General features: G+C 40.2%; 9 protein-coding genes across 18 annotated transcripts; 5 read left to right on the top strand and 4 right to left on the bottom strand.

The window, feature by feature from the left end:
* The first annotated feature begins 27,144 nt into the window (after window positions 1-27,144).
* On the top strand, window positions 27,145-28,867 carry LOC101157254 (ferritin, heavy subunit). Its single transcript, XM_020712217.2, has 5 exons — window positions 27,145-27,278; window positions 27,710-27,813; window positions 27,914-28,060; window positions 28,169-28,294; window positions 28,378-28,867. Exons 2-5 carry the CDS (start codon window positions 27,712-27,714, stop codon window positions 28,525-28,527), a joined length of 525 nt encoding a protein of 174 aa, XP_020567876.2. The 5' UTR covers window positions 27,145-27,278; window positions 27,710-27,711; the 3' UTR covers window positions 28,528-28,867.
* Window positions 28,868-29,280: 413 nt separating this feature from the next.
* Window positions 29,281-33,409, top strand: LOC101156534 (synaptotagmin-1-like). Its single transcript, XM_023949100.1, has 9 exons — window positions 29,281-29,640; window positions 30,508-30,714; window positions 31,226-31,401; window positions 31,488-31,589; window positions 31,676-31,843; window positions 31,954-32,121; window positions 32,226-32,340; window positions 32,444-32,577; window positions 32,664-33,409. The coding sequence occupies exons 2-9, from the start codon at window positions 30,513-30,515 to the stop codon at window positions 32,871-32,873; spliced, it is 1,275 nt and encodes a 424-aa protein (XP_023804868.1). The 5' UTR covers window positions 29,281-29,640; window positions 30,508-30,512; the 3' UTR covers window positions 32,874-33,409.
* Window positions 33,410-34,117: 708 nt separating this feature from the next.
* On the top strand, window positions 34,118-38,663 carry dnaaf3 (dynein axonemal assembly factor 3). Of its 2 annotated transcripts, none has more exons than XM_004080324.3 (12): window positions 34,118-34,230; window positions 34,390-34,473; window positions 35,549-35,652; window positions 35,730-35,823; window positions 35,907-36,061; window positions 36,152-36,340; window positions 36,441-36,563; window positions 36,648-36,770; window positions 36,870-37,014; window positions 37,183-37,297; window positions 37,400-37,474; window positions 37,775-38,663. In XM_004080324.3, the coding sequence occupies exons 2-12, from the start codon at window positions 34,392-34,394 to the stop codon at window positions 37,920-37,922; spliced, it is 1,353 nt and encodes a 450-aa protein (XP_004080372.1). In that variant the 5' UTR covers window positions 34,118-34,230; window positions 34,390-34,391; the 3' UTR covers window positions 37,923-38,663. The 2 variants fall into 2 exon arrangements, with proteins under 2 accessions (XP_004080372.1, XP_020567874.1); XM_020712215.2 differs by having other exon boundaries at window positions 34,168-34,230; window positions 34,324-34,473.
* LOC101156775 (troponin T, slow skeletal muscle-like) lies at window positions 38,037-41,305 on the bottom strand. Of its 2 annotated transcripts, XM_004080323.4 has the most exons (12): window positions 40,612-41,304; window positions 40,516-40,529; window positions 40,414-40,440; window positions 40,256-40,274; window positions 40,084-40,144; window positions 39,884-40,000; window positions 39,724-39,801; window positions 39,505-39,618; window positions 39,320-39,429; window positions 39,167-39,257; window positions 39,047-39,087; window positions 38,037-38,267 (listed from the first exon to the last, which is right to left on the bottom strand). In XM_004080323.4, exons 1-12 carry the CDS (start codon window positions 40,632-40,634, stop codon window positions 38,222-38,224), a joined length of 741 nt encoding a protein of 246 aa, XP_004080371.1. In that variant the 5' UTR covers window positions 40,635-41,304; the 3' UTR covers window positions 38,037-38,221. The 2 variants fall into 2 exon arrangements, with proteins under 2 accessions (XP_004080371.1, XP_011486378.1); XM_011488076.3 differs by having other exon boundaries at window positions 40,414-40,529; window positions 40,612-41,305.
* Window positions 41,306-43,553: 2,248 nt separating this feature from the next.
* On the bottom strand, window positions 43,554-58,330 carry LOC101155805 (carnitine O-palmitoyltransferase 1, liver isoform). 2 transcript variants are annotated; one of them, XM_023949098.1, is made up of 19 exons: window positions 58,189-58,330; window positions 55,600-55,745; window positions 54,662-54,801; window positions 53,018-53,189; window positions 52,810-52,911; window positions 52,546-52,683; window positions 52,267-52,344; window positions 52,052-52,159; window positions 51,511-51,598; window positions 49,772-49,967; window positions 49,504-49,692; window positions 49,292-49,397; window positions 47,982-48,098; window positions 47,400-47,564; window positions 47,118-47,246; window positions 46,865-47,020; window positions 46,671-46,784; window positions 45,836-45,928; window positions 43,554-45,146 (listed from the first exon to the last, which is right to left on the bottom strand). In XM_023949098.1, the coding sequence occupies exons 2-19, from the start codon at window positions 55,738-55,740 to the stop codon at window positions 45,021-45,023; spliced, it is 2,358 nt and encodes a 785-aa protein (XP_023804866.1). In that variant the 5' UTR covers window positions 55,741-55,745; window positions 58,189-58,330; the 3' UTR covers window positions 43,554-45,020. The 2 variants fall into 2 exon arrangements, with proteins under 2 accessions (XP_023804866.1, XP_023804867.1); XM_023949099.1 differs by lacking the exon at window positions 51,511-51,598 and adding an exon at window positions 50,614-50,698 and having other exon boundaries at window positions 58,189-58,299.
* Window positions 58,331-59,774: 1,444 nt separating this feature from the next.
* LOC101155550 (serine/threonine-protein kinase BRSK2) lies at window positions 59,775-71,252 on the bottom strand. Of its 5 annotated transcripts, none has more exons than XM_020711993.2 (19): window positions 70,070-71,176; window positions 69,893-69,987; window positions 69,613-69,698; window positions 68,893-69,033; window positions 68,510-68,626; window positions 68,297-68,330; window positions 68,041-68,109; window positions 67,800-67,946; window positions 66,868-66,899; window positions 66,592-66,756; window positions 66,156-66,253; window positions 65,630-65,780; window positions 65,473-65,533; window positions 64,389-65,019; window positions 64,182-64,230; window positions 63,960-64,083; window positions 63,429-63,639; window positions 62,502-62,591; window positions 59,775-62,202 (listed from the first exon to the last, which is right to left on the bottom strand). In XM_020711993.2, the coding sequence occupies exons 1-19, from the start codon at window positions 70,152-70,154 to the stop codon at window positions 61,991-61,993; spliced, it is 2,598 nt and encodes an 865-aa protein (XP_020567652.1). In that variant the 5' UTR covers window positions 70,155-71,176; the 3' UTR covers window positions 59,775-61,990. The 5 variants fall into 5 exon arrangements, with proteins under 5 accessions (XP_020567652.1, XP_020567651.1, XP_011486375.1 ...); XM_020711992.2 differs by having other exon boundaries at window positions 65,630-65,783; window positions 70,070-71,173; XM_011488073.3 differs by having other exon boundaries at window positions 64,389-64,665; window positions 70,070-71,166.
* A 2,751-nt stretch (window positions 71,253-74,003) lies between these two features.
* On the top strand, window positions 74,004-90,135 carry LOC101159141 (proline-rich protein 12). Of its 2 annotated transcripts, none has more exons than XM_011488071.3 (15): window positions 74,004-75,162; window positions 76,926-77,083; window positions 77,427-77,588; window positions 77,855-82,500; window positions 83,287-83,514; window positions 83,598-84,285; window positions 84,424-84,947; window positions 85,822-85,938; window positions 86,025-86,158; window positions 86,264-87,000; window positions 87,084-87,203; window positions 87,523-87,620; window positions 87,932-88,063; window positions 88,580-88,675; window positions 88,786-90,135. In XM_011488071.3, exons 1-15 carry the CDS (start codon window positions 75,080-75,082, stop codon window positions 88,918-88,920), a joined length of 8,058 nt encoding a protein of 2,685 aa, XP_011486373.1. In that variant the 5' UTR covers window positions 74,004-75,079; the 3' UTR covers window positions 88,921-90,135. The 2 variants fall into 2 exon arrangements, with proteins under 2 accessions (XP_011486373.1, XP_011486372.1); XM_011488070.3 differs by having other exon boundaries at window positions 74,005-75,162; window positions 86,261-87,000.
* Window positions 90,136-92,049: 1,914 nt separating this feature from the next.
* Window positions 92,050-99,189, top strand: LOC101158892 (interferon regulatory factor 3). 2 transcript variants are annotated; one of them, XM_011488068.3, is made up of 11 exons: window positions 92,050-92,271; window positions 92,838-93,004; window positions 93,088-93,259; window positions 95,708-95,775; window positions 96,448-96,508; window positions 96,621-96,686; window positions 96,779-97,021; window positions 97,143-97,233; window positions 97,479-97,768; window positions 97,850-97,968; window positions 98,225-99,189. In XM_011488068.3, exons 2-11 carry the CDS (start codon window positions 92,840-92,842, stop codon window positions 98,336-98,338), a joined length of 1,389 nt encoding a protein of 462 aa, XP_011486370.1. In that variant the 5' UTR covers window positions 92,050-92,271; window positions 92,838-92,839; the 3' UTR covers window positions 98,339-99,189. The 2 variants fall into 2 exon arrangements, with proteins under 2 accessions (XP_011486370.1, XP_004080549.1); XM_004080501.4 differs by having other exon boundaries at window positions 92,051-92,271; window positions 96,776-97,021.
* LOC101155305 (synembryn-A-like) lies at window positions 99,031-104,418 on the bottom strand. The gene is made up of 14 exons (XM_011488069.2): window positions 104,178-104,418; window positions 103,821-103,915; window positions 103,683-103,730; window positions 103,212-103,229; window positions 103,006-103,095; window positions 102,318-102,919; window positions 102,095-102,230; window positions 101,805-101,993; window positions 101,579-101,673; window positions 101,151-101,301; window positions 100,961-101,056; window positions 99,972-100,116; window positions 99,607-99,886; window positions 99,031-99,461 (listed from the first exon to the last, which is right to left on the bottom strand). The coding sequence occupies exons 2-14, from the start codon at window positions 103,908-103,910 to the stop codon at window positions 99,320-99,322; spliced, it is 2,082 nt and encodes a 693-aa protein (XP_011486371.1). The 5' UTR covers window positions 103,911-103,915; window positions 104,178-104,418; the 3' UTR covers window positions 99,031-99,319.
* Between the last annotated feature and the right edge of the window lie 5,033 nt (window positions 104,419-109,451).

The following is a 109,451-nucleotide window of genomic DNA, read 5'->3' as shown; positions in this document are numbered from 1 at the left end:
TCTTTGCTTTTCCAGATCATTTGAGGAACATGTTGAGTCTCTGCGCCATGTACTCCGAGCATTGAAACGTCATGGGGTAAAGCTGAGACCGGAAAAGTGTGAGTTTTTCCGCAAAGAAGTCAGGTATGTGGGTCGCCTTGTTTCCTCAGATGGGGTGAGAGTGGATCCAAAGGACATTGAAGCAGTGCAGGCCTTGAAAGAGAAGGCACCACGAACAGTAGGAGATGTTAGAAGACTGTTGGGCTTCCTTAGCTATTACAGGTCATATGTCCAAGATTTTTCTAGAATAGCAAGACCGCTGTATGAATTGCTACAGAAAAACCCCAGTGTCCTGCAAACAAAGTCTCAGAGAAAGAACAACAAAGGTCCGCAATTATCCTCTTCTACCCCAGTGGAATGGAAGATTGAACACCAACAGATCCTTGAACATCTAATCAATATCCTGACCAATCCACCTGTCTTAGCCTACCCAGACTTTGACCAACCTTTCACACTTCATACAGATGCCTCTCAAAATGGCCTTGGAGCTGTGCTTTACCAAAACCAAAATGGGAAAATGAGAGTGATTGGGTATGGGTCCCGTACATTAACACCAGCAGAGCAGAGCTACCACCTTCACAGTGGTAAGCTTGAGTTTTTAGCTTTGAAGTGGGCAGTGTGTGAGAAATTTAGAGACTACCTCTTTTATGCCCCCCATTTCACTGTCTATACTGACAACAACCCTTTGACATATGTGATGGGCACCGCCAAACTTAATGCAGTTGGTCATAGGTGGGTGGGGCAATTAGCAGATTTTAACTTTGACATACGCTACAAACCAGGAAAGCTGAATGTTGATGCTGATGTTCTCTCACGCTGTCCTCTAGATATTAACACCTATATGAGTCAGTGTTCGGAGAGACTTTCTGAGGAGGCAGTGGGTGCCAGCTGGGATGGTAGCAGGACAGCCCAGCAGAATGATGTGGCATGGGTGGCCTCCCTTAGCATCACATCCGAACAACCAACTCACACAAAGTCTTTTCCTGTGATAGACCATGAGGAACTGGTGAGAGAACAACAGAGGGACCCTGTAATCAGAAAGATTCTGGAGTTGAAGAAAAATTTCACCGAACTAACAGAGGAAAAACGCAGATCTTTGGACACAAACACAAGAAAGCTCTCTAGAGAGTGGAGCAAGCTCCATGTGGAAAATGATCTGTTGTACAGGAAAACCCAAGGACGGAAACAGTTAGTGTTGCCAGACACCTACAAGCAGGTTGCACTGACACACTTGCACGACAATATGGGACATATTGGCGTAGAGAGGGTTTTAAGCCTGGTAAGAGAGCGATTCTTCTGGCCATTTATGAAAAGGGATGTGGAAGATTATGTAACTCGCAGATGTCGCTGCATTAAACAGAAGAAACCCGCTGTCCCTGAAAGAGCACCCATGGGGAGCATCACATCTAGCTCGCCACTAGAGCTAGTGTGTATTGATTTTCTACACTTAGAGGCCAGTCGAGGCGGATATGAGTATGTCCTGGTAGTAGTTGATCATTTCACCAGGTTTGCCCAAGCCTATCCCACTAAAAACAAGGCTGGGAGAACTGCTGCCGACAAGATTTTCAATGACTTTGTCCCCCGTTTTGGATATCCACATAAACTCCACCATGACCAGGGTAGAGAGTTTGAGAATGAACTCTTTAGAACTCTCAGACAGTTTGCTGGTGTGAACCACTCAAGAACCTCACCTTACCACCCCCAGGGTAATCCTGCTGAGAGGTTTAATCGAACTTTATTGCAGATGCTCCGCACACTGGGTGAGAAAGAAAAAGAAAATTGGAAAGATCACTTACCCCACATTGTGCATGCATACAATTGCTCCAAACATGAATCAACAGGGTTCTCCCCATACTATCTGCTTTACGGCCGACACCCTCGACTCCCAGTGGACCTCATTTTTGGATTGGTTGGAGAAGACAAAGCCCAAACAGGCACAGACTATGCAGACAAGTGGGCAGAGAAGATGATTGAAGCATATAAAATAGCCAGCACTAATAGCCAACAATCGAGTGCCAAAGGAAAGCGCTATTATGACAAGAAAAATAGAGGTGTTACTCTTCAGCCAGGGGACAGAGTACTTGTACGCAATGTAGCACAACGTGGAGGACCATGTAAGTTGAAGCCCTACTGGGAGAAGACCATTTATGTTGTCAGAGAACAACTAGGTGACAACCCAGTCTATAAAGTAAGTCCTGAAACAAACAGCCATCCCATTCGAACTCTACACCGAAATCTGTTGCTCCAGGTGAACGACTTACCTTTTGAACAACCACCACCACAAAAAGCCCATGCTAAGGCGAAAAGGTCAAAAAGGCTCTTGTTAACACCAACACAGTTCCAGTCACATAACTCAAATGAGTCTGATGAGGAAGAAGAGGAACCGACTTACTGGCTGAGATTTCCAAGGGAAACACAGAGGATAGCTGATTGTTTGGTTGATCAACCAGCTTACTATAATGAACCAATATTGTGTGAAAATGATAACGCTGACTTTGAAGAATCTGAACCAGCTGAACTTGTATCTGAGAGGAATAGTTTCACTGTAGGAGAACAGACGAGGCAGAATGAAAGTCTGCCATTCATAGACCAGCCTTTGCAACAAGATGACAATGTTCCTCAGATCGATGAGGAAGAAGATATCCAAAGTCACTCATCACCCGTCTTGAGGAAATCTACCAGAAATAGGCGCCCTGGTCAGATATTCACCTACAACACCCTTGGCCAGCCATCCTATCAACCTTGTGCTGTCATCAATGCAGTAGCAACTCAACTAACACCCTACAATTACCATTTCCCACAAACACATTTCTATTCAGTTCAGCCTAGTACTTTCACCTCACAAACATACCCAACGTTTTACCATCCAGTCTACTGCTTTTAGTTTGAATATACATGGTTTTTTTTTTATTTTGAATGTTTCATGGTTCTAAAGAGTTTTGAAAAAAAAAGTTAATCCAAGTTGAGGCCATGTGCAAGTGTCGGGAGCCACTTTTGTTTGTAGGGGAGTGTGTGGTAAACACAAAAATAAGCCTGTTGGTTTTAAATGCACAACTTAAATTTAAGTATCTAAAAAATATATATATATTTTTTATTAAATGTGAAACGCACAATTTTGTCTTATGTTTAATTTTGGAATTTAACAAATGCAGAACGGAAGGAACAAAACTGATGCGGACAGTTGTGTGCTGGGTTGTTTCTGACGGTGGGTTTGTGCATGAGCACCTCAGACGCAATCTGGACGACGACAGAGAAGCATCCTGTGTTCATTGCTGTAGCATTTTCTTCTGTTCTCAACAGGTTGGTGTACCATAAATATGTTCTTTTGATCACTTGATTTGACATAAAATTAGTATATATTATTTATGAGTACTTTGAAAGAAAAAGGGAAATATAAAGAAACTTTACGGAGCGGACGGCAACTTGAAAGACATCTGGCTTAACTGCCGCTGCGAAACCGTTACACTGTGATTCTGGCGCGTCTTTGCCCTGAGCGCTGCCTGGCAGGCACCGTGTTTTGCTAACAACGTCTTTTGCTAACAATATGCCCCGTGTAAGAACTTGCAGGCAAAATGTTAAAACACAGTTTTTCAAGGATTTTGATGTGGTTTGAGTTTATGTGAAGAATATTTATTGAGTTTAAATCAGAAAAGTATTATATTGAAATTGATTTAAGCTGTCCAGACTGAACATGTTAATGTTATTGAATGCAGAATGTTGCTTCTAATTTTGTGCATCATAAAATGATGGGACTCAATGGTCAGACACTGGCTGATAAGGTGTATTTGTATATATGTTTATGTAAAGATTAGAGATAATACACCTGGAGAATTGAAAGATTTTATTTAATATTGAACTGGTATGTAATGATTGTATAAAGACTGCAGTTTTGAAAATGCTGAATGAAAACTGGGTGCATATGAACAAAGGGTTTTATGTTAAGTGACTGTAAATAAACAGACGCAATCTGGACGACGACAGAGAAGCATCCTGTGTTCATTGCTGTGGCATTTTCTTCTGTTCTCAACAGAAAATCTATTTTGTTGCTTTGACGCCACTCCTGGTGTCGGTAACATGTATATTAATCATCCTTTGGAAAAACAATTCTTCGGAGGGTCGATAGGGGGCGCTGGTTGCGAGATTAACTGTTGCGGGCGGACGATGAAGAATACACATTAAAACAAAGATGGCAGAGGGGAAAACCAATGAGTTATATCACTAGAGGAGACACGCCCGCTTTAGAAGCCTGGCCGACGGTGGCGGAGCGCGACGCCATCTTGGTGAGGTCGACGACGCCCACATGACATTGATTTCTATTGATTTTAGTGGTGTCTAAGTAGCTTTTATAAACTGTATATATTTTTAGATTTAAATATATTTATACATATATATAAATATATTATATTTTATGTATATAATATATATATATATATATACACATCATTTGTTGTTGATGTTTTTACAATTTATATATATTTATACATATATGTAAATATATTATATTTATATATATAATATATATATATATAGATACATAATTTGTTGTTGTTAAAGAAGAGAAACAGTCAGCCTTAAAAGCTCAAACTTTAATGAAAAGGCATTGTTGCAGGACTTCTTCAAATAAAAAAATTATTAGAAAGAATTTTTAAAACATTATTTGTAAACATTTAGGAGTTTTAGACCTCATTGACATGTAATTTAAATTATTTAGAAAAACCCAACAATAAGTCAATAATAATAATAATAATAATAATAATAATAATAATAATAAATCAATAGTAAGTCAATACAAACAATAAATAATAGCAATACATACATAATAAGTCAATAAATAATAAAATATAAGTCTGTTAATATTATTATTAATAATAACAATAATAATAATAATAATAATAATAATAATAATAATAATAATAATAATAATAAAATAAATATTCAAAAGAAGTCCAAAAGTGAACAATAGATTTACCCTAAAATAACAACAACAAAGAAAAATAATAGATTTATACTGATTCATGTGAGTGATCAATTTGTGTAACACAGATGTTATGGTGTCGGGTTTCAAGCAAACAGTCTGGCCTCTCATCAAAACGTGTTTCCACAAAATGTTTTGAACAGTCAGACTGTATTACTGGTTGGTACCATAGTGATTCATCTGGGTTAGCTCTTTTTATTGCTAAGATACACTTTATCCTTAAGTCTGAATAGTGAAAAGTTCAGTCACTGAGTCAGAAATTTTTAAATCTATATTACTATAAGAGCCTAGTATGCTGTATACAGGTTTAGCAAAATAAAATGTACATTTATGTTGACAGCAAATTCTCCGTACATCATGCAGCATGTTGATAATAGCCCTGCAGCATCATGGATGTCAACATGTGTTCTATTAATAAAGCCCCTGCAGCATTAAAAGAAAAAAATTATAATACTTATCTGTGAAATGATATACTTCCTCCTTCATGGACTCAGTTCTCTGATTTTGGCAGTTGAAACACAAACAATGAACTGGCATTTTGCAAAAAATGTGTTCAAATGCATTCACTGCAGCAGTAACTTGACCTCACCAAGATGGCGGTGCTCTCCTCCCATGAGGAACCACGTGATGTCTCCTCTAGTGATATAACTCATTGGGAAAAACCAATGAGTTATATCACAAGAGGAGACACGCCCGCTTTAGAAGCCTGGCCGACGGTGGCGGAGCGCGACGCCATCTTGGTGAGGTCGACGACGCCCACATGACATTGATTTCTATTGATTTTAGTGGTGTCTAAGTAGCTTTTATAAACTGTATATATTTTTAGATTTAAATATATTTATACATATATAAATATATTATATTTTATGTATATAATATATATATATATATATATATATATATATATATACATCCTTTGTTGTTGTTAAAGAAGAGAAACAGTCAGCCTTAAAAGCTCAAACTTGAATGAAAATGCATTGTTGCAGGACTTCTTACAAATAAAAAAATTATTAGGAGGAATTTTTAAAATTAATTTCTAAACATTAAGAAGTTTTCGACCTCTTTGACATGTAATTTAAATTATTTAGAAAAACCCAACAATAAGTCCATAATAATAATAATAATAATAATGAATCAATAGTAAGTCAATACAAATAATAAATAACAATAAATAACTAATAAGTCAATAAATAATAATGATATTATTATTATTATTAATAATAATAATAATAATAATAATAATAATAATAATATTCAAAAGAAGTCCAAAAGTGAACAACAGATTTACCCTAAAAAAAAAACAGTCTGGCCTCTCATCAAAATCTGTTTCCACAAATGTTCTGAACATAGCCAGACTGTATTACTAGTTGTTAACCACAGTGATCCATCTGGGTTAACTCTTTTGACAGCCAAGGCCCACTTTTTCCCTAAGTCTGAATCCATTGGATACCTGCAAGAAAAGTTCAGTCACTGAGTCAGAAATGTATAAATCTATAATACTATAATAGCCTAGTATGCTATATACAGGTTTAGCAAAATAAAATGTACATTTATATTGACAGCAAAATAAATGTACATCATGCAGCATGTTGATAATAGCCCTGCAGCATCATGCATGTCAACATGTGTTCTATTAATGAAGCCCCTGCAGCCTTAAAAGAAAAAAAATTAAAATACTTACCTGTGAAATGTTACACCTACCTCCTTATTGGACTCATTTATCTGATTTTGGCAGTTGAAACCCAAACAATGAACTGGCATTTTGCAAAAAATGTGTTCAAATGCATTCACTGCAGCAGTAACTTGACCTCACCAAGATGGCGGTGCTCTCCTCCCATGAGGAACCACGTGATGTCTCCTCTAGTGATATAACTCATTGGGAAAAACAACGAGAAGCCAGAGTAGCAACTTAAAAGGTGTGCCGGCAGCATTGAAGCTGCATCACCCAGAGTTGTGTGAGAAAGCCGTGTCTGTTGCTGGCCTGAAGCCGACACAGCCCGGCGGCGATACCTTATTTCCAGACGAAGCTACCACCGTCTTCTGCGAGACAGGGCAGCGGTATTAACAAACGGAAAACGGTCTCCGTCCACTCTCTGCAGCGCAGTGGAGAACGTGTGATTTCTGTTTTTATTTAATGCAGTAGAGCCACGCTTTGACATTTTATCTCGAAAATACTGAAAAAAGGAACCCTGCACTGTACACCCAGACCAGAGCTATTGTTAAAATGGAAACGGAAGAAAGAGAGGCATCCCTGCCTTCAAACCCCCCTTCTCAAAGCAGCGGTAGACGAGCGGTGTCTTGACGCTAAAAAGCCTGTGGTTCTCCAGAAAAAAAACATGAACATATAAACATACATCACATGCAGCTTTTCCCCAAACGTTATGTTCACAAAGATACTTTTAGATGCACTTTAAGTTCATGTATTTTATCCCTTGTCATTTATTTTGAAAGCAGGTTATGTTTTAAATAACTTCAAAGAAAGTTCCTAGCTACCCGATTTTATTTTTCTGTGAGAATTATATTTTTGTTTACACCACATTTGCACTAAGTGGTGTCATTTATTTTTAACAAAGACACTATAATTTGTTCACAGAATTAATATCTGATTCACAGCTATTTTTATAAATTAAGCAATGGCTATAGGTATGTTTTTCAAAAGTTAATACCAATGTGCCTGGGAGCTATTGACTTATCCATTTTTTATCCTCTTTACAGCAATTCTGTACTAAATAATGGCACTGCTGTTCATGTTCAGTTTTGTTTAAACCAAATTTTACAGATATTTCCAGATGAAAATTGTCATTGTCAAAGACAGAGTATTACTGATTTCAGCAATGTTACACAAAAGTCCGCTATTCATTACACCAAATAGGACACAAATTCTTTATTATCATGGTGTTTAAAACATAAATGGGGAAATATTTTCCAAAAAACAGTTTTTTAAATTCTTCTTTTTTAAAGTTTGATATATGGTTAGTTTTTAGAGACGAGATATATAAATTATTACAATATCGGCATATCGGCATAGTATCATTATCGTGAGCAATGTATCGCAAATTGTATCGTATTGTTAGGTACCCAGTGATTCCCAGCCCTAATCTAGATCAGGGGTCCCAAACCTTTTCAAGCGAGGGCCACAGCCACATGACGTTTCCAGACGTTGAATCAGAAAAAGTGTGACAGTCGCAGAGGGGCCTTACTGTAAAAACTGAAAGCCACATATAACCAAATATTAATAACCCAATCTGATATTAAAACATGCCACCATGCCACCCTCTCTAGGTACTTTTCAAATAAAGTCAGGAAATATATGGTAACAGTATTTTAAATTTGAGAAAAACAATAATAACCACATAAATCTCTGTGGGTTGTTCACAGAAATAAAGCTTCTATTGTCCATGCACAATCTTAGGTAAATGTTCAACTTCAGTTGTAAGTCCAGAATCCCTTAAATGACTCATATGGGCAGTCTCTTAAGGTCTTTGTGTTCTTTCCTTATAATCCAGTTTTGGAGGTTTCCAGGAAAATAGCCTAGTAGACACTACTGTTTTTTGGTCTCTGATCTGATTCCTAGGTTAAATACTCTGCATTCTGGCTCCATGTTTCCCTTACCTAACCTTTTTGTCATTTTTCCGTTTTGATGGGGGGCAGGGTCATGTTCAAGTTCTATGACCGGGGCAATATGAGGTTGCAGTAGCAACACTTTTAGCTTGGCTCATATTTCATTTCAAATAAGAATAGATTAGATTAGATAAGATAACTATATTTACCCCACAATAGGGAAATCTTTATGGGAAAGCTTTATTAACGTGAGGAAACAATACCATTTTCCATGCTTCCATGAGCCTCGATCACGTGGCCAGCCTAAAAAAATAATGATGCAAAAAAAACAGGGTCTCTCTCTGGTATTGTCCAAATGGGCCGCGGGCCGTAGTTTGGGGACCCCTGATCTAGACTGTTATGGAGTGAGTGATGCTCAGAGAGTGGTTCGTTTTCACAGCAGAAACAAACTCAGACTAGGAGCTATGCAGCTTTCTGAAACAGTTCTGTTTGAATTTTCACCATTTCAGACAGGACTCAGGGGAGGAAGTGGAGGGGGGTGCAGACAGTCCAGTAAGCTGAAACTTGGTTGAAGCACAAGGCCATCCTAGGTTCTGTTCATGTTTGGTCTAAAAAGTAAAGACACTGATAATGGTATGCCTGCTTTAGCAGGGTAGGGTTCGATTCCCTACAGTGCTCTGCCAAATATTTGGACCTTCATACATGAAAAAATGAGCATTGCAACCATAAAGCTGGATCAATGCTTGTGTCCACCTTAGGATCAAAGAAGAGAATGCGTGGAAGACGCCTTTCAACCTTTGAAATGCTTGGTTCTGCCATTCGGTCTAACTGACGCCCCCACAGTCTTTTAAGTCATGGTGAACAACGTTCTTCATGGCTTTTTGTACTTCTTTGTTTTTGTATAACTTGATAGTGATTTTCTCCCTGAAACAGTGCGACTACGTAAATCATGTCTGTTTGGTTTGCTGGAATACTCTTTGCAAATTATAGCAGAAAAATATGAGCTCCACTCTCCTTTAATCACCTTTCTTGGATACATTTTGGTCTCTGAAACATTGAGTTTTCTCAAAAACAAGTTCTCTTCTGCACCAATTCTGACCCAAGCTGACCCTGAAAAGCCATTTGATGTAGAAGTGGACGCATCAGACTCTGCTGTGGTTTCTATGCTCTCATCATTTTCTGTCTCTGATAACAGGACTGACTATAAGAACCTCTCTTACCTGAAAGACAGCAAATGCCTAAATCACTGGCAAGCCAGAGGGTCTTTGTTTCTCCACTGCTTCACTTTTACTGTTTCCTTTAGAACTGGAACCAAGAACCAGACATCTTGTGCTCTCTCTCAACAATATTCCTTGGACTCTGACTTCCTTTGTACCAGAACCCATCCTACCTCTCTCCTGTGTCATTGCTGCGTGTCCTGAGACACAGAATCAGTGGTGAGAGAAGTTCAAAGTCCAAAACTCCTGAACCCAAAGACCAACGCTGTCTTCCAGAAGCTACACTCCCAGATGTTGAAGTTATTTTTTACGTCATCCTGGATTTTTGAAATGATGATTTCATTGTTGATATAATGGCCGGTGACCAATTTTTCATCATCTTTTTTTAAAAATAAAGCAATTCATTAACTTTTACGCAGCGCTTGAGGAAAACTAAATCTGCGCCGCTATGACTTTCTATTATCTGTTATATCACACTGTTTGGCAGGCATGTGCACAATAGGCCCTTGGGGTGCTTGTAGGATGTCTGTGTTTAAAATAAAACCATCTGTACTAAATCTGATTCATGGTGAACATGCCTGTGTCACATTGTGCCAACTTAAATAGTCTCCAGTTCTTTAGTGCTGTGATGGTTTTTTAGTCTCTGATAAAGTGAACAAATTCATGTTGACAAAGATTTGTTTCAATTATAAATGACAATTGTTTTACTTTAACTTACACAAGTATAATATTGAGTAGTTATCTATTAGTAGCTAATTTTACATTTTATTTTAATTTCAAATTGCTTAAAGGACAAAAAATGTGTTTTTGCTGCCCTTTTCCGACTTTGAGCCCCTGCCCCTCTAAAATCCTCTGCACGTCTCTGGTGATTGAAACGGCCTGAAACCTGCAACTGCAGTGATGAGGAATCCCAGTGAAGAATTTTAAAGTGGTTTCAGTTTTAAATGTTTTAAGACCTAAAAAAGATATTCACAATAGCAGGTTTTTAAAAATCATATCACTCTGACACATTTCACAAAGGCACAAACAGGACCTCCTACATCAAATAGAAATGAACTTGTTTCTAAACAACGATGCCAGGAGTCAAACTCTGAAAACATAAAAAAATGAGCACAGAAAATAACCTGATTCTGGGTCAGGGTTTTGTGCCTAGCAGATCAGCTCCCTCGCTGCGATCTATTGAAAGTCATCCCTTGATCAAAGCTTTTGTCGCTTGGTCAAGGATGCAGACCGGGCCTTTGCCAAACCTTTTCCATAGGCCTTTGGGTACCAGGGGAACAGAGGGGAGCTGTGGAGGAGGGCCTTTCTGTTCAGCTGTCAGAGTTGGAGAGAAGCCGGTGACACCGGGAGAATCTTTGAACGATCTCATGAAACTTGAATGGAGACGTGATTACCAAGGCTTTTGTAACAACGAGAGGCAGGCGGCTGGATCCAAATGCAGCAGGTTTAATAGCTCAGCTAAAAGTCCACAAAGCTAAATCAGGGTCAGACAGGCAGGAGTCGAAAACAGGCAATATGTTCATCAGAGTAAAGACAGGACGGTCAGGGTCAGGGTCAGGTATAACACTCAGTAATGAACACAGAGTGGCACAAACAATACTTCACATTGAGCTCAGCTCAGTGCAGTGCTTAAGTATGCTGCGGTTGATTGAGTGAATGACAGTCAGTAGTGCAGCATCAAACAAGTGTGGCTAGGACTCTGGAGATGGTTCCTGCTGGTGACCAGAGAGGGAGACGGAGTTCTGACTTCTGACAGTTTTTGTAGAACTCTTCATAATAAATTAACCTGATCTCTCAACACCACCTGCCTCTTCCATGCATTGTAAATGACATAAACACAGAGACTTTTCCATGTAGCAATCAGAATAAAAACATTAGCTGAAAGCTCCTCCCACACGCAGCCGCAGCATCAAGCTCAGGAATTGTTTTGTGGAAAAATGCTCCCTTTTATATATCAAGGCTACAGGAAAAAGAAAGGCAGACGGAAGAAAGCTGCTCACTGTAACATTAGTTGTCTTTTGGAAATAAAGTTCAACTTATGAAATTTACCTGTCATTTATTGATCAATGCTTTACTGTCATTTGTAAATTATATGACAATATAAAATATATCCTATACACCCAGATTCCATCAATATATTTTGAATGTAATAACTGTTGTGACCTTCAAACTCTATTCTAGCTCAGTTCACACATAACCCAAGGAGGGCATAGTCTCAGGTTGTTCCCACAGGCACAATTTAACGGTATTGTAATGCTACAGTCCTATAGCATTACAAATATAGACACGAAAAAAATCATTTCAAGAAACAAATGGCAAATAATAGGATTTATTGCTCCTCAAAACAAACATACACCTTTAAGTTCTGAACATCCATCATTTCTGCTCAAAAGGCTTCACAGTCACTTCTCAACTGAAAGGAGAAATAGAAATCACTCTTTATTCACGTTTAACTCATGAATCACAGTTTTGAATGTTTCTATTTGTTCTCTTTTGTCCTGCCTTAACGGTGTCATGTAGTCAAGCATCTTCTTCCTGCATAGAAAAAAAGGTCATTTTTAAAGTAGATACTGTAGATGGCACAAAACAGTGAGTTAAGAAGGCTATGTACATTCCTTCCTGCCCCACTGCTGAAACACAAAAACATTTTAAAAATCAGTTTAAAAAAAGAAAATAAAAAATAAAAAATTTATACTAAACTTTACATTTTTTAAATGACCTCCTCTCACATGTAGTTTCCGCTCTTCCCAAAGCTTTTTTCTGGCCTGCATTCTGTCTTCTTTGGACTTTGGTGAATCAATGACAATGAATGCTCACTGTTAAATTTTTACAAAAAGTCAATCCATAGGGTTTTCAGTAAAACATGAACGTTTTGTGTGCAACGTGGCAACATAAAAATCACTCCATAGTATACTGCTTCAATTAAATCTGGTGAAAAAAGAAAAAATTCTTGAAAAAAAAAAAGGATCTTTTTCAAGTATGTTGTTACAATGCTGACATCTGGGGCCTGTTTCAGAAAGGAGGTTCAACCAACTCTGATGTTAAACTTGAACTCTGAGTTCGTCAATCGAGAGATTAACAACTCTGAGTTTTCTGTTTCAGAGAAGCTGATCGGAGTTAGGTCAATCAACTCTGAGTGGACTGATTCGGAGGTAAGCGTGCGCACCGCGACTATAAGAAGCCATTATCAATGGAGCGCAGATATTACGAGTCACCATGGCAACCGTGGAAAAAAAGATGTCTGCGTATTTTTCGCCAGCTGAACTTGACGTGCTGCTGCAGAGTTACAGTGAATATGAGCACATATTCCGGAAGACAAGCAACTCTGACTCGTAATATCTGCTATGCTAGGATATATTATATATTGTCATATAATTTACAAATGACAGTAAAGCATTGATCAATAAATGACAGGTAAATTTCATAAGTTGAACTTTATTTCCAAAAGACAACTAATGTTACAGTGAGCAGCTTTCTTCCGTCTGCCTTTCTTTTTCCTGTAGCCTTGATATATAAAAGGGAGCATTTTTCCACAAAACAATTCCTGAGCTTGATGCTGCGGCTGCGTGTGGGAGGAGCTTTCAGCTAATGTTTTTATTCTGATTGCTACATGGAAAAGTCTCTGTGTTTATGTCATTTACAATGCATGGAAGAGGCAGGTGGTGTTGAGAGATCAGGTTAATTTATTATGAAGAGTTCTACAAAAACTGTCAGAAGTCAGAACTCCGTCTCCCTCTCTGGTCACCAGCAGGAACCATCTCCAGAGTCCTAGCCACACTTGTTTGATGCTGCACTACTGACTGTCATTCACTCAATCAACCGCAGCATACTTAAGCACTGCACTGAGCTGAGCTCAATATGAAGTATTGTTTGTGCCACTCTGTGTTCATTACTGAGTGTTATACCTGACCCTGACCCTGACCGTCCTGTCTTTACTCTGATGAACATATTGCCTGTTTTCGACTCCTGCCTGTCTGACCCTGATTTAGCTTTGTGGACTTTTAGCTGAGCTATTAAACCTGCTGCATTTGGATCCAGCCGCCTGCCTCTCGTTGTTACAAAAGCCTTGGTAATCACGTCTCCATTCAAGTTTCATGAGATCGTTCAAAGATTCTCCCGGTGTCACCGGCTTCTCTCCAACTCTGACAGCTGAACAGAAAGGCCCTCCTCCACAGCTCCCCTCTGTTCCCCTGGTACCCAAAGGCCTATGGAAAAGGTTTGGCAAAGGCCCGGTCTGCATCCTTGACCAAGCGACAAAAGCTTTGATCAAGGGATGACTTTCAATAGATCGCAGCGAGGGAGCTGATCTGCTAGGCACAAAACCCTGACCCAGAATCAGGTTATTTTCTGTGCTCATTTTTTTATGTTTTCAGAGTTTGACTCCTGGCATCGTTGTTTAGAAACAAGTTCATTTCTATTTGATGTAGGAGGTCCTGTTTGTGCCTTTGTGAAATGTGTCAGAGTGATATGATTTTTAAAAACCTGCTATTGTGAATATCTTTTTTAGGTCTTAAAACATTTAAAACTGAAACCACTTTAAAATTCTTCACTGGGATTCCTCATCACTGCAGTTGCAGGTTTCAGGCCGTTTCAATCACCAGAGACGTGCAGAGGATTTTAGAGGGGCAGGGGCTCAAAGTCGGAAAAGGGCAGCAAAAACACATTTTTTGTCCTTTAAGCAATTTGAAATTAAAATAAAATGTAAAATTAGCTACTAATAGATAACTACTCAATATTATACTTGTGTAAGTTAAAGTAAAACAATTGTCATTTATAATTGAAACAAATCTTTGTCAACATGAATTTGTTCACTTTATCAGAGACTAAAAAACCATCACAGCACTAAAGAACTGGAGACTATTTAAGTTGGCACAATGTGACACAGGCATGTTCACCATGAATCAGATTTAGTACAGATGGTTTTATTTTAAACACAGACATCCTACAAGCACCCCAAGGGCCTATTGTGCACATGCCTGCCAAACAGTGTGATATAACAGATAATAGAAAGTCATAGCGGCGCAGATTTAGTTTTCCTCAAGCGCTGCGTAAAAGTTAATGAATTGCTTTATTTTTAAAAAAAGATGATGAAAAATTGGTCACCGGCCATTATATCAACAATGAAATCATCATTTCAAAAATCCAGGATGACGTAAAAAATAACTTCAACATCTGGGAGTGTAGCTTCTGGAAGACAGCGTTGGTCTTTGGGTTCAGGAGTTTTGGACTTTGAACTTCTCTCACCACTGATTCTGTGTCTCAGGACACGCAGCAATGACACAGGAGAGAGGTAGGATGGGTTCTGGTACAAAGGAAGTCAGAGTCCAAGGAATATTGTTGAGAGAGAGCACAAGATGTCTGGTTCTTGGTTCCAGTTCTAAAGGAAACAGTAAAAGTGAAGCAGTGGAGAAACAAAGACCCTCTGGCTTGCCAGTGATTTAGGCATTTGCTGTCTTTCAGGTAAGAGAGGTTCTTATAGTCAGTCCTGTTATCAGAGACAGAAAATGATGAGAGCATAGAAACCACAGCAGAGTCTGATGCGTCCACTTCTACATCAAATGGCTTTTCAGGGTCAGCTTGGGTCAGAATTGGTGCAGAAGAGAACTTGTTTTTGAGAAAACTCAATGTTTCAGAGACCAAAATGTATCCAAGAAAGGTGATTAAAGGAGAGTGGAGCTCATATTTTTCTGCTATAATTTGCAAAGAGTATTCCAGCAAACCAAACAGACATGATTTACGTAGTCGCACTGTTTCAGGGAGAAAATCACTATCAAGTTATACAAAAACAAAGAAGTACAAAAAGCCATGAAGAACGTTGTTCACCATGACTTAAAAGACTGTGGGGGCGTCAGTTAGACCGAATGGCAGAACCAAGCATTTCAAAGGTTGAAAGGCGTCTTCCACGCATTCTCTTCTTTGATCCTAAGGTGGACACAAGCATTGATCCAGCTTTATGGTTGCAATGCTCATTTTTTCATGTATGAAGGTCCAAATATTTGGCAGAGCACTGTAGGGAATCGAACCCTACCCTGCTAAAGCAGGCATACCATTATCAGTGTCTTTACTTTTTAGACCAAACATGAACAGAACCTAGGATGGCCTTGTGCTTCAACCAAGTTTCAGCTTACTGGACTGTCTGCACCCCCCTCCACTTCCTCCCCTGAGTCCTGTCTGAAATGGTGAAAATTCAAACAGAACTGTTTCAGAAAGCTGCATAGCTCCTAGTCTGAGTTTGTTTCTGCTGTGAAAACGAACCACTCTCTGAGCATCACTCACTCCATAACAGTCTAGATCAGGGGTCCCCAAACTACGGCCCGCGGCCCATTTGGACAATACCAGAGAGAGACCCTGTTTTTTTTGCATCATTATTTTTTTAGGCTGGCCACGTGATCGAGGCTCATGGAAGCATGGAAAATGGTATTGTTTCCTCACGTTAATAAAGCTTTCCCATAAAGATTTCCCTATTGTGGGGTAAATATAGTTATCTTATCTAATCTAATCTATTCTTATTTGAAATGAAATATGAGCCAAGCTAAAAGTGTTGCTACTGCAACCTCATATTGCCCCGGTCATAGAACTTGAACATGACCCTGCCCCCCATCAAAACGGAAAAATGACAAAAAGGTTAGGTAAGGGAAACATGGAGCCAGAATGCAGAGTATTTAACCTAGGAATCAGATCAGAGACCAAAAAACAGTAGTGTCTACTAGGCTATTTTCCTGGAAACCTCCAAAACTGGATTATAAGGAAAGAACACAAAGACCTTAAGAGACTGCCCATATGAGTCATTTAAGGGATTCTGGACTTACAACTGAAGTTGAACATTTACCTAAGATTGTGCATGGACAATAGAAGCTTTATTTCTGTGAACAACCCACAGAGATTTATGTGGTTATTATTGTTTTTCTCAAATTTAAAATACTGTTACCATATATTTCCTGACTTTATTTGAAAAGTACCTAGAGAGGGTGGCATGGTGGCATGTTTTAATATCAGATTGGGTTATTAATATTTGGTTATATGTGGCTTTCAGTTTTTACAGTAAGGCCCCTCTGCGACTGTCACACTTTTTCTGATTCAACGTCTGGAAACGTCATGTGGCTGTGGCCCTCGCTTGAAAAGGTTTGGGACCCCTGATCTAGATTAGGGCTGGGAATCACTGGGTACCTAACAATACGATACAATTTGCGATACATTGCTCACGATAATGATACTATGCCGATATGCCGATATTGTAATAATTTATATATCTCGTCTCTAAAAACTAACCATATATCAAACTTTAAAAAAGAAGAATTTAAAAAACTGTTTTTTGGAAAATATTTCCCCATTTATGTTTTAAACACCATGATAATAAAGAATTTGTGTCCTATTTGGTGTAATGAATAGCGGACTTTTGTGTAACATTGCTGAAATCAGTAATACTCTGTCTTTGACAATGACAATTTTCATCTGGAAATATCTGTAAAATTTGGTTTAAACAAAACTGAACATGAACAGCAGTGCCATTATTTAGTACAGAATTGCTGTAAAGAGGATAAAAAATGGATAAGTCAATAGCTCCCAGGCACATTGGTATTAACTTTTGAAAAACATACCTATAGCCATTGCTTAATTTATAAAAATAGCTGTGAATCAGATATTAATTCTGTGAACAAATTATAGTGTCTTTGTTAAAAATAAATGACACCACTTAGTGCAAATGTGGTGTAAACAAAAATATAATTCTCACAGAAAAATAAAATCGGGTAGCTAGGAACTTTCTTTGAAGTTATTTAAAACATAACCTGCTTTCAAAATAAATGACAAGGGATAAAATACATGAACTTAAAGTGCATCTAAAAGTATCTTTGTGAACATAACGTTTGGGGAAAAGCTGCATGTGATGTATGTTTATATGTTCATGTTTTTTTTCTGGAGAACCACAGGCTTTTTAGCGTCAAGACACCGCTCGTCTACCGCTGCTTTGAGAAGGGGGGTTTGAAGGCAGGGATGCCTCTCTTTCTTCCGTTTCCATTTTAACAATAGCTCTGGTCTGGGTGTACAGTGCAGGGTTCCTTTTTTCAGTATTTTCGAGATAAAATGTCAAAGCGTGGCTCTACTGCATTAAATAAAAACAGAAATCACACGTTCTCCACTGCGCTGCAGAGAGTGGACGGAGACCGTTTTCCGTTTGTTAATACCGCTGCCCTGTCTCGCAGAAGACGGTGGTAGCTTCGTCTGGAAATAAGGTATCGCCGCCGGGCTGTGTCGGCTTCAGGCCAGCAACAGACACGGCTTTCTCACACAACTCTGGGTGATGCAGCTTCAATGCTGCCGGCACACCTTTTAAGTTGCTACTCTGGCTTCTCGTTGTTTTTCCCAATGAGTTATATCACTAGAGGAGACATCACGTGGTTCCTCATGGGAGGAGAGCACCGCCATCTTGGTGAGGTCAAGTTACTGCTGCAGTGAATGCATTTGAACAAATTTTTTGCAAAATGCCAGTTCATTGTTTGGGTTTCAACTGCCAAAATCAGATAAATGAGTCCGATAAGGAGGTAGGTGTAACATTTCACAGGTAAGTATTTTAATTTTTTTTCTTTTAAGGCTGCAGGGGCTTCATTAATAGAACACATGTTGACATGCATGATGCTGCAGGGCTATTATCAACATGCTGCATGATGTACATTTATTTTGCTGTCAATATAAATGTACATTTTATTTTGCTAAACCTGTATATAGCATACTAGGCTATTATAGTATTATAGATTTATACATTTCTGACTCAGTGACTGAACTTTTCTTGCAGGTATCCAATGGATTCAGACTTAGGGAAAAAGTGGGCCTTGGCTGTCAAAAGAGTTAACCCAGATGGATCACTGTGGTTAACAACTAGTAATACAGTCTGGCTATGTTCAGAACATTTGTGGAAACAGATTTTGATAAGAGGCCAGACTGTTTTTTTTTTAGGGTAAATCTGTTGTTCATTTTTGGACTTCTTTTGAATATTATTATAATTATTATTATTATTATAATAATAATAATAATAATTATTATTATTATTATTATTATTTTTATTATTATTATCATTATCATTATCATTATCATTATTATTATTATTATTATTATTAATAATAATAATGATAATGATAATATCATTATTATTTATTGACTTATTATTTATGTATTGTTATTTATTGTTTGTATTGACTTACTATTGATTTTTTTATTATTATTATTATTATTATTATTATTATTATTATTATTATTATTGACTTATTGTTGGGTTTTTCTAAATAATTTAAATTACGTGTCAAAGAGGTCGAAAACTTCTTAATGTTTAGAAATTAATTTTAAAAATTCTTTCTAATAATTTTTTTATATGTAAGAAGTCCTGCAACAATGCATTTTCATTCAAGTTTGAGCTTTTAAGGCTGACTGTTTCTCTTCTTTAACAACAACAAATGATGTATATTTATATATATATTATATACATAAAATATAATATATTTATATATATGTATAAATATATTTAAATCTAAAAATATATACAGTTTATAAAAGCTACTTAGACAGCACTAAAATCAATAGAAGTCAATGTCATGTGGGCGTCGTAGACCTCACCAAGATGGCGTCGCGCTCCGCCACCGTCGACCAGGCTTCTAAAGCGGGCGTGTCTCCTCTAGTGATATAACTCATTGGTTTTTCCCCTCCGCCATCTTTGTTTTAATGTGTATTCTTCATCGTCCGCCCGCAACAGCTAATCTCGCAACCAGCGCCCCCTATCGACCCTCCGAAGAATTGTTTTTCCAAAGGATGATTAATATACAGTTTTACAGGGTCTTTAAACGTAAATAAAAGGTTGACACTTGATGAAGACGTCTCGAGAATCAGGATTTGTTTGACTTATTTCCCTATAAATCTGGTAACTGATCATTTATTTTATTGGATCAATTTAAAAGATTTAATTTTTACAATTTATTCATTCTTGTTATTTATAATTGTCACATACTATTTATACTAATATTAATACTTTTCTAAAAGTGGGGGGTAACCGAAGCGCTCGGAGAAAACCCACGCAGACGAGGTCCTGTCAGCCAACTATGTTAACCAACACACCAACATGCTGCCCCTGTTTTTAAGGCTCAGTCTAGAGAAACTTTTAGGGAGGAAGATTTTCTTCTTGGTTTTGGTGGTACAGACCTGGCAGTCAGTGGCCGAATTGTTGAAGGATTTTTGAATTGTTAAATCCGTCACCTTTGTTTCTTATTTTGGGGAGTGGGGGTGGGAGTTGCACCAGGTACTTTAAGATGGCATTCCTGATGCTTGAAAGAAAATCTTCTAAGATTTCTTTATCTTTTAAATTGCTGCCTCGATTTGAGCGCTTGAGGTTTGATGGTGTTCTTTGTCTTTGACAGACTTTTAGGCAGACAACAACAGATGTCAATTTTAAAATCCATCATTGACGAATGACATGTTTTTTGGGATAATGGGAGAAACCGAAGCCCTCGGAGAAAACCCATACATGGCAGGCCTAAATTTGAAATCTGTTTTCATCCAAACAAATGTCAGAATCAGAATCAGAATTACTTTATTGATCCCACACGTGGGAAATTTGTTTGTTACATAGCAACTGACAGCAGAGGGGGAAAAAAGGACTAAGAATAATATAAAAAGCAAGAACAAAGAAAATGTAGCATAAATGCAAACAAAAAGGTGGTCTCATTTAAAAGCTATTTACAGAACAGTGCAGGTAAAAAGACGTGCAAAAGAAATGTGCAAAATAGAAAAAAAAAAATAAAAAGATAAATAATAAAAAAAATGCGCAAAGGTTATCTGTTGCATTGTGAATTGTTGTACGGGGTTAATGTATTGGGTATGAAGGATGAAGGATTATGAAGGAAATCTGTCTTCAATTCAAAATGTATTGACCTTCAAGAGGAATTTTGAATCTGGAGTAGCTCATCATCCAAGGTTCTTTGCTACTTGTTATCAATTATTTCAGCCAATTTAAAAAATCCTGCACATTAAAAGGTCTGTCAAGAGAAAAAGTCATCCATTCTTCTTGTTTTTGGAGGCATTTCTGTATGGCAGTGCGGATGTTGTTTAGAAAGATTCGATTTCCTTGTAATGTTAAGGTTACTCCATCAAGTCTATACATTTCCTCATAATCAAGTGACAAATCCTGATGCTCAACCACAACATTGAACAGGTCCGTATACCACTTCATAATGTCATTGACTAATGTCCAGCTTTTATCCATCTGATAAGGATAATCTAATCTCCTGCTTTTCCTTGGAATGATGAGGGACAAAACTATTCTCATTTGAGGGTACATTTGTCTCAGAAGCCTCAGGTCTTGTGACATTTGATTTGCGATCTGTTGTGGAGGCATTCGTCCCAGTTCTTTTCCTCCAGCGTGGATAACCAAAACTTCAGGGGGACCTTCTTCTTTGGAGATTGTGTGATGAAGGTTATCCACAACTTCCCTCCAGCCCATGTCTCTCATTCCAATCCACTTAACATTGGCGTCAAGATTAAAGTTTTGTCCAAAAAGATGTTTAGCTGCAGGCTGTGCCTGTGAAATATAACTTGAGCCAACGATCCAGACATCAGGTCGTCCTGTGACTTTGTGTGTTTCCATTGGTGAGGTGTCCGCTGGTATGCTGTGGTCATGCTGCCTGTGTCTGTCATTTTCACAGATGATTTTTTTCTTTTTGGTTGCAGGCAAATGTGTGTCAATTCTGCTCTGTGAGAGTTCCTCTGAAATTACTTTTCTTTTCAGGTTAGGCTTTGGGCCAGGCTGGATTAGGCCAGATGTAGAAGGGACACAAAGACATGACTGAGGCTGGTGACTTTGGCCTCTTGAAAATGTCTGGTGGAGAGTTTGCTCAATTGTATCACGGATGGAGCTTACAAACACTTCAAATCCTTTTGAGGTGAAATGTATTCCACCTGGTTTGAAAAGCTGACTTTCACTTTCAAATGGTATCAGTTTTGGATGCTCCATCACAGCACCATTGAATAATCCGGCGCTGTATAGAATATTTTTGTTGACCGTCATCCTGTCGTCTTCTTGTTTACTAGGATCAAATGTTCCCCATGCTAACCTTGGAGTTATGCAGGAATAGGCTATTTTCATTTTGGGAAAAGCTTGATGGAGGTGTGTCAAGTCCTTGAGCATTTTATTGACAAGATCTAACCCATTTGTGTTTCCAAGGTCGTTGCTGCCAACGTGGAGAACCAAAATGTCTGGGGAACTGCTTTGTTGGGACAACTCACTATAAAAAAGCTTAAGAACATCCCTCCAGCGCATGTTTACTTTTCCGATCCAACGAATTTTTGCATTGACACCAAGGTTTTCTCCAAAGCATCGTTTAGCTGTATTTTCTGCCCCAGTGATATAGTAACCCGACCCAATGATCCAGACCGTGGGCACTTCTCTGTCCTTTGACAGCCTCTGTCTTTGGGTGCTGTCTAATGAGGACTTTAGGCCTGATTGGTGTGGGACGTCTTTGTCTTGTGTCTTTGTTGATGAAGAAAAATGTTGCCTGTTAACAGCAACAAATGGATGTTGCAGCACCTGATTGAGATTGATCCTTTTTGCAGGATCCAATGATAGCATTTGCTTTATCAGGTCAACAAAATGTTCCACATCAGTCTGTTCTGTCTTGGAACAGATTCCTGACTTCTGATGGAGTTTTCCGAAGTCCTCCGGTGAAAAAAATTTGACATCTTTCGGAATATTTTTTCTTAATTCTCTGGGTGTCTTCAAAAGCCACTGGTTTGTCCCCCTTTTGGAGTAAAACTCTTTCGTTTTGGATCCAGCATTTAGGACATGGTCTGGAAAGTGACCATGAGTCTGCGTTATGTTCCAGATCATCTCATAATCCCAATAGGCCGTGTAGAATGGAAATCCCAGAAACATCTCGGCTGCAATACAGGCAAGGGACCAAACGTGGGATTTTTCAGTGGTCAGTGAACCCACAAGTGCCTCTGGGGCCATGTACCACCTCAAGTGTCTGCATGAATCCAGACAAAGGTCCCCAATCCTACTAAAATGTGTGGAAATGATCTGTTGTTCCTGGTTCCTTTCAACAAACAGCCTAATCCTGTCAGGTGTCAGAATTCCATGAGCGATTTTGGGATTCTTAAAATCTGTTGCCACCTGACGCAGAAGTGACTTGATGTCTCTCAGGTGAAAAGAAGAGACTTGCTTTTTATGTAAAATTTCCCAAAGGGAAACTTCTTGACTGGCTTGAATTTGATGCATTTTTCTTAGAATAGGATTAAATGTGGAAATCCTGAGTTGGTAAACTCAGTTGATACTGTGTTTCTTTTCCGTAAAACGTGGTTTCACAAGTGAAGCTTTTCAACACGAAAGATCAAGTGATGCAATTCACTTTGCAGGATTTTGTCTTAGGTCCTATTATTGAAAACTGGACCGATGACACGTTTCGACATGTTTTGACATGATTATGACGCACTGGCATCGTATGACATCAGCAATCATACGATGCACTGGCATTGTATGATTCTTGATGACATCAGCAATCATCATTTTGTTGATTACATTACCAACTAGCTTTTTGATGATATCAGCAATAGAATGGTTTTTGATGACATCAGCAATATTTTATGATGATGAAATCTGCAGTTACATTTTTGTTGATGACATCAGCAATATTTTATTATGATAACATTTGAAATTCAAAATGTACTTAAACTTTATGTATAAAAATAAGCGCTCTACATACTTCACACAACTCAAAGCACTTTACCATTTTGAAGAAAAATAAAACAAAAAAACAATATTACAATAAACACACAACCCACCCTTCATCTTTCCCACTCCCCTCAATTTAAACATAGGACCCATGACCCCACACACAAGGAATACTGATAAAAGTAACTTCTAAATGAAATTTAAGGCTTGGCTCTGCTGTGAGGAAACAGTATTTGGGAATCTCTTCATACCAGGAGCCAGCTCGGCCGTAGGAACATCGCCACAGTCCCCACCCAAACCGGGACAGCAAAAGGGTCCACTTCACAGCCGTGAGGCTGCAGTGTTAAACTCCAGCTGCCCCAGTAAGGGCAACGTCCACGGCAACAACAACCGACCAAGCCGGCAGGATCTGGCAGAAAAGATCCCCACAAGAAACACTGGGGCTAAAATCATGATAAGATGCTAAAATTAAATACATAGTATGAAAAGAAAAACATAAAATTGAGAATAAGATTAAATGCATATAATAAAATTAAATACATCAAGTATCATATACTAAAACTAATCGAATCAATAAGCAGATAAGATAAACGAAAAGCTAAATTAAATAGGTGGGTCTTGAGTGTTTAACCTTTAAAGATAATCTTAAAAGAAATTCTTAGATGAGCTAACTTCTCAAATCTGAGTTGATCGAGTCACTAATAAAAATGGAAATAACAGTCCAAATCTTGGACTGGATTTTGTTGACCTCTTCTTTCAAATGTCTTATGTATTTACTTGACCACGAGACGGCACTGTCAGGACCAGCGTAATGATCTTTCTTTCCCAACTGCCCCTCGCTTATCCATCAGGATAAGCGAGGGGCTATGCTAGCTCCCACAGTAAGTTTGAGGCTAAGGAAGTTGATAACCTCAGTTTTCGGTTCCAGAAATGGAGATATGTTTTAGGGCAGGGGTCGGGAACCTATGGCTCGCGAGCCATTTATGGCTCTTTTGATGGTCACATGTGGCTCGCAGACAAATCTTTAATTATACTTTTTTTTTCATTAGACCAGTCCTTCTCGGGCGCGATGCGATGCCAGAGGCGTGGAGTAGTATCGGGAGAAAAATCAGCGCCAGCATTATCAGTTTACTATTATCTATTATTTCACAGAGTTTGTACCAACTGGAAACATGTGAATGGCCGTGCCTAAAACTGCGCGCTTTCTCTCTGAGAAAGAGCGCGCAGTTGCGGGGACGAGATGTGTGAGGAAGAAAGCAGAGGGTGGGGGGGTTGTGGGGACAGCAGGTGAATCGCTCAGGGATTGTAAAAACGTAAAACCCGCTGCCCGTCACACACTGCAGCATGTGAGTGTATGTTTGGCTACAGGTCTGCATGTGAGTAATCTGTCTCACATCTACAGAACATTCAGACCTATGATCACGTTTAAAGTCTCAACGCCTGCATGAAGCAGAAACTCACCACGTATCAACCAGACTAGACCATCAGCAAAACCACCACGAGAAATACTCATCATTTATCAGCAACACTATAACAATGTTATTCAAAAGAATCTACAGACTTATTGTACTTTAAAAATGTTGAAATTACATCAAATGCACACATTCACTTGTATATTTAGTTTTAAACATATTGTCGCGGACTGAGTTTAACTTAGCTGTTGGGCCGCGTTAAAAGTTCTGGGGCCTGTTTCAGAAAGCAGGTTCAACCAACTCTGAGGTTAAACTTGAACTCTGAGTTCGTCAATCGAGAGATTAACAACTCTGAGTTTTCTGTTTCAGAGAAGCTGATCGGAGTTAGGTCAATCAATTCTGAGTGGACTGATTCGGAGGTAAGCGTCCGCACCGCGACCATAAGAAGCCATTATCAATGGAGCGCAGATATTACGAGTCACCATGGCAACCGTGAAAAAAAGAGGTCTGCGTATTTTTCGCCAGCTGAACTTGACGTGCTGCTGCAGAGTTACAGTGAATATGAGCACATATTCCGGAAGAAAAGCAACACCGCTGCATCTGCAAAACAGAGACAGTTAGCGTGGGAAAACATAGCTGCTCAAGTTAATGCGCAAGTTTGCATTTAAATCATTGTTATAAAATATTGGCTGTAATAACTTTTTAAATAGCGTAAGGTGTGAAATAAAAATCGCGATATTTAGGTGTACTTTTGAAGTGTTATTCCTGGTGGCGGTCAATGAGTTATATCACTAGAGGAGACACGCCCGCTTTAGAAGCTTGGCCGACGGTGGCGGAGCGCGACGCCATCTTGGTGAGGTCGACGACGCCCACATGACATTGATTTCTATTGATTTTAGTGGTGTCCAAGTAGTTTTTATAAACTATATATTTTTAGATTTAAATATATTTATACATATATATAAATATATTACATTTTATGTATATATATATATATATATATATATATATATATATATATATATGTATGTATACATCATTTGTTGTTGTTAAAGAAGAGAAACAGTCAGCCTTAAAAGCTCAAACTTGAATGAAAATGCATTGTTGCAGGACTTCTTACAAATAAAAAATTATTAGAAAGAATTTTTAAAATTAATTTCTAAACATTTAGAAGTTTTAGACCTCTTTGACATGTAATTTAAATTATTTAGAAAAACCCAACAATAGGTCAATAATAATAATAATAATAATAATAATAAATCAATAGTAAGTCAATACAAACAATAAATAACAATAAATAAATAATAATAAAAATAATGATATTATTATTATAGTTATTAATAATAATAATAATAATAATAATAATAATAATAATAATAATAATAATAATAATAATAATAATAATAATAATAATAATATTCAAAAGAAGTCCAAAAGTGAACAACAGATTTACCCTAAAAAAAAACAGTCTGGCCTCTCATCAAAATCTGTTTCCACAAATGTTTTGAACAGCCAGACTGTGTTGCTAGTTGGTACCACAGTGATCCATCTGGGTTAACTCTTTTAATAGCCAAGGCCCACTTTTTCCCTAAGTCTGAATCCATTGGATACCTGCAAGAAAAGTTCAGTCACTGAGTCAGAAATGTATAAATCTATAATACTATAATAGCCTAGTATGCTATATACAGGTTTAGCAAAATAAAATGTACATCATGCAGCATGTTTATAATAGCCCTGCAGCATCATGCATGTCAACATGTGTTCTATTAATGAAGCCCCTGCAGCCTTAAAAGAAAAAAAATAAAATACTTACCTGTGAAATGTTACACCTACCTCCTTCATGGACTCATGTATCTGATTTTGGCAGTTGAAACCCGCACAATGAACTGGCATTTTGCAAAAAATGTGTTCACATGCATTCACTGCAGTAGTAACTTGACCTCACCAAGATGGCGGTGCTCTCCTCCCATGAGGAACCACGTGATGTCTCCTCTAGTGATATAACTCATTGGTCGCGGTGCGGACGCTTACCTCCGAATCAGTCCACTCAGAATTGATTGACCTAACTCCGATCAGCTTCTCTGAAGCAGAAAACTCAGAGTTGTTAATCTCTCGATTGACGAACTCAGAGTTCAAGTTTAACCTCAGAGTTGGTTGAACCTCCTTTCTGAAGTGAAACAGGCCCCCGGGAAGTCAAAATAAAAGCTTTTCTGTGCTCTTCTCACAGTTTGATTACCTCAGAAAAACAGCAGGGGGCAACAGTGAGCAGCTGTGGCGTCTGCTCCACCTCAGCTTATAAAGGGAAGAAGACAGCTGCAGGGCGTTTGTGTTTCTCCTCTCTCGTCGTGTAAACAACAAAGCTGAAGGTAAGTACATTTCTTTAAAAAAATCTGCTAACTCTATTTAATTTTTTATTTATTTTTTCCCTTTGTGTTTAGCCATTTGAGAAGTGCTGTTCATTCTTTGCTTTTTATTTTTTTTTACTTTCGTTTGACTAATTGCTTCTTACATATTCGACTAATTTTTTGCTAGTTCAGCTAACTTATCAGTCTGAGTCCAAGCTTGCCCCACAAGCGGACCTCTTAAAGCTTTTTATTTTAGTTTATTTTTATGGTGTGTCCCCTCCAAGTAAATTGTTGTCCAGCTACTAGTTCATCACCAGAGATGAAGTTCATTCCATTAGCTAACTAAGTGAGTTAGTTGGCTGAAGACGTGTATCGTCTTTTTGCCAAAGCTTACATTTTTCAATGATGTCCCTCTTAAAAAAATAATGCCGATTATGTTTACTTTATTTCAGAAATGCAGTCTGCAGTTAGACACAACTTCCATGCGGAGACCGAAGGTGACATAAACAAGCTGATCAACCTGAAGCTCAATGCTTCCTACACCTTTCTTTCCCTGGTATGACCTTTGTTCTTTTCTTCAACTGCTTTTAGTCATTAAAACTGTTGCTATGGTGCTCTGGTTTCTGCTTCATCCCTTAATGTTCTTTGTTTTGTAGGGGATGTATTTTGACAGGGATGATGTTGCTCTGCCTAAATTCTCCAGTTTTTTCCTGGAGCGCTCCGAGAAGGAAAGGGATCAAGCTGAAAAACTTCTGGAATACCAGAACTTGAGAGGAGGCCGGATTTTGCTTCAAAATATTGCAGTATGGAATTTTTTTCTTAAAGGCCTGACCTTTTTTCTTGTTTACATTTGTTTTGGGGGGGGTTTGCCCTGAAAGTCTAAGGATTTTTTTTCTCTCTCTCTCTTCTAGAAGCCAAGCAAAGATGACTGGAGAAGTGGTCTGGATGCTTTAACTTACTCCTTGGATTACCAGAAGACTCTGAACAAATGGATCACTGATGTGCACCATAGAGCGGACGCTCACCACGATGCACATGTAAGTGACACCGATTTGGTTTCCCAAAGCTGTTGCATCATTCTCATGTGCATCCAAGTAACCCGTTTTTCTGCCTCCTGCAGTTCTGCGATTTTCTTGAGGAGCATTTCCTCATCGACAGCCACGACACCATCAAGAAGCTGGGAGATTACATTGGAAGCCTCGGCCGCCTCGTTGCATCGGAGACGAACGCCTCTCTGGGCGAATACCTGTTTGATAAACACACTCTGTAAATGTCGCTGCAGTACGTGGATGCAAGCTTCCCGCTTTCCAAAATTCCTCAGATTAGGTCAATGGAGCATATTCTGGTGAAACTGGAAAGTGTTTTTCACAAAATACCTTAATGTACCAAAAACACAGGAAAATAAACTTTGTACCTCGAATTGTCTGAATATGACATCCGTTAAGATTTCCGTTAAAATTTGTTGGCTGTAAAATTAAAGTTGCAGGTTAACATTTTTGCGCAAAGAGCCATTTATAGACTGTGCATTTCAGTGTCCTTGTCAGTTTTTGTTTTTTTTTGTGTGTCAGAATTTGCAAAGATGGACAGAAATAAAATGGACTTAAGCTGTTGCAGTGATCTTATTTTGTCTGACGATTTTAATCAAATGAATGCAAAAAAAAAATAAGTTTCCAACTTTGGAGAAGTTCCACATTTTGATACGATCAAAACTGAAATTATTATTTTTTATTTTAGGGATTGCTATCTTTTTACAATCTACAATTGATGCTAATTGCGCCCAGTTGGAATAATGTCTAACTGGGTGTCTTGCAGCTGCCTGAAATGGAGCAGTGAGAACCTGACGCCTCTCTGATAAAGGCTTTAAAATGGAAGACTAGTCACTTTAACTTGTTACTAGATTGAGCGTTGGCACAGTTGCTGTATGTTGAGGGGATTAGTGAAGAGCTGGATGCAATACATGATCCGCCAAGTAAACAACCCCCCCACCCCACCCCACTCCTATTAATGCAATAGACATTTCTCCCAAATAAGGAACTAAATTCTGATTTCAATTTCAGATGTAATGACAAACCTTCAGGTTTTCCCTTAGTTTTTTCTAGTGTTGGGGTCTTTGTTGGTTTGACGGAGCAACAGATGTGTTTTCAGCCTTCTAATATCAGGAGGAGGGGTAGAGGGGGGGATTAAACGACGACACCGCTTTAGTGATTTGACAGTGCTTTGATGGAAAAGGTTTCAGGGAGTCCGTCAGTCATGGGCAGCACAACAATTGCAGGCTGGTAGATGTGCAAATCTTCTAACGAGCAAAGGTAGAAGTTGCAAAGAATACAATTACATCTAGTAGCTGTTTTTCCACAAAGTAGGAGGCAAAGGGAAACATCAGCAGGTAAGAAAAATTGAGATTTCAAATGTATTTGTATTAAAATGGAACTATAATTTTGTTGCAGGAATACAATTCAAAGATTTTCTGTGTGATTTTAGAAGAATGCACTTAGACATTTTATATGACTGCTTATGGTTTTGTTTCCATTCAGAACAAAATTAGTTAATTTTATATTTGTTTTTCCTTTACGGTTATGGTTAGGAATTTTTTTGAAAAAGCTTTTTTTTTTTTTAAGAAAGCCTATTTTTTTTTGTATAAAGCTGTTGAATCTGTTTTACCTCATCATTTGAAGTAAAACTCTGACTTGTGTGCAATCTAAAATGCAACAAAAATCTACCTTTATCCAGTGCATCTCATTTTAATTGAAATTTTTGTTCTTGTCGTAGTTACATTGATAAACCCATTCAGAACCATGTTAAATATTATCTTTCTAGTTTTGCTCTTTAAATACCAAAGCAGACATGCTGACAGAGAACTTTGCAAAGGGAGGGAAAACAGTAACAGTGGGAGACGACCCTCTATTTACTAAAGCTTGGAGAATCTGTAACTTTGGATTAATGTTGCGGTGGCAGAGTTTAATCCAGTCTCTAGCACAGACTATGACGATGGAAAAATGGGGATGAACGTGGGAGTGAACGCTTGGGTTATGCGATGGAGGAGATGACAGAGTGTATGAGAGTAACAGAAGGATTAGGGTCAGCCATGTTGAGCATCTGGCTTAGAGATGTTCCGTGCTCCTGGACTTTACTGCAACACATGAACACAGGGATTACACAGCACACATGTGAAAATGTGTGGAGACTGGCCCAAGAGGCCAGCTGACAGCGTGACCCAACAGAAATGACTGAAGCGATTCTGCTGTTGTGACAGCTGACATGAGGCTGCTCAGAGACGGGGTCCGGGTCCGGCGGGCCGCCGAGCCAGCAGAACCAGAATCAGAGGAAGCAACTGAGCCCACTCACCATGAGCCCACTCATCCTGAGCATCATCACAAACACCCTCATACAGAGCATCACCCAGGACACGACTACACCCACATGAAGGAGAAGTTCATGAACGAGCTGGGTCATCTACCAAGTAAGCCCACAACTCAAGAATTCAAACACTGAGTATCTACTTTCATTTTGGGTTCAGTGAACATGATCACTTTTGACAAGTTCAAACCAAATATTTATCCAAAAAAAAAAACATTTATTCCCATATGAAAGTGCATTTTAACAGTCTGTAGATGTGCTCTTCTGTGTTTTTAAGCTTTGGTCGCTACATGACGGTGCCAAAAGTTGACAAATTACTGTTTATGGCGCTCAGAGTGAAGCGGTTAATGTTGAACTCTTGTCACTGTCTGCCACAGCTAGAAGCATGTTATTATCTGATTGGGAAGAAGGGTGTTGCTGACCAAACACATGCTCAGCCAACTGCCCTGAGATAAGGAGGACCTTCTCCTTCACATGAATCCTTTTTTTTTTCCATCACAGCCACAGTTCTCTGGCATATCTTCTAATATCAAAATAAATGATTCATGTGTGTTCTTCCAGCACGCGTTCTGTATGAAGAGTTGTGACATGCTTGTAATAAAACTGTTTTGCAGTTCCTATGTGGGCAGTGGCAGCTATTGTTGTGTTGGTCCTGGTTTTGGTGGCCTGCTGCCTCTTCTGTGCTTTCAAGAAATGCTTTGGGAAAAAGAAAAAGCCAAAGAAAGTACGGGAGAGGAAGACAGGCCGCCGCAGGAAGACGAAGGAAGGGGAGGGAGAACCTGGAGAAAAGGTGAGCTGGAAAACGACTTATGCATCATTCAATGTGTATTAACTGTTTAATATCAAATGTGTGTGGATTTTATTTTTGTCTTGTAGGAAGGAGAGGTGAAGAAGGAAGGGGGTGAAGAGGAGGAAAAAGAACAAGAGAAGCTTGGTAAACTGGAGTTCTCCCTTGACTACAACTTCACAGATTCTCAGGTAGGTCCTGGAGGAAACAGCACTGATTCAATCAAGCAGAAATGCAGCTGGATCGTGCAGAATCTGATCACCTCTTTCCTCCTCAGCTCATTGTGGGCATCCTTCAGGCCCAGGACCTCGCTGCTATGGACATGGGAGGAACTTCAGACCCATACGTCAAAGTGTTTCTGTTACCCGACAAAAAGAAGAAGTACGAGACCAAGGTTCAACGCAAAAACCTGTGCCCCGTTTTTAACGAGACTTTCATTTTTAAGGTACCTCGTTCTGTCCACGATGCGTGAACTTTTGCTTGACATCTCTTCATCTCCAGCCTTTAGTATCCTGACCCCATCCATGAAAGTCATTCTGTGCTTTCTGTTTTTAGATTCCATATGCAGAGCTGGGTGGAAAGACTTTGGTAATGCAGGTTTTCGACTTTGACCGTTTCTCCAAACACGACATGATCGGTGACATCAAGATTCCCATGAACAGTGTAGATTTGGGTCAGCCTCTGCAACAATGGAGAGATTTGGAGAGCGTGGAAAAGGAGGAGGTACAGTCATCAAAAACGAACGTTTCCTTGGAAGTTAAAAAATTAGACAAACTTTGCTTAAAAAAATATAAAATAAACCATCATAACAGTGTTTTTTTTTTTAGGAAAAACTAGGTGATGTTTGCATCTCTCTGCGCTATGTACCCACTGCTGGAAAACTGACTGTAAACATCATGGAAGCAAAGAATCTTAAGAAAATGGATGTTGGCGGTTTATCAGGTCACTACACATCTTGTTTTGTAAAAAGAAAATTCTTTAGGTATATGAGGAATTGAAATGGTCACCCTAAAAAAACATGTTTCGTCCTCTTTTCCTACACAAGACCCATATGTGAAGATAGTTTTGCAACAAAATGGAAAACGTATAAAGAAGAAGAAGACGACAGTCAAGAAAAACACCCTCAACCCCTACTTTAACGAGAGTTTCAGCTTCGACGTCCCATTTGAGCAAATACAGGTAGGCTTTGGAATAATGATCCCTTTTGAAGGGTTAACAGCCAGTGTGGTGTCAGTGATGATTGCATGTTGTCTTTCTTCTCTCAGAAAGTCCAGGTTGTCATTACAGTGTATGATTATGACAAGCTTGGGAGCAATGACCCCATCGGAAAGACCTTCATGGGTTACGGAGCTACAGGAGTTGGCCTGCGCCATTGGTCAGACATGCTGGCTAATCCCAGGCGTCCAGTGGCCCAATGGCACACGCTCATGCCCGAGGAAGAGGTTGAGGCAGCTCTGAAAGCAAAACCCCGTTAACGCCTCTTTATGACACATCGCTGAGGCGGACGTTTTACTTGTTGTGTGTCAATGTTTTTCCCTTCAAGTGTAATGGGAGATAGGAAAAGAAATTAAGTTCTGTTGTTTATATTTATTTTTTGTTTTTTTCTAATCAAGAGGATTAAGTTGTTGTCCCATCCTTTGACATTATTTTTACCGAGATTGAACTAAAAAGAGAACCACTGAAATGAAGGTTTAATCCATCCCATTACCTTTTAATGCTTTTTAATAGTTCATAGGTGTGCGTATGAGTGTTTGTTTGCATGTTCATATAAAATAATCTCATTCCTCTCCTTCACCCAACATGACTTCATCATTTGTAAAACATGCAACACCACTATATTTAAAGGTATGGATGGGTCTGGAATCTTTGTTTGCTAAAATATCTGATCTTTTTTTTTGTTTTAAAGTAATGCTGGTTTTATTTAGTTTTTGTTTTCTTTTTGTTTTTTAGGTTCACTTTGTTGTTGTGCAAAAAGAGTTCTGTAAAGTCTAATAAACATTTGAAAACCTCACATAGGTTATTTGATGTTTGCAATTAGGGGTGTAACAATTCATTTTATCAACAATTCAAGCCCTATTTGATAGCTGTTCATTTGGAACAATCCGATTCAGTGACCTAAATTCCATTTAGAAATTCTTTCGCCAAAATCTCAACCAGTGTGACTCAGAGATAAATACCTAGTACTGAACTGTGCAGGTGAACTTTTCCAGATTCCTTGTATTTGTTGCAAGATAATCAAGTATAAATTAAATATGTGTACAAACAAACAAGTAAACAAGAATTAAATTCAAATCCGTGCACATTTTAGTTTTATGAAGTTCACTGTAAAAGCTGAACATTATTGGAACATTCTACCACACTATGGTCAAATGCCTTAATGAAATTATGTGTTTCCACACACTGGACTGTAATTATGTATTGATCGTTTTTTTCTGCCATCACATGTGTGTTGTCCATTGTGATGCAATTAGTTGTCTTTACTTTATACTAAAATAAACCTACAATACCTGAACACAAATTGTATTTTTCAGCATTGATATAATCAATTCATTTTGGTTAGAAATGATTTTATAATGGTACAGGTCGATTCGATTAACAACTTGCCTCAGACAGATCGACGTGGTTGGATAAATCAGTTCATCAGTTAAGTCAATTAATTGTTACAGTCCTAGTTCCTTTTTTAATTTGAAAAATTAATAAAAAATAAAAAATAAAAAAAGGAGGAACTACGTCACCAGCAGATTGCGCATGCCCAGTTCCCTTCAAATGCGGTTGCTGAGCAACAAAGACAAACTCTTTCTCCGGACGGTGATAAAACTTCTCTCAGCAGAGGTGCGTTTTTACACTTAGAATTTGTTTACAAGAGTGCATGTTGACGCTAACTAAGTTAGCACTCTCTGCAAATAAACGAACCCTGTCTTTTAGTCCAGGAAAGACTTCGAGGGCTTTTTTGTTAGTTTGTTTGTTTGTTTTTCCTTCTGTGACATCGAGGAATGAGTTCCGGACGGAGGTCTGAGGGGGCGGGGTGCATTACCTGGTGGGGGTTCAGTCCTGCACTCGACCTGCTTAGTTTGGGTAAGAAGATGAATTTTTGCTGATTTTAAAAAATAAAATAAACATCACTTTTGAATTGTTGTTCATCAGAACCATTAATTTACATAAATAAATAAATAAATGCAAAAGAATTGGGGGAGGGGGACGAGGGTACCTGTGGACAGGAACAAAGGTGTGTTCACTATAAATTGCATCACAGGTGTCCCGAGACTTAGTCTGTCAGTCTCCCCCTCATATAAAGGTTGATGAGAAAGTTTTCCCAAATGATTAAGAAGCACACAAACATATATTGTAATCAATCTATACATTGATTGCAATATATGTGTGTGTATATATGTGTACATATGTATAAAATAACTATAATCTTAGAAAATTGACAGTGTAATTACTCATAATCATACTTTTTGCAGTAGTGCATACAGGACACACAAACATTATAATGATCAATTAAAGTCAAATTGAAATCCATAATCCTCATGGTGATGATGATTTTTATTTTTATTATTATTATTTTAATATTATTATAGTTTGATTAGTTGCTTGCAAGGGACAGGAAGGCAGATTTATATGATCCCACCCCTTATTTATAGCAAATCAGTGGGCTAATTACCGATATTTTCTTGCAGAACATTCCAGATGTGTTTTTACATTAAAGTGGGAAATAAATCTTTCAGAATCATTTATTTTTAAAATGCCTTATCAAGCACATGGGAAACCTGTAAAACTGTGTAATGTTAGATTATTTTCCCCATTGGACCTCAAACGAACACTTACTTAGAAGGATTAAACTTAAATATTTTATCTTTCTTAAGTGATGGAACCTTTTTTGAATTTTCATCCAATTACCAATATAGCAAAAGTTGATTTGAAAGGCGAAATGATAAAACAATCCAAACTGCCAATTCAACCTAATATTTCTGAAGGAAAGGCATTCTTTTTAAAGTGAGAAAACAGGATTTCAGAAATGAAATATTTTAAAATCCCACTAGTGTAATCTGGTGTTGATGTATATTTGAACAATTACAGGTGGATGTAAATAAAAAGCATAAAAGTTTGGTACCCTCCTGGTGGGATTATGGCATGTCTCTGTTCATAGGTCCTGAAGGATCTGAGGAAGAAATCAAAGTTTTACTGGTTGGCAGCGGAGATCCAAGACATATTTTGAAGACTATCGCTGGTTTGCAGGAAAAACGTCTTCATGTGAGTTCCGTAATCGTACATTTTGCCAGTGAGGAGATGTCCCGTCTACTGATGGTCTAAGCACTGACTCATTGCAGGTATATGTGATAGAAACCCACATGGAGTTGGTAGCTAGGCAACTGCTGCTGCTCTACATAGCTCTAATTCCTCAAGAAATTATGGGAATCAGTGGTGAGTTAGATTGGAGGGAAATGTTAATTTCATGAAGGTTTAAGATGTGTCTTTACTTTTCAATCTTGTTTTATTCTTTTCAGAGAAGACAGAAGTTTTCCTTGAGGTGTTTGGGAACAGTGAAATCCGAAGTCAGACAGAGGAAATTGTGCGACAAGCAGCATCACAGCTCCATCTGTTTGTTACTGAGACAATAGAGACAAGCCCACACGACTGCCTCAACACAACTTATCTAAAGGTTGAACAATCTGCCCGACAACTGCTCCTTCATACATTCTTGTACAACATACTTTGTGTGCAAGAATGAATGTGAATTCATTTTTTACAGTTTAAGGAAAGAGATGAACTAGCCAAAATATTGAAGTCATGGACCCGGCCATCCTCACCTCAGCATCCAGCTCCCATCTCGATGTCCAAAGCCTGGGATTACCGAGTTAGGCAGCATCTGGGCACACGCTACGACTCCCCCGAAGGCTGCTTTGACTGGGACCTTAACATGAAGCTTCACAAGAAAGGGGTCAACATCCTGCATTTCCTTTTGCTTTCGAGTTTCAACTTTAATAATGAGCTAGAGGAGGTTTTAGTTTCTCTGGAAATCTGCTCTGGTTTGTGTACAGTGTGGTGTCATAAACAAACAGCAGTATGAACAATGGAGGAAGCGGGGACTGGCGTTTGAAATGAGGGAAGGCATCTACCAAATACCCAACCCAACTTTGCTCTCATCAAGAGTGCTCAGTCGAGTAAGTGCAGGCGTGTTTGAAAATAAAGCGTACAGAAGGCATAGATTTAGAAATAGAATTTGACATGAGTGTGCATCCTGGCAGACAGGAGACTCAGTGGCGTACAGAGGCTACTGGGGAGACATCGTTTCCAGCCCTTATCTCTCATTTGGAGTTGAAACTGATGACAAGAGCCTGCTGAAGACGCAAAATGGGAAGCACATCAAGGTAAAAAATAAAACTGTCATTGTGCAGCTGAAATGATTGTTGAATATATTGAAAAATTTGTTCTGAGTGTTTATTTCTGGCATCAATTTGTTTTCTTAGACGGCGCAGGACATTTCTTTTGCAAACGTGCAGGGATTGTTCCAGACTTTGTCCAGTAGACGGAGCTGTCCTGCTACCTCTGAGCCAGAGAAGGAAACAGAGAAGCCATCCATGCAGCCTGACCTGAAATCTTTGAGGATTAAAGGTGGGAACCTTTAAATCTGAATTTTGAGTTACACCACAAGCATGGATGGAAGCAAAATGGCTCACCGGCAGTGAAAATCCCAGATTTTTTCTTCTTTTTCTGAAGCCTATTTTTCATTCTATGTCAAGTAAATGAATCAACAATGAATTATTGTCATATCTTCTTTAGATTTGATGCACCTGACTGGGGTCTCCTTGACAATCCTTCCACTGGAATCAGTTCACAAACTCCCAGACAAGCAGAAATACTCTAATTTCTTTAATTTCATGTACTTTTCTGTTAGGTAAGACATTTCAACTCATTATCATCAACATCATTGTCCTGACTAATTTAAAATGACCCTCCGTGCTTTCTTTTGGTTTTATTTTTGGGCTGTGCCTTGAAGCTGCGTGCACCAGTTAGGCCCCATGATGGGACAGATTGCAGCACCAGACGCTGTCCTCGTCGTGGAGTTAGCCAAGTGGGTTTTTTTGTTTTGTTTGAGTAACATAACTGGCTGCCATGGTAACTGTTCAGTCACCATGACCAAAATGACTGGGATTGTGCAGTATTTGCACTTGTGCATCAAAGGTTTTTGTTCTTTATATCTGAGGCACAACATTTATAGTCCCGAAAAGTTTTTTTTTTCTATCATGTGGTAAATAAACAGTTTGTTTAAAAAATAAATGTCTATTTGGAATAGATTTGTTTAATTGCATTTTTTAAACTCATAATTGAAGTTGGTACGCGCTAAATTTCAGTATGTATTTCTGCATTTTAGGTACATTCTGGATCTAAGCAAAGAGCAGGAAGCAGGCGTTGCAAAGAAAGCGGCGAGCTTGGCTCTCGAGGCTGGGTTTGAAGCAAGGCATGATGGGAGCATCGACGACGTCCATGCAGTTTTTGTGCAACAGAAAGAGTGTTTTTGATTTCTACTAATCCACTGCAAGCAATTCATTTACAAGACACAAAAACAAGTTAAGATGGCAAACTTTGAGGTTTTAGTTTTCTTTTCATTAAAACAGAACAAAAAACGTTAACTCTTTATTTCATTCAGGCCTTTATTTTAACAGCTACAAATGCAAATCAAATAAATATGTGCCTGTATATTTCACACAAAGATCTGATGAATTGTTTTATGTCTCAGCATAAACACTAGAGTGGGGCTGAAATCAAAAAACAGAATATTTTCCTTGTTGCTTGTGCTTCTGCTATATGTGCACATTTGTCACTTCCAGCGTCCTCCAACCTTCCCTTTCCCATGGCCCTTTTTGCTGCAGTGCAAAAGAGAAGATTCAAAGCAGATAGCAAACGTTCATTCAAAAAAAGAAGCAATTCACATTTTTAGACACTTCATTTACTATTCAATTTGTGGAGTGCTCTGTTGACATAAGCAGAACATTTGCATGTCCTGTTTGCATTCATAACCTGTGACACTGATGTGTGAAATGGTTTTCTACGCACAGAACATCACCTTTACAACATTCTGCTTTTTTGTGTGTAAACCACAGATGCTTCTATGCTTGGTTTGAAACCAAACCATATGTGACACCATTGAACCGAATATGTTTGTGTTGAAAGTGAGAAGTATTTATTATGTATTGTTTTTCTTTTTTGTACAGTAAGCCACACTGCAAAAACAGCCCTGCCAATAAATAAGTAAAACATTCTTTAAATCGAAATAATTTTTTCTTTAAATTAGAAAAAAGAAAATGCCAATGGGGTAAGAAAAATGGCAAAATGGTAATACCAAGAATCCTTATTTCTTAAAATACCATTATTTTATTTTTGAAAAACTTTCTTGATACAGCCTAGTTATTGTTCCTGCAAAATGGAAAGTTTTTGGAGTGCAGGCTTAGAATAAGCCAGCTACAACTTGTTTGTCATTGTTACTCCCTTATTAGCAAATTAAAAAAGGATTTTGTTCAATTTTTAGATTTTTAATACACAAACCATAAATCAAAGAAAACCATCGACGTTTGAACCAAACTGTGGGGAAAATGAAAAAGTGTTGCATCCCTAGTGTAAACAGTGTAGAAGATTATAGACTCACAATTTTTGAGCATGTTGGATTCTGTTCAGTAGAACATTAATCTGAAAGAAATGTTTCAAAAAGAGGTTTTTTAAGGTTTTAAATGTTGTAAGAAGGTTAGAGATCAGCGGTGGTCCTGACCTCATACTTCTGTCTCTTCATCTTCTCAGTCAGGTCAAACTTCTCTGACTCCAGCTCATAGATCCATTCCCACAACTCCTTGGCTTTCTCTCTGCAATGCATGATCAAGTTGAAGTGCTTCAGCTCTGCTTCCACTAAGTGCTCCTCACTCACCTGAGGCCGTCCTCTCTCAGGTTCTCAACAGCGAGCGGCTTGCGTCTTTCAGCCAGGGTCATCTTCTTGATTTCTCTTCCAGTTTGTCTCTTGCCTCGTCTTTGCTCCACCTGCGGCAAAATTTACCGCCACGTAAGGCAGTTGGCCAAAAAACTGGAAACACATCTCACGTACGCACAAGACACCTTTGCAAGGAACCCTCCAAAGTGAGCCCCCATATTGGAGAGCACCTTCTTCTTCTTGGCCTCATCCTCTGCTCTCTTTTTTGCCTCCTCGTCCTCTTTTCTTTGTCTTTCCGCCTGTGGAGCGCAACTTTCGACTGAATTGCTCCTGGCTTTTTTTGGTCAAATTATATTATTCATAATATATAACAGAACATATGAAAAGACATCATTAATAATTACAGCAAGCCTTGTCTGTCTGTCGCGCTCTTTTTCAGCTCTCACTCGCTGCTGCTCAGCTCTTTCGGCTCTTCGTCTCTCCTGAGGAAGACACAGTAACAGTGTGTTCAAATCCTTCCTCCTTTACCTTTGCGATGGAATGAGAGGACAGGATATGCATTACAATCCTTTCTTTAAGTCCAATCAGCTCCTCTTCTTCTCTTTTCCTTTGTTCAAAGTGAACATCAATCAGAGTCTGAAGCTCCAGAAGATCTTTCTCCATCCTTTTCCTGTGGATGTCCTAACAAACAGTCAGCACAAACACAAGCTTGGACAGATTCTGCTGAAAGGCTGTAAATGTCTGACTGTTTTCAGTAGACTTGCATCAAAGTCAACACGTTCCCCCTCTGGGATTTTAGGTGCTGCAATTTGTGGAACCACTGGCCTGAAAAAAAACCCCAAAAAAAACATCAAAATGCAGATTAGATTAAAACAAACGTTTCTTTTTTTTTGTGGTCAGGTTTTTCCCGAGCAAAAGTTGTATTTGTTTACTTACTTGGGTTTGGGGCGCTCTTCTTTAGGATGCAGATGGCAAAGAGCAACAAAAAAGGTTAAGATGATATTTAAAAAGGTTTAAAAGGCACTTTTAAAGTTAAATGTTAAACACTTTAACACAAGTTAAAGTTAAGTTAAAACACAGCATCACAGTCTCACCTTCCTCTCCCTGCTCCTCATCTTCCTCTAAAGATGTAAGATGTTTAGAAGTAAGGACAAATCTATCGGCCCCCCTTTTTGAAATGAACTGAACTTCCTTACCATATCGATGCCCTCTATCAAGAGAGTTATTGGAGGACATCAATGAATTAGATTCACGTTTTCAAAAATAATCATTTAGAGACTTATTTGACTCACCTGTGGTCTTCTATGCAGGACATTCTGGAAGTCAAGAGAGCAGTCGGTACCAAGTTGCTTTCTTTTCAAATCAGAGCAAGTCAGACATGTCTAGACCAAAATAACAATGAATAATCAGGCATTGTGTTCTTAGTATCCTCCCTAATGGGGGAACTATTTGTAGGTACATCGACACATATTTAGATTTTTTACTGAAGCTCATGTTAAAACAAGAAAAGCCACGTGTAGCAAATAACACGGCAACAGGAAACACCAGACAAACAGAACAGAGCCAGTATAATGCAGGAGCAGCTGGGAGTTTAATTGAATTAAAGAAGAATGTGTGGCAGAGACATCCACCGGGTCCACTGGGTGCAAACAAAACCCAGTGAGAGGATTCATCACAGTTTGAGCCGTCTCATCTGAAAAGATCATTCCTAACCCTTTTAGCAGCAACGCTATTTTATATGAAACACTTCGATGCAACTATATTCCCTCATCATTGACTGTATCATCACGCCGAGGCCGTCCAAATCTGTCCAATCTCTTTATAAATATGTTTATGGCCAAGATTGCAAAGCATTAGAATGATGAGCAGGGGCTTGGACGGACAGCAGATGAAGGATTGGGAGAGGAATTCCTCACGTTTGCTTCACTGACTGAACCCGCACTGCGCCACAGGAGACACAAGGGCAACAGAAATACATTTGACATTATGATTATAAACTCAGAAATGTACTGATGAGCCCGATTTAACAAAAAAACACAAAAATGTCTTTAAAAATAAACATCATGTAGCTTTATTGAGTACATATCTGAGAATATAACTATTTAAAATGCTTGGAATTTTCTGTAAATTGTGTTATCCTCAGTCACAACCCTATTAAGAAGGTTAACAAAAACATTTTTCCCCTCATTAAAGTTTAAAAATGCTTTCTGTAATTGTAAAATACAAACTAAAAAAATAACTTTTGTGCCTGTTATGACCTTAATAACAGATGAAATAAAAAGAAATTAAACTAAAAGCTAAAATATAAGTAGCTTACACCCCTCTACCTTAAACTCCTTTCCTTTACTTGATTTATCACTTAAATTTGAATAAACTTTATTTATAACTGAAATCAAACAAAATCATTTTACTTCATAAATTTTTCTCTATACATAGAAGAAAAATTCTTGTTGATTTTTATACACATGTTAACAAATTTCAGATTCTTATTGGAAGAAATTAAACCTTTTCTTAAATTTTAATATTTTACCAAAAAAAAAGTCCCAATCAACTTCAGACACATGAGTGTGCTGCATACCCGAAATACAAAAATAGAAGGATAAATTCCCATCTTTACTGAAAATCTCACCACCAGGTTTGGAAAAAGAGGAAAATGTAAAGCCACCTGGACTGGAAACACAATGATGATTGCAAGTGATGATATGACGACTCCCAACAGAGAACAACACAGCTTTATGCACCAGGTCCCCTTGGATCAATGAATGTTTTCTGAAGATCATCAATCATTTCTAGGCACTGGATTTTGTTATTTCAAGAGAATTTATCTGATCAGAACCGGATTTAAAACACTGTAAAACTATCAAATGAATGAACTCAGTAGGGGTGGGATTATACAAGCTTGCTTCTTCCCACTCCTTTTCAAGCAATAAATCAAACTCTACTTATACTTCAGTTAATGATCACTGTATTTAATTAAGCAAATGTGATTCAAGTGAGGTTTTTGTTTTGTTTTATTTTCTGTCTTTTTAATCTATGCATTTCATCATTTCTGTACTGAGTTTAATAAATATGTGTAAATTCTTTATTGCTTTGACGACAATGCTTGAAATAAATGAATAAAAAAAAAATCAACATGGAGGTGTGTGCTTATTCACATTTTCATTATTGCTGCTTTGAGGACACAAATATTTTTACACAACACCAAAATTAAACAATCCACGTCCTCATTTCTCAACAAATAAGAGAGCCAAATTAAACTATAATGAATGAACACAGTGATCTAAATATAGAAGAGCTGGACGAAGGACAGGCATTAGAACGATTTTCAGAAATGTAAGTCCAGATAAAGACGGGGACATAAATGTTGGAGCTTGTCCCAGATCTGAAAAGACAGGTGTTTCAGTACAGAACTTCAAATCAAAAATGAGTTCCGTCAGAACTGTGCAAACCTTTTTATAAGCGCTACAGAAACTCTTTTTGATTCAGGTGTTTGTGATTGGTTGTCCTCAATCAAGAAAACACACAAAGATGAGAGTTCAAGTTCTTTTGGTTTTATATTTCTTCATGTTTTAATAGAACAGAAAGTGTAGCATAATCAGCCTGCAAGTCTAAAAAATGTAAAAACAAAAACATTAAAAAGTAAACATATCATAAAATGATTTCCCTTTGATTTGTTGTTACTTTGTTTTGTTGCTAAGAGTGATTTTTAAATAATTACTTTATTGACTGTTAAAAATTAGAAATGTATTTTATGTAAACACTTAATTTTTATTAAAACAAACATTTAACATTCTGTCTTAACTAGAAATATATCATAAAAACTGATGAAATAAAAACAAATATTTATCACATCAATGCTGATTTTAAAAATATGTATAATTGTATTTGAACACATTTTAAATAGAAGTTAACAGTTGTTTTCCACTTAAATTAAAGTGTAATAATTCATTCACTAATGTGTTCATGTACAGTTTTTACAACTTAAAACCCACTTACAGGTCTTTTTAACCATCTAAAAGAAAAAGAAAATCTTTCACAAAAGACAAAGTGCCAGAAGAAAGTAATTTTAATATCCACATTTGTATTTTACACCTTTTTTAGTGTTTTATTTATTTTTGAATAGTTTACAGGTTTGGTAAATAAAGGCACAAACATGTCTATTTCAGATCTGAGCTTTGTTTCCCTTATTCTATGCTTCCGTCCAGCAATAAAGATAAATAACTGAAACCACCTTCAGTTTATTAAGAACATTTTTATTTGAATTTGTTATATTCCATTAAAAAGCTTCACAATAGCAATAATATATAGAATAGCTGAATTGATGAGGAGCTTAAAAAAAACAGAAGTGTCACTTTTCACAATATCGTTTTGACATCTGACCTGCAGCACTGCTGACTGAATAATTGCACATGTTCTAAAATACATCTTGCATTGTTATGGCGCATATTTAAAACACATGTACCAAAAAAATAATAATAATACAACAACAGGAAAAGTGGCAGTGAAGTGTCAAGCTCTTCACAGTACAGATTTTTGCTTTACAAACCTGGCATACTGATTAAATGCTTAAATAAAGGTTATAAAGGAGTTTATGCTGTATTTAAAAGTTTGTCCATCAGAAACGGAATTTTAGGTTTATTATCTCAACATCTTGCACATTATTATAATCATTTTTTGAGAAAACACAGAGGAGACCTCCAGATCGTTAAACTAATGGGACCAGACAAATAAACAGCCTTGAACAAAAATAAAGTTTTCAGACCTTTTACTGCCCAAAGATCTAAAAAAACTGTCTAGGTATTCGTGTTTTGAGACAAAAGCTATCATTAAAGCACTCAAAGCTTAAAAGGAAAATTACAATTTCGATCCTTAAATTCTGTATTTTATTCATTTAGTAAAATGATTTTTCTAACAGTGCTGGGGGGAGTTTCTAATGAAAAAAGTGAGAAAGACTCAACAAAAGCTAAATCTTACCGTGGTTAAATTCTACATAATTGCTCCACTCTTTCATCTTCACGTAAGGCAGTATAATTCCATATACATGTTTGTCCGCTGTTTTTGGTTTCTTAAACCTCTGTTCTCTCCTTAAATCTATGACGTTAATTTCTGCATGCATACGTATTTCTGATTAGTAAAAAGTATAAAAGCCAAAACTAAAAAATATTTTTAAATGTTCGGTTTAGCGAATGAAACGTAGCGCTCTGCATCCGGCTCACTGGAGTCTTTCTTTCAATAGTTTGCTTTCAGAAGGCAGACAATGAAATCACAACAGCAGCTCTTCTCACCACACCTCAGAAATGAAGACTAATCACCTATAATAAATCATCTAAACCAAACTAAACAATTTAATTCAAATTAAACATCCCTCGCTGCTATCCGTGTTAAATTATTCCCTGAAGTAAAGTGATGTCAGGAGTTTAAGTCCCAACACGGAACGGTGCAACGGACACATACTGGCGTTTGCAAAGCTAACATCTTAGTAAGGAGAATTCATAGAAATGCATGTTTGATTGATTGAACTGCTGAAGCCAAAGGCGCTTCTCTCACAGATGGACGCATCAGTAAAACTTTCTTTTCAAGGTCCACCGTAAGGTTCTATGATCGTCATCCACCAGAAAGTTCCATTCTCTCTACAGGAGAGACACCAACCCCCCCCTTTACTTCATCACGTCTTCTCTGTGCCTGCACACTTTTGGACTGTCTACTGCTCCTTCTTGACCTTCGGTTGGCTCTCCTCCGTTTTACTGCTCTCTTTTTGGTTGGGGCTTAGCAGCTGAAGCAGGTCGTTCACGGCTTTTCTAATCTGATCGCCGAACTTATGAGCATCCTGGAAACACAGCACAGAGGAGCACAACATCCGCTTTTATTACTGCTTTGACACAACCCTGTCAGATACGAAAACAGCCATCACAGATCTTAAGGTTAGGCAAAAATACACTTAAAGGAGTAAAGTCAATAAGTTACACCGTCGTGAACAAAACCAGGGAAATAAAGGATTGTGGGACTTCAAATTAGAGAAATAAAAATTTAATAATGTAGTTCCATGATGTTGCTTCTGAAATGAACCAATTTGTTTTATTTGTGAGAAGAAATTGGCAACATGGATGAATTTTGTAAAGGTAAAGATAAACAAACCCCAAATTATCTAAAAAAAAAATCTCTGGATAGACAGAGTAGGATACACATCTTAACCTGAGATGGAGGAAAAAATGATGAAGATGTGGCATTTTTTTGCAGCAACATCATACTATATGACAGTAGGAGTTTGAAACCCACATTTGCAGCGACTCGTCTTACAGTTAAGCCTCGTTCAGAACTGGACTGTGACAGAAACTAATCTCAAAGTAATCCCCCAAATCTAAAACAGAATCACCGGAAAAGACTAAACAGTTAAACTTGTTAAAGTTAAAACTTTCTCCAAACTGCCTTAAAAGTTTTATTTATTTTTATTTTTAGACAGAGACTCTGAAAAGTGAATAAAAATGAAAATTCAAACCCTTTTTTAATATAACTCACCGTAGAAGGACAGGAATGTTTACATGAGATGTGGAAGTTAATAACATTCTCCCCTATAAAGTTGTAAGAAACTCCATAACCGTCATCAGCCACCTACAAAACAAAACAAATTTACTTATTGATGTAAAAAATATTCAATAAAAAAGAAAGTCTTAACCTTGGAGGACTCAAGATCAACTTATTTCTGGGCTTTAATGTAAAATTGACTTTTTATTTATTTATTTCAAAATAAAACCAAAATTAAACCAACCCAAACAAAACAAAAAAATAATAATTTTTTTTATTTAAATTGAATTTTTATTAAATTTAACAAAAAATTGAAATAATCTCTACTATAAAATAACATAAAATACACATATTTGACCCTGTGGCTTTTCCACATATAATAATCACAAAGTCATTGTCTGCCTGAAAACCAAATCTAACAGAAAATTGACGTTACAACTGTGCCTTAACCCTTATTTTGTGTATGGGACCAAACTGACCCACTGGAAAACAGGTCAATATATGGGTTCAACATGTTATCATGTATTCAGAAAGACATGTTAAATCTAAACCAATCTCTTCAATATGTAGTCATTAACCAGGAGCCTTAAAGGTTGTTTTTTTCTCTTAGTTTGATGCAAAACTTTAAGCAGGAAGTCCTGAGGCTGAGATTGTTTAGATGATTCAAGTTCCATCCTTTATTAGCAGACATCCGTACTAAATCATCTAAAGAAAGGAGCTTTTAAAATGGGATGCAGACAAACTTAAATATTTAGATTAAACAAAATTATTAACCAATAAAATATATGTTTAATGCATTTATGTTTGATATTAGGAAGATGCAACAAACCGGTCCAAAGCCGCCTCCACAGGAGATGTACTCTGGGTGGTTAGCCAAATCAAACAGCTCCACCTGCTGGATTGAAGTCTGACTTGTGGACAGCCTCCATGGCTCAGCCAGCACCTAAAGACCCATCAGTTTGTTAACGTCTTCATGATTCTTCAAAAGACTAAACCGAATACTTAAAAATAATCAAAACAAACTTCTTTTAAGAAAGGAGACTCCAGTCCAAGGTATTTGGAGACCACATAGAGGCAAAAAATGTGTCGGTCGATGCCAGCTCCAGTCATGGCCATGCGGTACAGCTGCTGGTGCTTTTCACTGGCTCCACGGAACAAACGCCTACATACGTCTGCCGGCTGTGATGGAGGAGAACCCAAACGTAGGAATCACAGCGGTTTATTAAGAGAAAAGAAGACGGTTTCTTATGTGGAAGGTCCTAATTCGAGTTCCCACCTCTCCATTTTCCAGGGCTCGGACAAAGGCACTGCTCTCATTGGTGCAGGAACGAACCGTCTCAGTCCTGCCCTCCCTGAACAGACGAGTCATGGACGCCTCATACGTCAAACAGAAGGTCCCCCGCTCCTGAAACCATTTTATTATATGGTGTTTATTTAACAGATGTGAAAAAAATGTACTTTTATCTATATTAATGAACAGATGTAGGGCAGGGCTGAATCAAAAAGTGGGTAAAGAATAAAAGAATGGTCCCACTCCATGTTTCAGTGGGCATCTCACCCTGTAGTAGGCCAGCTGGAGAGTCATCTGAATGAACGCATCGGGGCTGACTTTGCACTTCTTAATCTGTCCTTTGCCAAAGTCTCGGAAAGAGAGAACGTGGAAGTCCACGTCATCGGCCAGAGCCTGGGCCACTGCCAAGGACCGCGAGATCTGCTCCTCACACTGACAAACACCAGCAGAGAAGCATGTCGCTCCAATGAAAGGATGCATTTCTCACACCGTGCAGATCATTCACATGCATTCTAGCTCCTGTTGATTCAACTCTTTGCTTACATTTTGGAGAAAGAAGGAATTTCAATAAATCAGAAGGTTTCCAAGCAGATTTTATAACAGCGTGGTTACCAGGCAACAAGCAAAGAGAAAAGTAACTTCCTCTGAACATTTAATAAAGAAGTAAAAGATGCTGAGATTGTGTTTGAACTGAACAGTGGCAAACATCACATTACATGACTGCAATATATAACTAAATATACATAGAAATTATCAAAGAAATGAATTAGAAAATCTCCACTGGTTTTTCTTTTTTGTTAACCTGCATTGTTAAACCATAGCAGTCAAATTAATAATCTGATGACTCACTTCAGGAGAGATTTCCCAGTTCAGCTTCTGTGGTTGAGGCAACGATGCGTCTACTTCTCCTTTGCAGTGACCCTCTTCGTTGTAGCCCAGCTGGAAGCTGTCTGTGGCCAAAACGTACTGAAAATGCACAACGATTATCGGATGACGACCTCCCATTACAGATACACTCCGATGAAAATGGCGTTTTTAGCGTGTTCTTGTAGCATTTTTCTCATGAAGGACAGATTACGAAGAAAATGAAGGTCAAACTTGCATATCTGTGTTCGGTGTTTCCCCGCTTATTCGCGGCTTCGCATATTTGAAGATTTTTTTCAGTCATGTGACTCCTTCAGTTCATCACAAAAACCCGGAAAACTCAAAACGCTTGTATAAGACTGCTGCGTCCGAAGGAGGTGCTGCGAGGGAGGAGGGGAGCCGAGATGAAGAGCACGCCGCGATTTCCTTGCAGGCTGCTAAGGAACATTTCATCGCTATTTCCACTGGTTCCTGAATCACTATAACCAAAGTTTGTTGCCCTGCACGGAGAAATCAGCTGACTCAAAGCGGCCGGAAAACATCCTGATAAGCTGAGGAAGATAATCGCGGAGAATAATTATCCTCCGGATGAATGAATGATGGAGGAAACCAGCCTCTTCCTGAAGAAGATGCCCTCTCTGGCTGAACTGATGAAGGAGGAAGCACGGGCTCCTGGTTTTAAGACAGAGTGACCATCCTAATATGTGTATATATTAAGTACACTACGGTACAGTCTACTGCTTTGCACAAAAAAAAAAACACTTTATGTTGGGCAATACTCCACTGTTCTTTAATAAATGTTTCACAATTTCAGAAGGGTTTTTGATAAGTAAGGATCGGTGACAGACATTCTTTGCTTGCTGGGGGTGGGGTAGTTCTGCGTTTTCAACGGTGTCTCCGGCCCCTAACCCCCTCACGAATATGAGGGGAATACTGTATTCACTTATTTAAATCGTTGGGAATCAGGAACAGACGAAAAAATGCCGTTTGAAAAAGAGCCTATTAGTGACATAGAAAATACACTGCTCCCTACTCCACTCCACAATGGGAAGGAAAGGAGGAACGGGGTTTGCTACCCGCCCACGAGTCAGAGGCAAATTTCTGATCAACTACTGCCGCTCTGCAGGAACTATGTCCTAGAAAATGAAACAGGTCTTTGGATTTAGCCTAAAAAAGGCAAAATAATAACTAAAAGACCACGGGGAACACTTTTGAATTGGATCAAAAGATGATCGGAGTGGGACGTTAAGATGAAAAAAAAAAAAAGCATGGCGTTGTAACCTCTTCATTTTTACCTCCCACACATGCGCCACCACTGGTGCATCAGCCCATGAGTGCTCTCCATTGATGCCACTTTTCCCGTTCTTGTAGTAAATCACTGAAAAAGATTTGTCAAACCACCTGTGATAAACAAGAAAACACCATTTCCCACAGTTAGCCTGCTGGACAAGAAGAACCAGTTAGGAATGATTCACAAAGGTGACCCTGTTAGTGCTAAAAACAATACCTGTCATAGCATTTCCCATGTAACAAGGACTTGGCATAGTTATCTAAACTAGCTGGTTGATCGTCTCTCATCGTGCCTTGTTCCTCATCATCCAGGGTCACGAAGAAGGCGGCTCTCTCGATGACATCCAGGGAGCGTTTGTTGATCCCACTGCTGAAATACTTCACTCTGGCTTCAGCCCATGACACCCTGACCAACATGAGAGGTAAAAAAAACACTGACATTCCAGCTGGGATGCAGCGTAATTTAACACCTTCATGCTCGTTACCTGTCTGCAGCGGTTAAAGCGCCAAGTTTGGCCTCTCCTTTGGATGGAGGTGCAGGGTCATCGAGAATCCTCTGAATTTGGAATTCAATTTCCCTTGGCGACAAGAGTCGGCCTGCCTGGTACACTCTAAGGCGAAAGTAGCGCCCTTTGTGGTAAACGGCGACGTAGTCACTGTCCTTCCAATGCTGCACAGTATCTTTGAGCATGTAAGACACGCAGAACATGAGCAGAGTGACAGGAAGCACTTGAGCTCTTAGTAGTTTTTTTTTTAAAGTATAGGTTAGTTTGTAAGCAATGAACTTGTGGGGATGAAGGCACAGGCACCTTTCTTTTTGCCATTTTGATTTTCTTTTTAGCAATAAAACAAAACATTTCAAAGTAAAAGCTTGAACAAACCTGGGGTTTCATTGTTTTTGGACATTTAACATTTCTTTTTAAAAGCGCTGTTAACAAAACTGTTCAATATTGAAATAATTAAGCCATCGTGTAATATTTACGCGCAAAAAACAAATTTCACACACATCCACCCCAAAAAAAAACACCACCATTATGGAAAGATTGCATCCAACAGGGGCTGCAGTGTAGGAATGATGCAAATTTCTAAAACTATTTTTAGAAATAATCCTAAAGAAATTAGAATAAATATGCTCAGATAAATATATCAATGTCTGAAGCTCTTCCTTTTTAACCACAGTGATTTCTTTCAATTTGAGTGTTAGAGATATTTCTATTATTTGGGTGTTAACAAAAGAGTTCCAGCAACAAGACATCTATTAGGATGTTAGACACATTTCCTGTAGAAATTCAGAGAAAGGCTGCATAAACAGGAATTTTAAATCTACCTGTTAGTGATCCGGGGATACGACAAGAGTCAAACATCCGCTCAAACTGATAGGAGCAGCAAGGAACTGTAGACCTCAACAACAGCTGAAGAGGATAGAAAGAGACGGGCGGGAACCAAACAAAAGATAGTTGGGAGAAATGCAAAAGGAGAGGAAAGTGAGAAGATGGAAAGAAGAAAACCGACATTAGTTAAAGCCGGAGCTTTTTCGGAAACTTTTGGACCCAGAATGAAAGCAGCCGGAAAGAGGAGGCAGTCGAGGAAAGACTGAGCCGACACACATTGACTCTGTGAGTCACAGATGCTCGCTTGGAATCACACACACACAAACACACACATACACACACATTGTAGACTACGGGGAGGGGGAGTTGAGAGGATTTTACCATTTATCAATGAAAGTTGCAGATTTTCAGAAAACTAAAGTAAGGTTTTCCTTTAAAGTTCTCCGTTTACTACGGATTCAAAAATTCATTTTTCCCTGCGATCCAGATCAAACCTTGATTTTTAGGTGGCAGATTGGCTTCAGTTTGATATGGTTGATATTGATATTGATATTAATATTAATATTGTATTACAAAACAACAACAAAAACCTAAAAAGTTAGAAAAGTTGTTCTGTTGCATTTTCTAATAAGTTAGTAGCAATAAAGAAAAACGTTTCATTTGGCTGGTGTAAGGAAATAAAGATAGTATATAAAAGTGAATAAAACAAACTTTTCACATAAACGTATGCCAGTAGGGATGCAACAATTTATTTTCCCTACGATTCAGTTCAATGAAGCAACACAATTTAGTTTTGTGGCGAAATTTGAGGCATCCCTACTGTTTACACAAAGAGATGTCATTTCAAAAGCAGCACTGCGATTCAGCACGTGTGTGTACAAGTCACTGTTTACCGGTCTCCTCTCCAGGAATGCGAGTGGTGTTGAAAATCCTCTCACACTGAGCGGCACACAGAGGAATGACGGTGCCTGGGATACGACTCTGGGAAATGGAGACGCCGTGGTTGAACATACAGGAGCGTGAGGGAGCAGATGAGGGGAGGCGGGTCATGCAGGAGAGGATGGGGGAAATGGAAAAGAGTAAAAAAAAAAAGAAAAAACAGAAGGGGGAAAGCGAGAGATGAGTAAGGGAGACGTTTGCAAACAAAAAAAAAAAACACGTTTGCAAACAAAAAAAAAAAACACTGAATGAATGGACGCGCATTCATTCATTCATCAGATAACTGCAGATGCAGGTACAGATGGATGGGTGGAAGGCTGGATGGATGAATGTAAACACACACTCATCCACAACAACCAAAGTCTTTCGCTGCTCAGATCTGTTTGCTACAATGTAATATTCCCACCGCTTCTAAATGTACAGCCTCCGACTAATCTGTTGCCGTAGCAACAGCACAAATATGAAACCCCATCATGTACGGACAAGTCAACTCACAGGTTTGATCTCCTCTTTGTTGAGTTTGCGGCGATACAGGAAGAAAGCGTGGATGCTGTTGCCCGCTCTGGCAGCCTGGATGGGTGTGGGCGTCACATACAAGAAATCCTGAGGGAGGGGGGATAATTCATTTTAAAAGTCAGCATGGATTTGCAGAGAAGTAATTTTTAATCTGACAAAATAATGAAAAAAGCTAAAAAAAAAAAACCGCCTACCATGCCATAGTAATTACTGTTGACCATAATGGGGCTTCGTCCACGGAGGTAGACATACTCCTCCCACCAGTCGCTGACCTGAAAACAGTCAAACCCACAGCGAGGGATGAATATTCTAGCCAGATAAAGTCACATCAACTGTATATTTAGGCTAAATGAATTATTAAAGCCATGAAACCTTTTAAAGATATACATTGTTAATGGAATTGTTTATTATTTCCTCTCCTTAAGACATTTAGGAGGTCATACTCGGCCAGAGCACTGCTGACAGACACTCACGTAGTTTGAAGCCCAGAGAGCTTTGAGTTTGAGGTACCACTGCAGGCGGTTGCCGAGGCTGCTCTCAAACTCTGTGGCCAGCTTCGTCATTCGCTCGTATTCGCCATCATTCATCAGTGGACGCACCGATTCCAAGTACTGAGCAAGATCAAAGTGGAACAGTTTGATCTTTTATTACAGAAATAGTCAGTAAATACATCTAAAAAAAAAATAAAATAATAATCACAATTATAAGCCTTTGTCAACAGTCGTGACGTTTCTCACCCTCTTGACTGTGTCTTTGATGGCAGGCACAGGCAGGTTTGGCAGTGAACCCTGATAACTGTAGAGCAGAGGCTTTCTGCCAGAAAATATTCTCACCAATGCCTGGCAAAGAGAAGCAAACTTAAGAGCTCATATCCACAGAAATACCCGTGTGACGTGAGACGTGGGAAAAAAAATAAAAAAATAAAATAAAACAAAACACACTCACCACCCAGATTTTGGTGGTAGTGGACATTTTGCCATGCTGCTCAAACATCCAGCGATGGTAGGAGAGGAGCTGCTTGAGGCACAGGCGCATAGTGAAGATGAGCAGGAGCCACAGCATGGTGCTGAAGAGCACTGCTGAAACCACTGCCTGGCACTGCGAACTCATAGACTGGCTGAGAAAGGCGATACGAAGAAAAAACATTGGTTCAAATGTTTAAAAAAAAAAAGAAAATCATCAAACAAATGATCATCTGGTCAGCTGCAGACCAACTCTTGAGATGCTTTTGTGGGGTAAATGTCGAGGGTCTATTACACAACAACTGATTGTTTTTCCCATAATAGTGAGGCATTAGTATCACTAACTTATACTTTTCCCACTAAAGTACCTTGTTTTTGAGGCAAAACACTCAAGTTTTCAACAGAGCTTTGAATTTGGCCTCTTTTTAGAGATGAAACACCAAAACCGTCAGACAATGAAAGACTCACTTTTGTGCAGCAACACTGCAGAAATGTGAAGACCAGGCAGCGAGAGGTGACAACAAAAGTGCCCCAGCTTCCTCACAGCATCCTGTTGTGTTGCCATAACAATCCAAATCAACATTGGTGGAGGTACCTGAACATGTTTTTGCTTCACTTCAAGTTAAGAGGAGATAATACCCCTGTCTGTTCACGTCTTGCTGAAAGGCATTTATTGATGTCAACATATTCTTTTTAGAGTAAAGAAATGCAAACTTTCTTTATTCACTTAGAAAAAAAGCAAAACTACTGATGACAAAACCTGGTCAGATTTCTAAAAAAACAATCGTGTGAAAGACTGAAAATTTTAAGATCAAGTGTTTCTTTACTCAAGGTCAAACTCAAACTCAAAGGGGCCTAAATCAGGCAAAATCCCCTTTTCTGAGCTTTGAAGTGTATTACAATGTTAATTCCTCTAAAAGCCTGCGCTCGGAGCACCAGCCCCTTCCAATACATCCATACGTATCTACGTGGGGGGAACAGCCCCTTCCAGGAACAGTCTGTGCTGCCAGCACCACCCCAGACAAACACACACACACACACACACACTTTCTCCACGGAGCTAGCTGTGATCGGCTAAAACGCTTTTCTTTTATATGCACAAGATGAACGTCGGTCTTTTCAAAAAGTTCGGATGTTGTTTTGTTTCGTGGGGGAAATGCGGGGGGCCGAGGCCGGCTCTAGGTTGACATCATGAAATGGGCGGCACCCACAAGGAGCAAAAGGCGGAGCCTCAGAGATCCAGTAGTCTTACTTTCGGGTAGGAAAAAAATCTGAGAAAATAACTCATATTTTGTAAAAAAAATCTGTTCTTTTGTATGCCAAAGGTAATATATTATTATAAACATGGATAAAGATTACTCTGAAAGAATTTGAATAGCATGATACAGGCCCTTTAAGCTTTTTCTCTTAGTTATAACTTAAAATGAAATTTTATTCCAAGGAAAAAACAAATGACAGAAAAAGGGACATTACTTTGTAGTTTGGAAAATTTGCCTGCGGTACATTTTAAACAGTGTTTGGTTAGGTCCATCCGATTATAACACAATGCGCAAGTTAAAAAACGCTCTGCTCAGATGAACCAAAGATTTCTTTTTCATACTTTTCTGTAGTAAAGATGAGTTTTTACCTGACTGGCAGGTGCTCTTGGATCTTTGCTATAATTCCCATGGATGGGTCGGAGCGTGTGTACATCGTAGCCAGGATTGCGATGACCACAAAAAGCCAGGAGGAGGGGCTTGCAGGGTAGACACCAGTAATCACACTGTTCTGTACCCATGAGACAAAGAACACCAACGTTAACTGACACACAGTATAATCCATTGGTCATATCAGATCTATTTAAACAGCATCATAAAGTCTTATCAGGCAATGTGATCGTTTTAAAATGCGTATAGTGAAATTATATTCCACTGAGGTCATTTTTCTTTAAGTTGCTTTGGATTTTTCAGAGTAGCTTTCCTTCATCTTGCTGTGTTTTTCCAAAGAAGTCAGGGAAAAACAACAGAAAGAAAAACTGGATGGAGGTTTTTCTGAAACATCTCTTGGTCCTCAGGGCAGGTTTTCCAGTCCTGCACGTTTGACTCGCTTCTCTGCTTCATCGGGCATCTCGTCTTCAAATGAATGCATCTTTATCAGGTATTTGCAGAGTTTGATGAGGAGAGAAAAGCCTGAATATGGGATTGTACAAAAACTAAATCCAAGAAATTATACAGAACACAGCGACTGAATAATAATAAACGTTTAAAATTCAAAAACGTAATAAATTACAGGTAACTTTAAAACAAAGGAAGGGATGATATTGCTGAGAAAGAGGAAGTTGAATTTTTGGAAAACTTGTTTGGATGATGGAGCTGCAAAGCCGTGGTAAAGTGTTTAGAACTGTTAGCTCACAGCCAGAAGGCCCCGCCTGGCTCTTTCCTATGTAATGTTGAGTGGCGGCACTAAATTTTCCATTGAGACTGTGGCAGACTGTTAACCTGTCTAGAGTGTGTCCTGCTTTGGCCTTATGCAAGCCAGAAAAGGCCATCGCCTATAGAAGAATGGATTTGGGATCATGGATGGTACCTTGATTCTGATGATGCGCTTCTTCCAGGAGCGAACACCAGAGAGGTAGATCTCAGAGAGCGCTTGGTGGGAGAGCCGCAGATCAATGCCCTCTGGGGTGACCGTGAACTGGAAGGCCACCGCCTGATGGGCCTCCGCCATGATTACTGTGCACGATGAGGCAAAGTGAGGTGTAGATGGAGCACAAACACAATAAAAGGTTTTACATGACCATTTTGTTAATGAGCCAACAAACCAGCATTTGTAACTGATGTTAAAGTTTGAAACAAACCCTGATTATGGCCTTAAACACAAACATTGAGCAAGAAATTTGTCTGACAACAAGATTTTTTCATCAGTTTATCTTATAAAGAATATAAAGAACACATCATCAAAAGTTTTCACTGTGACCACCGAAAAAAATATGTTTATCCTTTTAATAACAGGCAATATTGAGCTATAAAAGTTCCCCTTTCTGGGAATTCCAATTTTTTTTGTGAATTTTACATCTAAAGCAGAAAAAATTCCGTGTCCCACAGGACTATGAGTGGAGAAATTTGCTCTCTGCATTTGACCATCCCCTCCAGTAGCAGAGCTGCGTTTACCATTGTGATCCTGAATCATTCTGGTGGTTTACTTGAGTCTTTGGTATGACCTTTGGACTGGTGCAAAACAGGTGCAACACAATAGCATTTTAAGAGAAACTACAAAAGGAAAAAACAGTGAGTGGTTAACTGCAAAGTCTGCTTAAAAATGATAAGAGTTCGATGGGAAAATATTGACCAGCAGCCAATCCGAGTGGATATTTTACGCCATGCAATTCCTGTTTCTCTGCATGAAGAGAATTGATTTTTCTTCCTCAAAACTAGGCTGTAGTTTATGTCCAGAGGTTTTTTTTTACTCTAATACTGGACTGTTTCCTTTTTTTAAGCATGTCTGCTTTTCAAAAAAAAAGACAAAATACACAAAAAATAGACTAAAATAATGTTTAATACTTTTAGGTTCTGAAGTACCCAACATACTGAAGTACCCAACTGTACAACGACGCAAAAAAAAACTTGATTACACTTTATAATTATACAATGCATTTAGCTGAACTTACTCTAAAAGTAAACATCACACTTGATAAGGTCATTTAACCGTCTTTTGTCTTACTGATAGAAAAGGAACGCACTGAATTGTGTTTGTTTACGTAAACAACCTAAAAAGAGACGACTGAAAAGACCTTCAACACATCAGTCTGCTCCAGAAGGACATGGGGAACTTTGTTCATAGCTGCAGAAAAAAAATTACATTATCAAAAGTAATGTGATCTGAGCAAAAATCAAACAAACTGCTTTGAATGTTTAAAGTTAACTCAAAACAATCAGGATAAAAGTCTTTAGAGAAGCTGGATTATATCATCAAGGTAATGCACCAGTCCATCTATCTGTTCAGGAGGGAAAAATGATAGCTTTCCTTATAACGCCCCTCAAACAAACAACATATTATGTTAATGTCCAAATTGAAGGACACATTTCAGTTTGAATTTGTTTAAGAGTTAAACTAAGTTTGATCCAGTAATAAGCAAAAAAATAAAAATAAAAATAAATTCTGTTTTAAAAAATACACAATCAAAATGAAAGTATGACTATGAAATTATTTACCAAGATTATTAAATTCAATTGTGCAGCTCCATTTCTAAAAGTTCAGAAATAGAAATACAGTAGGAAACTGAAAAAAATGGATGGATAAAACTGAAGAAGGTCTGCCACATGACTCGTCAGTCACAATCTAATTTGTAATGCTAAGATTTTTGTTTAAAAAGAAAACAAACAAAAGATAAGTGGAAAGTTCATGGAACTTGAAGAATCCAGCAGATCTTTGCTCCTTACAATCGTTACCTTTTGCAAACATCACAACGTGATACATAGTCAACCTTTATCAATATCTAGTCAAATTTGGATGATTGCGAAAAACAATTGATTGATTCGAAATGGAATTTAGCAAAAATTGTATCACTTTTCATTTGTTTCCCAGTAAAAGATAAAGTTTCACAATGATGACAGCTCTGCGGAAGGTCATGTCAAACTGTGTTTTTTTACACTAGCACATATAAAAAAAGCATCAACTTAATTCTAAACTCGTTTAAAAACTCCCCAAACTGTTAATTTATAATTAATATGTAAACTATGATATAAACCAACATTACCTTTACAATGTATATGGCTAAGAAGCCCAGCACCTTATGTGTGACACCCTAGTTTAGGCAGGTCAGGGCAATTTAAAGAGAAGAGTGGTGGAAACAAAACATTAGATAGCGGGTACTACAATAAACACTAACTTATCATGTTTTAAATTAACCCTGAGTTGCCACTAAATTTGAATTCTACTATTAGTCAGCGTTAAATTCTCATACTGCAAAGGTTGGTGTTTAATTCAGCTGGAAGACGTTTTAAGTAACTCTTAACGGGCTAAAAAAAAAAAAAAAATATGGTATGCTAGCTGATGCTAGAATACTAGCCGATCGCCCAGCCCATTATGTAAACGGGTGACAAAGCTTGGTAGACCGGAAAAAAAGATGCGGCTGTTTGGGTCCGTAGTTCAGTACACACAGACATTAAGGCTTACCTGTTGGTGTTCAAAGAGGCCAAAGACTCCGAACTAACAAAAGCAGGAACACTTAATAACTTCAGACGTCGCATGAGCACCCGGTCATACTGACGCGCCTTCCTCCTCTCCGCTCTCAACTACAGATGCTCGCACGGATGAGCCGGTGCTGCCTTCAGGACCGTCGTAAATTTCTCAATCATACATTTGTTGCGCCTGCGCAGAATTTCAGTGAAGAACCAAATGGAACATTTCACTTTATGTATCCCTGAAACGATCATCTTGTATACTTTAAAACCGCTTTTTATATTTTTTATTCATATTTTAATTGAATTATGTATTGATCTTACTCTATGACATAAAGGGAGTTCGATTAAACTGAGAACTTGGAATATACAAGCTTCGTTCAAAGTTGCTGTGTGTATGTATATATATATATATATATATATATATATATATATATATATATATATATATATATATATATATATATATATATATATATATATATTAAAAGGTTCCTTCAGTAAAGCATAGTGGGGCTCCTTATCGAATATATATATATGTTCCCATTGCTTGGCACTGCCACATCCACCACAACGGCTTTCCTCTGTTCTTTGTCGCCCACTACAATGTCTGGTTGGTTCGCCATTACCGTTCTATCAGTCTGGATCTGGAAGTCCCACAGGATATTTGCCCTCTCATTCTCTACCATCTTCGGAGGTGTTTCCCATTTTGACTTTAGGTTCCAGTCCATATTCTGCACACATCTTCCTGTATATTATTCCAGCCACTTGATTGTGGCGCTCCATGTATGCTTTCCCTGCCAGAATCTTACACCCTGCAGTTATGTGCTGGATTGTTTCAGGCACCTCTTTGCACAGCCTACACCTTGGGTCTTGTCTGGTGTGGTAGATCTGAGCCTCTGTTGCTCTGGTGCTCAGGGCTTGTTCCTGGGCTGCCGGGATGAGTGCTTCAGTGCTGTCCTGTAGGCCAGCCCTTTCTAGCCATTGGTAGGACTTCTTGATATCAGCCACTTCAGTTATGGTCCGGTGGTACATCCCATGCAGGGGTTTGTCCTCCCATGAGGATCTGTCCTCCAGCACTGTATCCTCTGCTCTCCATTGCCTGAGACATTCACTGAGCACACTGTCAGTTGGGGCCTTGAGCTTGATGTATTCATGCATCTTGGATGTTTCATCCTGGATAGTGGCTTCCACGCTCACTAGTCCTCGGCCTCCTTCCTTGCAGTTAGCATACAGTCTCAGGGTGCTGGATTTGGGATGGAACCCTCCATGCATGGTGATTTCGTGTTTTAACATCCGTGGTCTGTATCTGTTTCTTTGGCCATCTTATTATTCCTGCAGGGTATCTGATAACTGGCATATTTATACACATTTTCAACCACCATAAAAAGTATACATCTATTTATATATTCTACTCTTATTTATATATTCTACTCTTTGACAGTGAAATACACCGAATATGTGCATAAATTAGATTATTTTAGAGCTCCATGTTAAATAAAAACAAATAAGATATGAAGATAACAAATCATTATAACCCACAAACTGAATAGACACACATATAAACTTAGAGTTTATTACTGTAATCATAACAATAAGGGGGAACTGTCTTTATTTTGACCATCAATTTAATCATAATTTTATTTTTTAATCACAGGCAATAGTTATCATAGTGCACTTTTTATATTTAAATTATTTTACAGACATATTTTTTCCTTTCTTTTTTAACACCTTACTCTAGCAACCTTTATGAATGGAGAATAGTTTACAATCTTAGCCAGAGTTGGATCAATGAAAGGGAAGTGGAAGTGACTAAATAAACGTGATGATGGTGAACAATAGAAATTGTGTATGGACAGTGAGGCAAACAACTTTGTACGTTTTCTCTTGTGATAACAGACAACACAACAGAGGTGAAGCGGCTGACAGGCACATCAAAGGAACAAGGCAAAAATGCAAAATATCTCAAATTAGCTGTGAGAAATAATGTGTTTGGGTTTTACTCGGATGATCGATTCAATGTTATTGGGCTAGACAAAAATGGCTAAACATTCAGCTCATAATGCATTGGCGGAGAAGTTGAAGTCGGCCTTATTTGAGTTATTAATAATCTATCTGAAACATGATCAGAGATGATGCAGATGAGCATCGTCGACAACAGAAAGAGTGCAAAATCATTTGAAATGGAAGGAAGTGCACACAAGAGGTATACGATTCACTTCTAACTGATCAGGGATGAACCCCAACAGGACTTTTTTGTCATTTCCGTTTGATCCATGCACGATATTGGCATGAAATGTACCGTGTTAACCAAAATAAACCACATGATAAATAAATAAGCAAATAAATAAATAGTTACAATTAAAATGCAGCTGAAAGAAGCGGACCTGTAGCAGTGCTCTGAAAACATCCTGCACTCTTGTTGCATATTGTGCTGTATGGAAGACTGGTGAACAACACTGACTGGTCTTACAGAATATTGGAGGAATACATGAATGTCCAAGTTGCTACGTCTGCTTGCAGAATGGTGCAACACTCAGTGATGGGCAGCTATGAACTACTTGGCTTGTTGGTGAACGATGTGAAGACAGCAGGGTTAGGCTTGCATTCCACTTTCATGTATTCTCCAACACAGAATCGATGCTGCAAGTCTTTCAAGTCCGGCATTATGAAAATGTCCATTAATAAAATTCCTTTGTGTGTTGTTTTTTTTATTTTATTACAAGTCAGTGTGTGACACTATGGCAACAGGAGACAGATTTGACAGGAAAGGTGGTTTTTGTTCGATCCAAAGTCCAGGAGTTCTGTTTGTTTTTTCAGTCTGGGGGACAAACAGCTCCGATGAAGTTCATGAAACGGTTCACGGATGTTTTCTTTTCATATAGTCATGTTCACATACCTGATCAAATAAAAACATCACAGATCGATGGTGGTTCAATGCAAACTTAGAGGGCCATTACTGGATGTAATCTTTGAGTAAAAAGGAAATACAAAATGATAAATAAAGTAGAGGTTCTAGCAAATACCTGCATATACTGTAGGTGCATGATAGACCTTCTTTCCAAGTGTTTCAACTGGTGTCTCTATGGTAATCACTGTGCAAAAAAACATCCTCAAAAGAAAAAGAAATACCAACTAAATACAGTTTTTTTCACATTCACATACTTAGCTTACTTCATTGGTTTTGTTTTTATCGAGAGAGAGACTTCAGTTATTTCAAGATACAGTTTCTCTAGAAACAAAAAACTGGATCTTTGTTCATATTCTCTCATTCATTTGGTGTTGGTAAAGGATTCTCCTGTCGTGTTTAGACTACTGTCTGCATGAGGCTTAACTCTGATACAAGCGCATTGGTTAATTTAAAGAGTAAATTAAAGAACCACCACAGAGCCATCCATTTTTTTGGCGCCAGATTCCTCAAAGTAGAGACTAGCCTATGTAGTCATGTCAGCATCCTTTAGCAAGCTGGTTTGCTAACTGGCATGCACAGTTGCACTTCATGATACAGTTAATTCTGTGAAGCTGTGTCTATGATGCAATGCCCGTCCATGTGATCTTTTTCCTTTGTAGGCTGGTTCCACACCTCTTCTTTCTCATGTGGGACAGAGATCCTGGTGATCCGTAAGATCAAACAAAAAAAGCTTGATGGAAGGAAAAAGCTCGATCCTTGCTAGAGTCAAACAACGTTAGTAACTTAGTCAAGGAAGAATAGCAGCTCACAGCTTGCAGGGGTACTTGGAAATGAAGTTACGCAGAGTCTTTTCTGGTTGGAGCCCGCTGCAGCCTGGTCTTCTATCCTATGGTTGGGATTGGGTTCCGTTCGAGGACAGCAGACGGGTTCTCTCTTTTGCTGACCCTCTGCGCTGCAGAACACCTCCGCTTCCTCCTATGCATCCGCCATCTGCTCGGTCTCCCCACTCGCACCTGTCGCCCCCACCCTCAGAGCGCCTCGAGTTTTGGCGGGTGGGAGTCCCGTGGGGCCGGCTGTTCTTCTCATCTGGGAAGGGATCTGTACAGGGGGACGGGAGAGTCACTGTCGATGTAGAAGTGTGCGGTGAACATCAAAGGATGTCGTATTTTTTATTCTCTGTCTTGTTGCAGACGGCGGCTCATGTCTTTTGAAGTAAATATGTGTAGGAAAACTTTGGTAAACTCACAAAATGCAAAAAAATCTCCTATTTAAAAAACTATAGACTAAAAGGCTAATTTTTCTATTTATTAAGAGCTAATTGAGTACATTAAAGAGTAAAAGGAGCGAGTCCTTTCATTCTTGCTCTGTTGTTTGGACAGGTGTGTAAGCCGTCTTACCAGATAGGACTTGCATCAGCGGTTGATCATGAGAGCTGAGGAGCTGAGCTTGGATCGTTTCCACCACCCGTCGGAATCTGCGACTCGGGCCTGGTGTTGCAGAAAAATGAACAGCGACACAAGCTTTTAATTCCCAAAAATAAAGGAGACCATGAGTGCCAACGTGGAACTCCTTTCCAGCTGGAAATCCTTTAGGTTTGGATTTCAACATTCTTATCCAAAATGCTTCTATTTTTAAAGCATGTATAGCTAGATGATTTACCTAATAAATTAAAGATCCACGTTGTGCTTTTGGTGTTTTTAACATGTTCTTGTAGCCTTTTTCTGATGATGGAGGCCATATAAAAATAAAATGAAGCTTAAAATTGCATTTCTGAGTATATCATTATTCAAATAGTTGTGAATCAGAACAAATGAAAAAATGCTGTCTAAAAAAAGCATATTTGCGGCATACATATTTGGGTCACAAACTTCCCATTTCGCTCCACGACAGGAAGAGGGGCGGGGTTGCTTTGCACCAAGGTCTCGCCCACAATTTAGAGGCAAATTTCTAATGAACTACTGCCGCTCTGCAGATACTATGTCCAAGAAAACGACCCACGTTTATGGATTTTTAGCTAAAAACAGCCTAATCATAATCAAACGACCACTGGGAACACTATGGAAAAAGATCAACTCCTATTTTTATATTTATTAGAATATAATTCTTCAACAAATTATAGTCTGTTTAGATTTGTAAAAACAGAAAATTAACCCTTTCTTTGAAAAACCATTTCAAATCAATTAAAAGCACATTAAAACTGACCAACTGTGTTATAGGTTTTTCAGAAAAAGGTTTACATTTATAATCTTTATGAATTAACAAGGACATTAATATTGACCATATTGTTTTCTTTGGGGCTTTTCACAATTCCATGCTGTACTCGCCTGATATAAGGGTGAACGTCACGCTGTAGATTCCTGCCTCCCTCCTGCCCTCCCTCTCTGTCCTCTCCCTGTCTCGCTCCCTCTCGCTCTCTGAAAAAGCTATGTCCACTTGGAATTTGACGGGCTTCTGGAAGACGGAGGGACCGCCGGAGGACTTGTACTCGGCCCGAAAGCTGGTCTGCGAAAGGACGCTGTGGCTGAGAGATGGGATCTGTGTGGTGGGGAGACAGAGAAGAAGCAGAGAGACCGACAGACTTACGAGGCGGGAGAGGTATGGGGGCCAACGTGAGTATAGGGAGACAAAGGGTGAGGGTGAGGAGAGGAGAGAGAAAGAGTGAGCCATTGGTGAAAGCAAAGTGATCCATCTGCGTGCCACGAGTGAGTAAGATAAAAAAAAATAGAAATAAAAGAGAAAACTGAAATAATGGAGAAATGAGGTGTGTAGTATGAACATGCTTGTGAATTCTTGTCTCCTTGAAGGCCATGCCTCACACAAAACAAGCAGAGTGACAGACCATCGCACATACTTACTGATAAGAAAGCGTGGACAATGTCAGCCTTAACAGAACTTAAAGGTTTGTCTCTGATCACAACAAAGATCTGCTCCTCTTTCTCCAAGCTGATGAAATTCCCAAACCACGACTTCTTAGCTAGCCTTTGTACCAAGAAAGGAAAATATATGTAACAACAGACACACATGTATTTATTGCTGAAATACCTTCACGCTGTACGAGCAGCAGCAGCAACACTTACTCTGGGCTGGATTCTGGGGTTAGACTGGACATGTCTTCTGATGTAGGAACTAAGAGACACACATGAGTTAAAATACTGTCTATCAAGAACATTTAACGTTAAACCAAAAGACTATTATGGTGAGATAGCAAATGTAGAGTTCAATACATAGAACACATGAGACCAGAGACCTGGGACCAAACTGCGGAGTATATCCGCAGCCCCCACCTTGTAATTTACGGCGATGGAACCGGGGAGAACCCAAAAGGTTGTTCTTGAAGGAGTTCAGGCGAGTCCTCCAGTGGGCAGAGCTGCTGGCCGCCATTCCACTTCCCCCTCCTGGACTGGAGGGCGGGGTCAACGACAAGGAGCCCACCCCACCCCCTCCCTCTGCCCGCGAGGAGGACGAGGAGGAAGAAGAGGAAGGCGGGGTAGAAGAAGGGTGGTGAGGGTGGTGGACAGGGGTGCCCAACGGTGTGGGCAGCGGAGAGCCCTGGGGAGTAACCTGTGGTACAGAGTGGGCAGAGTTTGGGTAGAGGCTCTTAGTCACCGACTTCAGGACAGAGGATGAAGGGAAGAAGAAACGGGGAATGGGTGAAAGGAGTGGGGAAGGTGAGGGCGAGCGGGAGGATGGGTTGTGCAGAGGCAGGGATTTGATGGGCTGGAGATGGGGCCGTTCGGCAGGTCCTTTGGTGGGCAGGGTCTGGGTCTTGGGATTGGAGGGTGCTTTGGGCTTGTCGTGAGCCCGAGGCGAGCGAGGAGTGGTGGCCGTTCCTTGTTTGGACTCCTTTGTGAGAGGAGATGCGGTGGAAGAGGTGACGTCTGATTGGCTGAAAGTGAAAACGGGGCTCTGATAGGACTGGGGAGCAGTGGGTTTGTGGGTCGAGGGGGGTGAGAGAAATGGAAAACAAGAAAGAGAAGGGACGGAAAATGAAGAAAGGATGGAAATGAATATCATGCTCAATGACAGAAGAGTGCATCTTGTGATTAGTGAATGTGCTTAATGGGATTGCAACGATCAAGAAAGATTCTTTAGCTGTTTTCTGACTTTTCTTTGCATATGAAAGTTAAGAGGCAGACAGACAGTGACAGTGTTAGGAATACAGACAGAGAACAGTGGCAGTGAAGGTGTTTCTGTGGAGAATTTGTAAAGTATTCTTTTCTTGAGCTTTTCATGAGACAAACTGTAACATTGACTTAGCTTTACCAGAATTAGAATTTCTACAATGAAAAGAAATATCAATTATACTCTTTTAGTTCGGAATATGATTGGTATCAGATGGATTTTTTTAACCACCAATCCCAATCTTACCCTGGGACTGCTAAGAGGGCTGGATGAGAGACCACTTGATGCTCCACTGACTGAGCGAGACCTGAAAGACAAAAGCCCAGGCAAAGATTACACTAAAGAAGACTTGGTGTGCTCTTGATAGAGCTCATACTGCGTCTGCATGTGACTCGAACTGTACCTCTGGCTGTGTGCAGCTGTGTCCAAAGCCCTGCGGGGTGGGGTAGGAGACCCCTGTTCTGTAACACTCAGCACTTCCAAGCTTTTCCTCTCCGGTCGGCAGCGGCCATGGCGCGTCAGCATTGGAGAGTCGACGCGCTTTCGAGGAGGGTCTGCTGATGAATTCCACCATAATTGTGTTACAGCTTTTAGCTTACACTAAATCTGTGTCTTTTGGCTGTCTTACTTAATGCTTGATTAATTTTGTAAGTTGGAAAGTGGTCTTATATTAGTCTATTCAAAAGGAAAAAAAAACTCACTTGAAATAAAAAAAAAAAAGTTGCTCCCTATTAATAAAAGTGATCATTGCTATCTTTGGTGTCTTTGTTTGGTATCTTTCTATTGCATAAAAACGAACCCAAATGTGTAAAGGATCCTTTTAGATAGACTTCCCACTCAAAGACGATGATATGATGGCTTTTCAGAGACAAACCGAGAAAAGAATCTTCTTCTTTAAAGTAGGTGCATCCTGCCATTCAGTGACTGACCTACGTCATTGCGCGGAGGTAAGTCCTCGTCTTCGTAGCTGGGGTATCGCTCCTTTCTATCCAGCAATAGGTAATAGATCATCTTCTCCTGGTTTTCTCTGACACAAAACAACAGGAAAAAAGACAATCAGAACAAAATCTCAGGTCCAAAAAAATTAACTAAAACATATCCATTTCTACTTTGAGAGCCAAAATCTGAAGACTAAATGTACAAAAGACAAGTCATACAAAAAAATACTTTGTATATTATAATAAAATGTGAACATTTTCATTTCAATTAAAAGCATTATTGGATATGACTTTAATAATTTGGTAACAGAATGTTTTTATCGCTGCCAACCACACTGGACGATTCATCTGCATTATTGTTCCAGGTATTGTGGGTATGTTCACACAGTTGACACGGTGGTCAAGCTAGCAGATCCAACACACTCACTCTTCACATTGTAAGTCCCGTGTAAGCTTGACTCGATCTCTGAAACATCCCAGTGAATACATGCTTTCCAGCACGTCTGGGTCCAGCTCAGTCAGAGACAGGATGCGCCTCACACACACTCGTCTGGGAGGAGGCTGCTCGGGACACGGCTCGTTACGGCCACCGCTGTGAGCGCGCACACATACAATGACACATGTTGGAACCAAATAGGTGCATAATGAGGGAACCTATTGTCCCAACAGCAAAGAACCGCTACAGCATTAAAGCGATACTCACATATACCAGGGATGTTTCTGGATCGCCTCTAGCTGTAAGGGGAAACAGAGCAGATGGGACCATTTATTTCTACAGTCTGTTAACGGCCAGATGGTCACTGTGCTGAGCAAATAGTTCTATTTTTTCTGTCTTTAAATTTCTACAAATTTTATTAACTGACCCAGGATGGTAAACAGCTGCAACGGTGATGGGGATTTCAAACACATTTGGCAACAAGACACACTAGCAGTAAGTAAGAACTAAAACTACTTCTAACATGGATAACGTCTGACCTGTGTTTCTTGTTTTTGGTTTTATTTATCATTTGCGCTAGCAGCTTTTGGTGCTGCTGTGCTGGTAGGTTTTGTCAGATAAAGTAAATTTAGACAACTTAACTTTCAACAGGAAAAAAAAAATGAACGCAGTTCCAAAATGTGGAAGTAACTGTCCTAACACTTTTAAAAATGCAGCATTTGCCAGCAGGCGGTGCTGGCTGGGCAAACAGGACACTTCAATGCAGAAGAAAAAGCAACACCTACAGAAAATAGATCAAACTCACACAAACCCACCTGTTTATGCATAATCACCTTTTTGAAACTGTAGGAATCGACTCCTGATTGCTAGATTTTTATGCTTTCTATGAAGCGTTTGACACAATTATCATTCTTCAGATAAAACATATCTAATTTTGTCCTCTTTAAGCCATAAATAGAACACGTCAGAACTGCTCGGTCATTGTAGCAAACAGAATTTTTGCATAATTTATGGCACTTCTTCTAAGCTTTCTTGGAAAGAATAGTATATTCCAAACAAAAAGGAATAAATAATAATAGAACAATAAAAGCAGTTTTTTTTTTTTAAATTATATTGAAATATATGAATGAATATGACAGAATGGGACTTCTTTGAAATTTCTCTGTATGAGACCAGGGATTATGGGGTAATTCACAGACCGTAAGTCTTTTTTCAGGGTTGACTTCAATCATGCCTTTGAGCAGGGACTGGCAGTCTGGGGGTATAAAATGAGGCATATGGAATACCCCACTCTTCACTTTTTCCAGGAGCTGGCGTAAATTGTCGTGGTCAAAAGGCAGGGCACCCTGTTGGATGGAAAGACAAAGGAGAGAGGACAGAAAAAATGTTTGATTAAAAAAAAGAAGGTCACATTTAAAGAAAAATTGGAAACACACTGACCACTAATAGGGCAAACAGGATGACCCCACAACTCCACACATCCGCTCTCCGTCCATCATATTTTTCCCCCTGACAAAGAAAAAAAAACACATTTTTACCCTTAAATGAGATTTCTGAATTACTCTTGAAATGATTTTTGTTGTGGGCTGATGGTCAGTGCATACAGTTAAATGAATGTGGTTCTTAATTATCAATTCAACTGCATTATTATTTAATATAACAATGGTTAAGGATCTCACAAAATCAAAGCACTCACCCGTATAACTTCAGGACAAGCATAATGTGGTGATCTGCAACCAAAACCAGTAAACATCCTCATGGTTACACATTTTTTAGACTCTTTCAACAACAGCAGTAACAAAAGATTTGATGACAATCTGTTTTTTTCTTGTGTTCATATGGCTGCTGTTGAACCATTTCCAATGGATTCGTTTCCATAAAAATGCTAACAGCCAGAGCTGTCACTCACCCACAGCTGGTCTCTAACAGACTGTCCCCCACCTGTAGGGAGGCCATACCGAAGTCAGCGATCCGAATGTTGTTTTTCTCGTCCAGGAGCAAGTTCTCCGGTTTTAGATCCCTGTGACTGAAGAGAAAATACAAGACATTCTACTAATGCTTATATAACAAATCACTGTAGCTTGTTGTTTTAATGGAACCTCATAGCTGAGGTTGTCAAATTCAAAGATTTCCTCTTTTTATGTTGGTTAAGCTGACACTTGAATTTTTCGTGTAATTATTTGAAAGGGAGGGATCGAAAATGCTTTGCAATTTAGCGGCGGGGGAAGACATCTTTACCCTGAACGAGACCAAACCTCCTTCTAAGAATCACTACTTGGCACAGAAACCAACCAGATGGAATGACTGTGGCAGAAATCCAAAGCAGAGATGATCTGCCTGAAGAACTTCCTGGCTTCTTTTGGAGTTAGCCGGCCCTTCTTCACCAGGTAGTCAAAGAGCTCCCCCCCTGACACATGCTCCAACACCAGGTAACTGTCCAAAAACAGCAAAAAGAAAAATGAATACAATAAAACTGAATATGTTTATCAAAATGACCAGTTAGGCTTTTATTGATCTCTGTGTTGTTCAATTACACAATAATACATGATATTGTTTTTGACTGTTTTACCCAGAGTTACATCTATTCATAGAACAAAAACGATGTTTATGGATAGTTTTCTATATTGTTGTTGCTCTGCATTTGTTGTTGTTTGTGTTTCAGCTTTCATTTGATTTAAAATGTATTAAATATATTCTAAGTTTCGGCTGCATTTTTTGAAAATTCTAGCAAAAAAATTACAATGGTAAAATAGTGGGATTAAAACTTTAGAATAATGAAAAGAATAAAAAGATTCACAAGTATTTCCAGCCTGAAACGCTTGTTATGAACATCCCATTTCTTGATAAAATCATGGGCTGCCTCAACGTTTACCAAACCAAACAAGCTTTAAATCAAAAAATGTATTGAAAAGTGATGGATATCTACGCGTCAGTCTTTAACAACCCATCTAAATATAAATGCGTGAAAGCATGCAAGGAACAGGGCTCGTCTAAAGGCGCTGAGGAACTCACAGATATTTGTTATTCTCGTAAACATCATGCAGCTTCAACACATGCGGATGCTCTATCAGCTTCAGAATGGCAATCTCTCTTTCAACCTAGTTGTGCAGAGGAAGAGGAGACAGAAAAAAGACAGATGTGAAGACACCAAAGCAACAAGCAAGTATGAGACATTTCTGAATCATCAGAGCTGGGGTTAATTAACATCAGACGAGAGAAGTGAGAACATACTAAGAATTGGTTTGCGTAAACGCAGCAAGACAGTAGAAAATAGGAGTTGCAACCACTGTACCTTCATCAGGACTGACTCGGACAGCTTTTCTCTGTTGACTATTTTGATCGCTACCTTCTGACCCGTGATACAGTGGACCCCCAGCTTGACCAGCCCTATGGAGACCAAACGAAGAAGCATAAATAAGCCTGACACATCTTATACATCCTGTAGCGCAAAAAACTATTCTTTGCTCACCTGTCTGCCCCTTCCCCAGAGTCTTCTCCAGACGATAGGGCCCGACATACTGAGCTGACTGACTCAGAGACAGTTCCTTACTCATACTGCTCTCACTGAAGGCTAACGCACAAATAGAACTAATACTGCACTGCTATTATTGCGATTACTGTGATTTGTACAGGGGTTGTTACAGGGGAGAAGGGGTTTAGGACAGGGATTCCTCTGAGGTTACCATGTCACATGTAAATCAGCACAAGTCCAACATTTACAGCAAATAAATGAGGAAACTGGGGTTTGCAAAAGAAACCAAGCTACATGTTCTGGTTTTCTGATCAATGCTAAACATCCTAAAGTATTTAACACAAATAGCTAGTTCAAATAAAGCAGAGGAATGGCTGTGACGGTGACGTACTGGGTTAACTGGTTTAGCTTATTATTTGTATAATTTGCTCACGCGCCTAAAATATGTCCAAACTAGGACTCCCAAGAGGCGTTTGCGTCGTGTGGCGTGACAGCGCTCGCGCAGAAAAAAATAAATAAATCAATGTTATTCTCTCTGTTGGGCCTATTTTACAAGTGGAACTCCATGCTATTTTAGGTAGCCTCGCCACCGTTCTCCCACACAGCAGCAGCGAGGCTAGCTTTAGCTTCAACGTCTCTGCTAGCGGCTGTCAAAAGAGCGGACAACGCCTGAAGTTTCTCAGCAAAGCCGAAAATTCGTCAGTCCGCCGCCACATCCCCGCAATATTTCCGAACGAAAGGCGTTTTAAATTCCAAACAACCATCTTTAGCACAGTGGCCCCCCCTCCATCCCTGCCTCTGCTCCGTCTCTGCCTCCCTACATCACTGCAAGTAGCGGATCACAGCATCTTTTTTCGCTCTCCTTTTGGCGTGTCCTCCTCCGTCACTGGCGGGTGCACAGGTGAGAAAACACGAAGGGCCGCTGTCCGCTGCTTTATCCCCCTTCTCACTTTCTGACTACAGTTAACCTCCAGGTAAAGGCCGCTCGGATGATGCTCCGTTTTATTGCCGTAAATCGATATTTTCTCTCTCTCCTCCTTCCTTCGCTCCACTCGCATCAGCATCCGGGTCTCTCTCCATCCTCTCGTGCCTCCTCTCCCCCGCCCTCCGCCTCCTCCTGATGTTCCTCTAAAGATCCACGCGTCCTTGTCACCTCAGAGCTGTTCGCGCAGTGGGGCTGCAACAAATTTTGGATGCGGTTATTGCGTACCACATCATTTTTGTGATTGAAATCAAAATCGGAGGTCAAGTGATGTGATCGAAGTCCTTTTTAGACTCCCACATTCACTCACGTTGATATTCATGAAGTATTTTTTATGTAAAAGTATGTGTATGACAAAAATAAAGTAACTCCAGATATTTAGTTGTGAACCAAAATGACATCTTCTCAAGCAAAAACAAATGCTAGTTCATCATTTAGTTCATCCATATTGCATTTAATTAAATTTAGAAAAGACATAAAAAAGTAATTAAAACTCAAAAATAAAAATGTTTGAATGTTCATCCATATTTAAATTAATATTATATTAGAAAAGACAAAAAAACCAATTAAATTCAAAAATAAAAATGTTTGAATGTTGGCCTAAAAAACTGTAAATGAAGAAGGGCAGTGATTTTAGATAACTGATTAATCAGCTGAGATAATTCATCTATTTTTGGCAAAACGACCAAGAAAGATATCCAAGCATCAAATATTAAACTCTGCCATAACATTGCCTGAAGAAAAAATGCCAACCTGATCTGCATTTGTTGAATTTTGCGAAACTCTGAGGAAAACATTAATTTAGATTTGCACAGAACTAAAGCAACGAGATATATCTTTCCAAGCCATGACACTGTGACACTGCAATATTCTTCTTCTTATTGTTATTATGTTTTTTAATTTTAATTCACATTTTTAGTATTGTCATTTTAGACTGAAGTGTAAAAGGAAAATTGAAAAGTATACGTTTTAATTTTTTAAAGTTTGATTTCCTTTCAAAAACAATCCCTGTTTATTTTTTTTTTATTTTATTTTTTTGCTAAATGTAGAAACTCAGGACAAATCCTACAAGAGCTGTCATAATATAGGATTAAGGAATTAAAGTGGAGATGTGTGGCTATAAGAGCTGCGTTCAAGTGAGAAAACCAATCAAAACAAAAGGAAATACAGGACAGGGACTTTATAAGAAAAAATAAAGTTAATACTTTCTTTTCTACTACATCAACCAGAATTATTAGGAGGAGCTAAAGTTCCTTAAATCCTCTTCTATGATCTTTTATCATTAAAATGATTATAGACAAAGCTGACTTTTTTTTTTACTAAACAATTAACCATTACAAAGGTCTCCCACAAGATCGTTGAATGCTCACTGCAGGGGACCAAGCTAAAGGGTTTTCAGGCTCTTCCACCTTTGTTTTAGAACCTTTGTTAGTTTAAGATAAAATGAATGAAATATTTGCTAACCCCCAATAAAACTAAAGAAAAAAGATATAGACTTAAATAAAATGTCATAAATGAATTTATTTTAAAATTCAATTTGGCTGGGGCTCAGGGTATAAACATTTACAGAGGCCATTAGTGTGTTCATACATAGAGTTTATGCACAAAATACCATTCTCATGCTTCTAAAATGTAATTTTACATTACAATATATTTGAGATATTATTAATTAAGAAAAAGGTTTAACTAAAGGCTAAAAGTTAAAAGTAAAAATGTGTTGTTGTAAAAAAATTAAAGCTAAGTAAGTATCAACATATGAAAAGTGTCCTCTCCTTTTTCCAATGAAAAATACATAACAGGCAGAATATTTTTTAGAAAAATAACTTAAAACATATTCAGGTCCATAATAACATGTTTTCTGATGAAATACATAATTCATCTGGTTATTTACTACAAATTTTTTTTTGATGTCTTGGAATATTTCTCTTTCATTCGTTCAGTCATTTATTCATGTGTTGATCTTCTATTTCACTTATGAAATACCTACCTGAGATTTCATGTTATTGCAGCTTAAATGTAATTGTTGCTTGTTATATATTGCTTGTTATATCGAGATTGTTATATAGATCTTTAAAAAAAATCATAATTGAAGTTATATGTAAGTAGGGCCACAAGAGAAGTCACAAATTTAAATTTTTTAGTGATAAAATGAGCTTTGCTATTTTTTTAAATTACCTTATCAGGAGGAAAAAAAACAGTTGGAACTAAGATTGCTTTTTATTGTAACATCTAATTTGTCCACCAGGGGTCAGGCGCACACCCAATTAATTGCTTTCCATTTGGAAAACAAAAATATAATATATTAAGTAAAAAAACAACTTTTACTTTTTTACTGGCTCTATTTCTGATTATATTAATGTGTTTATAAAAGCAATCAAAAAATGGTAAAAAATAAAACTTTATTCCAATAGTATCTCATTTTTGCCATTTCGTTTTCTCCTATTACATGTTTCATTCATAACACATTTCATACATTTTAATACTGAATTAAGTTTATATTTGATATTTCCTGATCCTGGAATCTAATTCTTTTATTGTCTTACTTCTGTCCCTCAACATTTATTACCTTTTTGCATCATCCCATTTTCATTTTCAATTTTATCATAGTCGAATTTCCCTAATTTTGGTTTACTGTGCATTTTTGTTGTTTAAATTGTATATTTTGTCTATGTGTATTTTCATTGTGGTTTACCAGCAGTGTGTTGTAATGTTACAGTATTCTCTTAGATATGTCATTTTATATGGTTATATTGGGCTTCTATAATCAGATTTCTATAGGAAAAAAATCTAAAAAGCCTGTCTTTAAATTAAATTGTTTACATTTCAAAAAAAGGAAAATCATAATAAAGAAATCGCTTGTGGTGAAAATTACTTCCTCCTGTGGAATCTGATACGAATTTGCAAACTAACTGGTGTAGAGGCCAATAAATCTGGTTATTACAGATTTTTTTGCGTGCACGCGAATGCATCTTGACAAATCGCAGCATAAATGGAGGGCAGGTGATTTTTTTTGTTTTTTTCCCAACAGAAATTCTTCACATCATCAAAGGGATAGAAATATGGAAGAGTAATCCTAGCTGGTGGCATAGTGATAGCTGGTGAATGGAGGTCATAGCAGACACTGACTGAGTCTCGGCGCTCAGAGATACGGAGAGGGAGGACAGACAGCGGCTAGCCGCCATCAAAAAATGGCGTCTCCAGAGGAAAATGAGTAAAAAATATTAAAACGCGGCCTGCTTTTCTGTAGACATTCTCGTTTTATTTTAATCGTATTCTGGGGGGGTTGTGACCCGTGTGGACAACGCATTCGCTAAAACGGTCTAACGATAAAAAAGAGGAGCGCGAATTTGGGAAATTAAAAAGCAGCCCAGTTTTATTTTGATGCGTCGTTACTGACAGCTAGCATCTGCTGCTAACCCACAGCTCTGCTCCGGAGGGGGGTGGGAACGATTTGCATTCAAAGAGGGGGGAAAAAAGAGAGAGTGGGAGATTTTCAAATCGAGGGGTTTCTTTCGTTACCAGTGGGGAATGATTGCTATCAACGTGGCCCGTCGACAGCTATATTTTCTGGAGCTAGCAGCGAAGCCCAAACTAGGCTAAAAAAAAAGGGGGAGGAGAGTCGGTGGAAAAAGGACGCATTCAAGACAAATGTTTGAAAGCAATTCGCCCATCACCGACCAAAACCGCGGCACCTTCATCATGACCGTGACCAATTCGAGAAAAGATTTGCATTCGTGGAAATGATAAACGTGAAGGGCGCAGGAAAAGGCGAAAGACTGGCTCTTTTTTTTTTAGAGGTGGTTGGATTATAACCCCGCAGACCCCCCTCTTTTTTTCATCCAGCTTTCTCCTCCTCCCCACCATTTCTCTTTCAATATGCTGTTTTCCACTCCTGAGGACTTGCTTATGAAACCGGGGAAAATAGCCTAAAAACAAGAACGGGAAAGACTGGTTTTTTTTCCGAATCGTGCCCAGCGACGGTCTCGTTGCTTCGATCCTCAGCACGCGCGCTGTAAACCAGATAAATGGATAGAAATTACCCGGGAACAGGATTCGGTGATTTGGGCGCAGGAGCAGGATGGAGTTACGACAGAACGGCAAAAGCAAGGTATGCATTGGATTCAGACAATGTGCATGCATCAGTAATACTTTGCAAAAAAGCACGATGGGGGACCCATGTGAACAAACGACTCCCTTTTGGCTCTACGTGTTAACGCTACGGCTTCACATGATTATGCGTAATGCATTGTCATCCAAATAGATGCAAAGTAATATTATTATAAACAGTATCGGGTGAGTGTGTGTGAGTCGTGGGGGTGGGCGGGGTGGAGAAAGGAAAGGTTGGGGGGGAAATGAATTGAATGTGATTGACAGACGTGGGGTTTAGGTGGACCAAGTGGGGTGGAGGTGGGGATGTCTGGAGTGTCCATTGGAATTATTGTTCCCCGTGTGCAGCAGGCCTGTACACAGACCCTGATAGCTACATTCATTGAATTGATAAGACTAGCTACGAGAGTGCAGACGCAGCAGACCCCAACACACACCCCCCTGACAGACATCAACATGATGATGAACTGATGTGCGTTAACCGAAAGGTTGACTTAAATGGTTGCAGTTCTGAACGGTGGGGGAAAATACGACATTTCTGTATTAATCGGGATGTTTTTGGAGATCCGGGTGTGCTACACTGATTTTTTTTTTCTTCTTTTTCTTGGATGCGTTTTGCTGATCTAAATCATTGGTGTAAAAGGTTTTGGTTGGTTAATTTGCATAAGCAGCCCCCCCATCAAATCTGTTTTGCAGCCAACATGCCATAATCACTCGAGCAAAGATTATCAGCCATTTAAATGCATAAAAAATAATAACTATAATATTAAATGATGGAGGACTCTAGCTGGACCCTCTCGGGTAGCTTTGTCTTTTTAGCTTTTAGTTAGCCCACGAGCTAGCGTTGTGCTGCAGGAGACTTACTTGAGGCCTTTACGCCTAAACATCGTCACCTTTTCTGTCACTACTACACATGCACTACTAAATCAGAGACTTTTTGCATTGGTTCCAAAAAGTAAAATACGTTATTTGAGTGGGTAAACCCTAATAATCGCAAGTCTTTTGCAAGCAGCTTAGCATGCATTTGCGTCGATCATCATTCTGCACGATCCAGTTGTTAGCAACATCATCACCATAACAATTATGTAAATCGTTCGTCTTTGCTTTTTAAAATCACGAGAATTGTGTTTTATATAGTTTTTCATGTCTTTGTGCCGTTTAAATTGCACTCATGCTTTATTCATGCGTAACATCGACATTTCGGTTTAGGCCTAGTCTCTGCAATTCTGCTGTGCACTGGTGCTAAACGATGCTATCGGAAGCATAGATGCTAACATCCGATCTAGTCAAGGTGTCACGCATTTCACCTCATCTTTTTACATTAAAATGATCATAATTTATCTTTAACCATGAGATAAATAAATATTATTTAAAAAAAAGTGTCATCTCTATAATTTTTCCGCTTTGTGCTCCTATTATTATCAATTAACTAATCATTTATTTTAGGTGAATGTTATCATCAACTGATGATCTGCTGTGCAACAGTAGGAAAGCAATTACTTGTAATCAGCAAGAGTAGCATTCTTTAATAATATGTTGAAGTCCTCACCCTGATGGGTTTTCATCTATTAGGACGCTTGAAGGTCCAAATTATACATTTAAAATGATAGCTTTTAGTAGCTGTCTGTCTTTATGTATTTTGTTGTAAATAACTTTTGAATGGCAGGATGTTGATCCCATTTTTATAAAATTGATTGCATGTTTGTTCATTTTTCGATGAGATCAATGGCACCTTTACGATCCCCATCTCTCCTCTTCTCCTAGTCTTGTATATGGGAGTTCCAGATCATCCCACCCTGAGTCTGAGCTCCTTCACCGACAAGCCTATGCCACCCCACACCCTCTGCAGGGCTATGCCACCAATCACCACCCAGGGAGCTCTGGCCAAGGCGGAGCTTGGGGAGCAGCTGGACGGAGTTTGGGTAAGATAAATGTCATACCTTTTGTGTCACCACCGTAAGGGGTCATGGCTGTGACTTATTGCATCTCTCCACCCAGTTCTCAAAAGATTGTTACCACTGACAAATTGGACCGTGCAGTTCATTTCACTCTTCAGCTCATTGGGATTTAATAGCTTTAAAGTAACAGCATGTATAAGTACAGTTGGAATGACAAAAACCTGGATGTTGCATCAGTATTTCAAAAAATACTGCTTTTAGTATTAGTAGAACCCTTTAATGCTTGGGTTTCTAGGTGCATTTGTTAATTAAGCCTTAAAAATGTGCTTTTTTTCTCTGCTGCTTTTTTTTTCTTCACTTGCTTTAGGTCTTTCTGGGCTTTTTGACACCGGCCTTCATCACGCTAGCCCCTCTGCCCCTGATGCCTCCGTGATGAATTTGATTTCAGCTCTGGAATCCCGAGGTCCTCAGCCTCCTCCTTCTGCCTCGTCTCTTCTCTCCCAATTCCGGACACCGTCTTGGCAGACAGGTGGGGGCCGTCTTGGCTTTCTCCCTGATATGCTGACATTCAAAGCAGCTCATTGTCAGTGTTACATTTATAAAACTGAGCCGTTTTTGACTGCATTCTACTTTTTGCCTTAAGTGCCCTTCAAAAAATATAAAGCAACTCAGCAGTATTACTGATAACTTTATTTTTAAAATATTCTTGTTTTTTTAACGACCTCCTGATGACATCTAAATAATTAGGTTGATGGTTATTGTGTAATTTTTACGATGTTTTCCTTTTCCTAACAGCGATGCACACGCCTGCTCCTCCTGAACTCTTCATCTCTGGAGCCCTTCCTGGCTCTGGCTCCTTCCCTTCCTCTTCAGCTCTGTCAGCCTATCAACATCCAGCATCCTTCTCCAGCCGCTCTTTCCCTGCCGCCTCCCTGTCCCTGCAAGACACACCCACATTTAGTCCCACATCCAATGGCCTTCTGTCCCCACATGATCCCCTGCTGCACATCAAAGCCCCTTCTCAGTCAAGCCTGGGTTTTGATAGACTCCTGTCCTCACAGGGTGCTGCTGCAGCTGCATACAGAGGCAGCCAGGATCCTACGGGTGCCACGTCAGCCCAGGCATCATCTGCCAGGCACTTGCAGTCACACCAGTTCAATCTGCTGTCGTCACAGCTGCAGGATCAATCCTCCCAGTTGTATAATCCTTCAGTCTTTTCCTCGGCTCAGCCCCAGCCTCAGTCTCAGTCCCAGTCTAACTCGGCTCAGGAAAGAACTGTGCCTAGGCAGGACAGCGTTATAAAGCACTATCAGCGCCCTACGCCAACTCAGTCGCAGCTCTCGTCCTCTGCTGCCCACTCTCTGCAGCACTATCTTGGCTGTGGAGGGGCAGGGTACCAGCAAATTGCCACCCACCACAGACACGCTGGGCTGTCCTGCAGCCCACTAGGTGACCAGAGCCCATCGTCTGACCACAAGACGCCCTCTCGCACTGAGCAGTATCGGCCAATCATTCAGCCAGCCTATTCCTCCTCCTCCTCCTCCTCTTCAGCTGGAAAAAGTACCAAGAGCAGCTCGAGCAGTGGCTATTCTTCTGGCAGTTCCGCATCATCTTCAAGAACTCCCCACACCCCCCCTTCTGCTTCCTCTACTTCCTCATCCTCGTCCTCTTCATCAGCCACTTCAGGGTCGCATCCTTCAAACTCTATTCCCACCTCCAGCTCCACAGCAGCGCCTTCTAGGCAACAGCCACCTCCTCAGCCAGCTCCGCCTCCACCTGCTTCCCAGCAGCAACAGCAATCCACTGCTTCCACTCCAGCCCCCCAATCTCTTCCTAAATCCTGCCTCTCTGGCTATGGCTCTCCTGTTCCCCCAGTGAAGACTCCTACCTCTGCTCTTACTGGTCAAACTCCTCCCCAACAGACGCAGTCATATTCTCCTAATCAGCCCCCGACATCCCACTTAGCTCAGTCCTATGGAGGTTTCAGCTCCCCCCAAGCTCAAGATCTAAGCTCTGGCGCTGGTGGAAAAGGCTATGGAAGTCTAGGAGGAAGAGGTCAGTCATACTCCACAGATATGTATGGAGCTGATTCTGCTTATGGATCCCTTCCATCCTCTCTTGGTGGAGCTGGTAGCCCGTCACTGGGATATGGGGCTCCAGGCCACTCTCCTGCCCTTTTAAGATCAAGTGGTTCATCTGGAAGTGGAGCATCTGGAGGAGGCAGCAGCAGTGGAGCAGGGAGTGGAAACTCTGGGTCTGGAGGAGCAACAGGAAATAGTATGACTGCTGAGAGAGGTGGGGGAGGCAGTGGAGGAGGCTCTTATCATATTCCAGACTCCAGCCCTTCCCCATCAGGCAACTCAGGCATCATACGTCCAGGATTGCACTCCCCTGTCCCCACCTGTGCCACCCAGTCTCCAGGAGGTGCAGGTTCAAACAAATACATATCTTCAGTTCTCTCTCCCCCCTTCCTGGCCTCCCCACAGGGCTTCCCTGATGCCAGAGGCCCCTCCTCCCAACCACAGCCATATCATTCCACATCATCCAAAGCAAAGACGGATGCTTCCTTGTTAGGGGTGGGCTCTCAGAGATCCCAGGATGAGGTCGACGATGAAGATGAGTTCTTGATTCAGCATTTGCTCCAAGCTCAAGCGAGTCCTGGTCCCCAGTCGGCTCATCACCATCCCCAACAGCAGCCTCAGCAGCAGTCTCAACAAACCCAGCCTCCGCCCCAGTCAGTACCTTCTAGTAGTGACTCCGGTAAGGGCATGAATTATGACATGGGGAAGACCTCAGAGGAAAGGTACCACCCTCAGAGTGTTATACGTACCCACAGTGCCACAACTGCTGCAGGGGTTGGAAACGCAGGTTCTTCGGGGTCCATCTCGGGGCTGGACAACCAGCTGGAGATGTCACTAAAGAAACAGCATCAACATCACCACCAACAGCAGCCACAGCAGCAAAGAAACGAGAGGACGGTTGGTAGCAGCAGAAGCAGCAGTGGAAGAGGCAGTGCTGAGCAAGTGCACTCCCACCTCCATCACCATGACAACCTTGGTTCTGTTGTCCACTATGGCAGAGGTGATCCCTACAGCCAGCACTCCCTTGGTCCCCAGCACTCCTCACATAGTCAGCATGTGGGTTCCCACTCACAGATGCCCCCTCACTCCCAAATCGACCTCCAAAAGAAGTCACAGGAGCGCTCAGAAATCCCATACCCTCGAAAAACTCCAGAGCTCCAGCAGCAGCATTCTCAGTCCCAAGCTCAGTCCCTGATGGACTCTCCTACCGACCAGTCCCGTCAGCCACCGCACCTACTCCAGTCGGTGCTGTCCCACACCACGCGCAATAAACTGGAGCCTCATCAGCAGCACCACAAGATGGAATCTCATCGGCAACATCAGCAACACCCCAAAATGGACTCCCACTCTCAACACCAACAACACCAGAAGATGGACTCCCATCAGCACCCGCAGCACCACAAAATAGATTCTCATTCTCAGCACCAACAGCACCATAAAATGGACTCTCATCCGCAGCAGCAGCACTCCATAAGTCAGCAGCAGCAAGCTGTCATGGAAAGCACTGGTGGTCGACTTGGCTCAAGTAAGCATCAAGCTCCATCTCAGTCCCAAACCACCCAGCTCCAACTCCAGCTGCAGTCCCAGGCTTTGGAAGTGGCAGCGGCTCACTACAACCACGGCCCCCATCCACACGAGCAGAGTCAGGTCAAGCAGAGCTCTGTGGTCTCCTCTCTGGACATGCTGGAGCGCTCCCTTTCCCAGACGTCCAGCACAGATGTTGGTGTCGCCGATGACCGACGCGGTGGATCGGGCAGTGCAGGGAGGAGTGGGGGAAGCGGTGAGCGGCACAGGCAGCAACAGGAACCCCCACGGCAGCACCCACCGCACCACCACCCGCAGCAACACTCTGCCTCTGAACTCCACTCCTTCCTCACCGAGCCGGACATGGGCCTGTCCACGCCGTCTCACATGCACCATCTTTCTCAACATCACACGCAGCAGCAGCAACAACAGCAGCACCCAAGCTCTCAGCATCAACAGACCCACTCCCACCACCCTCTCTCCCAACCCCACCCACAGCAGACTCCTCACTCCCACCATATTCCCCCTCCATCCGCCTCCGCCCACTCTCAACCTCAGTCCGATCAGCAGCAGCTCAGTTCACAGCAGAGCCAGATGGAGCAGCAGCGCTCGGAACAGCACCAGTTTGACACGGTCAGCCCCGTGGAGAAAGCGGACCAGAACCAGCAAAGCAACCGCTTTGTTCCCCTGACTTCTATCTGCTTCCCAGACTCCCTCCTTCAGGATGAAGATCGCTCCTTTTTTCCTGGAATGGAGGACATGTTTTGCGCAGAGGACTACAAGTCGAGCTGTGCAGGCGGCGGAGGACCAGGCCAGGAGGAGATGAATGAAGCCAGAGAAGGACTGGATTCCATGAAAACCGGACAGAGCGGAGGGGGTGCTGGAGGAGGCAGCGGGCCTAGCTATGACCTCATGGGTCACCATGGTGGAGATCAGGGTTACGAGCCATACTGTCATGGCCTGGAAGAACCCAGCAACAACACTATGACTTTGGATCTGGACTCTCTTAAAACACACGAGCTTCCATCTACGGTCAACACAGAGCAGCTGGGTTTAATTCAGTCCCAGGGCCCAGCCATGGGGATGGCCTCCAATACTGCTGGTCAACACAACTCTGGAGCTAAACTGTCTTCTGGACCAGGAGGTACTAGCTCAGGAACAGGTTCTGGGGGCCTTCAGTCCCCCATCTTCTGCTCGTCTCGTCCTAAAAAACTTCTCAAATCCAGCTCCTTTCATCTGTTAAAAGAAAGGAGGGACCCTAACACATTGCCTAAGAAGAGTTACGCTCAAGAATACGAATTTGAAGACGACGAGGATAAGGCTGACCAACCAGCTGAGATCCGGCTGAACAGTCGCAGGCTGCCTGACCTACTACCAGATCTAGTGTCCAGTTGTAGAAAGGGAGGAGGAGGTGGATCGCTTAGCCCTTTAATGAGTGACATCGACTTCTACCACTCCTCTGGTTACACCTCTTTGGGTTCTCACTCTATCCTGCCGCCAGATGGACCCAAGAAGAGAGGACGAAAGCCCACGAGGCCCAAAAGAGAGGGCCCTCCGAGGCCAAGGGGAAGACCCCGCATCCGCCCCATGCCTGAGCCCTACACCCCACGTGGCATGCTGGGGGATATGGGCGGAACGTCAGCCGGAGGCGGGTTCAGCGTAGAAGGAAGGGGCCGAGGCAGGGGCAGAGGAAGCAGGGGCAGAGGAGGAAGGAGGGAAGACATGTACATGGAGATGAGCGGGAAAGACCAGGAGCAGATGCACCCCCACCACCTCCATCAGCAACAGCAGCTCCATCACCAACCCCAACAGCACGAGCCCATCCCGCCTCTCAAGGTCAGTGTCGAAGAACTCGGAATCAAACAAACTTTACTCCGGTATTTGTGGAAAACTCTGTTTAAAAATGAACCAGGATGCTTATAAAACACTGGTTTAGTTACTAAACAAGGACTAACAAGCAGAAGTTAATCAGTTCAAACCCAGTATGAGAGTTAAGTGAACCATCTGAGGTGCTGCAGCTGCTCATCCTTCAGCACCATCTTTTACTACTCTGCTGATTCAGCCCTTTTACATATTAATATTAGGGGTTTATAAACATCAAGTCATTGTTTTTTTTATACGTTATTCCTGTTGTGTTTCTGTCTTCAAATAAATGTAGATTTCATAACTAAGTAAACAAAGATATAATGCTATCAAGAATTTTGATTTCCGTGAAATCTTATGGATCTTTAAACAGAGAAGTGAACATCATCACTCGTTTTTTATACTACTTTGTTTGGTGAACTATTTAGCTATTTATAGAAATTGGCTGCTGGTCTCCAGTTGTCTGTGAATCCAGTATGATGCGACGTTCATTGCTGGATATTTGGGAGGGAGATGAGGACGGGGAAGCTGAGCTGGTCATGTGATCCATCAGAAGCTCCCAACCTGATTACTGAGTTCATTTACATTAATATTTATTTATTTGATAAAAAGACACGTTTTTTTTTTCTAGTTTAGTGATTTTCACTGTTGTCATTTAGTGTTTGGCCAATCTGTTGGTATTTAATGCAAGTTATTTAAACTATGCAGAAGATTACAGAATGTACAACAGGATATTTATCTTTTGTTTTTCCTTTTCAGATCAAGTTACCGATTTCTAGCCTGTCGTCCTCGGATGCCTTGCTGAGGACAGACTCTTTGTCTGGCACTGACCCTGCTTTGTCAGACGGCTCCGTTGGCTCGGCTCCCTCACTTGGTTTAAGTCCTGGACCCCCCTGCAGTGCAGAAAGCACCAGAAGCCAGGATAAGAACAAAGCGAAAAATCAAATGATAAGTGAAGGAATGGATGAAGATGGACTAGAAGAACGGGTAAAGGCAGAAGGCTTGTTATCCTGCAGAGCTGCAGCGAGTGTCTGAAAAGTGTTGAGTCACAGTCTCTGTGTTTCTTCCAGGGAGATGAGAGGGACTCTGAGTCTAAGGCCGGCTTTGTTGCTTCCTTCCTGGACTTCCTTAAGACAGGGAAGAGGCCTCCAGGGTTGGACATCTCTCCAGGAATGGAACCTGACAACGTTGAAACGTCCCCATGTAAAGCAGGAGGCTTGCGCCCTCTGTCCCCCGCACCACCTCCCCCGCCGCCTCCACCTCCGTTTGGTGATAGTGAGGGTAACGGGGGCCTTGCTTTGGGCAGTTGTCCCAGCCCCAAGCGCTTAGAAGATGAGCTGAAGAGGAACCTCGAGACTTTGCCCTCTTTCTCCTCTGATGAGGAAGACTCGGTTGGAAAGAACCAGGACCTCCAGAAGAGCATCTCCTCCGCCATTTCGGCTCTGTACGACACCCCCCAGATAAGCTCGAATATCCAGCCCCCGTTGGCTCCTCCTCCCCCTCAACCGCAGCCCGCGCAGCCACCCCTTACCCCCATAATGCAGCCTCCCACATTAAGTCCACAGCCAGCAGTGAACACGCCACACATGCAGCCCCAGTCCGATGAACCGCACCTCCTTCAGCCAGAAGGTGAGGAGATGGAAGACAACAAGGAGGAGGAGATTGAGGAGGACAAATGCACAGAACGGGAGGAGGACGGTGAAATGGCAGAAGACAGGGAACCACAACTTGAAACTCTGGGACCTCCGAAACTTGATGGTAGGAAATGGCATTGGCTGTTTTTGCCATTTTTCCATTTTTTGAACAGAGGACTTTTTAAATTGTCTCTATATTTACTATGACACAATGTTCACTGCTAGTTTATTCATGTTTTGGTGTTTTTCTTTTTCCCTCCAGCGCCTCTATCTGAGATTCCTCCAGAACTTGCAACTCCAGAGCCTACCTCTGCTCCTCCGTCTCCTGCCTCATCCTCCTCTCCTTCTCATTCCCCCCTTCCTCCTCTCTCGCTCCCCTCACCTTTACCTCGACCAGAGGACCCACAGGAGGTCTCACAACCTCCGAGCCCGGCCACTTCAAAATCCCTTTCTCCGTCACTCCCCCCGACCGCCATTGCTGCCGCTGCTACCACTGCTGCTCCTCCTGCGCCTCCTCCCGAGCCGGCCACTCCTCCTCCCACCTCTTCTCCACCTCCAACCATTCAAAAAGAATCTCCTTTGCCATCGCCGGAGTCCCCAGCATCTCCCGCTTCCCCTGAAGAACCTCCAGCTCCAAAGATCACCTCACTGCACCTCGCCCAGAAGCAAGAAGATGCCGCTATTGTGGGGGAGAGTGAGGAGGACGAGAGTGAGAGTGGAGGAGAGGGAATCTTCAGAGAGAGGGACGAGTTTGTGGTCCGAGTTGAAGACATTCGAACTCTTAAGGTATGTCTGTGTGGGATGAGTATCAGTTTGCTTTGTATTACATGTAAAAGTCTGCTTTTAAACTAAACTTGATTCAGCTGGATTCATTCAAACTGATCTCTTCTTGAAAATAATATATATATTTATATATTGTATAAAATAAGTAATCTTAAAATTGAATTTGTGAGGATTTCTTTATTCAAATCGTTGTGAATCAGGAGCAGACGAGAAGATGTTGCTGGAGAAGGGATGTAGGGCTGACAAAGAAGCTATTAGGTCAAGAAACATTCTGATGCATCCACCTGTTGACAAGTAGATCCTTTTACGTCTATGTTTTCCTCATCTGGTTGAAAACTGTATAGCTCCCATATTTTCTTACAATTTTTGTTGCATCGGCAATGTTGGATTGGGGATGTGAGGGGCTGTAAGCTAGTGGAGAGAGTGTGAACAGATGGGTTATGGGAAATGAGGGTGTGCTTAGTCCGTGCAAACAGCCCCCCCACAACGTAGAGGCAAATTTCTAACAAACTGCTGCCGCTCTGCAGAAACTATGTCCCTAGAAAACGACACAGATTTTTGATTGAGGCTAAAAACAGCATAATCATAATGAAATGGCCACCAAAATAGATCAAAAAATGATTGGAGCGGGACTTTAATGTGAGAATTACCTCATAGAAAATATAATTTATGCTGAAACTGTTTTTCTTAACCAAACTAAACAGATTTTATCGTTTTTTTTGACCAAAAAATGAATGTTTAGTCAGATCTTGATGAATTGTCAAGTGATTGACCTTGTGAGTCCAAATGGAATCGATTGAGTAGTTTGGCGGTGTCACCCAGGCCCGCTCACTGCAAAGCAGCAACTTACCGACTGTGGGTCTGTGTTTGTGCACAGTTGGCTCTGCAGACAGGCCGGGAGCCTCCACCCATCTGGAGGGTCCAGAAAGCTTTGCTGCAGAAGTTCAGCCCAGAGATCAAAGATGGACAAAGACAGTTCTGCGCCACAAGCAACGTGAGCAAAACCCGTCGGCAAAAAGCAACCAAATCTATACGGTGTCATGTTAATGTTGATGCTGATTGGAGATTTTTCTGGTGTAGTATCTTGGCTACTTTGGAGATGCAAAGAGGCGGTATCAACGAATATACGTGAAGTTTCTGGAGAACGTCAACAAGAAAGACTATGTGCGAGTGTGTTCCCGAAGGCCGTGGCGCCGAGCTCCTCCAGCCCTCAGGTAATTTTTATTTCCTAGAATGATCTGGACATAAACCATGAAGTACATGTCTGTTGAAGCTGTTAGAGGCTTATTAAGTTTTACTGTCATCATGTCCCTCAGAAGACCGTCTCTCCCCAGACTGGCATCTCCTCCTGCCACTCAGGTGCCGCCAAAAACCGGGGAGAAAGAGGAGCGAGTGAGTCCGGTGCTGCAGCGCGAACAGAGAGAGAAAACAAAAACGGCAGCAGCAAAGAAACACCGAGAGGGAAACGAGGTACCAGCTGTTGTGCCAAAACCCAAGGAGAAGGAGGAAGAAAGGTATCCTGACAAAGAGAGGGAGGACGAGGAGAAGCCGGTGCAGCCCCAGCAGGATAAGGTGGAGAAGCGGGTGCAGCTTCAGCAGGAGAAGGCGGAGAAGCGTCTGCAGCAGCAGCAGGAAAAAGCAGAAAAGCGCATGCAGCTGCAGCAGGAGAAGGCGGAGAAGCGGATGCAGCTGCAGCAGGAGAAGGCGGAGAACCGCGTGCAGCAGGAGAAGGCGGAGAAGCGAGCGCAGCAGCCGCCTCTTGAGAAGGTGGAGAAGCGATTACAGCCACTGCAAAAGGTGGAGAAGCGGGTCCCTCCGAAGCAGGAGAAGGTGGAAAAACGCGCAGGCGCCACAGAACGTGCTAGAACAAAGGAAGACAAAAAAGCACTGGAGAGGAAGGAGAGGGAAAAGGCGGAGCGGCCACCCAAATCCAAACCAGCCAAGGTGAAGGCAGAGCCCCCTCCTAAGAAGAGAAAGAAGTGGCTGAATGTACCTTCATCAGTACCATCATCATCGGAATCTGACTCCTCAGATGAGGTGGCTAGTGAAAATGAAAGTAAGATGAACTGAAAGAAAAAGATTGAATTTTTAGCGTTTTATCGTAGAGTAGAAGTAAAAATGAAGTTCTCGTCCTCCCAGTGCCAGTAAAAGGTGGAGTAAACAACCGTGCCATGAGGGAGATGTTCAGGAGTTATGTGGAGATGCTGGTGAGCACAGCTCTGGACCCTGACATGATCCAAGCCCTGGAAGACACAGATGGTGAGAACTGCAAACACTTTCACTCCACTCAGCCAAATCTGACATCTGATGGGACGGCTTTTAATATTTCCACTGTTTCTCAGCTGTTTTTATCAATATTATTCTTTAATTTTAACATATTAAGTCAATATTTCTAGCTGCCAACTGAACACATTTCCTTGTTTTGCTTTTAAATCCACAAACACTAAGTATGATGAGAAAAACCTCTCAGATGGCTCTGCAGCCAGACAGAAGTTGCTCAGCGTGCTTTGCTTTTAGCATCAAAATGATTGAAAGCTGCATGCATGACGACATTTCCTTTCTATCGATCGGCGTTCAGATGAGCTTTACCTACCTCCAATGAGGAAGATCGACAGTATCCTGAGCGAACAGAAGAGGAGGTTGTTAAGGAGAGTCAGTATGAGCTCGCAGCATCAGGTAATCTGACATCTGATAATGTTAATTATTGTTTTATTAATTGATAAATACATGTATTGGCTTACATTTTTTCCCCCGTTTCTTTTGACAATACTTTATATATCTTTTTTTTTCTTATAAAAAATGAATATTTCATATTTTTAAATATATATTTTTATTTAAAAGTAATTCTGTCCTCAAAATGGCAACATCTTTACAGAGAAAACATCTGTTTTAAAGTAAATTGCAATTGTTCCCTTTTTCTGTCTGTTCCTCTTTTGTCTGCTTATTTTTTTCTTTCTTCTTTCAAACTCTGTTCTGCCCATCCACAGGAGGTTCTGCATGCTTACCCCCAAATTATTGTGGATGCCCTGGATACAGGCGTGGTGAGGGTGCGGCTAAGCGGTGACGCTTACAACCGCAAGACCCTCAACAGGGTGAAAAAGGCTCTGCCTAAGCCACAGGTGCGTCTGCCAACGGGCCATGCTTTCACCTGTAAACGAGCTGAGTTCGGTTGCCGCGTAGTGAATCCAAATAACAGCCACGATGGCTGTCATTTGAGCTTCATGACGTTTTTAAATCACGACAAACCTGGCCAGCTGCACCTCTGCTAGGATCTGTGCGTCTCATAGTTGACTTGTGTTTTTAGAACTGGTCTTTTCTCTGCTGTTTGCAGTCAACTTGAATCAAATCCAACCAGGATTTACTTGAGCAAACAGATTTTGCTGTTAATTTGTAGTTTTTAAATTAAAGAAAAAAGAAAGTAGTTGTTGTTGTGATACTTTTAGGTTCAGTTTGTCGCCATAAGGAAGAAAGACGACGGGGAAACCACACGTTTGACTAAATTAGCCTTAGAGCGAGCGGCAGCTGTTCTTGGTTTTGAGTTCTGCTGAACCTAAAACTTACATTTCTACTCCTTTTTTTCATGATCATGTTTCTTCATATTGATCAAATGGATAACCAGAATGTCTTTCTTCTAGGACCTTAAACTCTCGTCTGAGACGTACCGAATCTACAGTCTCTACCACTCCTTGCATCATTATAAATACCACACCTTCTTACAGTGCAAGAAAGAGGTAAAGTGAAATGCTTTTGGGGGCTTTTTGACTGCCTCCTGTAACTTGACACTTTTTGTTTGGTGACCGTTAACTAAAAAAAATAAAAAAAATGTCTTCTTCTTTCTCAGACTAACACCATAGAACAAGCAGCCGAAGACCCCGGCCAAGAAGAGGTTGTACAGCAGTGCATGGCCAACCAGAGCTGGCTGGACACCCTCTTTAGCTCCTTCATCGAGCTGCTGACTCTCAGCACCAAAGTCTGAGATAACGTCATTTAAGGGCAGACATTGAATAGAAGATTTAAGAAAGAAAAAAAAGCAAAAATAGAGATGGATTCCACTGTACAGCCCCCGTCCCTCTTCAGATCTCATAAGAAACCAAGGATCGTTTTTTTTTTTGAGGCCCTCAGGGGTCTATTTTTACGTGACCTTGGACACTGGTCTCTCTTTTTATTTCTTGTCGTTGATCAGTGACTTTGAAAGAAAAAAAGTGTTTTGTTTTTTTTTCCTTTTATGAGAAGGGAACCCCCATCTACTTTAGGGGTTAACCAGGGGCTCAAAAAGAAGAACTGACTTTTCTGGGTGGAGTTGGAAAAACATACGGCGGGAAGACAAAAGTTGTGGAGCCACAAACACCAAGTCGAGAGAAGAGCCATCAGCATCCTATTAACTCTGTGTCATAAAGACAATAGTTCAAAGAGAAACTACTATTGCTTAGTTTTTACATAAATTATTTTTTTGAAAAGACTAACATCATCCGTTGGCTTTTGAGAAGTGTGGAAGAGGATGAGAGTGATTTTTAGCCAGCAAGTGCGATCATGGACTCATCTATAGAGAGAAACATAAGTGTTAATAAATGCTCCCTCGCGTCGTCATCCTGTGTTATGTGAAGGGCAGCACCAGTCAGCTGTGTGATAATATATAAACGCATTTTTATTATTTATATGAGGAGGTTTTTAACTTAAGCTCTCACAAGTGCTGGTTTGCTGCCCTAACATTTTTAAATGCCTATTTTGTGTTTTATTTCGTTCCCCCACATGGGATCAGTATACAATCATAACCCACATATTCAAGTCGTCTTCCCTTCTATACAAAAGAGCAGACGTTGACAGAAATATTGTATTAAATACAGTGGGTGTAAAATAAAAAATAAAAAAAAGTGGTTAGAAAACATTGGGAACTCAACATTGTGCTTCAGTTCAATCATCCGTCATGCCGGTGCAAAGAAAAAGAACTATTTCTTTCCCATGTGGGAAGGAGGAGTATAAATAAGTAATATTTAAAGAGGAAATAGTCATTTCATTTTTATCATTTTGATGTCTGTGCATACTATGGCTTATTTTGAAAACAATCTAATTTTCCATAAAAAAGGGAAAAAAAAAGATATGTAAATAGTGTACAGTTCTTGATGAAATTCTTTGTTCTTCTGTACAATAACACTCCTGTATTTGAGAAACAAATAAAATCTACAAAGAACAATTGGTTTCATTTCCATGTATGGTGCGGATGCTTAACCCTCCTGTTATGTTGTGGGTCAAATTGACCCGGCAGTCAAACTGGAGGTACAAGGATGTCTTATTATAAGTAGTATTGCTTTTTTTGCAGCTGTGAGACATAGTTCACCCTATTCACACACATAGACACACCCACACACACACAGGTGCCTAGGTGTAATGACTTTTGATAGGAACCATTTATGTTCTCGCGGGAAAACTCAACCCACTTTCAGTGGACACTCAACAGGATAGAGGCAAAACATATAGAAGATTCTCTTCAAGGGAGTCCTTCCAACATTACACAGGCAGACCTTTAGAAAATGAGCAACAGAAGCAGAACGATGATAGTCCAGGAGGCTGTGGAAGTCATCATTGATCATGATCAGAAGACTATCTTGAGGTAAATTCTGATTCTAATAATTCTGATTTTGAACCAGATGAGGGAATTTTTATTCCTGGTCTTCCAAGCAAGACATTCATATCAAAGAATGGTGAAATACATTGGTCTTTATCCCCAAATATGCGTCAGAAAAACCTGTCCGCAGAAAAAATAATAAAGACAGTGCCAGGGCCCACTAGGATGGTAGTGACTCATGTGACCATGCCAATTCATTCAATCTAATTCAATTCAATTCAATTCCATTCAATTGTATTTGTATAGCCCAAATTCACAACAACAGTTGTCTCAATGGGCTTCGTATCGGTAATTGAAAAAGTAAAACATAAAATCACAGTAAGGAAAAACTCCTGGAAAAAAACGGATTCCGGAAAAAACAAAGAAACCTCAGGGGTGCCCACATGAAGGAGGCATCCTCCCCCAGGACGGACAGGGGATTTACCAGAACTCATAGAGAAGAATTAACTTATCTAACCCTACAACTACATATTTAAAGTCCAGCAGACGAGCTTCATCCAGACGGAGTTGGGGGGACGGCCGGGGGGGTCAAGACAAGCATGACCTGTGCGAAATGTGCAGAATTAATTTGCACAAAGCACAGTGTGATGACTGGTCACTCTTGTGCTGTGTATATGTACACACACACACAACTTCATATTGCGATTGCTTGTCTGTTGTATTGTGATTTTGTTTTTTTCTGGTTCACAGTGCATGTATGTAAAACAAAATTTCAAGATTATGTTTCAATGTTATGTAAAACTATAGTATTTTATATGGTAGTCTTTCAAAAGTAATACAGTAGTGAAAAATTCAAAAAAAGTTAGAACATGTGTATTTTTAAGAAAAACGAATGAATTATTTAATAATTGAACCACTTCCTGTTAGAGGTAAGGTACACCATTTCACTAGGTTTTTGAAAGAATAATTGGTAATGGAGTAAGTGATGATATATTCACACTGCTTTTTAGGATTTTTTGGGTTTCAGACATCTTTTAATTAATAAAACCTTCACCGGGTCAAATTGACCCAGGAACATCATCTCTGTGCCTCACAAACGAACATAACAGGAGGGTTAAATAGTTGTGACTTTTGAGTTTACAGGGCCAGAAGGTAAAGCTTGATAGATTTGACAGTTAAATGTTTAAAAGCTAATACAGGAAATTAATTAAGTTTTAACAAAATAGTTTAACATAGGCAATAGTGGTTTTTATAGTACTCAAGTATAACTTGATTGTTTTTATGCCTAACAGTATTTAAGAAAAACTTTATTAACAAAATTGACGATACAATAACAGACCAAATTTGACAAAGGAAGAAAACAATAAATGATAGAAGTCAAACAAAATTATAGAGTCCATTACTATTCATCACAAACTTAAAAAGATGGGGAGAAAAAAGTGGCTTCACCGATAATGCAAATCATATTTTTCAATAAATAATTCTTCACAGTGGACGTCCAGGTCCAGGAACAGCCATACTCATTTGTGCGCTTGCGCAGTGCCCGAAGCATGTCTGACGTCACGTCGGGAAAACGAAACCGAAGAATCGGAGTTTCCCGAGAATAAACGGCTGCGATGAAAAAAAAGTTAAAAGCATGACAGCATAAAAGGAGTCTGTCATTTAAATACTGGCTTGTTCGTGCTCACATTGAGTGACAGTAGAAATCTGACCGCGTCAACAGCTGCAGACAGTCATATCGGCAGCTGCACCAACACTGAACAGGTACGAGAGGAACTATTACTTTTCTGGACTTCATACGGACATAGAAAACATTTTACAATCAATTATAAGTCCTCCAGGGACATTTCTTCAAGAAAATCGAGAAGTTGTTACTTTTATCAGCTGTTATAGTCTTTATTTAGTTTAAATGAAGTGTATTGTTGTGATTGAATTACTTCCTCTTTTCTGACTTCTTTACTTCGTAAGTAAGTCTGATGCATTTACTGAATCAATGGCATTAAATTAGTATTTTAAAATTGTGTGCCCCTCAGAGTAAGGAATGTTGGAGAACCATACGTGTTTTCAAAGTTTTTAAGTCAATATTTATAAATGTGTACTATTTTCCTCTGCTTGGTTCATAAAATGCATGAAATCTTGAAATAATTCAAATAATTTGTATTATAATCATCATGATTTCCTATTTTGCATGGTTCTATGTTTTCCTTGTATTTCTTTGTCATATAATGCCAGTGTTTTACACTTAGATGTTAGAACATAGACATAAACAAGGAATTCCTTCTATCTGATATTGTGGTCAGTTTTTGAGCTTTTATCATATCTTCTTGTAGAAATGGCTCACCCTAAACCTCTCCTGATGCCTTGGCTGTGGGCCAAAATTGAAAACGCTGAATATCAAGGTGTTGCCTGGACAAACGCAGAGAAAACAGAGTTCTCAATCCCATGGAAACACGGTCTGAGAGGGGATTCCTCCGACACGGATGTTCTCATCTTTAAGGTTGGATTTCAGCGGGCAGTATATTATTGCGCATAGGATAATTCATTATTTAAGCACGTTAATCTGTCTTTGTGTGCATTTAGGCTTGGGCTGAGGTGAGCGGCAACGGTCGAGCTCAGGGAGATCCCTCACACTGGAAAAGAAACTTTCGCAGCGCTCTTAGAGTTAAGGGCTTCACAATGGTGTCAGACAACAAAAATGACAATGCTAACCCCCATAAAATATATCGCTGGCCAGAAGAGTCTTCTTCACGTGGTAAGGATCTAAATAGGGAAAGCAATACAAGAAAAAAGGGTTATTCTGAGTGTTATATGCATTATTGCTGTTTTCTTCCTCATATTTGCTAGATTTAAAAGGTCTTTTATCATAAAAATCAGTTTGATAATGGTTGTATTTGTCACGCAGAAAATATTCTGGGTGGGCCACAAGCTCCCTGCTCCGCTCCATCCGGATGCATCCACTTGCAAAAACATAGATCCATGTCTTCGTTTTCCTCATCTGAGCTGGGATCTATGGAAGCGATTCTGTAGCATAATTAAAAATAAAAGTCAAAACCAGAAATGTTTTTTATTTTCAAAATGAAGCTGCATTTGTTGACTCAAAATGAAAATGAAAAAGCAATACTTCAAAATGCTTTTTTAATTTCTACTTAAAAACCGCTTATTCTGTGTCATAATTAAAGTGAAAATGTAAAGAGGGGATTGCATTTGCGTTTTCAAATTCACCAAGCAAAATCTGTAGCAAAATTCAATACCAGTCAGCATTTCCATGGGGGAGGCGGGGCGATGACGTCAGTGCTCACTCGGTGTGGCTACATGCTCTGCACAAGCAAAGCATGTCTGATCAGCGCAGCCGGAGTCTTCGTGTTTGTGTGAAGGGAAGTGAAGGTTGATTTGTAACGTTCAACGCTCCGGAGGACGATTCGGAGCCTTAGTGTGACCGTGTCTCCTGTGAGAACCGAGTGTCTGAGCAGAGGAGTAGCTTTGTGGCGGCTTTTGAAGGCGGAAGTGTGCTTCGGGCACTCCTGAGAAACCGTGCACTCATGTGAATTTGTGTTTTCAATCGTGTCCAGACAAAATAAAGGCGGAAGTTTTTCCCCACATATTTACAGCCAAGATGCACATTGTGGCATTATGCCCGCAGTACGGAGTTTAAATGCATCAGACGCTAAATGTTGTTGTTGACACGTATATTAGCCTGATCCTAAACCTTTCTCTTGAATCTTATGATTTTTTTATTTTCTTTGAAACAGTAATTATAAATCTGGTTTTATTTTTTTCCCCTCTCGGGTTAACGCAGAACAGCAAGTTTTCAGACTCGGTCAGTGAGAGAGAGGAAAAACCGCCGCCTGCAGCGGCCGTCATGCCTGGAAGCTGAAGCAGAGACTCTCTGGGAGAATCTCTGAGATGAACTCGAACACGGAAACATGATTGCCATGTAGAAATCTTTTTAATAAATAAACCTGATCTCTCCACATTCTCCGTGTCTACCATGCACTGTAAGTGAGATAGTGAGCGACACAGACACCGCTCCATGTAGCGATCCGGCTAAAAACATTAGCTGGTAGCTCCTCCCACACTCGGCCTGGTGCGTTCACGGAGCTCCAGTACATGGAAGCTTCGCAGAACTCCAACAGCCACACAGTCCGGTAATATATTTTCATGAGAAAATAAGAAATGCCAAACCGACCCTAAAATCATCTAAATTTTGCCTACCCACCTAAAGCCATTTTACCAGCAAATTTAGAACCAAAACCGCCCAATCTGGCAACACTGCCTGGAGGGCAAAGAGCGCAGAAGAACAGTGAGCACTGACGTCATCGCCCCACCTCCCCCCCTGGAAATGCTGACTGGTATTGAATTTTGCTACAGATTTTGCGTGGTGAATTTGAAAACGCAATCCCCTCTTTGCATTTTCACTTTAATTATGTCACAGAATAAGCGATAGTAAAGAAGAAAATGACAAAGCATTTTGAAGAATTGCATTTTAATTTTGAGTCATTTGATGGAGTTACATTTTGAAAATGAAAAAGCATTTCTGTTAATCCATTTTAATTGTCAAATTAGACATTTCTAAATGAATTTCGCTCCACATTTTCCAGAGAACCTTTTGAAAATGAAATGTCAAATACCATTTACATTATCACTTTAATTAAGTGACAGAAGAAGCGATGTTGAAGAAGAAAAATAAAAAGCGGTTTGGCGGATTGCTTTTCTTTTTAATTTTGAGTCAACAAATGCAGCTTCATTTTGAAAATGAAAAAGCATTTCTGGTTTTGACATTTATTTTTAATTATGCTACAGAATCACTTCCATAGGCGTCTGGCTCAAAACTGTACGACTGGAAAGCTCCAATATTTCTCTCCAATATTGTTGCACCGATAATGTTAGGTTGGGGATGCGAGGGGCTATAAGCTAGCGTGTAAACAGATGGATGACGGGATGTGGGGGTGGTCCCACCAACAATTGAGAGGTGAATTTCTGATGAACGACTGCCGCTCTGCAGAAACCATGTCCTAGAAAAATGATAATTTGGCTAACAACGTTGTAATCCTAAGTAAAAGACCATTTAGAAAATAAATCAAAAGATGATCAGAGTGGGGAGTTTACAGAGGAATAATGAAAACAGGGGCATTCTGACTGGAAATAAGGATTAAAGACATGATAAATGGTAAGAAGAAAAACGACGTTTTCTGTCTTACAGCTTGTTTTGCTGCTGGATCCCAAGAACAAACTGACAATAACGTCTACAACAACTTTATTGTCGTAGACGTAAGTAAACACAAAAGGTAAAAACTGAGGTTGTGTCCGAATTCCCTCACTACTCACCACATAGTGCGCTATGTCGTCATTTTGTAGGGGTGTACGAAACTCTAATTCCAAATTCCAGTGCCCTGGAAACTTCCCAGAAGTTTCTGCGAAAATGTAGTGTGCATAGTGTGCTCACTAGATTAGCAAATATAGACCACAATGCATTGCTTTTAAATGATTTGTCACTTGGTAAAAATGTTCATCTTGTAAGCCGTTTTGTCCCTATTCGCGGTCACGGGGCTGCCTGGGGACATCCTGGACAGGTCACCAGTCTGTCGCGGGGCCACAATCACTCACCCATGCACACTCACATTCACACCACAAGTTAGAGTAACCAATTAACCTATGAAGCATGTTTTTGGTAAAAATGTATTTACATTTTTTTAATAAATCATACAAGTTTTCATCATCAGATCATTGTGGATTCATAAATAGTCTTTGCAAAATGTTCCTATTAACTACGTTTTTACTTTGGCAAATGGGTGACCTCATGTTTGTCATCAAAAAAAAAAAAAAAGGTAATGAGCATGGTGTCTGAGTTGCGTTAGGGGTAGTAGTGAGTGAATTTGGACACAGCCCGACTGTAACATGACTGTACACAGACTTGCCTAAAGGTGTACTTGTGATTCTCAGAACCAATTGGTCGACTTCACAGAGGATGCTCTTTACCTTCCTATAGAAGATTTAATACCAGGTACTGAAGTTTTTAAAGGATTCATTTTATGTTGTAAAAGATTAAAAGAAGACAATTAAAGATAATAAAAACAGTTGGATATATCTCCTAACTCATCAATATTTGACTTCAGGCTGCATAGCCGGTGAGGATATCCTTCAGGAGTGTCTGAGGGGCCTGAACATCGACTCTGAAGCAGGTAGTGTCATCGGCACTTCAGCATGAGCAGCAAACAGAGAGCATCCTCTGTACTTTCCAACAGGCAGCCTAACTTTCTCTCTAACACAGAAGGAATCACAGGATTCGAGCCTCCTCCTGAGCAACAACAGCTGCAGAATCACGCCCTGATTGGTGGACCCCCGTTGCCCGGGCAACAGCAGGATCCAGTAATGTTTGTGGGTGCAGCCGGTGAAACTGGGTTGCCTGAGCAACCAGCATGTCCACCGAGTAGAGCTGAGGGAGGGGTTGATGGTGATGAGGCCACTGCACTCTTCATGGATACAATGCACAGGACTCAAGATGGAAATAGCATCAGTAAGTTGGGAGGCGCTCTTAGAAATGCCTCAGACCATTCAAACGTAGAGTCCTTCGTTTGATCATCAAATGGTAAACTTTGAGAACATTGATTGTAATTTCCTGTTTCTGAATTCTTAAGAGACTCAATTCAGGATACTGATGTACTACAGAGGAGTGAAGGTGTCTGAGAAGCTAGTAGAGAATGAAGCTGGATTCCGCTTAGTCTACAGGTAAGCAGTGAAATGATGTTATATTCAAGCAAACATGGCTGACAGTGATAAGCAAATAGTCCTCAGTCCACCTTAAATCAACTCATTATTCAGTGTCGTTTAATAAAACACGCTGTTTTCCAGTTGAACATAGTTTGTGTTCATATAGTTGATTTGCTCAGAGAAAATGTGTTGGTCTCTGTGGTAATTTGTCACAAACACAATCTGTTAGTTTTCTTATTCAGCTTTTTTTTCCCCAACATCAGGCCTGAGCTCTTGGATTCGGTTTTGGACGTTCAGAACGGCCCCAGCCTGGTCTCTCTGCCAGGACCTGGAAATATGCTGGATCAAGTGCAAGCTAATCTCACCCAAAGGATTTTGAACACTCTAGGTGACGGCCTGGAAGTGGGCGTGTCCGGTCACTTGGTCTACGGCTGCCGACGGGGTGACACCAAAGTGTTTTGGAGCTTTTCCAAATTCGACACCAGCAAAACACCCCAAGAGGTGTCCAAGCTGAATCCTGCTACACTTTTCCACTTTAAGGACTTCTTGCAAGGTAAGATAAAGGTGCAATAGAAAAGGTGTCATGTGTGTGGAAGCCTTTTGCTAGAAAAAATAATCTGAATCTTCCCTTTAGGAATAATAAACTTTAGCAAAGGAGGTGACTGCCCCCCATGCTCCTTGTTCTTCTGTCTGGGGGAGAAGTGGCCAGACCCACAAAACAGACCTTGGACGAAGAAACTAATCACAATTGAGGTGATATTGCTATAAAATAATACATGGAGCAACACTTTTACTTGTAATTAATAAATCTAAGCAGTAGAAATGGTTAATGGGCAGTACTACCGGTTTGAACAGGTTATCAGAAATAAATCCAAACTTTACCAGTTGCAATATGTCTCAGATTTGATCTATTTCCATCAGTTTTGGTTCTTATTTCATTTCACTTCTGTGGTTTTCATGGTTGTGTTTTCTGTATTTATTTATATATTCATTTGTTTTTGTATTTCAGGTGGTCTTGACTTCGCTGGAGATACTAAAGAATATAGCGGTTGAAGGTGGCGCCTCCTCCCTGCAGTCAGTAGAACTGCAGGAGTCACTGGGGGAGATGATGGATCTATGCTGACACTGTGTCTGCAGAAAGACCCCATCTTCCCTTTTTTTTTTATTAATGGGAAAGCAGATTGGAAAAATTTTCTTCTGAACATTTAATCTTTTGATTCCATAATTCACATTTTTATGATCGTCGAATTTAACTGTAATTTTATTGAATAATGAGGTACTTTACAATTTTTAGCTTTTTTAATTCTATGTTTTGAATATTAGCATAACATTTTAATACGTTTTTTAAAGTTTGGAATAGTTCTTTGTTATGAATTGAAGTTGCTGCAGAAATTTCGCCGATCAAGTTTCTTTACAATTCTTGCACTACAGAGTAAAGTATTTATGTCTTCAAAAACTATTTAAAATGAATCAAAAACTGCAAGTTATTATAGCAATTATTATATTTGCTGCACAGATATTGCTATTGTACCAAACTGTTCCCTTTAAATGTGCATGTATTTTGAATGAGGAGCAGCAGCATTGATCTTGATTAAGGTAGAAAGGAGATGAATGCTTAAAACTCAAATGTTGCGTCTCAACCAAATCCTGTTAAAAGTGAGAGATGCAGATGCAAGAACATCTGGAATCAGCCACTACGCACTGCAGCATGCACCTCCCAGACGCAGTAGGTTTAAAAATATACTGGATGCTCTGCAGATATCATGAATGAACGATGCACCTCATGTGGCACATAATGAAAAAAGCTACTTTTTATTTCCAGATATGAAACCTTTATTGAGACACATAGTATAATAATAAAATCAATTGGTTATTAGCAACTACATTATAATAACTTGTAAGTGAAACCAATGTGAAAGCTGCGTTCTGTTTTACCATCTGGATCTTTTATTGAAATAAAGTCACGAAGTCTGAAAGATGTGAGCCTTTTTTTTCTTCTTTTTTCTGGGGTCAAACAGAATACTACAAGATTGTACACAGTTATGCACTGATAAACTTAAATACTTGGATGTTATCTGAGAATGACTCAAGCGAATCCCAAGTTTCAGTCCATATGTTCTTTCTCTGCCCCCTCGTCCGTCTCTGTTTCAGTCTTTGCATCCTCAGTCATGGGATTCTCTCCGACTCCTTGCAGGGGGACAAGTTTGCCTTCTTCATCCACTCCCATTGGCTGGATGATGTCATCTCTGCATGCAGAAGTGGAAAAGACACATGTATCATAAAACGAGGACTCTTTTGCACTTAAGTCTGCTATAAATTGACTTTTTCTTGGGTTGTTTTTATGGAGGTTTATCTCAAATGTCATCACATTTATGTGTGTGATTTCCTGACCTGGACAGCTTGCTGAAAAGTGTTATCAGTCTCTTGGCCTCCTCTTCCTTCTCCTCCTCTGTCATCCCCTCCATGGGGTCCGGCTGCGGTACCTCCATGCGTCCCGTCACCGGGTTGATGCGGTCTCTGACCTGCCGGTACTCCTCTGTGTCTGAATCCGAGTCACTGGAGTACTGGGCGCTGCTGCTGTAGTTCCTGACACCCTGACCCCCCAGCAGGCCTCTGGTGGCCAGCAAGCCGGCTGCATTACCGTAGCCTGTGTACTTGACAAAACGCCTCACTGTGTAAAAAAAAAAAAAAAAAGTAAATAAAAGCACACTTTAAGCTGATAGAGCAATTTCTGTTGGAGGATGGGTTATATTTACCGTTTTCCTTGCAGAGGACAAAGATAAGGTCAGCAGCGCAGTGTTTCAGGTCCGTGTCCAGGTGAGTCATGAGGCGAATGAGACGACTCTTCACTGTGTTGCCCTCTTCCGGTTTGTGGGATACATCTCTCAGAGGAGGCAGGATCTGATGAGCAGGACACATAATTGATTCAAGTTTTACTTGAAATTGCAAAACCATCTGCAAATCTGCAGGAAAACTAGCATCTCAAAACCAAAATAAGCAGATCAGGAAACATCAAATCCTCAGTAGCATTTAGAGGAAACACAGAGCTGAAATAATCTTTGATAGGTGAATAACCCGGCATTGCTCCAGGTGTTCCCCAGTGGAGCTGACATCAGTGTGTGTGAAACGATGAATGGGACTGTGGCCTTCTAAGAAGCTGGTAAAACGCTATATAAGTATATGCCATTTATCGCATTTCTTAAGGAAGTAAACTATAAAAGTAACACACAAAAGAACAACAAATTGTTGCTTTGACTTGGTAAAAATTTTTCGATATCAACTATTCATCACAAATGTGAGAATGGGCTTTGTAGCTGTATTTCTCACAAGAATGGCATGTACCTTGCCATCCTTTTTTCAGGGGCAGAACTAAAACCTTTTTACCTCTGACCGACCCACCTGCAGCCTCAGGTGTGTGTGTAAGTGTTTCTATCTGTGAATTAGAGAGAGTTTGTGTGTGGCTGTTGAGCTTTAACAATTCACGGGTCAAAAATGACCCATAGGTATAGTCTTAGTTACATGTGGTACATGTGGAAACATAAACAAAAGCAAAATATCCCTTTTTCTAATGATGAAACCCGTTTAGGAAAAGTCATACAATTTCAAATTGGAAAAAGGTAGATTAAGGTGTTTTTTTCTACACCTAAACAGGGTAGTGGGTCTCTTTTTACACACAACACAACACATGGGTTAAGTAATACAGCAAAAGTATAACATGAGGTTGGGTGTGAGTGACAAATCCTACATGTTTCCTGATGTAGAGCCGTGTTTCCCTGTGAGCCCTGCAGCTCTCCGTCAGCAGGTTGAGGATAGGTGTCAGTTTCTCTTTGATTTTATCCCCCTGGTGAAGAGAAGGGAAAAAAAACACCTTTAATTCTATAAAAGAGAGGCTCTGTTATTCTTAAGGATGGATCCCATATTGCTATCATCCTTACTGACTCCAGGCGGTGCTCCATGAAGAGCAGCAGGGTGTGGACACAGTCCATGTTGACACCCTGACTTTGCTCAGAGTCTGGAGTCAGAGGCACAGAGAGGAGAACATCCAGACACTGGAGAGGCAGCGCAGTCAGCAGGTTGACTGTGTGACTGTGGGGTTGAGAGGAGATTACCACAGAGTCGGTTAAGCTTCCATGCACATATCAGTGCAGGCATCATTAAAAAAGTTTAGTAAAAGTGATAATTAGAGTGTAAGAAATGTGATTCTTAAAAGCTGAAAGCAGATGCAAGACCATCAAAAGAGAAAAATAATACTGAGAGCGCTGAACAGAGAACAGACCATTGTTTTTATGTGGCACAAAACTTTGTTTAAAAACATACAATACAAAATAAAATTAAAAATGAAAATAATTGATGTCATATTTACCCTTGTAGTTCATCTGTGTCATCTGCCATCATGCATTTCCTCAACAGGCAGAGACGCATAATGGCCACCAAGTGGCGATAAAGAGCTGCATCATCCTAAGGAGAAGAAAACAACTTGTTTTCCTCCTATCTCACTCTTAGAATTGTCATTTATTAAGCGCAGCATTATTTTTTAGAAGATTAGCAGGCGATATCAATGATAAAGAGATGCCTTATGACTCACTGACCTCACCAGGCTCCTGCCTGTGGTTGCTGTAAGTGATATTAAAGAGGATTTTGAGGATTTCTATGATGCGCTGTGAGGCTTCTGGAGAAATTGGTGGTGCCGCCGGGTCCAGCACACACTCGTACGGCTCCTTCCACTGCACCTCCAGAGTGCTCTCCAAGGCTGCCGTAAGGATGGACACCCCTCCGACCTGCAGGAGGAAAACGCAGAGTGAGGGGCAGGAAGATGTCATGTGTTGGGGGAGAAAAAAGGCCTCACAGAGAGCATGTGGGTTTTTTCAGGTTGCACCACCTTCTGGAGTTGGTTGTTGAGCTCAGGCCTCAGTGCTGTGATGAGGAACATGAGGCGAAGCTCATAAAATTGAACACTGGAGGGAGACGACCAGTTGACGCTGGAGGATATGCGCTCAATAAGACCATTCATAAGGCTGACAGAAGAAATAGAAGTCTGGGAGTTTGTTAAATTAAACAAATGACTTGATGATGTCATGAAGACCATTTCTGAAACCTCCTACCTCAGAGCACTGAACCTCTCCTGTGCCCAGGTGCTGTTGTACACCACATTACACAGCACCTTCATGGCCTCCTTCCTCAGTGACTCTTCTGCCAGCTCCCCTTCATCCTCCTCTTCCTCTCCTTCCATCTTGCTCTCTCTGCGGTCCTTCCTGCCACGTTCCAGTGCCTTCTGATGGGTGCTCCCTCTGTGCATTTCATTGATGCTGGTCCTGTGGCTCCCGAACCCGCTAATGCTGTCCAGGTCTCCACTGGTGGCATTGCTGATGTCACTCTTGGAGTCCTCATCCATTGCTTGGTACTCCTCGTTTTGGTCCGCAGCCTCAGCTTCGCCTTCGTCAGTGGTGACCTGCTGCACTTTGGCCTCAGCCAGAGAAGCGATGATGTTATCGTAGAAATCCGAATCAGGATCGCTGACATCATCGCAGGTGTCGTTTGTGGTCAGGAACGCTAGCTTGGCCAAAGTCAGGAGGGCGCTGTCAGTCACCAAGGCGCCCAGTGTCTTTTTGTCCCGGGAGAGGATCCTCAAGGTGCGTAATGCTGCTTTTAGGAGACGGTGTTTCACTTCTGTTTGAATGAACCTCACCAGAACAATGGCTAAGTTCTGAAAAACAAAAGTAGTGTCATAGAAGTTTAGAGACGTTTCTTTAAAAAGCTTTGGCAACCACAGAGACTCAGTCATGTATGTACCTGTCTGAGGAAGAGGCCTCTGTCTTCTTGCTCATACTCTTCATTTTCAGAGTCAGAATCTGGGTAGTCCCTCACTTTATTTTTCCTGAACTGAAATCGGAGTGCAATATTAATTTATAAGCAACATTTTCTCACTTTATTGCTTAATTTGAACAACTTTCATGTACAAAAATACATTTTGTTCGTCATTAATGGAGGTACTCTACCTCGTTCAGTTTCCTTTGCTAGTTGAAGACAATCAGAGAATCAAATATCAGAAAAGAGGAAAAAATTAATCAGTTTAAGTGTCAATTCAAACTTCAGTTAAGGTTTTTTCTTTGATGAAGTGGAAGTCCTTAATGAAAAAGATGATCAGCAGAACACAGAAATACATAAATTACGTTAAATTCAACTGGAATTTAAAATATGAAACCCTCTGTAAACAACATCTTCATTCTCTCTTTTTTTTTCTTTTCTTTCGGGGAGCTTCACCCATCGGACAGTTCTTAACAGTTATCCACTCTGGACTCAATCTGTCTGAGCATGCTCAGAAAGAGGATCAAGGACAACTGATGCAGCAGAATTACTAATCACAGCTTCACTGGGGCAGGGGGGGGGGTCAAGTGAATAGGGGAGGGATCTGAAGAACAGTCAGGGTATGAAATGAAGTTAACTTTCCCCACATTCAGTCAACTCACTCTGCGCCTTTCCCGCTCATCTGCATCAAAGAAGAAGCACTGGGCGTACTGCAGGGTCAGACAGAAAAAAGACTTGTTGTTTGTGGAACTAACCTGCACACGAGAATGTGTTCTGGGGAGGGATTTTTGTGAGGCTACCTGTTTGTTGAACTCCTGCAGCTGTATCTGAACACCGTTCTCATCCCCCTGCTTGATGCACTGGATAATCCCCTCCACATCCACGTCCATGCTTCCTGCGCGCACAAACACAAATCATTCCCCAAATTGAAGTTACACAACAATAATAGAGAGGCTGTTGATGAGGGCTGGTGCCTGCGGAGTTGCATTGTAACTCAGATGTGGATATATTTAGACTGCTGACAGAAGATGAAAAAAAAAAGCACAGAAATCACAAACGTCCTGTAAAGATTTTTCTAAATATCTACTTTTTAAGCTTTTTGGTGATAAAACACCTTAAACAGACCAGACAACAGATTACAAAAATTCTAAACTCACCTTCAACAGATTGTGCTTTTAATGTGCAGCGATCTTCTGTAGGTTGGAGAAAAATCCCCTAAAATGCTAAAAATGTGATGTGATCCCCCTCCTGCAGCTCTTCCCCAGCTTGTTGGACAGGTTTTATTCCACGTTTGTGTTGCGTCCTGCCCTTCAATTTGCCTCAGTTCGATTGCTTTCCTGTCACCCTCATTCATCCAGCCTATCTCTCCCTCCGTGTCCCTTTCTCTCTTTAATCCAAGGGAGATGCAGGAGTGGTTATGGTTATAATCCACTAATGGACTCTAAGCTCATATCTCTCAGGGTTGACCCTCTAACCTTTTACAGGTTTTTCAATACGTGCGCTTCTCTGCTCTCGTCCTGTCTTCATCGTCGACATGCTTTTGCTGAAATCTGTCACAAAATGTTAAATAACAGCCTCACCAGACTTTATTTATGGTGACATAATCTGAATTGACTGATAATTGTGTATGTTATTTATGTTAAAAGAGTCTGCAAGCTTCTTTAAGAAAAAATCTGATCAGTCATATCAAGAGTTTGCACAAGTTTAAACTCCTGTAACTTTGTTTTGTTGCCACAAGATGGCGTTATTGCAGCTGAGCCAGTACTTACCGATGAGACTACTCACTCACTGGTCACCTCCGTTTGCCTTGGTGTCGGAGATTCAACAAGGTACTGGAAACACTCTTCAGAGAGTTTGGTCCATATTGACATGATGGCATCACGCAGTTGCTGCTGATTTGTCGGCTGCACATCCATGATGCTAATCTCCCGTTCTACCACATTCCAAAGGGGTTCTTTTGGGTTGATATCTGGTAACTGTGGAGGCTATTTGAGTCCAATGAACTCATTGTCATGTTCAAGAAACCAGTTTGAGATGACTCAGTGTCATGACATGGTGCGTTATTTTGCTGGAAGTAGCCATCAGAACTGTGGCCATAAAGGGATGGACATGGTCAGCAACAATTCTCATGAAGACTGGTGTTGCCACCATGCTCTATTGGTACTAAGGGGCCCAAAGCATGTCAAGAAAATATCCTCCCACACCATTACACCACCACCACCAGCTTGAACCGTTGATACAAAGCAGGATGGATGCTTTTACAGTGGTGGACAAAATTGTTGGTACCCCTCAGTTTAAGAAAGAAAGTCCACAATGCTCACTGAAATGACTTGAAACGTTCAAAAGTAACAATAAATTAAAATTTATTGAAAATTCAATAATCAAAATCAGCCATCACTTTTGAGTTGTTGATCAACAGAATTATTTAAAAAAAACAACTAATGAAATAGGGCTGGACAAAAATGATGGTCCCTCCATAAAAGACTGAGAACTAATTGCCCAGGGGGTCATGATGAACTCAGGTATGTCCTCAGTCAGTCTGCCTATTTAAAGGGAGACAAATAGTCACGTTGCTGTTTGGTGAAAAGGTGTTTACCACACTGAACATGGACAACAGAAAGCAAAGGAGAGAATTGTCCCAGGACATTAGAAACTAAATTATAGACAAACATCATAAAGGTAAAGGCTATAAAACCATCTCTAAGCAGCTGGAAGTTCCTGTGATGACAGTGGCACATATTATTCAGAAGTTTAAGACCCACAAGACAGTAGCCAACCTCCCTGGACGTGGCCGGAAGAGGAAAATTGATGAGTTTTGTTTTTAGCCAGAGTGGACTTCATGGGAGACGACCAAGGAGTACACCACTGTTGAAAGGAAATCACAGAAAAGCCAGACTGGAATTTGCAAAAATGCATGTTGACAAGCCACAAAGCTTCTGGGAAAATGTACTTTGGACAGATGAGACAAAACTGGAGCTCTTTGGTAAGGCACATCAGCTCTATGTTCGTAGACTCAAAGATGAAGCATACAACGAAAAGAACACTGTCCCTACTGTGAAACATGGAGGAGGCTCAGTTCTGTTTTGGGGCTGCTTTGCTGCATCTGGCACAGGGTGTCTTGAAGTTGTGCAAGGTAAAATGAAATCTCCAGATTATCAAGGCATTCTGGATAGAAATGTGCTGCCTAGTGTCAGACAGTTTGGTCTCAGTCGCAGGTCATGGATCTTCAAATAGGACAACGATCCAAAACACACAGCCAAAAACCCCCAAGAATGGCTGAGAGAAAAGCGTTGGACTATTCTGAAGTGGCCTTCTATGAGCCCAGATCTGAATCCAATTGAACATCTGTGGAAGGAACTGAAACATGTCATTTGGAGAAGACACCCATAAAAAACTGAGACAACCGGAGCAGTTTGCTTATGAGGAGTGGGCCAAAGTAACTGTGGACAGGTGCAGAAGGCTTATTGACAAATACAGAAACCGTTTAATTGCAGTGATTGCCTCAAAAGGTTGTGCAACAAAATATTAAGTTATGGGTACCATCATTTTTGTCCAGCCCTATTTCAGTAGTTGTTTTTTTTAATAATTCTGTTTATTGACAACTCAAAAGTAATGGCTGATTTTGATTATTTAATTTTCAATAAATTTTAATTTATTGTTACTTTTGAACGTTTCAAGCCATTTCAGTGATCATTGTGGACTTTCTTTCATTAACTGAGGGGTACCAACAATTTTGTCCTCCACTGTATGTTGTCTACACCAAATTCTGATCCGACCATCCGATTGTCTCAGCAGAAATGGAGATTCGTCAGACCAGACAACGTTTTTTCAATCTACCAGTGTCCAATTTTGGTGATTCTCTGTCAATTGTAGTCCCAGTTACATATTCTTAGCTGACCGGAGTGGCACCTGGTGGTCTTCTACTGCTGTAGCCCGTCTGCCTCAAGGTTGGACGGGTTGTTCGTTCAGAGATACTCTTCTGCAGACTTCGGTTGTAACCAGTGGTTCTTTGAGTTCTTGTTGGAGCCAGTCTGGCCCTTCTCCTCTGTCTTCTGACATCAACAAGGCATTTCTGCCCACAGAACTGCACTTTCAAATGTGTTGAGTTGCTGCCATGTGATTGGCTGATGAGAAACCCTCATTAACCTGCAGTTGGACAGATGTGCCTAATAAAGTGGCCAGTGAGTGGGTAGTGCATGGAAGTAGCAGCTTGTTTGAAAAATACAAGGAGTTTCCCCAGAAAAAAAATCCTAAATTTGTTCCTTAATGTGTCTGGAGAAACTTGAAATAAACTGAAATAATCAGCTTTTAGCTCACAAGTAAACATTAACTATAACCTATTTCAACATTCAGTTTACGGGCTGCAGACTCTCAGCAGACATTTCCCCAGGTGATTCATACGAGACGGTGACATGCGGGTGAAAGACAAGCTTTCCTGTCAGGATGCTCTTTCTTGTGCCCAGCGGGGTGAGGAAACAACACAGTGGGGGTAAGAGGTGGATGACTGGTGATTCCTGGCTTAAAACAACAGGATACGCGTTACGTCAGAGTCGGTGGGAGAAAAGTTGGAGGAGTTCTCACAATGTGACCTCTTTGTAGTAAACACATATTCAGTCAAGATGAATTACATGTTTGATAAGTCATAGCTTAGACGATAGTGACCTTGTGAACCCCTGCCAGTGGTAGACCACAGTTATGGATGATGTGTAAATTTGTCACACCGTGACAGCATGTTACACCACCTGCAGTTCAATAAATCTTGTAGTCAAAACATAGTTGACAATGTAAAGGCAGATTATTTTAATTTAAATTTTTACAGGTGTCCCCACTTGTACAGGTAAAATCTAGATTCTTGAGTTGCACAGAGTAGTTCTTCTTATTATCCATCCATCCATCTTCTTTCATTCATCCTGAACTGGGTATCAGGGGAAGCAGTTTAAGCAAAGATGCCCAGACTCCGGCCACTTCCTCCAGCTCCTGTGGGGGAACCCTGAGACGTTCCCAGGCCAGCCGAGAGATGCAGTCCCTCCAGTGTGTCCTGGGTCTTCCCCAGGGCTTCTGCCCAATGGGACATGCCCGGGACACCTCCCTAGATGCCCGAGCAACCACGGCTGGTTCCTCTGGATGTGGAGCGGCTCTACTCTGAGGTCTCTCCGGGTGACCGAGCTTCTCACCCCATCTCTAAGGGAACGCCCAGCCGCCCTATGGAGGAAGCTCATTTCAGCCGCTTGTGTTCGCGACCTCGTTCTTTCGGTCATGACCCAGAGCTCATGATCATAGGTGAGTATTGGAACGAAGATTGACCAGTCTCTCTTCACCACAACGGACCAGTTCAGTAAGCGCATAACAGCGGACACTTCACCAATCCGCCTTTTGATCTCACGCTTCAATCTTCCCTCACTCATGAACAAGACCCCGTGACATTTAAACTACTCCACCTGGCGGTGCAGGCCCTCATCCTAGCCGTAATCCTATCTTCCATAAACAAATGGAACCTCAGATCCTGGATCCCTTATGATGTGAATCAAAAACACACATTTGTAAAACTTTCCTCAAGTTCCTGCTGACCTAAGTGCTTGAGCATTAGACTGCAGATACCAGAAGGTAGTATTTTTTCTCATTCATCAACTGATCCCACATAACTTTAAAGCATCGATAAAAACAAGTAGTTATCAAACTGCAACAAAATTTGCAAATTTAAAAACATGTATAGGAATTAGGAGCGATCCATTTACAATATTTAAGCACAATACTTTTTATTATTTTGAAATTTATGTAGGTTGTGGTATATTAAAGTTTTTTTTTTGCTGTTGTAAAGATACTTTGACCTCTTCCAAAAATACAAAACAAAAATAAAAAAAATTGATTAAGATAGGACGCAAGAGAGTATTAACTGGTCTTCTTGGTGTCCTTTGACGCCATCAGTTAGGAAAACGTAGAGATGCACGCATGAAGAAACCATGGTGGTCAATGATTTGCCTACTAAGATACAGTAAAGTATCATAGCCTAGTGCCTAGAAACCACATATGTGCATTTAGAGAACACGGAAATTGCTTTTGTTTAGCAAACAAAGGTAAACCCCTCCTAAAAGTCTAAGTCAAAATTGAGGCATGATTATTAATAAAAAAGAGAGTAGCGCTTTGATATTTTGAGAAATAATGCTAAACATTCTGTCCCCGCTCTGTTCCCCCTGAGTCTTGAAGTCAGACAATGACTCCAAGGTGCATCTAAATTTAAACAAAACATTTTAAAAGGAGCGTTAAAATCAAGGCCCTGGAATGGAACTTCTAGCGTAATGAATTTAGTCTATTTTAGAACAAGTAAATTTCCATGCCCAACTGGACTATTTAGGTGAAAACAGACTAAGAACACTCAAGAGACAGTTATGAACTGGATCAGGAACTACCATGAGAATCTGTTGTTATTTTGT

Source organism: Oryzias latipes, chromosome 19 (assembly GCF_002234675.1).
Source record: "Oryzias latipes chromosome 19, ASM223467v1".
In the NCBI taxonomy this organism is placed as follows: Eukaryota; Metazoa; Chordata; class Actinopteri; order Beloniformes; family Adrianichthyidae; genus Oryzias; species Oryzias latipes.
Note: the sequence above shows the minus strand (reverse complement) of the source record. Positions and strands in the feature narration are given on the sequence as shown.

Bases quoted from the DNA above. Each gene is read 5' to 3' on its own strand.
- LOC101157254 (XM_020712217.2), top strand. From the start codon at position 27,712: ATGCAGTCTGCAGTTAGACACAACTTCCATGCGGAGACCGAAGGTGAC. The intron at 27,814-27,913 runs GTATGACCTTTG...TTTGTTTTGTAG, and splicing joins CCTACACCTTTCTTTCCCTG to GGGATGTATTTTGACAGGGA. The intron at 28,295-28,377 runs GTAAGTGACACC...TGCCTCCTGCAG, and splicing joins ACGCTCACCACGATGCACAT to TTCTGCGATTTTCTTGAGGA.
- LOC101156534 (XM_023949100.1), top strand. From the start codon at position 30,513: ATGAGGCTGCTCAGAGACGGGGTCCGGGTCCGGCGGGCCGCCGAGCCA. The intron at 30,715-31,225 runs GTAAGCCCACAA...ACTGTTTTGCAG, and splicing joins CGAGCTGGGTCATCTACCAA to TTCCTATGTGGGCAGTGGCA. The intron at 32,341-32,443 runs GTCACTACACAT...TTCCTACACAAG, and splicing joins GGATGTTGGCGGTTTATCAG to ACCCATATGTGAAGATAGTT.
- dnaaf3 (XM_004080324.3), top strand. From the start codon at position 34,392: ATGAGTTCCGGACGGAGGTCTGAGGGGGCGGGGTGCATTACCTGGTGG. The intron at 36,062-36,151 runs GTTGAACAATCT...CATTTTTTACAG, and splicing joins TCAACACAACTTATCTAAAG to TTTAAGGAAAGAGATGAACT. The intron at 37,298-37,399 runs GTAAGACATTTC...TGTGCCTTGAAG, and splicing joins TTCATGTACTTTTCTGTTAG to CTGCGTGCACCAGTTAGGCC.
- LOC101156775 (XM_011488076.3), bottom strand. From the start codon at position 40,634: ATGTCCTGCATAGAAGACCACAG. The intron at 39,258-39,319 runs GTGAGTGAGGAG...CATGCATTGCAG, and splicing joins CTGAGAGAGGACGGCCTCAG to AGAGAAAGCCAAGGAGTTGT. The intron at 38,268-39,046 runs GTGAGTCTATAA...TTTGCACTGCAG, and splicing joins ATCCAACATGCTCAAAAATT to CAAAAAGGGCCATGGGAAAG.
- LOC101155805 (XM_023949098.1), bottom strand. From the start codon at position 55,740: ATGGCGGAGGCCCATCAGGCGGTGGCCTTCCAGTTCACGGTCACCCCA. The intron at 53,190-54,661 runs GTAAAAACTCAT...CGCCTTTCTCAG, and splicing joins CAAGAGCACCTGCCAGTCAG to CCAGTCTATGAGTTCGCAGT. The intron at 47,021-47,117 runs GTGGGAACTCGA...CCTCCATCACAG, and splicing joins GAGCCCTGGAAAATGGAGAG to CCGGCAGACGTATGTAGGCG.
- LOC101155550 (XM_020711992.2), bottom strand. From the start codon at position 70,154: ATGAGTAAGGAACTGTCTCTGAGTCAGTCAGCTCAGTATGTCGGGCCC. The intron at 68,331-68,509 runs GTGAGTGACAGC...TTTTGGTTGCAG, and splicing joins CTGTTAGAGACCAGCTGTGG to ATCACCACATTATGCTTGTC. The intron at 67,947-68,040 runs GTCAGTGTGTTT...TCCATCCAACAG, and splicing joins TCCTGTTTGCCCTATTAGTG to GGTGCCCTGCCTTTTGACCA.
- LOC101159141 (XM_011488070.3), top strand. From the start codon at position 75,080: ATGGATAGAAATTACCCGGGAACAGGATTCGGTGATTTGGGCGCAGGA. The intron at 84,286-84,423 runs GTAGGAAATGGC...TTTTCCCTCCAG, and splicing joins GGGACCTCCGAAACTTGATG to CGCCTCTATCTGAGATTCCT. The intron at 85,939-86,024 runs GTGAGCAAAACC...TTTCTGGTGTAG, and splicing joins AGTTCTGCGCCACAAGCAAC to TATCTTGGCTACTTTGGAGA.
- LOC101158892 (XM_004080501.4), top strand. From the start codon at position 92,840: ATGGCTCACCCTAAACCTCTCCTGATGCCTTGGCTGTGGGCCAAAATT. The intron at 97,769-97,849 runs GTAAGATAAAGG...TCTTCCCTTTAG, and splicing joins CTTTAAGGACTTCTTGCAAG to GAATAATAAACTTTAGCAAA. The intron at 97,969-98,224 runs GTGATATTGCTA...TTTGTATTTCAG, and splicing joins AGAAACTAATCACAATTGAG to GTGGTCTTGACTTCGCTGGA.
- LOC101155305 (XM_011488069.2), bottom strand. From the start codon at position 103,910: ATGGACGTGGATGTGGAGGGGATTATCCAGTGCATCAAGCAGGGGGAT. The intron at 101,674-101,804 runs GTCAGTGAGTCA...TCTTCTCCTTAG, and splicing joins ACAGGCAGGAGCCTGGTGAG to GATGATGCAGCTCTTTATCG. The intron at 101,302-101,578 runs GTAAATATGACA...TCAACCCCACAG, and splicing joins GACACAGATGAACTACAAGG to TCACACAGTCAACCTGCTGA.